Below are 135406 nucleotides of genomic sequence, written 5' to 3'. Positions count from 1 at the left end.
CTTGCGGGATCAGGTCCTTAGAGGACGCACATGCTGCTAGGTTTTACAATGTAACGCATCTTATTTTAACAATAGCAGGTAATTTAGTGTTAACAACTGAGTTGAAAGCGTAAATTGGCCATCGTAAGGGGTAAAAAAAGCTGACGTTTCGAGCGGATTGTGTGTGGGTTTATATGCAGAAAGTGGAGCGACGCTATTGGTGGGAATATGGTGACGAGAGAACAGGAATAAATTAGTTAAGGTTTTGCTTTGCCTTTGTGGGCCGCTTTAATGACTATGTCTTTGCGTTTTTGCGTATTCATCTTCACATCCATCACACGTCAAGAACTCCGCAACTCCGCAAGAACTCTAGCCAATTTACGTTTTCAACTCAGTTGTTAACACTAAATTACCCGCTATACTCTCCCACCGACGCAGCACCACAGTTTCTTTACTGAAACTTACCCCCTTTATTCATTTGTTATTTTAGCAATGTCCTGCGGCGAAGTTTAAAGAAAACCCAGAGGGAGAGCCGTACTGTTAATCCAGAGGTCTCCCTAAACTTTACTTGTGATCACCTTGTTTCTTCTCTTACCTCGGGATAATTCGCAGTGATTTTTTAAAATGCTATTCTGCTCACTGGGAGCAAGCGAATTCGTTGAGAAAGTCTCGAAAGGAAGTTTAGAAAGAGGCGATTAAACGCTTCAATTTTTTTATGCATTATGTCTCTGCCACTCTCTGAACTACCAGAATTTCCTCAAGCCATTTCTTGTTGAATTTTTCTGTGGTGTCGGAAAAGTAGATGCATCTGAAGGCTGCATGCGGGGCACTAGCCTCGACGTTAAGCCCCTTGCATTTTCATCCGCTAAGCTGGCCTGAAGGCGGGTGATGCCTTGTATGAGGCAAATCATTACCTGGCTTTTGGCCGAAGTTTTCAACAGCCTCTCTAGTTATCGCGTAGTCTGATTAAAAGCAAGAGTCAGTCAAAACAGTGAAACTGCAAGTTTTGCACTGATAAAGGTCTGGTTTATCTTTCAACTGGTGATGTCGTTGTCGTTTTATAACAATATGTTTTGCAATGAAATAAAAGATACTCGTACTGTTAGTTTTTGTGATACATCAGCTTCCATATCCCAATTTTTTCAAACGACAGCGATCATATGCTATTACATAAGGCAATGGAAAAATTTGAAAAAAATTGAAGCAATGAAATGCTTTTTCGTAGTGGAAGTAAAATACTATATATCCGGTTCTTTCTTGGGTTCGATGCACACGGTCCATGTGTGCGGAGATATACAAGAGCTCCTTTCACATTGCTAAGGGGAGCGGAGACTTCCGCAAGACACAAACTGAGAGAGCGTCAAGCCATGCTTAACTATCTTCTGACTGAAAACCTTAGCTTTAAGAGCAGATCTGAGAATTCGAGAGCTTTGGGGAAAAGAATCCGAGGCTAATGAACCGAAATCAGTGCATTAAAAAGAAAAGTTTGCAATGAACTCATATAGGAAAATTGCAAGGCTCGTGATTTTTCAACGGAAGGAGTGATCTTCATATGAATTTTAAATCATAATGACCTTGGCTACACTTAAAATATTAAAGTTACATTTCTTTAGTTTACCGAAAGCCATTAATCATTTTGGAAAATCCTGACCCCGTTTCACGCACGAATTGTAGAAAATTCACACGTCACAAATTCAAAAGGAAAACTCGTGTGCTATTTAGATTTTCACGAAATGAAAGAGAAATTCACGGGTCACTTGTATTTCAGGCAGCAAATCACGCCTCACGCTGATTCATAACTTCGCGAACGAATAACGCTCGCCTTAAAGGAAATTTCACCTGTCTCATTAATTTTAGCGTAAACACGCATGACGTTTACCATCATCGTTTAGCTTGAAAGATTTGATGAATTACGACATAAATTTACGTACGAATAACGCTCGTCTTAAAAGAAATTTGACGAGTCGCATTAATTTTGGCCTAAACACGCATCGCGTTTTCCATTATCATTTGGCTTGAAATATTTAATGAATTACATAACTTTACGTACGAATAACGCTCGCCTTAACGGAAATTTCACGTGTCACATTAATTTTGGCCTTAAACACGCATTACGTTTGCCATCATTATTTGGCTTGAAAGATTTGATAAATTTCTTACCTAACTTTACGTAGGAATAACGCTCGCCTTAAAGGAAATTTCACGTGTCGCATTAATTTTGGCCTACATGCATCACGTTTTTCATTATCATTTGGCTTGAAAGATTTGACAAATTACATTGGCTCTCCAGTCGTCAGTATCCATGGCTATTCGAATTTCGTCTACAGCATGAATACCACTATGAATCAGAATTGCTATCGGTCAGTTGATTAAAGTTAAAGTCTGATGAATGTAGAAATTCTCGCAACAAAGCATAAGGCTTGACTATAAACTCGAGTACGGTGAAATTGTAGTAAATGTCAGCGGCGATTTATGTGTATATAATTTGGCGTTTGTTATAACTTCCTCACTTATCGTCGAGTCTGGCTGAAATCAAGTGGTATTCAAGACAGTGTGAGAAGTCGAAAGCGATGAAACTTTGTGCGCTCATCTTTCTGGTTTATCTCGCAATTGGTGCTGTTGTTGGCAAGAAAAACAAACTTTGCAGCCAAATATTAGACAAGTTGTCAGATCTTGAGGACCTGATTAACAAGAAACAGGACTGCTGTGAACCAAGTAAGATGTAGAAGATCGTTTCTGTTGTTTTTAACGTCACTGCTTTGTTGGTCCGTCGATTCTGAATTTTGGTCGGATTAAAAGTTATTGTTAACATAGTTTGGAATATTCACATTTATCCAGTTATGATTGATTGCCTAATAGCTTTCTCATCTCAAACCCGTAGAGCCCGTCCCGTCCAGAAGTTCCTGCAAAGAAATATACGACCACGACAGGTAAGGAACGAACGATCGTTAAATTTGTGCCTGAGCGAGGGTGGGTAGCAAACAAACATATCGTGAAAATCCTACTACAAGAAAATGCGCGAGAGAAAAAAAAGTTATAAAAACCTAGAAAAAAAAAACAACAAAAGACAAAGAAAGAAAGAAAAAAAAAACATGCATGCAAAATTTGAACGCAGAATAATGTATGCAAGTTGTAGCCCCCTCAGGCTCTGTGGTTATCTGATGACCCTCCATTTTATACTCTGATAGCGTAGACTGACCACCCCCCTCCCTCGGTTGCCCTTTAAAAACCCTGTGTTCCGCCCAAACTCTCCGACATTCCCCCCCCCCCCCCGCCCACCTTCTCTTTCCCCTTCCAACCTGGCGCTGACTATTGACTGTTCTCAGAAAAGAAAGATGAATAAATTATGTACTATTATGTCTCAGAGAGTTCCGGATTTTATCTAGTGATTTATATTTTTCCTAATCGATACCAGGAATTGTGTGAGTGATTCAAGAGAATTTAAAGTAGACTGGATTTGTCGGTTTTGTTCTCTGATATCCTGCTAGCGCGGCTCTGAGCTCCTGTGTGGGTGCACATGTAACAAGCCCTCACCCGTTGGAAATTTTAAGACGTCTCCGTCCTATTAACCCTGATTTTGCTTATCTCAGTAGTATTCCCATTGACCGCAATAGCGCCAAGCTAAGAAAAAACTTCTCCGCACGTATTCTTTACGATGTCACGCTGCGCTGTTTCTTTTTTGCGTTGCGTGACATTCCAAAGAACTACCGCGTAGGATTCAAGGAACATAACACACTGATACTCTCTTATTAGTGCCAGCCCAAACAAGGCGTATGACCTCAAGCTAGGCGATAAAGATGTGTCTGTGTACTGTTCCATGAGCGGGGAGCTTGGAGACTGCGGTGGTGGGGGATGGACGCTGGTCATGAAGACTGACGGTGCAAAGGTATTTCAAACATGTTCAAGGTTCCAAAACCCTACCAATTCATTGTTTTTCGAATGTAACGAATGAAAACTTTGATTCGTTTCTCTCACTCCTGTTTGTTTCCCATTTTCTCTCTTAAATCAGTGAATGTTTTATGGAGCACATGAAAGGTCTTCGCTCAACCAGGATGCAATGCGGGCATAGTGAACATTCTTAGTATTTCCTGTATAATAATCTACTTGCGCTTCTAATTGGCTGAAAACAAATGCATTCTCATGTAATACGAGTGCAAAGTTGTAACAGGAATGCAAATTACAAATAGCGCGTGCACGCTTTAAAAGTCGTCTGTCTTGACTTCTTTGATGTTCTTTTTCATGTACATTATTAAAAGCAGTAACATGGTTTCTCTTGCTATTTGTCGTGATAAGCACTTGAAAATTTTTCAAAGACTACAAATTTCACTTGACCTGCGGGCTCGTGCAATTTTCTTGTCTTTGAAAAATTTCCTCGTGCTTACCAATACCAAATTGCACTCCAAATCATTTCATCATCTGTACTTACAGAAAAGGAAAGTCTACCGTGTGTGTGTGATATTATTCGACTAACACTATGCAACCATGATCGAGAACCGGCTTGTAATACCCTCATCTAGTTTCGTCAAGTGTCTATCGTCTATTTTCTACATATTTCTGTCGTTTGATTCCGCGTTTGCGAAAATAAAGCCATCGAAAAGAGGCCGTCCTGCACAATGGAAAGCCACCATATTATATGGTTTGTTAGATCAATTCTAAACGCCTTGGGATAAGGCAAGAAAACAAACAGCGAGTCCTTTGAGGCCCTGCTACACAGCATTTCGCAGGAAAATCAAACAGAAGGTTCCTCTCGGCACTTGAAAGACCGTCAAACGGGGAAACATTTATAATCCATCGCAAGTCTAATTCCGTGGAAGTTTTTGAGTAACCTTTCCCTCCCGGTTGGATCAAATTCAGAGATGCATTTCTCCAAAATTTCCTCTCATTATTCTTTATTATTTAAGCGTATTTTGAAACACTGAATGTTTTTATTAAAAGTGGAGTGTGACGAATTTATTCGTAGGAGGCGAAGCACTTCTTTTACAAATCCTTTTTTTGCGCCTTGTGAATGACACCGGCATTTCACCGACACCAATAAATATATTTTAGAATTCGAAGGTCTCCGTCTCTTTGTAATACAATTCGACGTCAAGGATCGAGTCCCTGTTAAATCTCTTGCTTTTGTACACTTTTGTCAAGTATATAACTTCTGAGTCTGATATTTCAGCCGTGAATAGTGATTGCATCGTGGCAAGATAATATGTATTGTCTTGATCGTGGTTCAACGTAGCTGTTTGGCCGTCTTACAAATTCTTCAATTTTGCCTTTGATTCTGTCATACAGACCGGAAACGTCGTCCATTATGAGCGATTCAGCTTAGTTTTTCAGTGCCGTAAGACCGAAACCAAAGTAATCACAACGGCCAATCAAAAGAAAGAAAAATATCCCGGACAGCCAATGAGAACTCATAGTAAAAACGACCAAACTGCCTAAAGCACGGGAAAACGCAGGCGACCAAGTCGTGTTAAGTGTTAGTTTTACATCTCATCGGTTGAGTGGCACGAGTTTTAATTTCTGGACCAATCACAATTCGAGGTAAAGCAAAACCAATGAAATCTCTGATTACTTTCGACATTCAGTTGAAAATTCGTCTATTGAGGCACCTGACCTGGTGAGAGATTGGCGCGAGTTTAATGAGCACTCATAGAGCAAAGAGAAGGGATACTGGTGCAGTCCCGGAGTACTATAGACATTAGGTTGAAAATTGCCTTTTCTCAAATGCACTGGATACTAAGTTGAAAATGTCCTTTTTTCTCGCAGCAAACCTTTGATTACGATTCAAAAGTGTGGTCTTCAATGTCTTCAGTCTCTCCCGAAAATGGAGATACCGGATTGGATCACCTGGAGACCCTGTTACCAACCTACTGGAGCACGTCCTTTTCCAAGATCTGCCTTGGAATGAAGGTCGATAGAGTAACCAGGTTCTTGCAACTGCATCAGAAAGCAGACTCGTTGTATGCCCTCATTGGTGACGGTCAATACCGTGCTACCTCGCTGGGTCGTGATGCATGGAAGAAGCTGATTGGTCCCAATGCCTCCCTCCAGCGCAACTGTAATCAAGAAGGCTTCAATTCGCGGGTGAGTAGTAGCGTTCATTCTCGGGTTCGAGTTGGAATCATCTCTAATCAAGAAGGAGATTGTCATTCCCCTGATTCCTTTATCGGATTTGGTGGAGGAGGGTCAGGATTCAAAAACGCGTGTGGAAACGGAGCCTTGTATTCACCGGACAACGGAGACAAAAATATCAAGGCATTTGGATACATTTTCGTTCAGTAAAGACACTGAACTGCTCTGCTTAAGGAAAAAGTTGCATGCGACGTGGAGCAATGATCAAGCTCTTATTTCAGTAATGAGGATTTAAGACGTCGGGTTTCGCTTCTGCTATGAAATAAACGAACAATAGAAGTGGGTTAATGAATTAAAATATTGTCTCTTGTATTTTTGAGTTGATTTGTAGAATAATCTGTCTTTTAGGTGTATAACTTTCACTCCCTCCAAGAAGTTACTTTTCCTTAAACCATATCAACATACCGTCTTTATGAGTGCTTTTCCTCTCTTGACAACATAATTCGTTCAGTAAGGGCCAAATTCTAAAAACTAAAATTACACAAAATAAATGGCAGAGAATATGAGACCCTTCTTTATTTATTGCCTATAGGAGGGAAGGGGGTGTCCCCAGACCAAAAAAATACAGAAACAATGCAAATATTTACCATATCTTTGATCCATCCAGTATCTCGTCGAATAAGCACCTAACTCGACCGACTTCCGTAATCGTCGTGCAGTTCCATTTCCTTTTTACGAGCTCAATCAGTAAACAAGCGACAAACACAGTTAGAGCCTGACTTGTTTTTTTCTACGCTTCTTGCTTTGTAAAAATCATCTCTTTTGCACAATTTCCATGTAACGATTTCTCAGTGTGTATTTGCCACCCGCCCTGACCCTACACTCGTTCCTTGCCTGTCCTTGTCGCATATTTCTTTCGAGGAACTTGCAGGTGTAGTTGGCCCTGAAGATATTGTTAGGCAATTAATTAAAGCTAGAACTATAAATTCTCGAACGTAATTGATTATCACCAGCCCGATTTATAATGATAACGGGACTTCGTGTCGTCCAATTTGGGCTACATTCAAAGTCCGATTTGGTTAATCACCCGTATGATTGCAGACGAAATTGGACTCCACTCAGTCCTATTACCGTTATTAATCAATTCACAGTGCCAGTAAAAATGCAGGTGAGTTATTTATTCACCGAAGTGGAGGTGAATGGAAGTGGATATTATTAACTGAGCTGCGAGATAGATATCAAGGACTTTCACCGACTCTGAGGTGCATAACTGTTTGAGTATTTACCACACAACAATAACAAAATTAGTTTATTTCTGTTAATATACAAAAAAGTGGTCAGAAATTAAATTGATGACGCGCAATTTTCTCTCTCCTCGGTCACGCATGTCCAGTACCATGGTGCGTCGAATATATTCACGACTCGTAAGGCTGTGTTGACGATCCGTGAATTTTATTAAAGCTTTGGCCATGTCATTTTAACGATCCGTTCGTTCCGCACGGATCATGAATGTTTAAAACGTGATAATTAATGTTTATGACGGAACTTGAACTTCAACGTGAGCTAGACATCAATTTCGTCAATAAGTTTTCAGTTTCTTGTAATTTGTTTCTAAATATGAATATTCTTGTACGCACTGTTACACTGTATTTCGAGCATTCGATGTTCCGTCACGTGCGACGATTTTTGCATTCGATTGAAACAGAGTTCACGTTATTTTTGGTTTTTATTTGATAAAAATAAAAATGTTTAACATTTTCCTTTCACAAAGCTGCGTGTTCAATAAATGTTAAGTTCAATTTATGTTTTTCACCAGCACAAAATATTCCTGCCAGGCGACCGATGTCAAAAGCGATAGTCAGGCGCGTATGCGAAACTCTAGGGGTGGGCCGTTGAAAATGGTGATCTCAATGAAGGCATTTTTTAGGACAAAAATTTTTGGGCTACTTTTTTTTTCCTTTTTTTTTTTTCCTAAGCTCATGTTGTGTGTATTCGGCGGCTATTTTTTCTGCTCTTTAATCTTGCATTCAACTGTAACAAAGAATATATCATATATTGTCGTTATTTGATGAAAATAAAACTGTCCATTCTTTTCCTTTCACAACGATGTGTTTTCAGGAGACATTTCATCCAATCATTACTCTACAAATTTGCGTATTTGTCGTAATTTCTTCTAAATCATAGGTGACAATTTTTTAAAATGAAATTCTTCATAAATACCACCGAAGAAGATAGAAAATAAATATGTATTTTCTATAGGAGTTTATTACAGAACGTCAGTGTTCACACTTTGTTTTTCTATCTCACCTTCGTGTGCATTACTGTTACGTAATACCTGTCAAGTATGCATGATTTCTGTACCACATGGGAGTAAGGTGTCATAGCATGTACTGCTGTATAGTCCAGTAGCCGTATGCTTATTTCACTTCTCGCGTCACCAATATAGCTTTGCTGTATTCTGCTTTCCCGCCCACCCGCCCCTCCTTTTCTTTTTCACAGTTCTTCCTTTTGGCCTTTCTGTAACTCCTTATATCTTTACAAAGATACTCCACCCTTTGGTTGGATGGTGGAGGGCTAACGGTATTTACATCGCGGTATTTTTAGATGATGGTTGGTCCATAGCTGACGACTATAATTCGGCAAATATTATAGCTAGTAGGGTTCGTTCCGACATACGTTTAGCCGGATTTATAACAAATAGCGAAAAGTCAATTTGGGAACCAACGCAAATTATTACTTGGTTAGGATTGGTCTGGAACTCCACTCTTGGTACTATTAGTATTACACCCAGGAGGGTCCAAGGTATCGTTGATTGTGTGGCTTTTATTGAAGCTCAAAAATGCACAATTGCGGCTAGACAATTGTCATCATTTGTCGGGAAAGTTATGTCTACATGTCCGGTTACTGGAAATTTACCCAGAATTACTACCAGACACTGTCAGATGACAATTGCTATTGCTGAGCATTGGGATACACCTATGATTTTAGACGAGTATTGTAAGGATGAAATCGTTTTCTGGAAGAACAATATCCATCTACGCAATTATAAAAATTGCTTTGTTTTCCGCAAACCTCAGAAAGTAACTTTTTCAGATGCTAGTAATATTGCCTGCGGAGCTGTTTCTTATATCAATGACGGCGAGCATATTTGCCACAAAATGTGGACGCAGGACGAAAGGAGTAGAAGTTCTACGTGGCGAGAATTAAGTGAAATTGAATTCTCACTTCTGTCTTGCCTTCCGATTTTAAGTTCATCACATATTAAGTAGTATACCGATAACCAGGCCACTGCCAAAATCGTTGAGGTCGGTAGCATGAATCTCGAGTTACACACGATTGCCTTAAGAATATTCAAGATATGTTACGAACACAGCATTCATTTGGACATTGAATGGGTTCCTAGAGATGGCAATACCAGGGCAGATTTTATTAGCAAACTGGTGGATTTTGACAATTGGCAGGTCACTGAGGACGTCTTCAAAGACTTGGATAGTCTTTGGGGTCCCCACACGGTGGATTGTTTTGCCACGTATTACAACAGAAAAATCACCAGATATTTTTCTAGATTTTGGAACCCGGAAACGTCGGGCATTGACGCATTTATGCAGTCGTGGGAAGTTGAGAACTGCTGGTTAGTTCCGCCAGTTTATCTTATTCCCAGAACGCTTGCCTATATATATAGTCAAGGAGCCAAGGGCACCCTTATTGTTCCACTGTGGAAGTCAGCCGTGTTTTGGCCCCTGTTAACCAATATTTATTGCAGTTTCATCCAGGATTTAAGAGTTTTGTCTATGCCTCAAGCTTTGACGCACGGGCGAAATCACAATTCTATTCTGGGTTCGCCAAATACTCCGGGATATGTAGTGGCTTTAAGATTGAATTTCGTTCCTTCGGGGTAAGAATCTGAAAGGTTGGCCTTTCGGCCACAATCTAGCGAGTGGAATTTGTGCTGACTACGAATAGCACCTTGGCAGTGTTGCGTTATTTATTTCACTTTGATCATTTTATATCAGGTAGATGTGCTGACAACGAGTAGCACCTTACCAGTGTTGAGGTATTTATTTCTTTTCGGCCAGTGTCAATGTGCAGAAGTTTTGTCGACAACGAATAGCACTCCAATAGTGCTGTGTTATTTATTGCCCTTTTTTGATCTTCATTTAATGAATGTAGTGGTGTTGAGAACTAATAGCACCCGGGTTGTAGTACTTATTCCCTTTTAGCCATGAATCAGTGAGTAAGATTGTTCCACCTCTACACCCCTCTGTTATGTGTTTTTTCCTTTTGTTTTCCTCAACAGGCCATCTCTGCTCAGTCCTGTTGAGCAAGTCTCTATGGATCTTTAGCTCCCTTCAAGCTGCGCCTCATTACTGATCAGTTTAAGGCCAGACAACCTTCGACGATGAATAGATATTTACTTGAGTGTCAAAAATTTATGCGTTGGTGCAATGATGTTAAGGCTCAATTCGTTTTGCCACAAGAGCCTGTTGTTGTAGCGGCCTATTTGTCTCAACTTCACAGGAAGACTGGTTCTCCCAGCACTGTTAGTATGGCTTATGCTGCATTAGTTTGGCTACACGATGTAGTAGACGTAACTTGTAGTAATAATCCTTTGAAAACCGGAGTGTGTAGAAATGTTGTTGAAGCTGCGAAACGTAATGGCACACAACGGAAGAATAGGAAGCTCCCTCTCTCTATTGATATGGTCCAGAGAATAGTTGCTAAACATGGCAAGGTAGACGCTAATCTAAAAGATCTGCGAATTTCAGTCATAGTCCTCTTAGGTTTCGCAGGTTTCTTCAGATTCAATGAGTTAGCAAATATCAAAGCTTCGCATATAACTTTCGCAGATGACCATATGTCCATTGTTATACCAAGTAGTAAAACAGATGTCTACAGGGAAGGTAATAAAGCTATTATTGCTAGAACGGACAATGCCACTTGTCCAGTTCATATGGTCCTTAGGTATATGTCTGCTGCAAGAATGGACCATAATGCAGACGGTCTCCTAATCAGGCAGTTAGTATTTCAGAAAAATTATAATACTTATGTTTTAGGGAACAAAGGAATTTCGTATTCTAGGTGTCGAGAAATCTTTTTGGAAGCTCTCAAGGCTCTAGGTTACGACTCCAAACTTTTTGGGTTACACAGTCTTAGGTCCGGTGGGGCAACCGCTGCCGTAAATTCACCTAGCGGCCCTGTATCAGACAGGTTATTAAAATTACACGGGCGGTGGAAATCCGATTACGCCAAAGACTTGTATATTCAAGAAGATATATCTGCACGGCTTTCAGTTTCATCTAGCCTAGGTATTTAATTGCTATCATTAAGTTTCCACGCGTGATGATAGTTACAGCCTAGTTTGTATGATTATAATCAGTGCTTTCACTATAATTTAACCGTATCATATGAATTGTGCAATGTACTAGCTTAATGAGGATATAGCTTCGCGTATCGTATTTCTGTGGGACAAAAAGCAATGTGACCATTTATACACATAGTGCTCGAATACAGTAATAAAGCTTATATTGGCTCTCCGTGAGTTACCAACCCATTTGACTGTGGTTGTCGTGTTGTGCAAGTTCCTTTAACGGTTTAGAAAATAATTTTCATGTGTGCGAACGCAGTGAGTTAAAATGAAATGATCTATTCCTCTCCGGCCCCCCAGCATGAAGGGCTTTGAAAACACCATTCCTAGTTTAAATTTTTTTGTTCCATTTCCCTCAGTGCTTTTTTACACCTTCTTCTAAGAAAAAACACTCCTTCAAAAGCGACAACCATGATAACTTACGTGAAGTGTCAATCAAAACTTAATTACGTTGGGACCCAGTCTCCGACAAAATAAGAAACTACCGTAGTTATTCGGTTATAAGGCGCACTCGGCTATAAGACGCACCCCCAATTCGGCAACTTCATCATTGCATGTTTTCAAACTGAAAATATCGCTAAAATACTTGGTTATAAGGCACACCGTTGTTTGGGGAGTAAAGATCAGTCAAGTTTATTGTAAATTCCCTCATAAACTTACAAAAAAGCGAAAAAGTCGCGTATTGATTATAGTTTACTGTTAATTAACAAAAGCAGAATTGTCGCACACGCGACCACGCGCACAAACAAAAGCCTTGATTAAACAAGAATCAACATACCGCCGAGAATGCAGGTCTCAGTGCACAAAGAAGGCTGGATGGATGAAGGTATTTATCTCTTCGCTTGTTTATTTTCGTTTTGTTTTGTGACGTGTCAAATTACTGAGCACGTGCTCTCGAGCACGTATCATATCTATGCAAATTTGACTTCGCTCGTCTTTTCAGAACCACCATACTTATAAAAGTCAATGACCAACACTGTGTATCCTTTTATTTGCTTGAAATCGTACCAGTAACTGTGACGAAAAAATTTTTTTCGGGAAAATATTCGCCTATAAGACGCACCCAAACTTTGCTGGTAATTTTTAGTAGAAATTAGGAATTTCTTGAAAAAAACGGTGCGCCTTATAACTCAATAACTACGGTAGTATGAGGCCAAGAAGGTGGCAAATACACACTGAGAAATTATTTTACAAGGAAATTTTGCAAAAGGAATGATTTTTGCTTTGCAAGAAGTGCAGAAAAAACAAATCAGGTCCTAACTTTTTTGTCGCTAGTTTACTGATTGCGCCCTTAAAAAGGATATGGGACTGCAGCACGATTACGGAAGTCGGTCGAGTTAGGCGCCTATTCGACGACATAGTGGATGAATCAAAGATATGGTAAGTGTATTCATTGTTTTTGCATCTTTCGGTCTGAGGACCCCAGCCCCTCTCCATCAGGCGATAAATAACGAGAGGTCTGTCGTTTTCTTCCATTTATTTTGTGCAATTTTAGTTTTTTTTAATTTGGCCCTTGCTGAACGAATTATGATGTCAAGAAAAAAAAAGGCTCCCATAAAGACAGTGTATTGATATGATTTAAGGAAAGCAACTTCTTAGAGGGAGTAAAAGTTATACACCTACAGGAAATATTCTCCTTCGAGTAACTACAACACAGAAATTAAGAGGCATTATTTTGATTCATTGACCCACTTTTATTTTCCCTTCATTTAACAACAAAAGCAAAAACCCACATTTAAAATCCCCATTACTGAAATAAGAGCATGCTTTATGTCGCATGTAGCTTTTTACTTGAGCAGAGCAGTTCAGCGTCTTTACTGAACGAAAATGTATCCAAATGCCTTGATATTTTTGTTTCCGTTGTCTGGACCCCACGAGGCTCCGTTTCCACACGCGTTATTGAATCCTGACCCTCCTCCACCAAATCCGATAAAGGAATCAGGGGAATGACAATTTCCTTCTTGATTAGAGATGATTCCAATTCGAACCCGAGAATGAACGCTACTACTCACCCGCGAACTGAAGCCTTCTTGATTACAGTTGCGCTGGAGGGAGGCTTTGGGGCCAATCAGCTTCTTCCATGCATCACGGCCCAGCGAGGTAGCACGGTACTGACCATCAGCAATGAGGGTATACAGTGAGGCTGCTGCCCTATCCACTCGCAAGAACCTGGTTACTCCATCGACCTTCATACCGAGACAGATCTTGGTAAAGGACGTGCTCCAGTACGTTGGTAACAGGGTCTCCAAGTGATCCAACCCCGTTTCTCCATTTTCGGGAGAGATTGAAGACCTGGAACACCACGCTTTTGAATCGTAGTTAAAGTTGTGCTGCAAGATGAGGTAATTTTCAAGTTAGTGTCTAAACTAATCCGGTATTGCCCCAGTTTTGCTTCACTTCGCTCTATGAGTGCTTCATCAAACTCGCGCCAGAAAATACTGAGAGTGTCCACTACGCCCGTATTGCGTGCTGGTTGAGCGTGGCCCTTTAATATGATCTATAAAACATTCACTGACTTAAAAGAGACAATGGGAAGCAAACAGGAGTGAAAGAAGCGAGTCAAAGTTTTCATTCGACATTCTTGAAAAACTACGGTCCCAAGGGTGTACACCAGTTTAGAGGGGTTCCACTGTACCTTTGCACCATCAATCTTCATGACCAGCGTCCATCCCCCACAACCGCAGTCTCCGAGCTCCCCATCCATGGAACAATACACAGACAGATATTTATTCCCAAGCTTGAGGTTATACGCCTTGTTCGGGCTGGCACTAATGAGAGAGCATCAGAGTGTTATATTCTTTGAATCCTACGAGGTAGTTCTTTGGAATGTCACGAGACGCAAAAAAGAAGCAGCACTGCGTGACATCGCAAAGAATACGCGGGGAAGTCTTGGCTCTGCCCTATTACGGTCAGCGAGAATAATACTGAGATAAACAAAATCAGGGTTAACAGGACGGAGACATGTCACAATTTCCAACGGGTGAAGACTTGTTACAAGGCTATTTAGGTATTTAAACTGTGCTCTTGATGTGTAGCCAAACAGGAGCCCAGATCTGCACCATCACGATATTAAAGAACAAACCCTACAAATCCAGCCGAGTTTACACTCTCTTAAATCACTCACACTGATCCTTACATGTAAAGGGGAAGAGATGTGGAATTCTCAACTGGCATAAATTATTTTTTATTTATTTTTCTTTTTTTGCGCTTTTAGCTTTGTACATTATTTTTCCTCCAGTGCGCAATTTTTTGTAGAAGGATTTTCGCGATATGTTTGTTTGCCACCCACCCTCGTTCAGGCACAAATTTAACGATCGTACGTTCCTTACCTGTCTTTTTCATATATTTCTTTGCAGGAACTTGCGGGTGTTGGCTCTGAAGAGATGAGAAAAACTATCAGGCAATTGATCATAACTGGGTAACTAGCAAAATTCCAAACTATGTTAACAATAACTTTTAATCCAGCCGAAATTCAGAACCGACGGACCAAAAAAGCGGTGATGTAAAAGTAACGTTAAAACGACAAAAAAGATCTTCTACATCTTACTTGGCGGATAGCAGGCCTGTTTCTTCTTAATCAGGTCCTCAAGATGGGACAACTTGTTCAATATTCGGCGGAAAAGTTTCTTTTTCTTGCGAGCATCAGCGCCAATTGCGAGACAAACCAGAAAGATGAGCGCAAAAAATTTCATCGCTTTCGTCTTCTCACACTGTCTTGAATACCACTTGATTTCAGTGAGACTCGATGATAAGTGAGGAAGTTATAACAAACGCCAACTTATAAACACATGAATAGCCTCTGACATCTACCGTAATTTCTCTTTACTTGTGTTTATGTAGTATAGTAGTTTGCGGTACCAAAGCACTTTGAAAAAGTGATCTTGTACAAAATGCCAACCCTCTATACTACTTTCTATATGATGGAATTATTTGATGAGATCATTTGATGAAATCATTTGATAAAATTATCTGATAAAATCATTTAATGGCATCATTTTAAGGAGTCATTTTTTTATCACAAAGCGTTGGAATACCATAGGAGAATAGCAATATGATCTGACGGCATTTTTCCATTGGGTGACACAAAAACAGGAAGTTGATGATGTAATATATGAGGGAGTTTCCCGAGGAAATTAGTCATTAGATTGTCATGTGATAATCACTTCTGGGATGACAATGAGTGACAACATTCCTGGGGTTAGCATAATGATCAAAATTGTATTTCAACATTGTTGGGGGGCGGGGGACTTTTATGTAACTTTTTGGAAATGAATTTTTAAAAAAAATTCTTTCTGCTTTGTTAAGAAGAGTTACGATTACGAAAGGGAGGCGTGCAATTGTTAAACAAAAGATGTGAGAAAAGGTAAACTTAGTTTGTTGGTATTGTTTCAATGATCGACTGTCAAAAACAAAGTGATGATAAAGGGGATTATTACTGTTTATTTAAAGTTTTAAATTGGCCATTATGACAACTTTTTCCATTGTTCATGTCAAATGAGTCATGTTTTAACTTACGCTTGGAAAAGTGATATATCAGGCGTTGAATATTAGGCGAGTGTGCGCACAGCATTTTACTTGATCTAAAGTGTATATAAGATGTATTAAGTATTAAGACTTTCGTATTTTGAGGCAGACCACTTCTAAAACTGAACAAGATAACTTCACTAGGTAGGGGATGTCTTTTTTTTTTGTAATAACGTTACATGAGGCAATATTAATTATAAAATAATTAAAATAGTACGCGCGCTCTGATTGGCCATAAAACCATTTTACATGAGCGTATGTAAACACGGTTTTCGTTCCCCTTTGTTAGTTATTTTAGAAAAGAAATGTAAAATGGTTTCCGTGTTTACATAGCCTGATGTAAACACTTGGGAGGTTGGGAGAACACTCGATAAGCTGGAAACCACTCCGCTTCGCGTCGTGGTTTCCTACGCTTATCTCGTGTTCTCCCAACCTCTCGCGTGTTTACATCAAGCTATGTAAACAAGGAAACCAGTTTACATTTCTTCATTATAACATGGCCAGTAAATCTGTCTAATCAAATTCAATTGAGCGAGCGTGCTTCATATTCCTATTGTGCACGCTCATGACTTCAGCAAACAAATCCCTCGAGAAAACTCTTACGCATCTTTCGTGCTCTCCAAACTTCCCGCGTGCTTCATAACTCGATGAACGCACGCTGACTTATGAACCAATTGTTAAAAGTTCGGTGGCCGAAATGTTACTTTGAGCAAGTCAAAATAAGATGCTAGATTTCCACTTCTTAGAGCTAAGAGCTAGCGTTTGGAAAATTACGGCTTAGCTCTTTAGTATGTAAACTACTGAGATAGAAGTTACAAAGCAGATAGCTAGAAAGGAGAAATGTTGATGGCGCGATAAAAAATTACGTGCAAGTTGAAAGTTGAATGCCCGAGTTATGGAAACTTTCACGGGGTTTTTGCAGAAAAAGTCCTTTTTTGAAAAGTCGCTATCAGAACAATCCCTCGTAAAAAAGGCTGTGGTTATTCATCGTAGTGAATAACAATAAAAGCTTTTTTTTTTTTTCGTTTGTCTCACGATGAAGTCACTTGTGATGTAGATCGCGACGATTCGACTGCGTACTGCTAGTCTTCTTCAGGCGATGAGGTCGACTGGTCATGCGTGATGTTATAAAGCATGATGCTCTACTGTGATTAGCTGTTTTTCGACAGCTCTGATTGGTGCATTTTGATCCTTGCTGTTTCACTCAGTGATTTGCTCCCTCGCCGGTCCGCTGTCACACGGCTTTTCTGTTCTTGTGTTTTTTAATCGTGGGCATCCACGCTTCTGGAATTTATATTCCGCTATCCCTGTTGATGTTGTTAGGGTGAAGTCTTCTATGAATTGCCTTTTTGATTCTGCGCGTGTACTAATAAGGGTCACGATCAATAAACTTTACTTCGCTCCAAAAAATTCCCTGTATGTGACCTGCTCGTCTGATCAACGCAGTGTTCGGCCAAATATAAATCAATGGAAAAGTTTTGAGAAAAAAAAAATTCCCCTTTGTATATTTTTCTGTTCTTTGAAACTTTTTTCTGTTGTTACTTAGAGATTCTCTTCTAAGAGTGGTTGAAAGGGTATTGACTCAAAACGGGAACAAGGAGGGAATTGAACTGTAAGGAGGACAGTTTTATTATAAGTTTTAAGCACGAATATCACTATTAAGTAGAATTTTTATCGGTCAGATGGTTGCAGAAAAGTGCTACAAACATCCTTTTAAGATAGGTATGACGAAGGTAAAAATTCTCTCAACAAAGCATAAGGCTAAAGAATGCGCTTAGGTAAGGAGAAGTTGTAGCGAATGTCAATTTAACGTTTTGTTGGTTGTTAAATTGTGGTATACCGTACCTTCTTCAGATATTATCGAGTCTCACTGAAATCAGGAGGTACTCAAGACAGTAAAAAGACAGCCATGAATCTTTGCGCACTCATCTTTGTGGTTTATCTCGCCATTGGCGCTGCTGCAGGTAAGCCAGAGAAAGAAAATTTTCACAAAAATGATGGAAAAGTAGTCATATCTTGAGGAAGTCATCCTGCTGAACACTGGGTAATGTTTTAAAATAATCGTTTCATTTGTTTCAGCATTCCCTTAGCTGCTTTACATTTGTCTCACGGTTTTGAATTTCGGTTACATTAAAATTTATCATTGGGCCATTTCGAAAGTTCATAATTCAAATTTCCCACGACATTTCACACGCATTCTTAGTATATCACAACTCACAGAAGTCGGAATTCTAGAATTTGAAAATGATGAACGAGTCATCGGAAGGTCATTCGAAATTATTTTCACAGACTTTTACTCTTAATTTATTTTCCATAGCCTCCGTTATTGTAAGCCACAGGACAAAACGGTGGTGAAACTGTGATGCTGCATCGTGAGCCGGAGTATAATGGGGTAATTTAGCATTGTCAACGAAGTTGATAACGTAAATTGCCCACCGTATAGAGTTTAAAAGCTGGTGTTTCGAGCGTTAGCCCTTCGTCAGAGCGATAAGGAAACCACATATAAACAATAACCAGGAAACGTAATGTGAAGGCTGAATCTACCTCTAGCGATTAACGTCACAATAAGTTGTTCTCATGATCTCTTCAGGGCAGCGGTCACGTTCCTGTAAAGAACAATCGCTAAATTTGTGGGCCGAGAGAGGGTGGGAAATACACAGAAATTTTTTTGCAAGACAATAAATCAAAGAAAAAAACGATTTATGCAAGTCAAGAAGCGCAGAAACAAAGGGAAAAAATCATGTATCAACTTTCTCGACGCTGCTACAGGATTGCGCCTGAAAAAAAGGAAAAAAAACACATCCGTGTAAAATTTTCAATAGGTTTTTCCCTCAGACAAATACCTCGGGAGTTCGAATCGGAATCATCGCTGATCAAGAAGGAGATTGCAACTTCCCTGATTCCAGAATCGGATTTGGTGGAGAATTCGAAAATGCGTGCGGAAACGGAGCCTCGTGGAGTGCGGAAATAAATACGATGTAAGGTGCTAAAACACTAATCATTGTTGAGAATTTGGTAAATGTCCGAAACTGTGAGAGGACCTATCACTGATCGAGTGCGCACGCACACGTGTGGATAAATGCCGAGAGGTTTCACCGACAAAGCAAGCATTACAGCCCACACATAAAAACTTTTGAACCACACACGAGGGATCGGGTCTTTCACACCAAACATATTACCTACTTTAAAAGATGAAAAAAAACTTAATATCTATGTTATTACAATAACGCTAAGCAAAGTGGCGAATCCTTTTTTGTGTGACAACAGAAAAAAGTCCAATGTAGTTAAGGTAATTTAAAATAAAAGGTAGGCGTGGTGTCTGAAAAGGAAACCATGCAAGGGACTGCACTCATTACGAGTCAGCGTGAGGTACCGATTAAAAGCTGATTTTTAAAGAAAGATTACCAGAAACGTTTGTCAGTGAAGTTTGTCTTCAGATTGAAGATGCCGAAACCCATCCAAATCTCTTCATTACTGAAGAGTTGGGAAGATTAGAGAAGTGGTGGTTCTATAGACACATCAAATGAACGGTGCTTGCGGAAGTTGTTTAATGTTATACCACAACTTTGGGGTAACATTATTGTTTTTATTATTTCAGTTTTGTATTTTGTAACGTCCAGAAGCGTACTTGATGTTATACTATCTAAATGAATGTATCGTTTATCATCAAAGCAGCTGAGTGACAATTTATTTAGTTCATAACTTGTAAGTTGATGATTGTTGCTCCCAATGGTTTTCAATTTATGATGCATTTGTTTGTTTGTTAATACATTTTTATAGTCTTCTTTATGACAATTTTTTATTCCTTCAGCTGTTTTATCACTTTTCTCATTATCGTTTTTATAAGAGTACATTTTGATCTAAAGCCAACGAATTGAGTAATTGCTATACTAGAAGTCTCGTCTTTTAACTTGCCCATTACATTTTTGTTTGTTTTATCAAAATATGGAATTTTCAGGATAGTCGCTATTGTCAAATTTATTCTCATCATTCCAAAAATCTTGATGAACATCTTCAATTTCAATTTCATATGTCAGCGAGACTGTGTCTGTGAATAATAATTTTGCTTTGTCACCAAACTTCTTTACAATACAATTATAACGAGAATCGTACGTTAACGTCTAGGAAAGATCAAGAATACACATACCTACATATGCCGGCGTTTTTAAAGTGACTGATCCTTGTGCATTTAAATGTCTGATATGGCAACATTGTAAACATTGATCATCTTCATTTTTGAGGTTTATCAATCCTTTTGTGAAATTTCTAAGTTCTGACGGTATTTTAAGATGACGATCCTTTTGGGGGGTTGTATTTAATAATGTTGAGATAATGATTATCGATTGAATTAATAGTCCAACTGGAGCCTTCAGGTATCCTACCAGGATCTTGTTTTTAATCTCTTGGCTTGAATCTAATAAATCCAGATTAATATCATTTTCATTAATAACCGTCTTGGTTTTACTTTTGAAATAAGCTGTTTTAGTGATTGTGACGTCCCCATCGAACTTATTAAATACCATTCTCAAGATTTCAACAAATTTAAAGCCTTTCATTTCATCTAATTGTTTTTTAAGATTAAATTCAGTAGCTTTGCCTGTGTTTTGCAATTGTGTTGAAGGATCTTAATTATGTCTTACATGGTTTTGTTGTGTCTCATATTGCCTCAAATGATTTGGTGTATCCTTTTAGAACTTTATTTGTTTGCTCTATTTTTCTTCTTGGTGTTGAAAGTTGTTTATCTACAATCACCTTCTTTATCCTTGGTTTTGGGATGGTTTGTAATCATCTTTGAACTAAATTGGTGTAGGGATGATATTATCCCCATACCCCTGCACCATTCTTCACGATTCTCAATACAAGTTGTTTGTCGGAGCTTTCTTGGATTATGGCGGCTAAAAAACTAAAACATCCGTATCCGTATCGTGTTAGCATTTCTCTCGGCTGAGAATGAAAATCGACAACTGGAAGATTTGCCACTGGCCGATTTCAGCCGTTTACCTGAAAGACTTCTTCTGTCGTTAAGGACAAAGTCAATAAATGAGAATTTTGTAAATTGGAAATTATGACCTTTGTTGTTTTTGTAATCATGATTCAACACATTTTTCACGTACCTTCTCAGTTTTATGTTTTGTTAGGCAAGGAAGCGCCAACGCACTCTACGATTGTTATTCGAGGATTATGGATTCATTTATTTTTATTCACTAATGAAGTCGACTTTTCTTCTCAGTAAAGGGCTATTGTGTTTATATGATAAATGGTTGCTGGTAGATATGGTAGATAACATGGTTGATTGTAGATATGGAATTTCTATTCTCGTGTTCAACTCGACATCTCACTCGTTCGCTGCGCTCACTCTTGAACTATCGAGTTAAACACTCGAAGAGAAATTCTATATCTACGCGCGCCCATGTATTATTCTGGAGCAATTTCCAAGGTATATGTATATTTTAAACGTGAAGGTTTTTGGGAGATTCGAACTCCCTTCTCTCGGTTCAAAGCCGGGCGAACTAGGCCGCATTTCAAAAGGACCACCTAAATTCCTGATATTTTCACATAGATGTTAATTATTAAAGACAGCTATCTTACCATCTTTGTCGATTACCCGTTCTAATATTGGACAATGGGCCGGCGAAACATTTACGAAATTGCATAGGTCGAACTTTTTTAGGAAATCGTTGACTTTGTCGTGCTTGATATGTGCTCTTAACCTAACAGTAGCTGAAAAATTGCTCAGAAAGGCAAAAATCGCTCGAGGTTACTAGAGCCTTGTTTTCGTTGCCGAGAACAATCGGGCCAGGCCTTAGCAGAGGGCCGGAGGCAGAAATAAGTAAAATTGCTTATGATTCATTATATAGCGGGGTAGTCTTGACGTAAATCCGAGAATTCTGATTGTTTCTTACTTGGTCCGTACTCTGCCATACGGACCGTCTCCGGTCATAAGCCATGTTTTTTAGGTCGCAAAAGCCAACAAATTTAAAATAAACAAGTTTGGTCTGAGTGCAATAAAATAAACCACTATCTAAATGATCAAAAAGGGAAGTTCTTCCCCAAGCATTTTGTTTTAACACCACTGCTGACAGTAAGTAAACATTCAAATTTTCATGAGAAATACCATTTGCTTGGCAAATTTATTTTCAATAAAATTTATGTTGGCTCTAAAAAGGTTTGATATTTGATCGAGCATTTTGAGTAATAATGATGTTTAGACTAGAATCTCAAAACTGACTTACAATCATGATCCAATTTGATTACTCAATTGCATGGGAAGTCGCCAGTGAAACACATTGTACAAAGTATGGAGTAGAGATAGCCAATCAGACATTCATAAAAAGGGAATTATGACATCTTACGAAAAAAAACCATGTTTTTGTGACAAAATGGAAAAAATGAGAAGGCGAGCAGTGTTATAAAGTCTATATTAAAGTTCACAAGGCAACCAGGTGGACAATCAGACATGGTTTGATGCTACCGTCGAACCTCGATTATCCGGATTTCTCGATCATCCAGACTTTTTCTCTAATCCCATTTTTTCCTGAATATTTATTAGCCATGATTGAGATCCGTAGCCATATTTTTTAAAACTATGCGTTGAAAAGTGAATTAAACACATGTTTGTTTCGCTTTCAAAAAGCAAAAGCAGCGCTCGCACGCGTCGTAACTATAATGAAGAACATTCGAATGAGGACTGATTGGCTTAGATTTGCTTTGTTGCTAAGTGAGATTTGAAACGCGTACCAAACTGACGTTTGATCTGTCCTATAAACTCGTGATCACAGGCATCGCACAGAATAGAATTATATAGTGTTGGTTCGTTGTTCTTTAGTGTCAGGATCCTTAGGTTTGGCGAAAATATGCCCATAGGTCTGAAAAGGTTTTTGAACGAGTTTAACGTTGTGGCTATTCATACAGGATTGATATTTGATAAAGTAATATTTAGACTAGAATCTCAATATCCTAAGTATTTGATTTTCATTTGCGTGAGAAGTCCCCAGGGAAAACACTTTATGCAAAATATGGGGTTAAAATCCGCGGAGATTAAGGGTGCCGATCTGGACTAGTGTTTTGCGGCTTTCCGAACTGCCTAGATGTAAGGAAAGGCCACAAACTGCCATGTGCTGTTTTAAATGATTAGGGAGATTATAGTGTCTAACAACTGGTTTGGATGCGTCCTTGTCATTTTTTTCCACGTTGCGAAGGTGTTCTCGGAAACGATAACCTAGTTGTCTTCCTGTATGTTTCGCCAATGTATGACTAATTGCAGTAAGTGCAAGTTATGCAGTAAATAACATGGGCGGAGGTACACGTAAAGTGATCAGTGACCTAAATGGATCTCCTGGGTCCCGATATTTCCTCTACATTATGAATGAAAGGACAAGTTTTGCATCGTGAGCGAGCGCATTCGAAAGTTCTAGATTGGTCATTGGTTTGAAATGAACTTCTGACCAAAAAGTTGCTTTTGTTTTTGTCACGTTTGAATGAAACAAGTGGGGGGTTGCGAAAAGATAGTGCCAGTCTCTGAATCGTTTTGGAGTAGTTTAAAGTTTTTAAGAGTAACAGATTTAACCGCGTGGTTGTGAGGGTGAAATGTGAGAGTGAATAGAATGCGGTCAGTGTTTTCCTTCTCAGCCGTTTGTAGTGCTGACTGTCGATCAATTTGTTGGGCACGGTGGTGGCCCCTTGAACGACGGAAACAGGATAGCCACGTTTATCGAAAAACTAGCACACTGCCTTTGATTTTTCGGAAAAATCAGAGTCGTCACCACATAAACGACGAAGTCTGAGAAACTGTGAAAAAGATATGGAGTTCTTGACGTGGGATGGATGCGAAGATGAATACAACAAGTAACTATGTGGGTCTGTAGGTTTGTAGTAAGTTTTAAGTAAGGTTTTGCATTGCCTTTGTGGGCCGCTTTAATGACTGTCTTTGCGTTTTTGCGTATTCATCTTCACATCCATCACACGTCAAGAACTCCGCAACTCCGCAAGAACTCTAGCCAATTTACGTTTTCAACTCAGTTGTTAACACTAAATTACCCGCTATACTCTCCCACCGTCGCAGCATCACAGTTTCTTTACTGAAACTTACCCCCTTTATTCATTTGTTACTTTAGCAATGTCCTGGGGCGAAGTTTAAAGAAAACCCAGAGGGAGAGCCGTATTGTTAATCCAGAGGTCTCCCTAAACTTTACTTGTGATCACCTTGTTTCTTCTCTTACCTCGGGATAATTCGCAGTGATTTTTTAAAATGCTATTCTGCTCACTGGGAGCAAGCGAATTCGTTGAGAAAGTCTCCAAAGGAAGTTTAGAAAGAGGCGATTAAACGCTTCAATTTTTTTATGCATTATGTCTCTGCCACTCTCTGAACTACCAGAATTTCCTCAAGCCATTTCATGTTGAATTTTTCTGGGATGTCGGAAAAGTAGATGTATCTGAAGGCTGCATGCGGGGCACTAGCCTCGACGTTAAGCCCCTTGCATTTTCATCCTCTAAGCTGGCCTGAAGGCGGGTGATGCCTCGTATGAGGCAAATCATTAGCTGGCTTTTGGCCGAAGTTTTCAACAGCCTCTCTAGTTATCGCGTAGTCTGATTAAAAGCAAGAGTTAGTCAAAAAAGTGAAACTGCAAGTTTTGCACAGATAAAGGTCTGGTTTATCTTTCAACTGGTTATGTCGTTGTCGTTTTATAACAATATGTTTTGCAATGAAATAAAAGATACTCGTACTGTTAGTTTTTGTGATACATCAGCTTCCATATCCCAATGTTTTCAAACGACAGCGATCATATGCTATTACATAAGGCAATGGAAAAATTTGAAAAAAATTGAAGCAATGAAATGCTTTTTCGTAGTGGAAGTAAAATACTATATATCCGGTTCTTTCTTGGGTTCGATGCACACGGTCCATGTGTGCGGAGATATAAAAGAACTCCTTTCACATTGCTAAGGGGAGCGGAGACTTCCGCAAAACATAAACTGAGAGAGCGTCAAGCCGTGCCTAACTATCTTCTGACTGAAAACCTTAGCTTTAAGAGCAGATCTGAGAATTCGAGAGCTTTGGAGAAAAGAATCTGAGGCTAATGAACCGAAATCAGTGCATTAAAAAGAAAATTTTGCAATGAACTCATATAGGAAAATTGCAAGGCTCGTGATTTTTCAACGGAAGGAGTGATCTTCATATGAATTTTAAATCATAATGACCTTGGCTACACTTAAAATATTAAAGTTACATTTCTTTAGTTTACCGAAAGCCATTAATCATTTTGGAAAATCCTGACCCCGTTTCACGCACGAATTGTAGAAAATTCACACGTCACAAATTCAAAAGGAAAACTCGTGTGCTATTTAGATTTTCACGAAATGAAAGAGAAATTCCCGGGTCACATGTATTTCAGGCAGCAAATCACGCCTCACGCTGATTCATAACTTCGCGAACGAATAACGCTCGCCTTAAAGGAAATTTCACCTGTCTCATTAATTTTAGCGTAAACACGCATGACGTTTGCCATCATCATTTAGCTTGAAAGATTTGATGAATTACGACATAAATTTACGTACGAATAACGCTCGTCTTAAAAGAAATTTGTAAACACGCATCGCGTTTTCCATTATCATTTGGCTTGAAATATTTAATGAATTACATAACTTTACGTACGAATAACGCTCGCCTTAACGGAAATTTCACGTGTCACATTAATTTTGGCCTTAAACACGCATTACGTTTGGCATCATTATTTGGCTTGAAAGATTTGATAAATTTCTTACCTAACTTTACGTAGGAATAACGCTCGCCTTAAAGGAAATTTCACGTGTCGCATTAATTTTGGCCTACATGCATCACGTTTTTCATTATCATTTGGCTTGAAAGATTTGACAAATTACATTGGCTCTCCAGTCGTCAGTATCCATGGCTATTCGAATTTCGTCTACAGCATGAATACCACTATGAATCAGAATTGCTATCGGTCAGTTTATTAAAGTTAAAGTCTGATGAATGTAGAAATTCTCGCAACAAAGCATAAGGCTTGACTATAAACTCGAGTACGGTGAAATTGTAGTAAATGTCAGCGGCGATTCATGTGTATATAATTTGGCGTTTGTTATAACTTCCTCACTTATCGTCGAGTCTGGCTGAAATCAAGTGGTATTCAAGACAGTGTGAGAAGACGAAAGCGATGAAACTTTGTGCACTCATCTTTCTGGTTTATCTCGCAATTGGTACTGTTGCTGGCAAGAAAAACAAACTTTGCAGCCAAATATTGGACAAGTTGTCAGATCTTGAGGACCTGATTAACAAGAAACAGGACTGCTGTGAACCAAGTAAGATGTAGAAGATCGTTTCTGTTGTTTTTAACGTCACTGCTTTGTTGGTCCGTCGATTCTGAATTTTGGTCGGATTAAAAGTTATTGTTAACATAGTTTGGAATATTCACATTTATCCAGTTATGATTGATTGCCTAATAGCTTTCTCATCTCAAACCCGTAGAGCCCGTCCCGTCCGGAAGTTCCTGCAAAGAAATATACGACCACGACAGGTAAGGAACGAACGATCGTTAAATTTGTGCCTGAGCGAGGGTGGGTAGCAAACAAACATATCGTGAAAATCATTCTACAAGAAAATGCGCGAGAGAAAAAAAAGTTATAAAAACCTAGAAAAAAAACAACAACAAAAAACAAAGAAAGAAAGAAAAAAAAAACATGCATGCAAAATTTGAACGCAGAATAATTTATGCAAGTTGTAGCCCCCTCAGGCTCTGTGGTTATCTGATGACCCTCCCTTTTATACTCTGATAGCGTAGACTGACCACCCCCCTCCCTCGGTTGCCCTTTAAAAACCCTGTGTTCCGCCCTAACTCTCCGACATTCCCCCCCCCCCCCGCCCACCTTCTCTTTCCCCCTTCCAACCTGGCGCTGACTATTGACTGTTCTCAGAAAAGAAAGATGAATAAATTATGTACTATTATGTCTCAGAGAGTTTCGGATTTTATCTAGTGATTTATGTTTTTCCTAATCGATACCAGGAATTGTGTGAGTGATTCAAGAGAATATAAAGTAGACTGGATTTGTCGGTTTTGTTCTCTGATATCCTGCTAGCGCGGCTCTGAGCTCCTGTGTGGGTGCACATGTAACAAGCCCTCACCCGTTGGAAATTTTAAGACGTCTCCGTCCTATTAACCCTGATCTTGCTTATCTCAGTATTATTCCCATTGACCGCAATAGCGCCAAGCCAAGAAAAAACTTCTCCGCACGTATTCTTTACGATGTCACGCTGCGCTGCTTCTTTTTTGCGTTGCGTGACATTCCAAAGAACTACCGCGTAGGATTCAAAGAACATAATACACTGATACTCTCTTATTAGTGCCAGCCCAAACAAGGCGTATGACCTCAAGCTAGGCGATAAAGATGTGTCTGTGTACTGTTCCATGAGCGGGGAGCTTGGAGACTGCGGTGGTGGGGGATGGACGCTGGTCATGAAGACTGACGGTGCAAAGGTATTTCAAACATGTTCAAGGTTTCAAAACCCTACCAACTCATTGTTTTTCGAATGTAACGAATGAAAACTTTGATTCGTTTCTCTCACTCCTGTTTGTTTCCCATTGTCTCTCTTAAATCAGTGAATGTTTTATGGAGCACATGAAGGTCTTCGCTCAAGTCATGTGCTCGCTCAACCAGGATGCAATGCAGGCTTAGTGAACATTCTCAGTATTTTCTGTATAATAATCTACTTGCGCTTCTAATTGGCTGAAAACAAATGCATTCTCATGTAACACGAGTGCAAAGCTGTAACAGGAGTGCAAATTACAAATAGCGCGTGCACGCTTTGAAAGTTCGTCTGTCTTGACTTCTGTGATGTTTTTTTTCATGTACATTATTAAAAGCAGTAACATGATTTCTCTTACTATTTGTCGTGTTTGTTTCGTATTTTCGAAAATGAAGCCATCGAAAAGAGGCCGTCCTGCACAATGGAAAGCCACCATATTATATGGTTTGTTAGATCAATTCTAAACGCCTTGGGATAAGGCAAGAAAACAAACAGCGAGTCCTTTGAGGCCCTGCTACACAGCATTTCGCAGGAAAATCAAACAGAAGGTTCCTCTCGGCACTTGAAAGACCGTCAAACGGGGAAACATTTATAATCCATCGCAAGTCTAATTCCGTGGAAGTTTTTGAGTAACCTTTCCCTCCCGGTTGGATCAAATTCAGAGATGCATTTCTCCAAAATTTCCTCTCATTATTCTTTATTATTTAAGCGTATTTTGAAACACTGAATGTTTTTATTAAAAGTGGAGTGTGACGAATTTATTCGTAGGAGGCGAAGCACTTCTTTTACAAATCCTTTTTTTGCGCCTTGTGAATGACACCGGCATTTCACCGACACCAATAAATATATTTTAGAATTCGAAGGTCTCCGTCTCTTTGTAATACAATTCGACGTCAAGGATCGAGTCCCTGTTAAATCTCTTGCTTTTGTACACTTTTGTCAAGTATATAACTTCTGAGTCTGATATTTCAGCCGTGAATAGTGATTGCATCGTGGCAAGATAATATGTATTGTCTTGATCGTGGTTCAACGTAGCTGTTTGGCCGTCTTACAAATTCTTCAATTTTGCCTTTGATTCTGTCATACAGACCGGAAACGTCGTCCATTATGAGCGATTCAGCTTAGTTTTTCAGTGCCGTAAGACCGAAACCAAAGTAATCACAACGGCCAATCAAAAGAAAGAAAAATATCCCGGACAGCCAATGAGAACTCATAGTAAAAACGACCAAACTGCCTAAAGCACGGGAAAACGCAGGCGACCAAGTCGTGTTAAGTGTTAGTTTTACATCTCATCGGTTGAGTGGCACGAGTTTTAATTTCTGGACCAATCACAATTCGAGGTAAAGCAAAACCAATGAAATCTCTGATTACTTTCGACATTCAGTTGAAAATTCGTCTATTGAGGCACCTGACCTGGTGAGAGATTGGCGCGAGTTTAATGAGCACTCATAGAGCAAAGAGAAGGGATACTGGTGCAGTCCCGGAGTACTATAGACATTAGGTTGAAAATTGCCTTTTCTCAAATGCACTGGATACTAAGTTGAAAATGTCCTTTTTTCTCGCAGCAAACCTTTGATTACGATTCAAAAGTGTGGTCTTCAATGTCTTCAGTCTCTCCCGAAAATGGAGATACCGGATTGGATCACCTGGAGACCCTGTTACCAACCTACTGGAGCACGTCCTTTTCCAAGATCTGCCTTGGAATGAAGGTCGATAGAGTAACCAGGTTCTTGCAACTGCATCAGAAAGCAGACTCGTTGTATGCCCTCATTGGTGACGGTCAATACCGTGCTACCTCGCTGGGTCGTGATGCATGGAAGAAGCTGATTGGTCCCAATGCCTCCCTCCAGCGCAACTGTAATCAAGAAGGCTTCAATTCGCGGGTGAGTAGTAGCGTTCATTCTCGGGTTCGAGTTGGAATCATCTCTAATCAAGAAGGAGATTGTCATTCCCCTGATTCCTTTATCGGATTTGGTGGAGGAGGGTCAGGATTCAAAAACGCGTGTGGAAACGGAGCCTTGTATTCACCGGACAACGGAGACAAAAATATCAAGGCATTTGGATACATTTTCGTTCAGTAAAGACACTGAACTGCTCTGCTTAAGGAAAAAGTTGCATGCGACGTGGAGCAATGATCAAGCTCTTATTTCAGTAATGAGGATTTAAGACGTCGGGTTTCGCTTCTGCTATGAAATAAACGAACAATAGAAGTGGGTTAATGAATTAAAATATTGTCTCTTGTATTTTTGAGTTGATTTGTAGAATAATCTGTCTTTTAGGTGTATAACTTTCACTCCCTCCAAGAAGTTACTTTTCCTTAAACCATATCAACATACCGTCTTTATGAGTGCTTTTCCTCTCTTGACAACATAATTCGTTCAGTAAGGGCCAAATTCTAAAAACTAAAATTACACAAAATAAATGGCAGAGAATATGAGACCCTTCTTTATTTATTGCCTATAGGAGGGAAGGGGGTGTCCCCAGACCAAAAAAATACAGAAACAATGCATATATTTACCATATCTTTGATCCATCCAGTATCTCGTCGAATAAGCACCTAACTCGACCGACTTCCGTAATCGTCGTGCAGTTCCATTTCCTTTTTACGAGCTCAATCAGTAAACAAGCGACAAACACAGTTAGAGCCTGACTTGTTTTTTTCTACGCTTCTTGCTTTGTAAAAATCATCTCTTTTGCACAATTTCCATGTAACGATTTCTCAGTGTGTATTTGCCACCCGCCCTGACCCTACACTCGTTCCTTGCCTGTCCTTGTCGCATATTTCTTTCGAGGAACTTGCAGGTGTAGTTGGCCCTGAAGATATTGTTAGGCAATTAATTAAAGCTAGAACTATAAATTCTCGAACGTAATTGATTATCACCAGCCCGATTTATAATGATAACGGGACTTCGTGTCGTCCAATTTGGGCTACATTCAAAGTCCGATTTGGTTAATCACCCGTATGATTGCAGACGAAATTGGACTCCACTCAGTCCTATTACCGTTATTAATCAATTCACAGTGCCAGTAAAAATGCAGGTGAGTTATTTATTCACCGAAGTGGAGGTGAATGGAAGTGGATATTATTAACTGAGCTGCGAGATAGATATCAAGGACTTTCACCGACTCTGAGGTGCATAACTGTTTGAGTATTTACCACACAACAATAACAAAATTAGTTTATTTCTGTTAATATACAAAAAAGTGGTCAGAAATTAAATTGATGACGCGCAATTTTCTCTCTCCTCGGTCACGCATGTCCAGTACCATGGTGCGTCAAATATATTCACGACTCGTAAGGCTGTGTTGACGATCCGTGAATTTTATTAAAGCTTTGGCCATGTCATTTTAACGATCCGTTCGTTCCGCACGGATCATGAATGTTTAAAACGTGATAATTAATGTTTATGACGGAACTTGAACTTCAACGTGAGCTAGACATCAATTTCGTCAATAAGTTTTCAGTTTCTTGTAATTTGTTTCTAAATATGAATATTCTTGTACGCACTGTTACACTGTATTTCGAGCATTCGATGTTCCGTCACGTGCGACGATTTTTGCATTCGATTGAAACAGAGTTCACGTTATTTTTGGTTTTTATTTGATAAAAATAAAAATGTTTAACATTTTCCTTTCACAAAGCTGCGTGTTCAATAAATGTTAAGTTCAATTTATGTTTTTCACCAGCACAAAATATTCCTGCCAGGCGACCGATGTCAAAAGCGATAGTCAGGCGCGTATGCGAAACTCTAGGGGTGGGCCGTTGAAAATGGTGATCTCAATGAAGGCATTTTTTAGGACAAAAATTTTTGGGCTACTTTTTTTTTCCTTTTTTTTTTTTCCTAAGCTCATGTTGTGTGTATTCGGCGGCTATTTTTTCTGCTCTTTAATCTTGCATTCAACTGTAACAAAGAATATATCATATATTGTCGTTATTTGATGAAAATAAAACTGTCCATTCTTTTCCTTTCACAACGATGTGTTTTCAGGAGACATTTCATCCAATCATTACTCTACAAATTTGCGTATTTGTCGTAATTTCTTCTAAATCATAGGTGACAATTTTTTAAAATGAAATTCTTCATAAATACCACCGAAGAAGATAGAAAATAAATATGTATTTTCTATAGGAGTTTATTACAGAACGTCAGTGTTCACACTTTGTTTTTCTATCTCACCTTCGTGTGCATTACTGTTACGTAATACCTGTCAAGTATGCATGATTTCTGTACCACATGGGAGTAAGGTGTCATAGCATGTACTGCTGTATAGTCCAGTAGCCGTATGCTTATTTCACTTCTCGCGTCACCAATATAGCTTTGCTGTATTCTGCTTTCCCGCCCACCCGCCCCTCCTTTTCTTTTGTGTTAATGACCAAGTTTTGTTCTTTGGTTGTTATTTGTCGTTACTTAACTATTCATATTTTCGTCCCATCTTGACACCCGCAGGCCGTCCAAGCTCTTATGCACATGGGGACTGCTTCAGGTGCGGAAGGCCAGGTCACTGGGCCAAAGATTGCAGGGCCTCCAGCTTCTATCCCCGCCCTTTCGGCCAGTTCAAGCCAACCGCCTTTGCCCCAGCCTCCACCACCACAAACGCTTCAGGAACCGGACTTAAGGGAATCGGACATTCATGAGGAATTCGACAAGTTTACGGATGTACTTCAGGTACTGAATCGTTTTGAAATTGACGAAGATCTAGGACGGAATTACAATGTAAAGGGCAATTTAAAGAAAAATTTAGAATTTTGGGTATTTTTAGGTGCTTCATCCTTCATATTAAACGTAATTAAATTTGGTTATCGTTTGCCTTTCTGGGATGTGCCGCCTGCATATTATTCAAAGAACAACGCTTCTGCCCTGAAAAATATTGATTTCGTAGAGAATTCTATCACTGAGCTACTGGAGTCCGAACGCATAAAGCAATTATCTTACAAACCCCATGTCGTCAATCCATTGTCGGTTTCCGTTCAGCCTAATGGAAAGAAAAGGTTAATTCTTGATTTAAGATATGTTAATCATTTCATTAAGAAACTGAGGATTAAGTACGATGATTGGAAAATTGCTTCTCTTATGTTTCGCAAGAATGGTTATATGTTTTCTTTTGATCTTAAGAGTGGCTATCATCACGTCGAGATCTTCCAACCACATCAAACATTCTTAGGTTTTTCATGGGATTTTCAAGGGGAGACGCGGTTTTACGTTTTCACAGTTCTTCCTTTTGGCCTTTCTGTAACTCCTTATATCTTTACAAAGATACTCCACCCTTTGGTTGGATGGTGGAGGGCTAACGGTATTTACATCGCGGTATTTTTAGATGATGGTTGGTCCATAGCTGACGACTATAATTCGGCAAATATTATAGCTACACTGTAAAATGAAAAGAGCCAAATTGACCCCAAAAGCCAAATTGGCCCCAATTTCTTGAGGGCCAATTTGGCCCATCGAGGTTCGTTTTGGACTATTTGAGCCAAAACGGGCGGAACAGGTACCATTTCAACCCCTCCAAAATCTGAATTGGCCCCTCCAAAATCTGAATTGGCCCCTATGAATTCTACTTTGGAACTTTTTCTCAATTTGGCCCCTCCAAGAGCCAAGTAGGATTGACCAATTTGGCCCCAAAAAAGTACAATAATAGTAAACACAGTGAGTAAGGTCGTTAGTTTTTGTTCTACTTTTGCTTTTGACATAGGAAGATGCTTATTATTTTTGTCATTTTTTCAGCCATTTCGGTTTAAGAAAATCCCACAGGTGTGGATCATTTCAGCTCTTTGATGCCATCTGGCCTTGATCTCATGAGGGCATCTAGAATCACTTTGGTTTGGATGTTATTCAAAATTTCTAAAGATAACCATATGATTGAACAAACTAAGTCACTGAAAATCAGAACAGTGAGCCAAGCTACTATTCTGTGTTCATAGGTTTGATTATACAATGGATTTTGAAAACACAGAGACTAAAATACCCATTCCTAAGCTATATCAAATGCTCTTTATTAATCCATGATTATCACTAGGTTACAACTTATTTTACAAAAGCTTCAATGCTATTTACAAGTCATTTCACAAGCAGTTTTATATACAATACCTTTAAAAGCAAACAGTTTTTTTTGCCCATCTATATTCAATGCACTTTTCAAAAAATGACAGCCTGTTGCAGACATAATCCAAAAAATCATATTTGATTGCTGACATATACTCAGTACACCTTTCCAAGATCATTTGCAGACACCTTTTCTATATCTGCTCATTGTAAACATCCACATCACTTTTAGGGCAGATAAAACTGGATTGATTGTCCCCAATACTTCTACAAATATGCAAAGGCCTAAATGTTGTGAGTTCTTCTTGGCTCCTGACACTGACTGCTCCATCATTTAAAACCTTCACATGATATGCATGCAAGTGGACTTCATAATGATGGGTAACAATTTCTTTCAAAACAAAAAAGACCTGTGAAGCATCTTTCCCAGGAACTGTCACAATTTTGTCTATCAGTGAGAACTGTGGTAAGAGCCCATCTCCTCCTGTGTGGACAGCTGCACCTTTTTTATATTTGGTACCAAAGACCATGCACCATTTTGCCCTGAAAAATACAACCGTCAAAAAAGATGAAAAAGATGGGTTGTCCAAGAACAAAAAACTACAACAAAAGTGCCATTGTCAAAAAATTACCATTGAATACCCTGAGCACATGTAAATATTTGTATTCTTAATACAGAATTTTTTTTTTTACATGACTTGTTCTATGTAAAGTTGTTAATTCTGCTTCACCTAGTTTAAAATCTGCACTTGAATGGTGTTTGCATTAAATGAAATTACTTACTCATGAATTAGGTCTTCACCTTCCAGGGTGTCAAGCTTCTCAAGAAGCATGTTGAAGTATGCTGCCCTGTTAGCTTCTTTCTGAGTCCCTGGAAATGGCAATAATAACCTCATAATATTACAATAAGTGTCTTTGTTTTTTTTAAAAGGCATAACATATCTAATTAGACAGCAGGCTTAAAGGTTATTGGCTACAAGTTGACAAAAAATAATTGTGGCAGTTTTTTTCCAATGAATGGTCTCTACACTAAATAAATAAAAGCAGAATTGTTGGTCCTAAGGACCCCCATTAGATAAATACACATGTCTATATTGTCACAGGCAAATTCACATGCACATATGAATGTCAGCATACTTTCAGACCAGTGGAAAATAAAATGGTTGTAATTAAATACCTGGGCCTACTTCCAAAGACTTTTCAATTGATGGATGACCATGCTTAGTGCCTGATATTTCATAGCACTGCCTCAACTGATGACGAAGAGCCAGCGTCCAAGGAATATTGGTGAAATTGCCAAGGGATGTGGCCAGCCGTTTGAGTCTTTCATGCTTTGCCTCAAATCTCATTGTCCAGGACCGTACCATGGGACCAAGCCTTAAATATCAAAATGCTACATATTTACATTTTTTCCTTTTTCAATGATCAACCTTACATGTACTATAGATAACTACTGGAAAACACAAACAATAACACAAAGATTTATGTCACAAAATTATCACCCATCAAAAGAAAAGTTAAAATATTTTTAATTTCCAACTTACCTTACCATTGTCCTGGGGTAATGAAGAATATAGTGCATCTTTGGAATCACAGAGGAATTTTGGTACAACTGGGTAAAGCTAGTATGGTGATCTGTGATTAAATCCCTTAAGTAAGCTGCTTTATCAAGTGTGACTGCATCAGCAAAAACAATGTCCACTATTTCCAAAAGATTTAAGAAGAGACCCCACTTCTCATCATCACGAGGGATATGGCTGCCCATCATCAATGGAAGGAAACGGCCAAGGCACCACATCTGTGAAGCTAAAATCACATTATGATCAACAGAGCTACCAAAACACAGTTTTATCAATTTCATGAGTGAAATAAATAAAATATATATATGTATCGGTGCCATTGATCATTTACCAAAATATTCCACTACTTTAAAAAAATATACCAGAATGGTAGGATCATGATGTTAAACACATGGCAAATGTTTGGAAAATTTTGAATTACTGTAACTTGCAGTTCAAATATTACCATAACAATAAAAATGGACAAAAAGACAGCCTTTTGTGTACAAAATTAATACTAACAGTGTACACTAGGGTGACAATGCAATGATGACGAATGTATCTTGTGTCAGAGTTACAAGCAATGATTTCAAAGCTAAGACTGTATCTCTGGATAAAGCATGTTGTACGAATGAAGCTACTAATAATGCAATTTTACCTTTTTGTTTGAGAGAATTAGTGTTGGAATTTAGGGTGGCACTTGATATAACACATGGTTTGTTGGAAACATCTGGATAACCATAATCAAAATTTTTAATCCAACAATTTAAATTTTCCAAAGTGAAAAACTGCTGCTCATATATAGCATATTTGAGGAGTTCTTTGACTTCATATTGAAGAAGCCCCTCAAGGACATCATGCATTGCATCACCCGGAAGACCTTCTATGACATGGAAGTATCGTGACTGGTTCAGGGCTGATCTCAGATTTATTCCAAACTGTGAAGAAATGTCAATGGCTGAATTTTCAATGGCTGTGCACTGCTGATCATACATTGCTTTGGTGCGTAATTGGAAATCGTCTTCCACAAACTGTGGGGAATAATGAGAAAGTTATTGGATTTCAACACCACTCTTCAATTACAAACTCTATAAGACACGATTTACAACACAGTTTTTTCATGGTAAGTCACAGGATCAGGTGGTTTAATCATTAATAGAGGGGAGTATCTTTGGTTCCACATAGAATGGTTCTCACATGGCTGCTGGGAAAGTTAAGCCAAAAGTTATCACAATGAGCAAAAGCCTAGAAAAAAACTTATGAGTAGGCAGCAGAGTGCAAAGTGAATGGGAAGAGATTTAGACAGCTGCATGTAGATTGACAAAACTTATTATATTGTCAGTGGAAAAATAGTTCATCTTTTATTTTATTATATTACCTTTGAAGCCACATCATTTGCATCTCCCATGCAAACTCTGCACTTCAGTGCAGAACAGCTTCCAATTTTAAAGCCTCCAATCTCCTGGGATGCCAAATTATCACCAGAAACAAAGCTGATGGTTCCTCTCAAAGACTTTCTTTCCCCATTTATGATAAACTGGTATCCTCCATCCTTAGGAAATAAATATAGATCAAATAAAAAAACGAGAATGTTGATAGTCAAGCCCTGATCTGTCCAATATATACAATACAAATAAGACTGGTACAACATTTTTAAAGTCTGTTGCATTTCTATACTTTCAGTTTACTCTACAACAGATATTGAATGTACTGCACACTGTGGTCATTATTTAACTCTCACCTGCTCTAACTGATTGAGCTCTGTCATGAATGTTTGAAGAATTTCATTGCATCCATACTTCTTGATCACAGTTCTCTTTGCAATTGCCAGAAGCTGCATTGCCTTTAGCTGGGATCGGTGCTTAGGGTCAATATTCCCAAGAGTATAGTAAAAAACGCCTAAAATAGTATGCAACATTTAGTATGCTTACAAAGGTTAATTGATTATGACATCAAATAAGTATCTGAACTGGTTGAATCTTAATTGTGAAACAACTACACCTAAATGCCTTTCCTTACTCTCTGAGGTACATGCATGAATGTCTCATGACTTGTGACAGTATAGTGAAATAAAAATATCTCATTACCAACTTTATGTTTTGAAGTTTTGCTGCCCAGTGGATTCACAACTTCAACATCATCATAATACAATATAATCTGTAAAGCATGTGGGTCCCTAGAGAAAAGAGGGTGCTGGCGGTAAACCTGACCATCACAATAATCAGCAATCATCTCATCATGTCGTTGATGTGAGTTTTCCACCTGTTCAGAAACAATTCGTAAGAATTTACAAATAAATCACCACATTTAACATTCCACCTTTATCAAAATTTAAGAATACCACTGGGCAAAGTAATGGAAAATTACCAGCTAGGCAAATTCCCACAAGTTAAAGAACTGGTCCACATAAAACTAAGTTCCCCTATGATAAAACAAGTATGGCAAAGTGTAGATTGACTTCACCATAATTTCTGTTTACCTGTTTCAAAATTGAGGGGTTGTTCAACCACTGCTCTAAACTTTCAAGAAGAGGGATCTCAATGACTTCATCATTTAGTTGAACCCTTCTTCTTTTTGGACCTTTCTGTCGATGACCATGGAAGTTTCCAAGCACACGTTTCACAGGTTCCTGTTCAGGGGACATTACATAATGCATGTTGATTTATTACATTCCAACAAAATATCATACTGGTACAGAGACATCTAAGTTAGCCTAGCTAGCTGGTTCAAGCATAGCCCTAGCTGGTATAAAACAAGAGAAAAGACTGCACATTTCTGTCTCTGGTATTACAACTATAAATTGTTTAGGCATGTTTGAACATTGTAAGCAGAATTTGGTGTCTTTAACAGCTGTATGTTAAGGTGCTTTTCTTTTCATTAAAATAGTGATTTACTCCCTTACTATTAACAAGGAAATCCTAAATTGTACAATATACTTAATTTCTTATACTTACAACAAGACCAAAGATTTCTTTAAATGCTCGTTTTTGTCTATTTTCTGTTTCAAGGTTTTGAAATGGGCTTGCCTTCTCAGAATTTTCCTCAAATAAAGTTTGCCATGTTATGTTTTGTATCACATGATTTTCCTCTTCCTCCATATTCAAAAGCTTATTGGCAATATTTATACATACTGACTTAACAGCAGTAGAGACAAGAGAACTGGTACTCTGTACAATGTCATCCAAAGCTTTTTGTGAGAGATTGTGTGTTTCCTTGATTCGCAAAAGATATGCTGCACTCGTGTTTCTTAACTGTTCATTTTGGATATCGTCTTTGTCTTCTTCAAAAAGTGCTTCATCAATAAGCAAATCACCAGCTTGCTCTTCAGGCTCAATATCTTGCACTAAATCCTGAGGTTGTTTAACGTCACGTGCAACTCGTAGAAATCCTCTGTGCACTCTGTGTACGTGACTTCTGTACCCATAAAATTTCTTGTAAGTTCTTCCACATCCATTAATGCCACATGTAACAAAGAAATTAGGATCTTCTCTATGTACCCGCCTGAAATGGCTGATAACTAGTCCAAAATTGTCAAGGACAGCATTGCACATGTTACACGGAATACCCATCACAACTTAAACGCCACAAGGACGTAGGGATTCGGGAATGTTGAGGGGTAAACTGGTAGATCTTTAACTCGAACGAAACCGCAGCTAACGATTGGTTTACTCAACTTAAAACTGTGAACTTTTTAATGATTAAAATTTTGTTATAAAAGCGATTTCCCTCCAAAATTCGTCCTTCTTTTGCTGGTGCTTCTCTGCAGCTCCTTCTTCGTATCTCATTAGTCGAACGAACCTAGCTAGACCTCGTGCGTCGGACTCAATAATGAACTACAGTGGTGAGGAGGTTGTTTCTTGGCTCCAGTCGCATGGATTTTCTCCAGAGACTTTAGAGAGGATAGGTAAGCGAAAGAAATTTGCTTAACAACACATTTTATTGCAATTTTATGTACACAAACTTGACTCCTTCACTGATCTTTGTTCGTATCTTATCTTGCAGAAAAGGACGGTTTGGACGGTGAAGATCTCCTCGGCATTGTCCAATATGTAGAAGAACTGAGGCACTACTTTCCCTTAGTAAAAGAGCGACTAAAATTCAAGAAATTGATCTTGATGAACGCTGAACCTAGAGATGGTGCGAGTTCTTCGTCGGTAAGATAATTAGTTTTCCCGCCAAAGAATTTGACGCATGCGTGATTCCCCTGACTCTCAGCGGTTTCACAACTAAAGTCATGTGTTCTCATTTTGGCGCCGAGAGATAGAGACGGTTACAATTCAAAACGGATACTGCATTTGCACAAGATGAACTTGACTTCTTTCAAGACTCTCTGATTTTAGGATTCCTCACTCCGAATTCTTAAACTTGTCCTTAAAAAAATTAATTGTTATTTTTATGTCCATATCTTAGTTTGTCTCCAATTAAGCTGAATTTTTTGCTCTTTCTCCTTCAGTGTGCAGAATCAAGTTCTACGAGCAATTCGTTTTACACGTCGACTGACGATTCACAAAACACCAGCGATGATGAAAATTTAGAACTAACATCGACACCCAATGAAAAGGGAAAATCTCCCAAGGATTTTTGTATCATGGACGAGGCGATAGAACTGGGCATTGCTAAAGTAAGTTCTTATGGGGTAAGATGGTGAAGATGGCTGGATAGTGAAGAGTACATTATCAATTCCTTTCTTCCTATTTTACCCCAAAGGAAAAAACACAAGGTGCCAGTTGGTCCGTTAAAGAAGAGAAATGTCGGGGAAAACAGCCGTCAAAAACGGTGAGATCTGCTAATTTTTATTGAAATATACTAGATATGTATTTACGTCCACTATGCATAAAACAAAGTAAACCTAATGTGTGAATTCGGTAAATTAAAAATTACTTAATTGATAACATGTTATCAGACAGTCTAATTTATTCAAAAAATATTTCTACCTATAGCTTCCTCTTGGATGGCTATCAAAGTTCCAGCTTCCATCGAGAGTAAGAAACTTTTCCGTTTTTTTTTTATTTAGTTTTTTTAAGCAATCCTTGTTAATTCATGAAAACTGAAGTGCCTAGGAGTATGATTTCCTTTCTCGATAAGTACATAGTTTGGTGAAAGTAAATTATTGATATCATCGAGGTATGATTATGTTTTTTCTCTTTTATGCACAGTTTGTTTACATTTATGGAAACTTTTTAGTCACAAAAATTACTGTTCTCCAACGACAAATAAATTTGTTCATTTGTTTACTTTTTTTACAGTTCTCTGCCTCAGTAGAGTTAGGTATCCAGGAGGGATACCTCAGTGCAAACCAGAAAAGTGAATTGGTCCGGGATGTTTGTACAAGCATCAACCACTTCACCAGCCACCCAAAGCGCTCTGAGAGGCAATGGATAGCTAAAAAAATTGTTGAAGAGTATCCATGTATGGCTGGCAAGAAACTAGTTGACTCAGACACTGAATGGGTTAGTAAATTTTAAAAATCTATCAGTTTGCTTCTTCTACTTATGGTAAAAATAGAAATTTTTGTGCTGAATTTCTTGGCTTAAACTTAGAAGGTGCAGAGTAATCACTCTGATCTTTTAAGTTCTTAAGTGTGATTGGCTGTTACCAATAATTATAACACATATCTACCATAGAATTAGATGTGTAGTGTTCAGCCAGGAGGCACAGAGTGGGAAAGGGGCAGAATAAAGTGCCAACTGAAAAACTTTAGATGATGTGAACTCCACACATTGAAAGTAATATCATTAGTTGAGTAAAGTTTACTAACAAATGTGCAAAAAAATTAGGCATTAATTTATGCAATGTCCTGACCCTTTTCCAGGGCTATTTGGAGGTCAAGATTTTCAACAGGATGAAAAAAATCCAAAAACCTAAACATCCAGCCAATCCTGCTGAAGCTGGTCCCTCTAAGGCCAAAAGGCAAAAAAAAGATTTCAGTATTTGGGCACAGCAGCCAGACTTACCTGCAGGTGAGACTCTGGCAACTTTAAAAGCCTTTGCTGAGGAAAATCGCAATGAAGTCAGGAGAAACCACCGAAAGCACAAAGCTCATAAGGATTTCATGGATAAAACATTCCCCCTCCGCCGCCATGAAATCATAACTGCCCCTAAATTGGTGAAGGCTGTGTTGATGGAGTACCCATCTCTGAAATACTTCATCCATGTAAGTATTAGCTGTAAATTGCTTGTATCTGTCAAAAATCTAAACCAGTTACAGGTTTGTTTGTTTGTTTTTTGGCCAACTTTTGGCTGATACTAGGGTACCTGTCAGAGATTGCAGTCCAATACTTTTAAATGATATGCTTCCCAATTGTACTAATTTTTTTCTTAATGGGGGAAGAGGGATTTTGTGTGTATGAAAGGCAAGTTCCTTACCAATATATTTGTGTTCCTATTAAGGGCATGAACAGTCCTTAAGAACAGCATTTCTCTCTCTGGATTCTCAGTACACATGTGGTTATGAATACCTCTAGAGTAGATTCATCGGACAAGTAAGACGACTTACATGTTATGTTTTCTGCCTTACCTTTCAATGCAGTTAAAAGCTGAGCTGTGTAGAATATTCAATGATGATAACATCCCAACCAAATTGCGGGAAAAATACCTTATGTGGCAGCAGCATATCCTAAAATATGCTGCTGCTAGCAAAGATAAGGTGGTCAATGAGGTAATGGATGGAATGGAAGCTGCCCTTAGTGAAGAGGGATGCAACAGAGAAGGTAAAAATGAGGTTTTCAATCATTTACAAAGAAGTATTATACCTTAACTTGTGTAAAACATTCTGCTGCTGTCACAGACACCTGATTAGAAGTCACCTTTGATTTTACAACTTGTATAAGCCCTGGCTTTAAGGAGAGTTTATCAAGACTGCTAGATTGGAAAGTATGCTGTTATATAGGGGTTAATGTCTCCCACTTTCACAAAAAACAAATTGTTCTGTATTTAAATTACAGAAATTAAAAGTAGGACATCCCTGCTGGTCATCAACAAAGTTCTGCGCCAGCGGAGTGGAAAGAAAAGGGGACTTCAAGAAGAAGTTGTGACCATTTTGGAGGTAGGAGTTTATAAAAACTGCTACTTAGGTACAAAAATACTACAGAACAGCTAAAATTACTGAGCCCATTTGCTATGAAGTCCAGATACTAAGCTTCAAGTACTTTGGGGTTGTATTTATTTTCCTTCTTTTTTTCCATTATTGTGATTTAGCAATTTTTTTTTAAAAAAATTTTGCTGTAGTCAAACCATAAGATAAATACTGCACATGGAATAGTTGATGTCTTTTTCCTGGGGGTTGAACACCCCACATGTACATTTGTGATATGCGCAGATACTTTGGGAGTCGTGTAGTATTTTTCAAGGCTTGAAGGGAAGACAAATTAAAAGCATTGAGCTAAATTTCCACTTCCTTTTTTAATGTTGTGGCTTATAGTTTTAGAAAAACATCCCACATATATATCATTTGAGTAAAATTAAATGAGGGTAAAGTGACCAACTGAACCCAGCAGACTAGCCAGTAATTTTGATGCTCCTTTGCACTTTGGCTTGTTTTTAATATGGTTGTAAAATTTGTTTTTATTGCAGAGAGAAGCTGATGTTGATTCAGCAGTTATAGATTACATCCAGCCACAAATTGTTATTGTTGGAGATATTTATGACATTGATCTCCTGTATATAGTCACAGAGGGGAGTATTATTTGTCAGCTCCCACAAGAAAAAATTATTGATGCTGTCATTGGGTTACTTGGCTCATTTTATGTTTTTAATGTCTCCTACAATCAGTCAAAGGCAATTTTGACTTTTTTAGAGCAAGCATTGCTTGAAATTGGGCGTGGGCAGACTCTTGTTACTGTTTCCTCCTTTTTCAATGACTTGGCAAATGCCTGAGGTAGAATCAAACAAGATTTATACTCTTGTGCAGGAGCAGGACAATTTGTTGCGGTTGTGTTATTTTGATAATTTTCTGTACTTCAAAAAATTCAGTCAGTCTTGATTATAAGCTGCCTCACATTATCACATTTGCTGAGTCATTGAAAAGGGAAGCTTTAGTTACAAGTGTCTCATGTGAAATTTCTAGCAATGTTTGCAATTTTGAGAAGTATATTGATTTAGTGAAGAGATATATTTTAGAAACTGGTTGCATTAATGTTAAAAATGTATTGTCCTATTCTTTCAAATGTTTGTCTAAGATTCTTCATAACTTTAAAATCATGGTCTGTAAAAGGTTTTAACAGTAACAATACCTAGAACTGAATAAATTAGTGTTTGAAAGATAAAATATGAGGTGTATTTTCATTATTTGATTGTGAGGGGGGATATCAGTGTGCAGAGGAAAGAGCCCTCTACTTCTGAATTGGACTCACATTGGAGCTGAATCGGCTCTTTTTAAAGGGGCCATTTGTGAGAGGGCTGAAATTTTGGGGGCTGTTTTGGCCCCTATAAATTTCAAAGTGGCCCCTGTAGTTTTCAAATTCACCCTTCACGTGGTCCAATTTGGCCCCTACAATGGGGTCGATTCAGCCCCAAAATTGGTGCCAAAAACAGCCCCATTTCAATGGGGCCGAATTGACCCTAGGCTAGTGCCAAACTGGACTCACTCGTTTTGGCCCCATTTTTGGGGCCAAATCAGCTCTTTTAATTTTACAGTGTAGTAGGGTTCGTTCCGACATACGTTTAGCCGGATTTATAACAAATAGCGAAAAGTCAATTTGGGAACCAACGCAAATTATTACTTGGTTAGGATTGGTCTGGAACTCCACTCTTGGTACTATTAGTATTACACCCAGGAGGGTCCAAGGTATCGTTGATTGTGTGGCTTTTATTGAAGCTCAAAAATGCACAATTGCGGCTAGACAATTGTCATCATTTGTCGGGAAAGTTATGTCTACATGTCCGGTTACTGGAAATTTACCCAGAATTACTACCAGACACTGTCAGATGACAATTGCTATTGCTGAGCATTGGGATACACCTATGATTTTAGACGAGTATTGTAAGGATGAAATCGTTTTCTGGAAGAACAATATCCATCTACGCAATTATAAAAATTGCTTTGTTTTCCGCAAACCTCAGAAAGTAACTTTTTCAGATGCTAGTAATATTGCCTGCGGAGCTGTTTCTTATATCAATGACGGCGAGCATATTTGCCACAAAATGTGGACGCAGGACGAAAGGAGTAGAAGTTCTACGTGGCGAGAATTAAGTGCAATTGAATTCTCACTTCTGTCTTGCCTTCCGATTTTAAGTTCATCACATATTAAGTAGTATACCGATAACCAGGCCACTGCCAAAATCGTTGAGGTCGGTAGCATGAATCTCGAGTTACACACGATTGCCTTAAGAATATTCAAGATATGTTACGAACACAGCATTCATTTGGATATTGAATGGGTTCCTAGAGATGGCAATACCAGGGCAGATTTTATTTGCAAACTGGTGGATTTTGACAATTGGCAGGTCACTGAGGACGTCTTCAAAGACTTGGATAGTCTTTGGGGTCCCCACACGGTGGATTGTTTTGCCACGTATTACAACAGAAAAATCACCAGATATTTTTCTAGATTTTGGAACCCGGAAACGTCGGGCATTGACGCATTTATGCAGTCGTGGGAAGTTGAGAACTGCTGGTTAGTTCCGCCAGTTTATCTTATTCCCAGAACGCTTGCCTATATATATAGTCAAGGAGCCAAGGGCACCCTTATTGTTCCACTGTGGAAGTCAGCCGTGTTTTGGCCCCTGTTAACCAATATTTATTGCAGTTTCATCCAGGATTTAAGAGTTTTGTCTATGCCTCAAGCTTTGACGCACGGGCGAAATCACAATTCTATTCTGGGTTCGCCAAATACTCCGGGATATGTAGTGGCTTTAAGATTGAATTTCGTTCCTTCGGGGTAAGAATCTGAAAGGTTGGCCTTTCGGCCACAATCTAGCGAGTGGAATTTGTGCTGACTACGAATAGCACCTTGGCAGTGTTGCGTTATTTATTTCACTTTGATCATTTTATATCAGGTAGATGTGCTGACAACGAGTAGCACCTTACCAGTGTTGAGGTATTTATTTCTTTTCGGCCAGTGTCAATGTGCAGAAGTTTTGTCGACAACGAATAGCACTCCAATAGTGCTGTGTTATTTATTGCCCTTTTTTGATCTTCATTTAATGAATGTAGTGGTGTTGAGAACTAATAGCACCCGGGTTGTAGTACTTATTCCCTTTTAGCCATGAATCAGTGAGTAAGATTGTTCCACCTCTACACCCCTCTGTTATGTGTTTTTTCCTTTTGTTTTCCTCAACAGGCCATCTCTGCTCAGTCCTGTTGAGCAAGTCTCTATGGATCTTTAGCTCCCTTCAAGCTGCGCCTCATTACTGATCAGTTTAAGGCCAGACAACCTTCGACGATGAATAGATATTTACTTGAGTGTCAAAAATTTATGCGTTGGTGCAATGATGTTAAGGCTCAATTCGTTTTGCCACAAGAGCCTGTTGTTGTAGCGGCCTATTTGTCTCAACTTCACAGGAAGACTGGTTCTCCCAGCACTGTTAGTATGGCTTATGCTGCATTAGTTTGGCTACACGATGTAGTAGACGTAACTTGTAGTAATAATCCTTTGAAAACCGGAGTGTGTAGAAATGTTGTTGAAGCTGCGAAACGTAATGGCACACAACGGAAGAATAGGAAGCTCCCTCTCTCTATTGATATGGTCCAGAGAATAGTTGCTAAACATGGCAAGGTAGACGCTAATCTAAAAGATCTGCGAATTTCAGTCATAGTCCTCTTAGGTTTCGCAGGTTTCTTCAGATTCAATGAGTTAGCAAATATCAAAGCTTCGCATATAACTTTCGCAGATGACCATATGTCCATTGTTATACCAAGTAGTAAAACAGATGTCTACAGGGAAGGTAATAAAGCTATTATTGCTAGAACGGACAATGCCACTTGTCCAGTTCATATGGTCCTTAGGTATATGTCTGCTGCAAGAATGGACCATAATGCAGACGGTCTCCTAATCAGGCAGTTAGTATTTCAGAAAAATTATAATACTTATGTTTTAGGGAACAAAGGAATTTCGTATTCTAGGTGTCGAGAAATCTTTTTGGAAGCTCTCAAGGCTCTAGGTTACGACTCCAAACTTTTTGGGTTACACAGTCTTAGGTCCGGTGGGGCAACCGCTGCCGTAAATTCACCTAGCGGCCCTGTATCAGACAGGTTATTAAAATTACACGGGCGGTGGAAATCCGATTACGCCAAAGACTTGTATATTCAAGAAGATATATCTGCACGGCTTTCAGTTTCATCTAGCCTAGGTATTTAATTGCTATCATTAAGTTTCCACGCGTGATGATAGTTACAGCCTAGTTTGTATGATTATAATCAGTGCTTTCACTATAATTTAACCGTATCATATGAATTGTGCAATGTACTAGCTTAATGAGGATATAGCTTCGCGTATCGTATTTCTGTGGGACAAAAAGCAATGTGACCATTTATACACATAGTGCTCGAATACAGTAATAAAGCTTATATTGGCTCTCCGTGAGTTACCAACCCATTTGACTGTGGTTGTCGTGTTGTGCAAGTTCCTTTAACGGTTTAGAAAATAATTTTCATGTGTGCGAACGCAGTGAGTTAAAATGAAATGATCTATTCCTCTCCGGCCCCCCAGCATGAAGGGCTTTGAAAACACCATTCCTAGTTTAAATTTTTTTGTTCCATTTCACTCAGTGCTTTTTTACACCTTCTTCTAAGAAAAAACACTCCTTCAAAAGCGACAACCATGATAACTTACGTGAAGTGTCAATCAAAACTTAATTACGTTGGGACCCAGTCTCCGACAAAATAAGAAACTACCGTAGTTATTCGGTTATAAGGCGCACTCGGCTATAAGACGCACCCCCAATTCGGCAACTTCATCATTGCATGTTTTCAAACTGAAAATATCGCTAAAATACTTGGTTATAAGGCACACCGTTGTTTGGGGAGTAAAGATCAGTCAAGTTTATTGTAAATTCCCTCATAAACTTACAAAAAAGCGAAAAAGTCGCGTATTGATTATAGTTTACTGTTAATTAACAAAAGCAGAATTGTCGCACACGCGACCACGCGCACAAACAAAAGCCTTGATTAAACAAGAATCAACATACCGCCGAGAATGCAGGTCTCAGTGCACAAAGAAGGCTGGATGGATGAAGGTATTTATCTCTTCGCTTGTTTATTTTCGTTTTGTTTTGTGACGTGTCAAATTACTGAGCACGTGCTCTCGAGCACGTATCATATCTATGCAAATTTGACTTCGCTCGTCTTTTCAGAACCACCATACTTATAAAAGTCAATGACCAACACTGTGTATCCTTTTATTTGCTTGAAATCGTACCAGTAACTGTGATGAAAAAATTTTTTTCGGGAAAATATTCGCCTATAAGACGCACCCAAACTTTGCTGGTAATTTTTAGTAGAAATTAGGAATTTCTTGAAAAAAACGGTGCGCCTTATAACTCAATAACTACGGTAGTATGAGGCCAAGAAGGTGGCAAATACACACTGAGAAATTATTTTACAAGGAAATTTTGCAAAAGGAATGATTTTTGCTTTGCAAGAAGTGCAGAAAAAACAAATCAGGTCCTAACTTTTTTGTCGCTAGTTTACTGATTGCGCCCTTAAAAAGGATATGGGACTGCAGCACGATTACGGAAGTCGGTCGAGTTAGGCGCCTATTCGACGACATAGTGGATGAATCAAAGATATGGTAAGTGTATTCATTGTTTTTGCATCTTTCGGTCTGAGGACCCCAGCCCCTCTCCATCAGGCGATAAATAACGAGAGGTCTGTCGTTTTCTTCCATTTATTTTGTGCAATTTTAGTTTTTTTTAATTTGGCCCTTGCTGAACGAATTATGATGTCAAGAAAAAAAAAGGCTCCCATAAAGACAGTGTATTGATATGATTTAAGGAAAGCAACTTCTTAGAGGGAGTAAAAGTTATACACCTACAGGAAATATTCTCCTTCGAGTAACTACAACACAGAAATTAAGAGGCATTATTTTGATTCATTGACCCACTTTTATTTTCCCTTCATTTAACAACAAAAGCAAAAACCCACATTTAAAATCCCCATTACTGAAATAAGAGCATGCTTTATGTCGCATGTAGCTTTTTACTTGAGCAGAGCAGTTCAGCGTCTTTACTGAACGAAAATGTATCCAAATGCCTTGATATTTTTGTTTCCGTTGTCTGGACCCCACGAGGCTCCGTTTCCACACGCGTTATTGAATCCTGACCCTCCTCCACCAAATCCGATAAAGGAATCAGGGGAATGACAATTTCCTTCTTGATTAGAGATGATTCCAATTCGAACCCGAGAATGAACGCTACTACTCACCCGCGAACTGAAGCCTTCTTGATTACAGTTGCGCTGGAGGGAGGCTTTGGGGCCAATCAGCTTCTTCCATGCATCACGGCCCAGCGAGGTAGCACGGTACTGACCATCAGCAATGAGGGTATACAGTGAGGCTGCTGCCCTATCCACTCGCAAGAACCTGGTTACTCCATCGACCTTCATACCGAGACAGATCTTGGTAAAGGACGTGCTCCAGTACGTTGGTAACAGGGTCTCCAAGTGATCCAACCCCGTTTCTCCATTTTCGGGAGAGATTGAAGACCTGGAACACCACGCTTTTGAATCGTAGTTAAAGTTGTGCTGCAAGATGAGGTAATTTTCAAGTTAGTGTCTAAACTAATCCGGTATTGCCCCAGTTTTGCTTCACTTCGCTCTATGAGTGCTTCATCAAACTCGCGCCAGAAAATACTGAGAGTGTCCACTACGCCCGTATTGCGTGCTGGTTGAGCGTGGCCCTTTAATATGATCTATAAAACATTCACTGACTTAAAAGAGACAATGGGAAGCAAACAGGAGTGAAAGAAGCGAGTCAAAGTTTTCATTCGACATTCTTGAAAAACTACGGTCCCAAGGGTGTACACCAGTTTAGAGGGGTTCCACTGTACCTTTGCACCATCAATCTTCATGACCAGCGTCCAGCCCCCACAACCGCAGTCTCCGAGCTCCCCATCCATGGAACAATACACAGACAGATATTTATTCCCAAGCTTGAGGTTATACGCCTTGTTCGGGCTGGCACTAATGAGAGAGCATCAGAGTGTTATATTCTTTGAATCCTACGAGGTAGTTCTTTGGAATGTCACGAGACGCAAAAAAGAAGCAGCACTGCGTGACATCGCAAAGAATACGCGGGGAAGTCTTGGCTCTGCCCTATTACGGTCAGCGAGAATAATACTGAGATAAACAAAATCAGGGTTAACAGGACGGAGACATGTCACAATTTCCAACGGGTGAAGACTTGTTACAAGGCTATTTAGGTATTTAAACTGTGCTCTTGATGTGTAGCCAAACAGGAGCCCAGATCTGCACCATCACGATATTAAAGAACAAACCCTACAAATCCAGCCGAGTTTACACTCTCTTAAATCACTCACACTGATCCTTACATGTAAAGGGGAAGAGATGTGGAATTCTCAACTGGCATAAATTATTTTTTATTTATTTTTCTTTTTTGCGCTTTTAGCTTTGTACATTATTTTTCCTCCAGTGCGCAATTTTTTGTAGAAGGATTTTCGCGATATGTTTGTTTGCCACCCACCCTCGTTCAGGCACAAATTTAACGATCGTACGTTCCTTACCTGTCTTTTTCATATATTTCTTTGCAGGAACTTGCGGGTGTTGGCTCTGAAGAGATGAGAAAAACTATCAGGCAATCGATCATAACTGGGTAACTAGCAAAATTCCAAACTATGTTAACAATAACTTTTAATCCAGCCGAAATTCAGAACCGACGGACCAAAAAAGCGGTGATGTAAAAGTAACGTTAAAACGACAAAAAAGATCTTCTACATCTTACTTGGCGGATAGCAGGCCTGTTTCTTCTTAATCAGGTCCTCAAGATGGGACAACTTGTTCAATATTCGGCGGAAAAGTTTCTTTTTCTTGCGAGCATCAGCGCCAATTGCGAGACAAACCAGAAAGATGAGCGCAAAAAATTTCATCGCTTTCGTCTTCTCACACTGTCTTGAATACCACTTGATTTCAGTGAGACTCGATGATAAGTGAGGAAGTTATAACAAACGCCAACTTATAAACACATGAATAGCCTCTGACATCTACCGTAATTTCTCTTTACTTGTGTTTATGTAGTATAGTAGTTTGCGGTACCAAAGCACTTTGAAAAAGTGATCTTGTACAAAATGCCAACCCTCTATACTACTTTCTATATGATGGAATTATTTGATGAGATCATTTGATGAAATCATTTGATAAAATTATCTGATAAAATCATTTAATGGCATCATTTTAAGGAGTCATTTTTTTATCACAAAGCGTTGGAATACCATAGGAGAATAGCAATATGATCTGACGGCATTTTTCCATTGGGTGACACAAAAACAGGAAGTTGATGATGTAATATATGAGGGAGTTTCCCGAGGAAATTAGTCATTAGATTGTCATGTGATAATCACTTCTGGGATGACAATGAGTGACAACATTCCTGGGGTTAGCATAATGATCAAAATTGTATTTCAACATTGTTGGGGGGCGGGGGACTTTTATGTAACTTTTTGGAAATGAATTTTAAAAAAAAATTCTTTCTGCTTTGTTAAGAAGAGTTACGATTACGAAAGGGAGGCGTGCAATTGTTAAACAAAAGATGTGAGAAAAGGTAAACTTAGTTTGTTGGTATTGTTTCAATGATCGACTGTCAAAAACAAAGTGATGATAAAGGGGATTATTACTGTTTATTTAAAGTTTTAAATTGGCCATTATGACAACTTTTTCCATTGTTCATGTCAAATGAGTCATGTTTTAACTTACGCTTGGAAAAGTGATATATCAGGCGTTGAATATTAGGCGAGTGTGCGCACAGCATTTTACTTGATCTAAAGTGTATATAAGATGTATTAAGTATTAAGACTTTCGTATTTTGAGGCAGACCACTTCTAAAACTGAACAAGATAACTTCACTAGGTAGGGGATGTCTTTTTTTTTTGTAATAACGTTACATGAGGCAATATTAATTATAAAATAATTAAAATAGTACGCGCGCTCTGATTGGCCATAAAACCATTTTACATGAGCGTATGTAAACACGGTTTTCGTTCCCCTTTGTTAGTTATTTTAGAAAAGAAATGTAAAATGGTTTCCGTGTTTACATAGCCTGATGTAAACACTTGGGAGGTTGGGAGAACACTCGATAAGCTGGAAACCACTCCGCTTCGCGTCGTGGTTTCCTACGCTTATCTCGTGTTCTCCCAACCTCTCGCGTGTTTACATCAAGCTATGTAAACAAGGAAACCAGTTTACATTTCTTCATTATAACATGGCCAGTAAATCTGTCTAATCAAATTCAATTGAGCGAGCGTGCTTCATATTCCTATTGTGCACGCTCATGACTTCAGCAAACAAATCCCTCGAGAAAACTCTTACGCATCTTTCGTGCTCTCCAAACTTCCCGCGTGCTTCATAACTCGATGAACGCACGCTGACTTATGAACCAATTGTTAAAAGTTCGGTGGCCGAAATGTTACTTTGAGCAAGTCAAAATAAGATGCTAGATTTCCACTTCTTAGAGCTAAGAGCTAGCGTTTGGAAAATTACGGCTTAGCTCTTTAGTATGTAAACTACTGAGATAGAAGTTACAAAGCAGATAGCTAGAAAGGAGAAATGTTGATGGCGCGATAAAAAATTACGTGCAAGTTGAAAGTTGAATGCCCGAGTTATGGAAACTTTCACGGGGTTTTTGCAGAAAAAGTCCTTTTTTGAAAAGTCGCTATCAGAACAATCCCTCGTAAAAAAGGCTGTGGTTATTCATCGTAGTGAATAACAATAAAAGCTTTTTTTTTTTTTCGTTTGTCTCACGATGAAGTCACTTGTGATGTAGATCGCGACGATTCGACTGCGTACTGCTAGTCTTCTTCAGGCGATGAGGTCGACTGGTCATGCGTGATGTTATAAAGCATGATGCTCTACTGTGATTAGCTGTTTTTCGACAGCTCTGATTGGTGCATTTTGATCCTTGCTGTTTCACTCAGTGATTTGCTCCCTCGCCGGTCCGCTGTCACACGGCTTTTCTGTTCTTGTGTTTTTTAATCGTGGGCATCCACGCTTCTGGAATTTATATTCCGCTATCCCTGTTGATGTTGTTAGGGTGAAGTCTTCTATGAATTGCCTTTTTGACTCTGTGCGTGTACTAATAAGGGTCACGATCAATAAACTTTACTTCGCTCCAAAAAATTCCCTGTATGTGACCTGCTCGTCTGATCAACGCAGTGTTCGGCCAAATATAAATCAATGGAAAAGTTTTGAGAAAAAAAAAATTCCCCTTTGTATATTTTTCTGTTCTTTGAAACTTTTTTCTGTTGTTACTTAGAGATTCTCTTCTAAGAGTGGTTGAAAGGGTATTGACTCAAAACGGGAACAAGGAGGGAATTGAATTGTAAGGAGGACAGTTTTATTATAAGTTTTAAGCACGAATATCACTATTAAGTAGAATTTTTATCGGTCAGATGGTTGCAGAAAAGTGCTACAAACATCCTTTTAAGATAGGTATGACGAAGGTAAAAATTCTCTCAACAAAGCATAAGGCTAAAGAATGCGCTTAGGTAAGGAGAAGTTGTAGCGAATGTCAATTTAACGTTTTGTTGGTTGTTAAATTGTGGTATACCGTACCTTCTTCAGATATTATCGAGTCTCACTGAAATCAGGAGGTACTCAAGACAGTAAAAAGACAGCCATGAATCTTTGCGCACTCATCTTTGTGGTTTATCTCGCCATTGGCGCTGCTGCAGGTAAGCCAGAGAAAGAAAATTTTCATAAAAATGATGGAAAAGTAGTCATATCTTGAGGAAGTCATCCTGCTGAACACTGGGTAAGGTTTTAAAATAATCGTTTCATTTGTTTCAGCATTCCCTTAGCTGCTTTACATTTGTCTCACGGTTTTGAATTTCGGTTACATTAAAATTTATCATTGGGCCATTTCGAAAGTTCATAATTCAAATTTCCCACGACATTTCACACGCATTCTTAGTATATCACAACTCACAGAAGTCGGAATTCTAGAATTTGAAAATGATGAACGAGTCATCGGAAGGTCATTCGAAATTATTTTCACAGACTTTTACTCTTAATTTATTTTCCATAGCCTCCGTTATTGTAAGCCACAGGACAAAACAGTGGTGAAACTGTGATGCTGCATCGTGAGCCGGAGTATAATGGGGTAATTTAGTATTGTCAACTAAGTTGATAACGTAAATTGCCCACCGTATAGAGTTTAAAAGCTGGTGTTTCGAGCGTTAGCCCTTCGTCAGAGCGATAAGGAAACCACATATAAACAATAACCAGGAAACGTAATGTGAAGGCTGAATCTACCTCTAGCGATTAACGTCACAATAAGTTGTTCTCATGATCTCTTCAGGGCAGCGGTCACGTTCCTGTAAAGAACAATCGCTAAATTTGTGGGCCGAGAGAGGGTGGCAAATACACAGAAATTTTTTTGCAAGACAATAAATCAAAGAAAAAAACGATTTATGCAAGTCAAGAAGCGCAGAAACAAAGGAAAAAAATCATGTATCAACTTTCTCGACGCTGCTACAGGATTGCGCCTGAAAAAAAGGAAAAAAGACACATCCGTGTAAAATTTTCAATAGGTTTTTCCCTCAGACAAATACCTCGGGAGTTCGAATCGGAATCATCGCTGATCAAGAAGGAGATTGCAACTTCCCTGATTCCAGAATCGGATTTGGTGGAGAATTCGAAAATGCGTGCGGAAACGGAGCCTCGTGGAGTGCGGAAATAAATACGATCTAAGGTGCTAAAACACTAATCATTGTTGAGAATTTGGTAAATGTCCGAAACTGTGAGAGGACCTATCACTGATCGAGTGCGCACGCACACGTGTGGATAAATGCCGAGAGGTTTCACCGACAAAGCAAGCATTACAGCCCACACATAAAAACTTTTGAACCACACACGAGGGATCGGGTCTTTCACACCAAACATATTACCTACTTTAAAAGATGAAAAAAAACTTAATATCTATGTTATTACAATAACGCTAAGCAAAGTGGCGAATCCTTTTTTGTGTGACAACAGAAAAAAGTCCAATGTAGTTAAGGTAATTTAAAATAAAAGGTAGGCGTGGTGTCTGAAAAGGAAACCATGCAAGGGACTGCACTCATTACGAGTCAGCGTGAGGTACCGATTATAAGCTGATTTTTAAAGAAAGATTACCAGAAACGTTTGTCAGTGAAGTTTGTCTTCAGATTAAATAAGCCGAAACCCATCCAAATCTCTTCATTACTGAAGAGTTGGGAAGATTAGAGAAGTGGTGGTTCTATAGACACATCAAATGAACGGTGCTTGCGGAAGTTGTTTAATGTTATACCACAACTTTGGGGTAACATTATTGTTTTCATTATTTCAGTTTTGTATTTTGTAACGTCCAGAAGCGTACTTGATGTTATATTATCTAAATGAATGTATCGTTTATCATCAAAGCAGCTGAGTGACAATTTATTTAGTTCATAACTTGTAAGTTGATGATTGTTGCTCCCAATGGTTTTCATTTTATGATGCATTTGTTTGTTTGTTAATACATTTTTATAGTCTTCTTTATGACAACTTTTTATTCCTTCAGCTGTTCTATCACTTTTCTCATTATCGTTTTTATAAGAGTACATTTTGATCTAAAGCCAACGAATTGAGTAATTGCTATACTAGAAGTCTCGTCTTTTAACTTGCCCATTACATTTTTGTTTGTTTTATCAAAATATGGAATTTTCAGGATAGTCGCTATTGTCAAATTTATTCTCATCATTCCAAAAATCTTGATGAACATCTTCAATTTCAATTTCATATGTCAGCGAGACTGTGTCTGTGAATAATAATTTTGCTTTGTCACCAAACTTCTTTACAATACAATTATAACGAGAATCGTACATTAACGTCTAGGAAAGATCAAGAATACACATACCTACATATGCCGGCGTTTTTAAAGTGACTGATCCTTGTGCATTTAAATGTCTGATATGGCAACATTGTAAACATTGATCATCTTCATTTTTGAGGTTTATCAATCCTTTTGTGAAATTTCTAAGTTCTGACGGTATTTTAAGATGACGATCCTTTTGGGGGGTTGTATTTAATAATGTTGAGATAATGATTATCGATTGAATTAATAGTCCAACTGGAGCCTTCAGGTATCCTACCAGGATCTTGTTTTTAATCTCTTGGCTTGAATCTAATAAATCCAGATTAATATCATTTTCATTAATAACCGTCTTGGTTTTACTTTTGAAATAAGCTGTTTTAGTGATTGTGACGTCCCCATCGAACTTATTAAATACCATTCTCAAGATTTCAACAAATTTAAAGCCTTTCATTTCATCTAATTGTTTTTTAAGATTAAATTCAGTAGCTTTGCCTGTGTTTTGCAATTGTGTTGAAGGATCTTAATTATGTCTTACATGGTTTTGTTGTGTCTTATATTGCCTCCAATGATTTGGTGTATCCTTTTAGAACTTTATTTGTTTGCTCTATTTTTCTTCTTGGTGTTGAAAGTTGTTTATCTACAATCACCTTCTTTATCCTTGGTTTTGGGATGGTTTGTAATCATCTTTGAACTAAATTGGTGTAGGGATGATATTATCCTCATACCCCTGCACCATTCTTCACGATTCTCAATACAAGTTGTTTGTCGGAGCTTTCTTGGATTATGGCGGCTAAAAAACTAAAACATCCGTACCGTATCGTGTTAGTATTTCTCTCGGCTGAGAATGAAAATCGACAACTGGAAGATTTGCCACTGGCCGATTTCAGCCGTTTACCTGAAAGACTTCTTCTGTCGTTAAGGACAAAGTCAATAAATGAGAATTTTGTAAATTGGAAATTATGACCTTTGTTGTTTTTGTAATCATGATTCAACACATTTTTCACGTACCTTCTCAGTTTTATGTTTTGTTAGGCAAGAAAGCGCCAACGCACTCTACGATTGTTATTCGAGGATTATGGATTCATTTATTTTTATTCACTAATGAAGTCGACTTTTCTTCTCAGTAAAGGGCTATTGTGTTTATATGATAAATGGTTGCTTGTAGATATGGTAGATAACATGGTTGATTGTAGATATGGAATTTCTATTCTCGTGTTCAACTCGACATCTCACTCGTTCGCTGCGCTCACTCTTGAACTATCGAGTTAAACACTCGAAGAGAAATTCTATATCTACGCGCGCCCATGTATTATTCTGGAGCAATTTCTAAGGTATATGTATATTTTAAACGTGAAGGTTTTTGGGAGATTCGAACTCCCTTCTCTCGGTTCAAAGCCGGGCGAACTAGGCCGCATTTCAAAAGGACCACCTAAATTCCTGATATTTTCACATAGACGTTAATTATTAAAGACAGCTATCTTACCATCTTTGTCGATTACCCGTTCTAATATTGGACAATGGGCCGGCGAAACATTTACGAAATTGCATAGGTCGAACTTTTTTAGGAAATCGTTGACTTTGTCGTGCTTGATATGTGCTCTTAACCTAACAGTAGCTGAAAAATTGCTCAGAAAGGCAAAAATCGCTCGAGGTTACTAGAGCCTTGTTTTCGTTGCCGAGAACAATCGGGCCAGGCCTTAGCAGAGGGCCGGAGGCAGAAATAAGTAAAATTGCTTATGATTCATTATATAGCGGGGTAGTCTTGACGTAAATCCGAGAATTCTGATTGTTTCTTACTTGGTCCGTACTCTACCATACGGACCGTCTCCGGTCATAAGCCATGTTTTTTTAGGTCGCAAAAGCCAACAAATTTAAAATAAACAAGTTTGGTCTGAGTGCAATAAAATAAACCACTATCTAAAATCGCCACCCACGCTTGCTCGAGTCGTACTTGGGAATATTGGCCCTCTTTCCTGACAGTAAAGACCTCTCTGTGCTGGGTCTATACTATCAAGAAATCTAACCAAAATTCCTCGGCAAGGCCCTTACGCTCGGTTAGTAAGAAGTTAATTTTAATGAAATGATACCTCAGATCTTGCAAAATCTTTATCGTACATCTGGAGTATGAGGGTCTCATTAAAGTGAAGGCTCTTACGGCTAACGGTTAAAACTTTGGCTAATTCAAGGCTAACAGTTAGTTTCCTTCTGTTCTTTTTGATAGAAAAAATTCTTACGGTCAACTTTTTATACGACAAATGGTTAAAATCTATCAACTTTTACGCTTACGGCTACTTTATAACATGCTTTTTCTAAAACTTACTTAAGTGATCAAAAAGGGAAGTTCTTCCCCAAGCATTTTCTTTTAACAACACAGCTGACAGTAAGTAAACATTCAAATTTTCATGAGAAATACCATTTGCTTGGCAAATTTATTTTCAATAAAATTTATGTTGGCTCTAAAAAGGTTTGATATATGATCGAGCATTTTGAGTAATAATGATGTTTAGACTAGAATCTCAAAACTGACTTACAATCGTGATCCAATTTGATTACTCAATTGCATGGGAAGTCGCCAGTGAAACACATTGTACAAAGTATGGAGTAGAGATAGCCAATCAGACATTCATAAAAAGGAAATTATGACATCTTACGAAAAAAAACCATGTTTTTGTGACAAAATGGAAAAAATGAGAAGGCGAGCAGTGTTATAAAGTCTATATTAAAGTTCACAAGGCAACCAGGTGGACAATCAGACATGGTTTGATGCTACCGTCGAACCTCGATTATCCGGATTTCTCGATCATCCAGACTTTTTCTCTAATCCCATTTTTTCCTGAATATTTATTAGCCATGATTGAGATCCGTAGCCATATTTTTTAAAACTATGCGTTGAAAAGTGAATTAAACACATGTTTGTTTCGCTTTCAAAAAGCAAAAGCAGCGCTCGCACGCGTCGTAACTATAATGAAGAACATTCGAATGAGGTCTGATTGGCTTAGAGTTGCTTTGTTGCTAAGTGAGATTTGAAACGCGTACCAAACTGACGTTTGATCTGTCCTATAAACTCGTGATCACAGGCATTGCACAGAATAGAATTATATAGTGTTGGTTCGTTGTTCTTTAGTGTCAGTATCCTTAGGTTTGGCGAAAATATGCCCTTAGGTCTGAAAAGGTTTTTGAGCGAGTTTAACGTTGTGGCTATTCATACAGGATTGATATTTGATAAAGTAACAAGAATATTTAGACTAGAATCTCAATATCCTAAGTATTTGATTTTCATTTGCGTGAGAAGTCCCCAGGGAAAACACTTTATGCAAAATATGGGGTTAAAATAACCAATCAGACAGTCAGAAAAGAAAAATGAAATATGATGAGTGCTATGGGAAAAAAAAGAAAAGGCAGAAAATATTATAATGTCTGTAATAAGAAGAGAGACAACCAGAATAAGAAACTGAGACGTTTACTCAGTCAAATCCACATGGTGACCGACAACGAATATTTAAGTAGTTGAACTTGCGGAATCAGGTCCTTAGAGGACGCACATGCTGCTAGGTTTTACAATGTAACGCATCTTATTTTAACAATAGCAGGTAATTTAGTGTTAACAACTGAGTTGAAAGCGTAAATTGGCCATCGTAAGGGGTAAAAAAAGCTGACGTTTCGAGCGGATTGTGTGTGGGTTTATATGCAGAAAGTGGAGCGACGCTATTGGTGGGAATATGGAGACGAGAGAACAGGAATAAATTAGTTAAGGTTTTGCGTTGCCTTTGTGGACCGCTTTAATGACTATGTCTTTGCGTTTTTGCGTATTCATCTTCACATCCATCACACGTCAAGAACTCCGCAACTCCGCAAGAACTCTAGCCAATCTACGTTTTCAACTCAGTTGTTAACACTAAATTACCCGCTATACTCTCCCACCGACGCAGCACCACAGTTTCTTTACTGAAACTTACCCCCTTTATTCATTTGTTATTTTAGCAATGTCCTGCGGCGAAGTTTAAAGAAAACCCAGAGGGAGAGCCGTATTGTTAATCCAGAGGTCTCCCTAAACTTTACTTGTGATCACCTTGTTTCTTCTCTTACCTCGGGATAATTCGCAGTGATTTTTTAAAATGCTATTCTGCTCACTGGGAGCAAGCGAATTCGTTGAGAAAGTCTCGAAAGGAAGTTTAGAAAGAGGCGATTAAACGCTTCAATTTTTTTATGCATTATGTCTCTGCCACTCTCTGAACTACCAGAATTTCCTCAAGCCATTTCTTGTTGAATTTTTCTGTGGTGTCGGAAAAGTAGATGCATCTGAAGGCTGCATGCGGGGCACTAGCCTCGACGTTAAGCCCCTTGCATTTTCATCCGCTAAGCTGGCCTGAAGGCGGGTGATGCCTTGTATGAGGCAAATCATTACCTGGCTTTTGGCCGAAGTTTTCAACAGCCTCTCTAGTTATCGCGTAGTCTGATTAAAAGCAAGAGTCAGTCAAAACAGTGAAACTGCAAGTTTTGCACTGATAAAGGTCTGGTTTATCTTTCAACTGGTGATGTCGTTGTCGTTTTATAACAATATGTTTTGCAATGAAATAAAAGATACTCGTACTGTTAGTTTTTGTGATACATCAGCTTCCATATCCCAATTTTTCAAACGACAGCGATCATATGCTATTACATAAGGCAATGGAAAAATTTGAAAAAAATTGAAGCAATGAAATGCTTTTTCGTAGTGGAAGTAAAATACTATATATCCGGTTCTTTCTTGGGTTCGATGCACACGGTCCATGTGTGCGGAGATATACAAGAGCTCCTTTCACATTGCTAAGGGGAGCGGAGACTTCCGCAAGACACAAACTGAGAGAGCGTCAAGCCGTGCTTAACTATCTTCTGACTGAAAACCTTAGCTTTAAGAGCAGATCTGAGAATTCGAGAGCTTTGGGGAAAAGAATCCGAGGCTAATGAACCGAAATCAGTGCATTAAAAAGAAAAGTTTGCAATGAACTCATATAGGAAAATTGCAAGGCTCGTGATTTTTCAACGGAAGGAGTGATCTTCATATGAATTTTAAATCATAATGACCTTGGCTACACTTAAAATATTAAAGTTACATTTCTTTAGTTTACCGAAAGCCATTAATCATTTTGGAAAATCCTGACCCCGTTTCACGCACGAATTGTAGAAAATTCACACGTCACAAATTCAAAAGGAAAACTCGTGTGCTATTTAGATTTTCACGAAATGAAAGAGAAATTCACAGGTCACTTGTATTTCAGGCAGCAAATCACGCCTCACGCTGATTCATAACTTCGCGAACGAATAACGCTCGCCTTAAAGGAAATTTCACCTGTCTCATTAATTTTAGCGTAAACACGCATGACGTTTACCATCATCGTTTAGCTTGAAAGATTTGATGAATTACGACATAAATTTACGTACGAATAACGCTCGTCTTAAAAGAAATTTGACGAGTCGCATTAATTTTGGCCTAAACACGCATCGCGTTTTCCATTATCATTTGGCTTGAAATATTTAATGAATTACATAACTTTACGTACGAATAACGCTCGCCTTAACGGAAATTTCACGTGTCACATTAATTTTGGCCTTAAACACGCATTACGTTTGCCATCATTATTTGGCTTGAAAGATTTGATAAATTTCTTACCTAACTTTACGTAGGAATAACACTCGCCTTAAAGGAAATTTCACGTGTCGCATTAATTTTGGCCTACATGCATCACGTTTTTCATTATCATTTGGCTTGAAAGATTTGACAAATTACATTGGCTCTCCAGTCGTCAGTATCCATGGCTATTCGAATTTCGTCTACAGCATGAATACCACTATGAATCAGAATTGCTATCGGTCAGTTGGTTAAAGTTAAAGTCTGATGAATGTAGAAATTCTCGCAACAAAGCATAAGGCTTGACTATAAACTCGAGTACGGTGAAATTGTAGTAAATGTCAGCGGCGATTCATGTGTATATAATTTGGCGTTTGTTATAACTTCCTCACTTATCGTCGAGTCTGGCTGAAATCAAGTGGTATTCAAGACAGTGTAAGAAGACGAAAGCGATGAAACTTTGTGCACTCATCTTTCTGGTTTATCTCGCAATTGGTGCTGTTGCTGGCAAGAAAAAAAACTTTGCAGCCAAATATTGGACAAGTTGTCAGATCTTGAGGACCTGATTAACAAGAAACAGGACTGCTGTGAACCAAGTAAGATGTAGAAGATCGTTTCTGTTGTTTTTAACGTCACTGCTTTGTTGGTCCGTCGATTCTGAATTTTGGTCGGATTAAAAGTTATTGTTAACATAGTTTGGAATATTCACATTTATCCAGTTATGATTGATTGCACTCATCAGCCTAATAGCTTTCTCATCTCAAACCCGTAGAGCCCGTCCCGTCTGGAAATTCCTGCAAAGAAATATACGACCACGACAGGTAAGGAACGAACGATCGTTAAATTTGTGCCTGAGCGAGGGTGGGTAGCAAACAAACATATCGTGAAAATCCTTCTACAAGAAAATGCGCGAGAGAAAAAAAAGTTATAAAAACCTAGAAAAAAAAAAAAACAAAAAACAAAGAAAGAAAGAAAAAAAAACATGCATGCAAAATTTGAACGCAGAATAATTTATGCAAGTTGTAGCCCCCTCAGGCTCTGTGGTTATCTGATGACCCTCCCTTTTATACTCTGATAGCGTAGACTGACCACCCCCCTCCCTCTGTTGCCCTTTAAAAACCCTGTGTTCCGCCCTAACTCTCCGACATTCCCCCCCCCCCGCCCACCTTCTCTTTCCCCCTTCCAACCTGGCGCTGACTATTGACTGTTCTCAGAAAAGAAAGATGAATAAATTATGTACTATTATGTCTCAGAGAGTTCCGGATTTTATCTAGTGAATTATATTTTTCCTAATCGATACCAGGAATTGTGTGAGTGATTCAAGAGAATATAAAGTAGACTGGATTTGTCGGTTTTGTTCTCTGATATCCTGCTAGCGCGGCTCTGAGCTCCTGTGTGGGTGCACATGTAACAAGCCCTCACCCGTTGGAAATTTTAAGACGTCTCCGTCCTATTAACCCTGATTTTGCTTATCTCAGTAGTATTCCCATTGACCGCAATAGCCAAGAAAAAACTTCTCCGCACGTATTCTTTACGATGTCACGCTGCGCTGCTTCTTTTTTGCGTTGCGTGACATTCCAAAGAACTACCGCGTAGGATTCAAAGAACATAACACACTGATACTCTCTTATTAGTGACAGCCCAAACAAGGCGTATGACCTCAAGCTAGGCGATAAAGATGTGTCTGTGTACTGTTCCATGAGCGGGGAGCTTGGAGACTGCGGTGGTGGGGGATGGACGCTGGTCATGAAGACTGACGGTGCAAAGGTATTTCAAACATGTTCAAGGTTCCAAAACCCTACCAACTCATTGTTTTTCGAATGTAACGAATGAAAACTTTGATTCGTTTCTCTCACTCCTGCTTGTTTCCCATTGTCTCTCTTAAATCAGTGAATGTTTTATGGAGCACATGAAGGTCTTCGCTCAACCAGGATGCAATGCAGGCTTAGTGAACATTCTCAGTATTTTCTGTATAATAATCTACTTGCGCTTCTAATTGGCTGAAAACAAATGCATTCTCATTTAACACGAGTGCAAAGCTGTAACAGGAGTGCAAATTACAAATAGCGCGTGCACGCTTTGAAAGTTCGTCTGCCTTGACCTCTGTGATGTTTTTTTTTCATGTACATTATTAAAAGCAGTAACATGATTTCTCTTGCTATTTGTCGTGTTTGTTTCGTATTTGCGAAAATGAAGCCATCGAAAAGAGGCCGTCCTGCACAATGGAAAGCCACCATATTATATGGTTTGTTAGATCAATTCTAAAAGCCTTGGAATAAGGCAAGAAAACAAACAGCGAGTCCTTTGAGGCCCTGCTAGACAGCATTTCGCAGGATAATCAAACAGAAGGCTCCTCTCGGCACTTGAAAGACCGTCAAACGGGGAAACATTTATAATCCATCGCAAGTTTAATTCCATGGAAGTTTTTGAGTAACCTTTCTCTCCCGGTTGGATAAAATTCAGAGATGCATTTCTCCAAAATTTCCTTTCATTATTCTTTTTATATTTAAGCGTATTTTGAAACGCTTCTTGTTTTTATTAAAAGTGGAGTGTGACGAATTTATTCGTAGGAGGCGAAGCACTTCTTTTATGAATCCTTTCTTTGCGCCTGATGAATGACACCGGCGTTTCACTGGTACGAATAAATATTTAAGTATTCGAAGGTCTCTATCTCTTTGTAATACGTTTCGACGTCAAGGATCGAGTCCCTGTTAAATCTTTTGCTTTTGTACACTTTTGTCGAGTACATAATTTCTGAGTCTGATATTTCTTCCGTGAATAGTGATTGTATCGTGGCAAGAGAATATATATTGTCTTGATCGTGGCTTAACGTAGCTGTTTGGCCGTCTTACAAATTCTTCAATTTTGTCTTTGGTTCTGTTCTGCAGACCGGAAACGTCGTCCATTATGAGCGATTTAGTTTAGTTTTCAGTGTCGTAAAACCAAAACCAAATTAATCACAACGGCCAATCAAAAGAAAAAAAATATCCCGGACAGCCAATGAAAACTCAAAGTAAAAACAACCAAACTGCCTAAAGCGCGGGAAAACGCAGGCGACCAAGATGTGTATAGTGTTAGTTTTACATCTGATCGGTTGAGTGGCGCGATTTTTAATTTCTGGACCAATCACAATGCGAGGTAAAGCAAACCAATGAAATCTCGGATTACTTTCGACATTCAGTTGAAAATTCCTCTATTAAGGCACCTGACCTGGTGAGAGATTGGCGCGAGTTTGATGGAGCAATCCTAGAGCAAAGAGAAGCGATACTGGTGCAATCCCGGATTGCTATAGACACTAGCTTAAAAATTGCCTTTTCTCCAATGCACTGGATACTAAGTTGAAAATTTTCTTTTTCTCGCAGCACACCTTTAGTTACGATTCAAAAGCGTGGTCTTCAATGTCTTCAGTCTCTCCCGAAAATGGAGACACGGGGTTGGATAACTTGGAGACCTTGTTACCAACGTACTGGCGCACGTCCTTTACCAAGATCTGTCTCGGCATGAAGGTCGATGGAGTAAACAGGTTCTTGCGAGTGGATAAGGCAGCAACCTCACTGTATGCCCTCATTGCTGATGGTCAGTACCGTGCAACCTCCCTGGGTCGAGATGCATGGAAGGGACTGGTTGGTCCCAAAGCCTCCCTCCAGCGCAACTGTAATCGAGAAGGGTTCAATACGCGGGGAACTTTAAGTACTCATGCTAAGATGCGAATTGGTATCATCGCTAACGAGCAAAATGAATGTAATTCCCCTGATTCCAGAATCGGGTTTGGTGGATGGGGATCGGTAGCCGAAGTCCCGTGTGGAAACGTAGCCAGGCACGGCGGGGACAACGGAGACCAAACCATCAGAGCCTTCGGATACATCTTCGTTCAGTAAAGACACTGAACTGCTCTGCTCAAGGAAAAAGCTGCATATGACATAAAGCATGCTCTTATCTCAGTAATGGGGATTTTAAATGTGGGTTTTTGCTTTTGCTATTAAATGAAGGGAAAATAAAAGTGGGTCAATGAATCAAAATGATGCTTCTTAATTTGTGTGTGGTAGTTACTCGAAGGAGGTGGTGGTGTATAATTTTTACTCCCTCCACGAAGTTGCTTTACTTAAATCATATCAATACACTGTCTTTATGGGAGCCTTTTTTTCTCTTAACAACATAATTCGTTCAGCAAGGGCTAAATTCTAAAAACTAAAATTACACAAAATAAATGGCAGAAAATGACAGACCTCTCGTTATTTATCGCCTGAAGGAGAGGGGCTGGGGTCCTCAAATCAAAAGATGCAAAAACAATGAATATAGTTACCATATCTTTGATTCATCCACCATGTCGTCGAATAGGCGCCTACCTCGACCGACTTCCGTAATCGACCTGCAGTCCCGTATCCTTTCGATGGGTACGATCAGTAAACAAGCGACAAAACAGTTAGGACCTGATTTGTTTTTCTGCGCTTCTTTCGAAGCAAAAATCGTTTCTTTTGCAAAATGTCCTTGTAACATAATTTCTCAGTATGTATTTGCCACCCTCCTTGACCCCACACTAGTTCCTTATTTTGTCGGAGACTGGGCCCCAACATAATTAAGTTTTGATTGACACTTCACGCAAGTTATCATGCATGTCGCTTTTGAGGGGATGTTTTTTCTCAGAAGAAGGTGTAAAAAAGCACTGAGTGAATTTGAACAAAAAAATTTAAACTAGGAATGGTGTTTTCAAAGCCCTTCATGCTGGAGGGCCGGGGATGAATAGATTAATTTATTTTCTATCTTCTTTGGCGGCATTTATGAAGAATTTCATTTAAAAAAAAATTGTCACCTATAATTTATTAGAAATTACGACAAATACGCAAATTTGTAACGCAACGTCGTGAAAGGAAAAGATCCGTTCGTTCCACACGGATCATGAATGTTTAAAACGTGATAATTAATGTTTATGACGGAGCTTGAACTTGGACGTGAGCTAGATATCAATTTCGTCAATAAGTTTTCAGTTTCTTGTAATTTGTTTCTAAATATGAATATTCTTGTACGCACTGTTACCCTGTATTTCGAGCATTCGATGTTCCGTTACTTTTGGTTGTTATTTGATAAAAGTAAAAATGTTTAACATTTTCCTTTCACAAAGCTGCGTGTTCAATGAATGTCAAGTTCAATTTATCTTTTTCACCAGCACAAAATATTCCTGCTAGGCGACCGATGTCAAAAACGATAGTCAGGCGCGTATGCGAAACTCTAGAGGTAAGCCGTTGAAAATGGGTGATCTCGATGAAGGCAATTTTTTGGACAAAAATTTTTTGGACTCTATTTTTTTTCCTTTTTTCTATTAAGCTCATGTCGCTTGTATTCGGCGGCTATTTTTTCTGCTCTTTAATCTTGCATTCAACTGTAACAAAGTATACATTACTTTTGGTTGTTATTTGATGAAAATAAAACTGTCCATCCTTTTCCTTTCACAACGTTGTCTTTTCAGTAGACATCTCATCCAATAAATCCATCATTACTCTACAAATTTGCGTATTTGTCGTAATTTCTAATATATTACAGGTGATAATTTTTTTAAATGAAATTCTTCATAAATGCCACCAAAGAAGATAGAAAATAAATTAATCTATTCCTCCCCGGCCCTCCAGCATGAAGGGCTTTGAAAACACTATTCCTAGTTTAAAGAAGCGCAGGAAAAACAAATCAGATCCTAACTGTTTTGTCGCTTGTTTACTGATTGTGCCCATAAAAAGGATACGGGACTGCAGGACGATTACGGAAGTCGGTCGAGTTAGGCGTCTATTCGACGACATAGTGGATGAATCAAAGATATGGTAAGTATATTCATTGTTTTTGTATTTTTCGGTCTGAGGACCCCAGCCCCTCTCCTTCAGGCGATAAATAACGAGAGGTCTGTCATTTTCTGCCATTTATTTTGTGTAATTTTAGCTTTTTGAATTTGGCCCTTGCTGAACGAATTATGTTGTCAAGAGAAAAAAAGGCTCCCATAAAGACAGTGTATTGATAGGATTTAAGGAAAGCAACTTCTTAGAGGGAGTAAAAGTTATACACCTACAAGATAGATTCTCCTTCGAGTAACTACAACACACAAATTTAGAGGCATCATTTTGATTCATTGACCCACTTTTATTTTCCCTTCATTTAATAGCAAAAGCAAAAACCCACATTTAAAATCCCCATTACTGAGATAAGAGCATGCTTTATATCGTGCAACTTTTTCCTTGAGAAGAGCAGTTCAGTGTCTTTACTGAACGAAGATGTATCCAAAGGCTCTGATGGTTTGGTCTCCGTTGTCCCCGCCGTCTCTGGCTACGTTTCCACACGGGACTTCGGCTACCGGTCCCCATCCACCAAACCCGATTCTGGAATCAGGGGAACTACAATCATTTTGCTCGTTAGCAATGATACCAATTCGCATCTTAGCACGATTACTTAAAGTTCCCTGCGTATTGAACCCTTCTCGATTACAGTTGCCCTGGAGGGAGGCTTTGGGACCAACCAGTCCCTTCCATGCATCACGACCCAGGGAGGTTGCACGGTACTGACCATCAGCAATGAGGGCATACAGTGAGGCTGCTGCCCTATTCACTCGCAAGAACCTGGTTGCTCCATCGACCTTCATGCCGAGACAGATCTTGGTAAAGGACGTGCTCCAGTACGTTGGTAACAGGGTCTCAAAGTGAGCCAACCCCGTGTCTCCATTTTCGGGAGACACTGAAGACCTGGAAGACCACGCTTTTGAATCGTAGTTGAAGTTGTGCTGCAAGATGAGGCAATTTTTAAGTTAGTGTCTAAAGTAATCCGGGATTACACCAGTTTTGCTTCACTTCGCTCTATGAGTGCTTCATCAAACTCGCGCCAGAAAATACTGAGAGTGTCCACTACGTCCGTATTGCATGCTGGTTTAGCGTGGCCCCTTAATATGATCTATAGAACATTCACTGACTTAAAAGAGACAAAGGGAAGCAAACAGGAGTGAAAGAAAGGAGTCAAAGTTTTCATTCGACATTCTTGAAAAACTACGGTCCCAAGGGTTTCCAGTTAGAGGGGTTCCACTGTACCTTTGCACCGTCAATCTTCATGACCAGCGTCCATCCCCCACCACCGCAGTCTCCGAGTTCCCCATCCATGGAACAATACACAGACAGATATTTGTTCCCAAGCTTGAGGTTATACGCCTTGTTCGGGCTGGCACTAATGAGAGAGCATCAGAGTGTTATATTCTTTGAATCCTACGTGGTAGTTCTTTGGAATGTCACGCAACGCAAAAAAGAAGCAGCACTGCGTGACATCGCAAAGAATACGCGGGGAAGTCTTGGCTCAGCGCTATTACGGTCAGCGAGAATAATACTGAGATAAACAAAATCAGGGTTAACAGGACGGAGACATGTCACAATTTCCAACGGGTGAAGGCTTGTTACAAGGCTATTTAGGTGTTTAAACTGTACTCTTGATGTGTAGCCAAACAGGAGCCCAGATCCGCACCATCACGATATTAGAGAAGAAACCTTACAAATCCAGCCGAGTTTACACTCTCTTAAATCACTCACACTGATCCTTACATGTAAAGGGGAAGAGATGTGGAATTCTCAACTGGCATAAATTATTTTTATATTTTTTTCTTTTTTTGCGCTTTTAGCTTTTTTTCCTACAGTGCGCAATTTTTTGCAGAAGGATTTTCACGATATGTTTGTTTGCCACCCACCCTCGTTCAGTCACAAATTTAACGATCGTACGTTCCTTACCTGTCTTTTTCATATATTTCTTTGCAGGAACTTGCGGGTGTTGGCTCTGAGGAGATGAGAAAAACTTTCAGGCAATCGATCATAACTGGGTAATTACCAAAATTCCAAACTATGTTAACAATAACTTTTAATCCAGCCGAAATTCAGAACCGACGGACCAAAAAAGCGGTGATGTAAAAGTAACGTTAAAACGACAAAAAAGATCTTCTACATCTTACCTGGCGGACAGCAGGCCTGTTTCTTCTTAATCAGGTCCTCAAGATCTGACAACTTGTCCAATATCCGGCGGCAAAGTTTGTTTTCCTTGCCAGCAACAGCACCAATTGCGAGATAAACCAGAAAGATGAGCGCACAAAATTTCATCGCTTTCGTCTTCTCACACCGTTTTGAATACCACTTGACTTCAGCCAGACTCGACGATAAGTGAAGAAGTTATAACAAACGCCAACTTATAAACACATGAATAGCCTTGACATCTACTTCAATTTCTCTTTACTTGTGTTTATATAGTAAAGTAGTTTGAGGTACCAAAGCACTTTGAAAAAGTGATCTTGTACAAAATGCCAACCCTCTACACTACATTCTATATGATGGAATTATTTGATGAGATCATTTGATGAAATCATTTGATAAAATTATCTGATAAAATCATTTAATGGCATCATTTTAAGGAGTCCTTTTTTAATCACAAAGCGTTGGAATACCATAGGAGAATAGCAATATGATCTGACGGCATTTTTCCATTGGGTGACACAAAAACAGGAAGTTGATGATGTAATATATGAGGGAGTTTCCCGAGGAAATTAGTCATTAGATTGTCATGTGACAATCATTTCTGGGATGACAATGAGTGACAACATTCCTGGGGTTAGCATAATGATCAAAATTGTATTTCAACATTGTTGGGGGGCGGGGAACTTTTATGTAACTTCTTGGAAATGAATTTTAAACATTCTGTTTGCTTTGTTAAGAAGAGTTACGATTACGAAAGGGAGGCGTGCAATTGTTAAACAAAAGATGTGAGAAAAGGTAAACTTAGTTTGTTGGTATTGTTTCAATGATCGACTGTCAAAAACAAAGTGATGATAAAGGGGATTATTACTGTTTATTTGAAGTTTTAAATTGGCCATTATGACAACTTTTTCCATTGTTCATGTCAAATGAGTCATGTTTTAACTTACGCTTGGAAAAGTGATGTATCAGGCGTTGAATATTAGGCGAGTGTGCGCACAGCATTTTAATTGATCTAAAGTGAATATAAAATGCATTAAGTATTAAGACTTTCGTATTTTGAGGCAGACCACTTCCAAAACTGAACAAGGTAACTTCACTAGGTAGGGGATGTCTTTTTTTTTGTAATAACGTTACATGAGGCAATATTAATTATAAAATAATTAAAATAGTACGCGCGCTCTGATTGGCCATAAAACCATTTTACATGAGCGTATGTAAACACGGTTTTCGTTCCTCTTTCATTAGTTATTTTATAAAAGAAATGTAAAATGGTTTCCGTGTTTACATAGCCTGATGTAAACACTTGGGAGGTTGGGAGAACACTCTTTCCTACGCTTATCTCGTGTTCTCCCAACCTCTCGCGTGTTTACATCAAGCTATGCACCGAAACGTCATTCGAAATTATTTTCACAGATTTTTCCTCTTAATTTATTTTCCATAGCCTCCGTTGTTGTAAGCCACAGGACAAAACGGTGGTGAAACTGTGATGCTGCGTCGTGAGCCGGAGTATAACAGGGTAATTTAGTATTGTCAACTAAGTTGATAACGTAAATTGCCCATCGTATAGAGTTTAAAAGCCGATGTTTAGAGCGTTAGCCCTTCGTCAGAGCGATAAGGAAACAACATGTAAACAATAATCAGGAAACGTAATGTTAAGGCTGGATCTACCTCTAACGATTAACGTCACAACAAGTTGTTCTCATGGTCTCTTCAGGGCAGCGGTCACGTTCCTGTAAAGAACAATCGCTAAATTTGTGTGTGTTGCGAGAGAGGGTGGCAAATACACAGAAATTTTTTTGCAAGAAAAAATTATTTATGCAAAACAAGAAGCTCAGAAAAAAGGGAAAACATCATGTATCAACTTTCTCGACGCTGTTATAGGATCGCGCCTGAAAAAAAGGAAAAAAAAAACACATCCGTGAAAAATTTTCAATAGGTTTTTCCCTAAGTCAAATAACCTCGGGAGTTCGAATCGAAATCATTGCTGATCAAGAAGGAGATTGCAACTTTCCTGATTCCAGAATCGGATTTGGTGGAGGAGGGTCAGAATTCGAAAATGCGTGCGAAAACGGAGCCTCGTGGAGTGCGGAAAACGGAGACAAAAATATCAAGGCTTTCGGATACATCTTCGTTCAATAAAGAAGCTAAACTGCTCTGTTCAAGGAAAAAGCTGCATGCGACGTAAAGCGATGATCATGCTCTAACTTCAGTAATGGGGATTTTAAATGTGGGTTTTTGCTTTTGCACTTACGTGATAAAAATAATAATAAAAGTGGGTCAATGAATCTAAATCACGTCTCTTCAGATGCGTTGTAGTTGCACGCTCGTAAATGTGTTTCTCTTTCACTCCCAGACGCGGCCAAAAATTTAGAGATTTGTGATAATCGTCGTTAGCATAAATTATTATAGCATAGCGCACGCGCAAGGCCTACCTATTTCCTAAGGAGCTACCGTGTTAAAAATCCTTAGGCATTGCACGGCCGTGCATCTATCACATGACTTGTGCAATTTCACTTCGGCTAAAAGTTCCCGTTGAATTTAGGAGTGAGTTTTAAAAACTTTCAAGACTTCTTTCCCGCTCTATCCCGATTGAGATCGACCTTTTGAAGCTCAAAATGAAAATAAAACATGCCAGGTAATAGTCGTTTCGAAAAACAATGAGCATGTAGTTCTTTCAAGCGACGAAATTAGTTTTGGAGTTGACGATAATTCATTCCCAAACGCGATGTGAGTTATGGCTGAAAACAAACCTAAGCTTTCTGACTTCAACCGAGGCTTTGCTAGCCCCAAAGAGTGACTGGTATCTAATTCTTCTTATCGTATCACCCCTGAATCAAACATGAAAGTCATGAGAATTGAGTAGATGATCACCAACTAAAGCAGCTCTTGATTGTTCATCAAATTCTCCTTGTTAGTCTCAAAGCCGGGCGGGTAAGTCACTTGTGTGTGCTGTTTTTTTCCTTTTCTTTACAGGCGAACGAACCTATGGTTTCCAATTTATTTATATGTTATGTTTGGTTTCTCTGCGAATGAGCTGACTCTCTAAAGTAAAAGAGACTAATGCCCTCTCATTTCGTTTCCTTTAATACTGCTGATAGTGCATGTGGACATACAGCTGCTGCTCTGTTCGATTTGGGAGCAACTATCGGAAGAAAGGAGCTGGAGACTTGCACCGTATAGTCTTGCCTTTGGGTGGAACTGAAACGAATTACAGAAAATGCTGTTCAAATGGAAGATGTTAAAGTGCAAAAATCAGATTATGAAAAAAAATCTAAGGATTATCAGAAACCTCATGACTCAAAGCCTCCGTGCTCTCTTTCCCAATCATTCCAAGAGAAGTTTTATAACACTTTGTTGGAAGCTGCCTCTTCATGTGTAACTCTATAGTTCATGACAATACCCCTAGTACAAGCTGTGAGTGAGGAAGAACTCTTGGACCAGGTCATACCTGGTGACTGGTGCTGCTGACTGGTGCTGCTGACTGGTGCTGCTGACTGGTGCTGCTGACTGGTGCTGCTGACTGGTGCTGCTGACTGGTGCTGCTGACTGGTGCTGCTGACTGGTGCTGCTGACTGGTGCTGCTGACTGGTGGGTGGGTTGAGGATCATAATGCTACAGAGCCGTAAGGGAGATCGGTCTAATTTCATTGACACAACCAAAATACTCCGACCACTCCCCCCTCCCTTCCCCGGTGATAAACAATAACCGGTCCTTCAAAAAAGCGTAAACCAAAGTCAAACGGATGTGTTATTTCTAAAGCTGTATTTCTTTTTAAAAGTGGTAGCCTCTCTTCAAAATATTTTCAATAAGTTTAAAACATCTGTTTGTAGAAGGAACAAGTCTCTCTACAGAGTCCTCTGTTCGCGGGCTTTTAGTTATAATTTGAAACAATGCGGCATAATATACACAAATTATTTGGAATAAGCTTAAGGGTTTAATTTCATTTCAAGGACACCTCAGTAAGTAATCGTAAAGCCACAACCAAAATGTTCTTAAAGATCAATAAGAGCAAAGACAGATATTTCAAGGAACCACTCAGAACTCAAAGTTAAGGCTTGCGCGGGAAAATGTGGGAAGTAAAAACGAAATTGACCTCACTCTTGCATCTGATTGGTCGAGAGGGTGACGTGAGTTGAGTGGACCAATCATAGAGCGAAGATTAAACAAAATGCGAGCGATACCGTATTACTCCCGACCCTCAACTGAAAATTAAAAATATTTTGACGAGTCTTTGAGTATTTCTTGTGCGATGAGTCTGTCTTGTTCGCTTTCTTTTTCATCTTCCTCACTGATTCTCTTCAGACAAGTGAGGAGTTCCCTAGCCTGATGTTTGTATTCACTGTAGTTAGAATTCAATAGGATTTGATGTAGTAATGATATGTATTCCGTTCTCATCTGTACGAAAAAAAATAAAATCGTCTCAGTTACTCAACTCAACTCTACTTTCTAAGACAAATGAATAAAAAGGGTGGGGTTTTAAAGAAACTGTGCTTCGGTAAAGGTGTGACTAGACAACTTGGCTTTATTAACTGTGTTGAGAAGGTAAATTGGGAAACGTACAGAGTTTCTAAAACTGACGTCTCGAGCGTCAGCCCTTCGTCTTTCGCTCTGACGAAGGGCTAACATTTGATAAGTCAGCTTAAGAAACTCACTACTATGGCCACCTCACGTTATTAACTCAGTTGATAAAACCAAATTCTCTACTATTTAAGGTCTTTCAACATGGTGGGATTGCCAAAAATACAATAAAAAAGGTGAAATTTTTATGATTATGCCTATGCAAACCAAAAACAAAAGAAATCAAAGGGCCAACCAGAGGACAAATATCTCAAGGAGCCAATGAGAGCACAAAGCAAAAATATACAAACTGCTGAAGCGCGGGAAAACGCGGGTGACCAATTCGCCATTGGTTGTGGCTTTTCATCTGATTGGCTGAAACGATGGCACGAGCTATCTAGACCAATCACGGAGCAAAGCAAAGCGCGCGTGTAATTCCTTTCATTGTGTTTTAACTGATGAATTTGAAGTTCAAGCCAGTCTCGGAGACAAGTTTATTACTTGTCTCGAGTAAGGGAAAATACGAGACAACGTTTCGCACGAAAATTGGCATAAATATGTGACCACTTTTCAGTTTGCAAAGCTCGCGAAAAACTGTGAGGTAGGAGAAACAGATAATGTCCATGGACAAACATCCGAGCATATTTTCGTGCCAAATAGAGGCTTCTGGGTTTAGTATCCTTCAAAAATTTTGCAACAAGCAGGAAGAAATGTCTACGAGCAGCTTACCCTTTGCTGTGTGGGATGTTTACTATTTAGTATTCTCTAACAAGAAGTTTTGAACGAGCAAACATTTCCCTTTTCTATAAAAACAGCTGAACACTCTCTCATCTTAAATTAAATTCTAAACAAAGACTTTAACCGTTTTGGAAGTAAATCACTGGGGTTTATCACCGAATATTCCCCAGTTTTAACTAAGGAATATTCAGCCACGTGATACGTTTGGACCAATCTCGCGCGAGCAAAATTATTTGATGGATTATTAGAAGGATAGATATAAAGATATAAAAGGATAGATATAAAAGGATAGATATAAAGCTGATAGATATAAACCGACCCCTGCCCCAGGAGAAAGATCCGCCATCTGTCGTAGAACAATCTCTATCAGGACTTTCATGTCTAAAGCGTAAAAAAACTCTGAAGTGTCGCGAGATGAAAAGATGTCCGTAACAAACTTGAGCACTGCGTCAGGAGAACTACGAGGATACTGAAACAAGGCAGTGGGATCCTCTGTAAAACAAGAATAACAAGAATCATTGTCGTTTTTACGTAGGAGATGAAATAAGTAGCAATTAAGGCGTTGGTCTCGGTAGATTGAAGTAGTCCATAGTGTAGCCTTGGTTGGGTCATCGAGTGGTGGTCTTGGCAGTTTAAGACACTCAGCTTTCACCGTGTGATTTGGGCCGTTTATAGGAGGAAAATAATCCGCACCTTAGGCAAGCCGAAGACTACCTAACGCAAATTGGGCCATTTATACGAACACAGCTCAGATAAGCTGTGAAATGCTTCTGTAAATAGTTCGCGTCTTTTATTTAACACAGCATCGGGAAAACGCGCTGGCGCGACACAGCAGCAAAATGAGTACGCATGCTTGTAACACACGAGAAAGTTACGCGTGCAAGGGAATGGGAACAATAATATTTCCATAGTAACACTGTCGAAACAAAATGGGACATTTTTAAAATTCCTATCGCTTCGCAGCTAAGAACACTACTGAAACGAGTAGTTGTAAATAGGACCTGAAAAAAATTCAGGCCCGTACGGGATTTGAATCCCATGACCTCTGCGATACCGGTGCAGCGCTCTACCAATTGAGCTAACAAGCCAACTGGGAGCTGGTCAATGAATTGGGTCCAAAAAAACATCCTAACTAACTAACAGGTCCTATTTACAACTACTCGTTTCAGTAGTGTTCTTAGCTGCGAGAATCTCTTAATTTCATCTCTCCACCGCAGTGCAAATATATGAATTTTCATATATCTAAAATCATCATTCCTACCGCTTGTTTTCATTTTACGGGGATAAGCCCAAACCAATACGGATAAGATTGCTGTTTTCAGGAAAGTGTCGGTCGAACTCCATCGTCACATGTATCACTTAACGAAAAAAGTATTGTGGTAACAGGTGTGCATTTAGTGACTGAAATTGAGCAGCCATAGAATGGATTTAGCGCTTCTTTTCATCGCTTTCTCAGTAGACAAACCCCCTGGAGATAAACAATGTAATTTGGTCTTATCAGCTGAGTTGATAAGGTAAATTGGTTACCGTTAAGATTTTCAAAGCTGACGTTTCGAGCGTTGGCCCTTCGTCAGAGCGAAGTGAAGTATGAACAGGTACTAAAAGACTATCTAGCGTAGGTATATTCGATGCAGAAGGTATGACTAACGCCGCAAAAAGTTTGCTCGGGGTAACATAATTCTCGAAATGTTTTCACTTATCCTTTCGCCATGATCGCACTAGGAGAAAGAACATTTTGAACGACTTTTTTTCCGAACTTCTACCTCACGTATGCATGGTTACATATCGATTGCGGACACTGGACACAATTCAGATTGTAAAGACGTTTCCTTGTGCCAACGAACTACGCAAAAAACATTTTGGAAAATATGAGTAGGGTATATGCAACATAGCGGCCAAACGTCGGACATGCACAAGGGAATCAATTTTACTCGGCCGTGCCTGTATGACATATTTTTCTCGCAAAATTTCAAAGGAAAACATAGGAAATAATTGCTATTACGGAAAATATGCGGGAAGAAATTAAAACATTTATGAAAACCTGTTCAAGGAAACAAAAGTAGGGGAAAGGGAACTCGAAACTTTTCGAACACAGAGCTTGGTGTACAATATGCCCCCAACCCCCTCCCCCCACGTTCCAAACCGCTCGACAACCTGTGAAAAATGCATCCGAAGATCAGGAAGACTAATAATACATTCTGTTGCTACTTCTGACCAACCTTCTCTGTTGAGAAGTAACACGATCTTCTCGCTCAGTGTCTTGGCAGCGCTGCGGGATGCTAGTACCCTCATTACAATGTTACTCTGAACATCTACAGGTGAGAAAAAAGCAAATAGCTCGCACTAAAAGAAAATACTTTGACTGAAAGAGTAGGAGTTATTCTTAGTCGGCTATTGTTCGTTTTCAGTCGGTAGAAAATCATTTGAATGTTCATAGCAGTTTTAAAGTTTGTTTTGTTTCGTTTTGATTTTTTGTTTGTTTGTTTGTTTTACACGCGTGTTTTCACCGTGGGGTCTTCTGGGCCTCGTTGTTCAAAGCAGTGCTAAGATAACTCAGGGTTAGTATGAAATGTAGTTTAAGATCTGAAGGCTTTAAAAGAAAATTCAGTATAATTATTTTTGTCTACAATTTGATGACTGGTTGCTCTTCAAAGAAGAGAGAAAATTATCCAAGAAAGACTTTAAAACAAAAGGATTAAGAAACCTGGATTAAATTTTAACCCTGCGTTAGCGCTACTCAGCCTCCGAACAACTAGGCCCTGGTCATTACTCATCGAAGAAATTTAGTTGTGTTTATAATAAAATATACCTTATTTTCTCCCCTTCCCACCCCCCTAGACTATGTAGTATTCTAACGATGCCCCTCATTACCACTCAATTTTTCATATCCCTCCTCTTTATACTCTGCCAGCGACGAATGATTCCCCCTCTGTTCCCCTTAAAAAACCGTGTGACCCACCATAAATCCCCCCTGCCCCCCTCCCCCCCCCCCTCAAGGCTATGTAGTATTCTAACGATTGCCCCTCAACCCTCAATGGCAGTTAATTTTTCATATCCCCCCCTTTTTACGCGGTCAGCGACGAATGATTCCGCCTCTATTCCCCTTAAAAACCATGTGACCCACCAAACATCCTCCCACTCATCCCTCCCCACCAGGCGATATATATGACTAGTCCCTAACGAAGCTTGTGCAATTACCATTTCCACGTGAAGATTTGACACCATTCTCTCACTGCTACATTTCTTGATGAAAACCGTGTAAACGAGCTTGTGATCTTACAATAAGTTCTTGTTTCCTCATTTTAAATTCTCAGGTTCAACACTGCATCCACACGTCCTTTGCACACTAACAAGTGCCTGTAGTAAAATGGACTTTCCGGACCAATGTCAGTATCTGAGCAACAACACACCTACCCCTCCCGTAACCCAACAACAGTCAACTGATGACAAGTTAGAGTTAATGTTGGGTAAGGGGAGAAGTAGGTGCGCAGTTGCATATACACTGACATTGGTCAGCCTTTCCTTACCTACAAAGTGGTGGTTAAATGCCAGGATAAGAGGTGTAAAAGCCTCCATAAATTCTTCCTCATGTTCAGATGTTTCAATGGCATCAATCAAAAACTCCACAAACGAATCATTTACTTGGTCTGATGATCACAGGAAAAAAAATGTTTTAAACATAACTCAAATAGAGAGAAAGTCTGACAAACGAGTAAAATGTAAAAAGGATGAATGAAAATAAACGGCCCCGGATGAAGTATAATAAAAAAAAACTACCACATGGCTGAACATCGACTCACAAGCCACCCTAATAACTGGGCTGTGGGACTAATAAAGCTGAGAAAAGAATGGTAAATTAACAGGACACCTGTAATTGAATTTGATTTATTTCCGAAAATGCTCGAGTTTTCCATTTAACTGATTTTCTGTCCTTTTCAAATATCTATGAAGTTTCCTAATTGTTTTGCATATTTTCGTAACAGCGGTTATACCTTATGTTCCCTTTAAAAATTTGCGTGGAAAATTGGCGTGCCGAATCGGCCGACCAAAGCTGACCCCCTCGCGCATGCCCGACGTTTGACCGCAGTGTTACATTCAGCAGTATGATATGACTACACGACCAATGAAATAAGGGAAGCGAGGACAGGACTCACCATAAACGGTATATGGAACAGATTCTCCAGTTGAAAAAATCATTGTCATTAATATTGCACAGTGACGCTGCATTGAAGCACCTGCAAGATCCACATCAAAAATGAGTTGGTTACCGACTTCTTTTAAGCAAACCGGTGAGGCGGGCTTGTTGATGGCATGTCTAACTCTAGATTCTATATTCTTTGATTTATCTCCTCTCACCACTCAAATATCATGAAGCAAAGTATTAGAACCGCGTGTTTGATCCTTTGTTTGACTACTTCCCTGCCTTATGGTAAGTCGGTAAGTTGGTCCGTCTATTGGTCTTTCCCTTGCGCATGCCTAATGGGGGGTCTATTAGTCTTTTGCTCGGACGAAGGGCTAACGCTCGAAACGTCAACTTTAAAACACTACAATGATAATTTACATTATCAACTCAGTTAATAAAACAAAATTATCTTGTTATACTCCCCCACTATCACAGAATCACAGTTTCTTTAGAAACTTGGGCAAATACATAGATATGCACATATATAGTAAGCAGATAGCCAAACAGACGATCAGAAAGTCAGTCTGACGGACAGCAGGCAGGCAAGCAGACAGACAAACAGGCAGACCGACAAATGAATAAAGGGGTAAGTTTCTAAAGAAACTGTGGTGCTGCGTCGGTGGGAGAGTATAGCAGGTAAATATCGGGACCCAAAAGATCCATTAAGATCATTGATCACTTTACGTGTACCTCCGCCAATGTTATTTACTGCATAACTTGCACTTATTGCAATAAGTTATACATCGGCGAGACAGGAAGACGACTGGGTGACCGATTCCGAGAACACCTTCGCGATGTGGAAAGAAATGACAAGGACGCATCCAAGCCAGTCGCTAGACACTTTAATCTTCCTTATCATTCTAAACAGCATATGGCAGTTTGCGGCCTTTCCTTACATCTAGGCAGTTCGGAAAGCCGTAAAACACAAGAACAAAAATTTATATTCCAAATCGGCACCCTTAATCCCCACGGAATCAACGAGCGCTTTTCATTCAACTAATTTATTCCTGTTTTCTCGTCACCATATTCCCACCAATGGCGTAGCTCCACTTTCTACATATAAATCCACACACAACCCACAATTCCTCTAATCGCTCTGACGAAGGGCTAACGCTCGAAACGTCAGTTTTTTTACCCTTTACGGTGGCTAATTTACGTTTTCAACCCAGTTGTTAACACTAAATTACAGGCAGGCAGACATACAGACAGACAAACAGGCAGAGAGACAGGCATACAGACAGACAGACAGGTAATTTAGTGTTAACAACTGAGTTGAAAACGTAAATTAGCCACCGTAAAGGGTAAAAAAGCTGACGTTTCGAGCGTTAGCCCTTCGTCAGAGCGATCGTCGTGATCGCACCCTAACATCAGTATGCACATTCTCCATACTGTTCTTTCTGCATTTCAGGTGCTGACAAGGAGAATTTCTTAAAACAATAGAGAGCTTCTCTAGTATGTGATCATTTCCTTTATTCTCATGACCTTATTGTTTGATTAGGAGGTGATATTGTACTGAGAAATTAGATGCTTGCCACTCTCAGGGTCAAAAAGTTTAAAAGTGCAGAACTTTCTTGAGATATCAATCAAAGTTGTGATGCCCTGAATTTTTTTTACCTTCTTTCCTCTTCATAATCTCCATTGCCAGTTCTGAAGGCAAGACAGAACACAGGAGCTGGGAGAGAATTTCCTTCTTCAAGCCACACAAACAACCAAAAATTTCAACTAAAAGTTGGCGCAGTGATTGTCTCTCTTCCTTGAAGTAAAAGAGAACAAATGAGCTTTGAACTTTTAAGTACATGTTACATTCAACCTCTTTAAACTCAAAATCTAATAATCAATTCTCCTAAATATCAGATGTACATTTCCTATAATGCTAGTGCCAAGAATTTGGTGAGCAGGTACTGGTCATTATTTTACACTTGAGAGGAAAAGGGATTGTCCGAGGATTTAAAGGGAATTACATGATTTTCAGAGGTAAGGGAGGGGGAACCAATTGTTGCTAATAGAGTTGATAAGGGGTGGGTGGGGGGGGGGACTGCTATAGAAATTGACTGCCAATGATAAGGGAGCATTAGAATACTAAAGAGCCTGGGGGGGGGGTGGGGAATAAGGTAGATTTTATTTTGACACGACCAAAATCCCCCAACCCCACCCCAGGGCAATAGTTAATTACTAATCTCTAGGTCAACAATAATCAATTAAGAAAGATATTTTTTTTGTCTTGTCATAACATGAAACATTACTTGATTGCTTAATATTGTATCATTATCAGAAGGAGACATTCTGTCTTTGTCATAGGCATGAAAAAAATCTCCACGAGGTATCCAACCTCAGATCTTTAGATTCCAACCTCTGTTCTATGACTAAGGTGAAGAGGACTCTATAGTGTGCTAAAGCACCTCCCAGCCTTTTTTCAGGCTACCATAACAGTTCACTGGTACCCATTCCTACTCCTGGGAGAAGAGATACCTTGTGAGAGTAAAGTGTCTTACCGAAGAACACAACCTAATGAGCCAAACAGGTCTCAAACCCAAAAACGAAAAATGAAAAACCTGGCTTTGACAGTAGACTATTTGCAATCCCTCCTTTTGGGAAAAGTCCAGTGCATAAGTAAAAACAAATTGAGTGAGGTGATTGCTTCTATTCTAGCTCCCCCAAATCTTCATGCAGTGCACTGAAATCAACTTTTTTCACTGACTTTTTTTTCCTCACACAATGGACGATAAACGACTGTGAATACATGAAAGTCATATATTTGAACTGTGGATAAAGATGTGAATATGAAAGTAATCCTCCCAGTAATGAACACTACTTGAGCAGTAGTGAAAATAAGGCCTGAAAAAAATTCAGGCCTGTACGGGATTTGAACCTATGTCCTCTGCGATACCAGTGCAGTGCTCTACCACCCAAGCTAACAAGCCAATTGGGAACTGGTCAAACTGGTTCCAAATAAACCCATGAAGTAGCGAATAAATGACTGTGAGTATATGAAAGTAATATATTTGAATTGTCAAAGTGGTGTTCATTACTGCGAAGATCTCTAAATCATATGGACTATACTGAAAAAGAGGTACTGCTTGTAGTCTACTTGGGCAGTTGAGGGCTTTCTAACTATTGAAGACTGTATAATGTGCTTCACATTGCAGCAATATATACTCACCATTTGAAAGTAAACAACAAGCATGTTGACATAGTCATAATCATCAAGCTTGAAAACAGTTCGACACACTGCTGGATCAGCATCGAGCTACAAAAACAACACAGATTCACAAGACTTTTTCATTTTTTCCAGGTCCTGTTTAGGAAAAGTGAAGTTAAGAGATGATTCCATGTTCTCATGTTTGTTTTTGGTTTGTTTTTCAAAATTCTCCTTGGCATTTTACTCATGATTTCATGAGCTGACGTTTAGTCAAGTGAGTTTAAACTAACCTAACTGAGCACCAGCTGATGAAAAACATGGTGTCAAATCTCTGTCGATTGTACCTACTGTAGGAAGTGAATACACCTGTAATGTTACTTCATAATTATCAAACTATTATATCCATGTAAATGGGGCATGAAAATGTCAACCAGTTAAGAGAGCTCTGAATGGCATGTACATATTTTTAGACAAATAAATTTTGTATGCTGTTAATAATTATAATAATTTAAAAAATTAACCCTCTACACCTTAACATCAGTATGTATATTCTCCATACTGTTCTCTAAACATTTCCTAATGTGCTGACTGGGAGAATTTGTCTAACAATCAAGAGCTTCTTTAGATGGTGATCATTTCCTTTATTCTCATGAATTTAATATTTAATTCAGGGATGATGCTGTAAGGAGAAATTTGGTGGCAGCCACTCTTGGGATTTAATGGGTTAAACAAAGGGGCTACCAAACCCATTTTTTAGTTAAATCGCACATAGCTGTAGTGTTGTTGTGGTAACCTTACATGTTGATAAGAGATCACATCATCTGAGAAATTTTTTTAGTCCTGGATAGCAACAAAAAAGTGTGGGAGACACCATTCATCAAAGAATTTGAACCATTTTGAGCAGTCTTTTAGATTGTTTCAGATATTCTTTGGGTTTTTAATTTAACAAAAAATGCTTCAAACACTAGCTGTGTTATTAAGTAATGATTCAGGGGTGATATTGTGAGGAAAAATAAGATGCTAGTCACTGTTAACCTTATAACTCCCAAGATCTGATTGGTAATTCTCCCCTCCAGCTGCTATATATTTCCATGTAAATTAGTTATGAGAACTTAGTGCTAGATCAAGATAGCAGCTTCTATCTGTTAAGATTGAATATTCTCAATACCTGTTTGCTGAATAATGTATAGATATCACAGGGAGAAGTTTCATGTTAATCACTTCTGGGAATTAAAGGTTTAAGGGTTCAAGAGTTGAAGGATTGATAACACTTTATGTCACACAATGAAACTTGACCAACCAGAATACTGTGAAGATTTTTCAGCAGTTTATGAAGTATCCCTTCATCATCATGAACAGCCCAGCTTCTTTGCTGCGAGTCTTCCTTGTGTTCTGTCAGCTCATCAAGAATTGTGATAAGTTGCTGGCCATCATTGGACTGAAGAAGAGCCTCCTCATCTTCAGTGCGAGACTCCTGGTCAAGCCAATAAGGCAAAAGGATTTATAATTTAGTTCAAGCAGATGCTGTTATTTTATAAGTCTTCCTTTAGTTGAATATAAGAAATTTCATGAACACAAAGAAGAGGGTCTCATTGGGGTTAACTGTTAAACATAAAAGGGTAAATAAATAAGCCATTAGGTGGTCAAGCCAATAAGATGAAAGGAAATAATTTAATTTTTCCATTTCACCCCTTAACTCATGGGAGTTAAAGGGTAAAATGGACAAATAACAAGAGATAGTTTTAGAAGGTCACTTAATTGTGAAAGTCAAAATCATTAAGTCTTTACAAGAGAACATATATCCCAAAATGCGGGAGCAATTCAGACAAGGTTTTTGTTTATTGTATTCTGAGGAAAATCCAGCACAGCCTGCAAATAAGGAGTAAACTCTGCTTTCCTAAAGAAACAAGGGATGGGCTCACTATATGTTTCTAAACTAATCTTGCTGCATAGGCTCAAATATCTATTAGGATAATTAAGTATTATCAACTGAGTTGATAACGTAAATTGTCCACTGTAAAGAGTTTCAAAGCTGACATTTCGAGCATTGGGCCTAAGCTCAAACCGTCAGCTTTGATACTCTTTACAGCGGCTAATAATATTGACATTATCAACTCAGTTGATCATACTAAATTACCCTGTTATACTCTACTATCGATGAAACACCACAGTTTCTTTTGCAGTCATGCACACATTTCTAGGATCATCCTTGGAATTCACGTTCACATCGCAGTGAATAATGCCATTATGGTGCTTCTTCACATAAGTACCATTTCGTGTCTCAACTAAGCATAACTTTGTAGCCAGCCAGGCCCACAAAGTTTCACTTTACTCACCTTCTGATGTTCAAGATCTTGAATCAGTTGTGCCATAACATTGGAAGTTGATGGTACAGAGTAATGAATGTGTGATAAGACTGTATGGACAGCCACAGAAGACTTGTCATAACTCAACCCAGTGCTGCAAACAGTGATTAGATAAATTCAATCCCATTAAACATTTTATCGACTAATCACACCATGGGAAAGCAGCAATCTTACCAACCACACCCAATAGTATCAACCACTGCTTAGGACTCAAGCAAGCAGAGATAACAAAGACTTCAGAAACTATTTACTTCTTGTTTTCTCTAATTGGATTGATCAGTTTTGTGTTATTGACCCTTGAAACAGAAGTTAAACCTTCATTTATTTTCTTACTTCATTCTAAGAAGTTCTAACAGCTCTGCAGCAATTCCAGGTCGTATTGTGACAGACTCAAGATCAGGTCTTTCAGGGATAGCTGGAGGTGGAGTAGATTCCCTTGCTTTAGAAGGCACTTGGTCTAAAAAAACATGACACACAAAAAAATTTGAACACAAAATCTAAGTAAATTTTTAATCATAAGCATGTGCATAACATATTCGTTATCTCCAACGTGCAATAGGAATACTCCCATTAACCTTTTGACCCCTAAAGGTCACTAGCATTGAAATTCTCCTTACAACAAACATTGAAGCCACAAGAATAACAGAAATGATTACTAACTAAAGAAACTCTTGATTGTTAAACAACATGTAGCAAATGTATAGAGGGCACTAAAGAGAACATGAATAGTGATCTCAGGGTGTAAGTGATAAGTGTTTTTACCAAGTTGATGAGCTGGTAAAGTCTCCAAGGTTATTGTGCAAAAATGTATAACAAACAGACAGAAGTCATAGTTTGATCATAGACCTCCAAACCTTTCACTGCAGTATCCCATGTTGAAGCAGAAGTGGTTGGAGCTGCAGGAGCTGGCCTTCTCTTTGTTGTTTCCTTCTTCTTTTTATTCTTATCCTTGCCAGATGGAGGTGCTGGAGCAGGGCGTCGTGGCTGTGCTGGTAGATCAGCCTTGTCTCTTGAATTAATTCGATTTCGGTGCTCAAGTAATTTTCTTAAAAAGGAGTACATTGTTTCAATTAGTTTATACTTTTTTCCCACAAAATCTTGTGCAGCCAATGTACCTATAAGATTCATTTTATATAGTAAATAAACCCCTTCAGGTGGTTAGTATGTCAGTTGATAGTGTCTGCCACTGAGGGATTGTTGGAAAAATGAATATTTAACCTTCAAAAGCAAATGTAAAATTCTGGGAACAGTTTCTCAGCCATGGTCATTATCAGGAGATGTAATTCAGCAATCCAGAAAGGGGTTTATTCATTTCATAGCCCACCATTTCTTATGCATGTTGCACAAATTATTTTGCTGAATTTTTGTACTTTCTAAAACACCCATCTGATCAATATCCCAATTGCTGGACTCTACAGATTTAAATAAGCTTGTTTTTCTTTCACCTAAAATATCAAAGACAAAAAGTGAAAGTCTTGAGCTTATTTTTCTTACTGGCTTTGTTTCTTTTTGATGGAAATAAACAGGGAGCAAGTATTGAAGCATCCTGTGATTTTGTACTATGTGACATAAATTGGCTGATAAAATTGCAGTATATTTGATGGATGGGTTATAATTCCTTAACCCTTTGACTCCCATGAGTGACCAAGACAGAATTTCTCCTTACAATAACAATTCGATATCAACCAAATAAGTAATGAGAATAAAGAAAAATATCAATTTGGGGATAATTAGATGATCTAATATTAAATTCTTGGAACTAACATTATAAGAATTGTATGGTTGACAGTACGGAGAATTACAAATTTGATCTGGGAGTTACAGGGTTAACAACTTGGTGGACAGAGGTACTGTAAGAATAACCTTCTTAGTCATATTACTCAGGTATTTAATAAAACCAAAACAGTGACAGCAATGAGAATGTGGTGAAGAAAAAAAAAATGTAATCAGCAGCAGAATAAACATGTGCATTTTAAAATTCTGCATAATTCCTAGCCATCCTAGGAAAGACAATATTTAAAAATCAACACAACTTTTTCATGGTCTGAAAACTACATGACAAATGCTTTTATTAGATTGGAAAGCTTTAAACTGAAAAATTCGGTTTGATTCTTTTTGTCCATGATATGATTACTGGATACTCTACAAAAAATAGGGAAAATCAATTCAAATAAGCTCTTGAACAGAGAAATAGAGAAACCTGGATTAAAATTCAACCCTGGGTTAACACTAATTAGCCTTCCAACAACTGGGCCATGGGTGGTGAGAGGAAAGCAACAGTAAAGTATCTCTTGGCTGAGAACATAATGCAACAACCCAACAGGTCTTGAACGTGGACCTCTCCACAAAGAGTCCAGTACATTAACTGTTGTATTACTGAGTCACCAATGACATCTCAAAATCCCTAATAGTATTATCAATTCTCACCTTAAATTAGCTCTTTGCTCATGAGTATAAAAACCACCAGAAGCTGCCACTTGTGCATGGATGGCTTCTATAGCTCTGTCTACTGACTCTAGCACTGCTTGTATTTCACCTGGGTCAGCCTTAAGACAGCAGACAAAGTAAGTGTGCTAATTGTGTAGTCTTCAAGGCCATATCAAGATGATTTTGATTACAGAGGTAATGACACAACCAACAGAGTTTCTTCTCTGGAGCCCCTTACTCTCTACAGCTTTCCCCCAGCATATTTAGAGGGTACCAAATAGGGATCCTGATCTTGTTTCATGCATGAATTTAAGAGAGATTCATGTATCATGTGTACTTTAAACAGTATTTCAAGCATCGAAAATTTAAAACTCCAAATCTCACATTACTATGCCTTTCTATAAAAGCATAAAGTTTCACTCCACTTAGAAAAAATATTAAGCCCCTTTCTTTGCTATGACCTTGGTCTGATTGTCCAGTTGTGAGAAGTCCTGAAAAGAACTGTATCCCATTGAGATAACTGGCCTTTCATAAACCTGTGTGCAAGCCACTATTGTCATCAACGCTTTGGTTGTCTAAAAATAACATCAATCACTGATAACAGTGTTTTTCAGGACTTCTCTCATGACCAATGCAAATTTGCGAGCCAATGCTCTCTTTGGATGCCGAGTCAAACATAGACACTGTGGGTTAGCGTACTTTACTGATTGCAGGGCTTTCATTAACAACTTATGTGGTAGGAGAGTATTGTAAAGTACGAGAAAAATATTTACTTCGCCTAGACAAAAATTAGCTCTGCAGCCCATCAACATTTCGCCGGTAAATCAATTCTGCAAAGAGGCCGGAAAATTCAACAAGCTACGATACCTAATAAGCACCCTTTAAATTCATGCGACTTCTTAAATAAACTCTGACTATTTCCCTCACCGTTTCATTATCGACAGGTTCCAGGTAACAGGCAGGAACGAGTCCGACTGAACTATCTCGTGCGCGCATCCGCCACCAGTTCTCATCATGTTGTTTAATAAATTCAAATATATCCCCAGCATGGACGGGGAGAACCCCCTTATCTTTGCTTGCCAAATGATATATAGACCTGTACATGACATAATCTTATAAATAGCGTAATTTAAAAACGAAAATTCATTTTCTTATGAAATGTAACGCAGAAATTATAGCGCAGAGGGCAGCCATTTTGAAATATTCCGAAAAGTCACGTTACCCATATAATTGCGTGAGCGAATGGGACAAAAAGTTCTCATGGGTGGGGTAGGTGAGTTATTATTGCGACTTAGCAGACACCACACAAATGAATAATGCTTCTCGCACGCTCTGATTGGGTAGCTCAAAAGTGATTGACAATAATTTTTCATTAAAAGTTAAAATTACCGATCGTAATGAAAGAAGTAAACCAGCCATTAGCAAACAAACTGTAGTTTTAAGATTTGTTATAATGTCCTAAAAACAATTGAAATTGTTTCGAGGTTTTCCAAGTTTCACAGTAAGAAAACTTCCACAGGATGAAGGAATGACAATAATGTTAGTGAAGCATTTATATAAGGTATTCTCAATATTAATATCCTCAAATGTACTTTACATCACTTTGTAGGGAACTTTGGTCAGTTAACAATTTTTTTTAAATGAAATTTTGCAAGTGCCCCCAAGTTTTGGAATCTTGAGAACAAGGCCAGATTACAACACCAAGAACTACACTCCCTGCTCTATGCAGGATGCGCATGGATTCTTTGACATTCCCTACTGACCAGTACATAGAAAATGCAGGAGTCAGGGCTTACAGGTTATGGTCCTTATCCAAGAAGACTAGAATGTCTAACTATTTGCCATGATCATAACAGATGCAGCACACTGTCCTCAGTTATTTTAAGACTCCGAGTGTTGATCTGGTCAAGGACACAAACCCTCGATCTCTAGCACAGCAATCTGGCACCCTACAACCTGAATTAACCAGATGGCAGTAAGGAACCAGTGAATAGCTTTTTTCCTCTGTCTTGACTACAATAGTTGAGGGATAACAGCATAGCTAAAGCAAGGACACAGCCATAATTATACAGAGAGAGATCATGACATATCCAAAATATTAAGAATTTATTTTCCACATTCCTATAGTCATCAATGATATAATTTACAAGATAGACAGTTTTTAGACTGATTTTTCTTTCTAACTGGACTGAGGCACAGTTACCAAATGAATATGAGCACAGTAGCTCTTTGGCCCCACAGAGAGACTAGCATCTAATTTCTCCTCACAATATCACACCTGAATCAAGCATTACAGTCATGAGAATAACAGAAATGATCACCAACAAAAGAAGCTGTTGATTGTTGCACAAATTCTCCTTTTCAGTAACATAGGAAATGTGTAGGAGGTAGTATGGAGTAAATACATATTGATGCAAGAATATAAAGGGTCAACAAGGGAAAGTTATTTAACATGTTTCATATAGTTAAAGTTTCCAGAAGTTAAAATCCTAATAAATTTCTAGCTAAATGTAGGAATTTTTTATTTCTTTCCGCTGATATCTTCAGTCAAACTTGAATCCTTTTTTTGACAAGTCCTGTCTTGCATCATTTATCTCCTGTAAAAAGTTAAAGCAATGGGATTGTAACCAAGTTTGAAGTCAGTAAGAAAAAACCCACAACCAAACTCGAGATTACATTTGACAAATTTTTGGAATAAATCCTTTTCTCCAACATATAAAGATATATCCTTTGTTAAAAAAAAGGCTTCTAATGTCTAAATGGCGAATGTCCAGCCATATCGACTTTGTAGAAGGTCAACAATGCACTTCCCACCATACAATATTGAAGGAACAGGTCTCCTTGGTTACAAAAGCAACTTGGTAAAAATTCAAAACCAGAACCTTGCAAATAGGGCAGAAACTTGGAAAATAGTACAATTCGAGCTCCTTACCTGTTTTAAAGATTCAGAGGCTTCTACACAATCATTGAAAGTTGCTACTCGATATCCAATAGTTGCCAAAGAATAACACTGAAGGGAAAAACAAGAACTCAAATCAATAAAACTGGGTAAAATTTCCGCACAGCCCCATACTACATTATGCATTCAGTTCTTGGATTGAGAAAACAATGACAAAAACAATAGATTGCCCTTGGGAAAACAGATTTGTTTTACAATAGTATGGGGCTGTGCGGAAATGATACCATAAAACTGTAACAGGAAAAAATATATATAATTCTAACATAAACTACGTACAAATATAAACTCGATAAGAAGCACATAACATATTAACTCACCCCAAATACAATTAGAGCATAAATTGGCATCTGCAAAGGATAAACAAAAGCAAATATGAGAAAAATATGTTCGCTGTTTGCCACAATTCAAAGGTCTTGCTTCATCGAGTGAAAACCCGATACTCTTTCGTAAAATATTCTCGTGATTACCGGCCATATTACTTCCTTGGCTTTGTAGGATACTTTAAGCGGTAGGATATCTGTTAATGGGGTAATCCAGAGCGAAAGGGCTACTCCAGCAATGATGATCCATTCTGTCAATTTAGTCATGTTTTCGGATGCCACAAGTTACTCTTCAAGCAGACAGTAAGTAGTGGTCAGTGGTCTTAGCCATGGACTACATAAATGTTGTGTAAGCTTCCAGTTTTCTCCTTCTTTCTCAATAAGTCTGTCACTTTTCGTCAAAAAAGAAAATTGATTGACTGACTGGTAATTGTTTTGGTTTTAGAGATGCATGTGTTATTCTGCAAAATCCTTTCATTTCTTTCCAAAAGAGAAGTGTTTAATTCCTTACTTTGCGGAGCAACACTGAAGAATGATTACAAACCTTAAAATGTGATTTGTGTAAAAATTATATCAAAGATCTACCTACAATCACCCTGCTTCAATCAAAAACGATAAATGCGTTTTTACTTTAGGATATCTGTAAAGCACATCATTGCATGGGATGCCTGTGACCCTTGTAGTTGGTTTTTCAGAGAGGGTCACAAATTGCAAAATCCACCAACTGGATCTCAAAAAGTATGGTCAAACAATTGAGTATAACATGCTCAGCTGTGATTAATTCGCGTGTGTGTGTTTGGTGGTTATCGTTTGCCCATCCGTTGATAGTGCCTGGTGTTATCTGTAGACAGATGTACGCATTGCGTACCTATTTTTATTTTATATTTATATATGTATATATATATTTTTTTTCCCCATGGTCGTTTCAAATTGCAAAATCCACTAAATGTATCTCAAAGATCAGGGTCAAACAGTGGAATACAACATGCTCAGCTGTGATTGGCTTGTGTCCATCAGATATCTGCTCAATACTTCAAGCACATTCCAGTGATTTTGGTGGTTATACTTTGCTTATCCCTTTGCTCATGCCAAGTGTTATCTCCATTTTTTTTTAGGAAGATGAAGATCAACAAACAAGAGTCTGGAGATAATGATTTTTCTTTTTCATAATTCAATGACTTGAACATTCAAAGATCTCCCTACAATCACCCTGCTTCAATCAAAAACGATAAATGCGTTTTTACTTTGGGATATCTGTAAAGCAGATCATTGCATGGGATGCCATGGGATACTTCAATAAAACCCATCAAAACAACATTCAAATTGTACACAGACTGGACAATTGGCAGTCCCTCCTATTGAGAAAATTTAATCCCATGAGTTAACCCTTTCCCTCCCAGGTCAAATTTATAATTCTTCTTACTGTCAACCATACAATTCTTATAATATTAGTTCAGAGAATTTAGTATTGGATTAACTACTTATCCCCAAATTTATATTTGTCTTTATTCTCATCACTTATCTAGTTGATATTGTATTGATATTGTAAGGAGAAATTCTGTGTTGGTCACTCATGGGAGTTAAAGAGTTAAAAATGAAAAAAAAAAAAAATCAGTGAAAAAAAAAATTGATGTTGGCATGCAGCAAGGAACTACACCTTATGTGGGCCTTACCCCACGAATCCCGCGTGGGGTGCTAACATCAACCTGTTTTTTTGGGCTGATTTTTTCTTACTTATGTCAGACTTTGCTGAAAGGGAGGACTGCTTGTAGTCTAAACACAAACTTTTATGCTTGTCTCACACTCAGAGATAGTAGACTTAAAAAATAATTCGTCGAGCAGAGGTCTCCCCAAAATTGTTATATATTGGCACAAAAAATATACCTGTGAAGTAACTGATTGTCACTGATAGGTAAAGTATATTCAATCATGCAACAAAAAGTCTTTGATCTGTTCTTTCATCTGGGCCCTGTGATGAGATTTCTTAGCAGCATCCATAACAAATGAGGGAAAATCACTCGGATTAAACTTGACATTTTTAAATGTTAATCGGCAACCATAACATAAAGCTTCATGAATATTGTCTCTGGTTAGTGGCTGTTCAGCTAAAGAATTTGAACATCCACTTTCACAGCTTCCACAAGATTCAGTCACAGACTTTGGAGTAGTTTTGTTGTCTTCATTGAGCTCCACTGCACTCAGACCATCAGTTAGGGTGGAAAGCAGAGTTGGATCCACATTGAGTGGAATGCCACAAAGAGCACAAGAAGTGACATCATCAGGGGATTCCTTCACAGATAGCTTATCACCAGTTCTAAAAATTGTGCTGACAGTAAAAGGAAGATCAGCTTGAAGACCACTAACAAACTCTTCTGTTAAACGATCAATGCTGATGTGTGAATGGCTCATGGTGGACAGTGTTGGTATAACTACAGCTTGGACATTGTTAAAGAAATTATACAGAGCTATCTCCTTAGTCACAAATTCTCGCATTGGTCTGACAAATATGACATCGTCATGACGATCATCACTAAAGCCAGTGTCAAATGGCAAATCTCCACCCCTCCCTTGAGATACATTGGATAGTAGTCTCACTGACAGTCTGGAGGCACAGTCTGCAACCATTACTTTTGAATATCCTTCTTTCCTGGCCACTGTAAGCAACAGTTGGTTACGGAGTATCTTCAGCAAGTCTTCTTTTTCTGTCACTGATGGCATTGCGTCAAACAGGCTTTTTAATTTTTCACCTTTTTCTGACGTTTCAGACTTCTTGCAACAACTGGCATCATCTTGTGCAGATCGGGAGAAAATGTCCTCCAACTTCACCAGATGAAATGGAAACTCTGCTCTTGAAGCTATGCCTCGAATCTGTTCGATATAACTAGAACGCTCCTCTTCACTTTGCTTCAGCACTTCTCCTTCATCGATGAAAGTGATCCCTGGTTCGAATCGAAGTTTTTTGTGAGCCGCACCACTCAAACCTTCACAAACTAAATGCAACATTGCAGACGAAGACAGACCTCCAGAAAATGCCAATAAAATCCTTTCTCCTGCCCGTATTACACGCGCTTTTCCGATTGTTGCACGGAATTTGTGCGTAAAATACGCCAGAAAACAGGACTTGCACAAAGGATCGTTGAGGCGAACAACCACGACTGCAAGGCTTGAAGCGCACTTCATGCACGTTCTTCTACTGCCAAATTCTTCTTTAGATTGCTTTCCCTGTAGGTGAGATGGGACATTCTCTAAATCTTCTTCTTGAACACTGCACATTTTGTTTAGAAAGATCTTTGCGAGACAAGAATATACAAATTTTTACGAAAATCAGCCTCGTGGAACCTAGTTCGGTCTTAGTCAGCCATGTTGATTATTCAAAGATGCGCGCATGTTCAGTACGGTATTCCGCTGTGCGAGTTTACTCCCCGGAATAGATACTCCACGCCGAAAGAAGTCGTGTCTTTATTTATGAAATCTACTCACCACTTGCGGCGAAATTCAAAACCTCTGAAAATGTCTGACTCAGTTTTTGTGAAATCTGTGCGGATTGCTACTGTTGTAACATTATATTGGTAAGATTAACGTCAAAATCAAGACATACTTTAGGAATTATTTCTTTCAAGTTATTCTGATAAGTTACAATTAATTCTGTCTGATTTGAATATCATAAGCATAACTAAAACTGCCACGTTACAACCCGCGAAAATTTTCAGTTTCGCTTTACCTGTTATTTTTGCATTCATTGTACTGTTGTTTATATATATTTTTTGGCGTTTTTATCATTTTTTTTTCAAGGGTGATCTCAATATCCATGGTGTTTTTGAACAAGTATCTTCTCAGCAGTCCTGACCTGAAGGTAAGATCTGACTGTAAATTCTCCCTTCCATCTGCCTCGCATTTCCTTGTAAATTAGTTCTGAGAATTTGGTTTTAGATCAAGGTAACAACTTCCACCAGATAAGTTTGAGTATTCTCATTACCTGTTTGCTGGATAATTGATTGGTATTACAAGGAGAAGTTACATGTTAATCACCTCTGGGGACTAACACTGCTTCTCTTTTTTTTTCAGCTTGATGCTCCACTGTTTGTCACTTGGTTTCAATGTGTTGTGTGCTTAATTTGCTTGTTCCTTCTGAGTTTTTTGGGAGATAAATATCCATGGATTGACAAGTTCCCAGCTTTCACTATTGATCTAAAGGTGTCAAGAGAGGTGTGTATAGTTTTTTCATAATTCAGTTGTCTTGTCTATTGTGTCATTTGCATATAGCTTTACTTTTTGAAGGGTGCCATGTTGGTGCACCTGCTATTATTAGGAATTCAGCTGCACGTGACTATTGGAAATTAAAGTATCATCTGTGATATTTCATGCCATGTGTCAGGTATCTTTATTGGAGCAAACTGTTAAATGCAATGTGTTCAACAAAGATAGGGGTTTCTTGGATGTACATGTTAAGCAAAGTTCGCGAAGGCTCTTAGAGGATTTCTAAGTTTAATTTGTATGATTGTAATGTACTTGGAAATCTGAGCGTTAAATAGGAAGTCTTTACATCAGTGCTAAGGGGTTTTTCATGTCAGACCTCTTGCATATTTGATCTTTGTATATAATTTGAAGCCAGATATATGACACAGTACCTGTCACTTCCAAGATCACAATAGCAATTCTCCTTTCTGTCTGTGATTTATTTCTCTTGATGTTAGTGTTGAGAATTTGGTGTTTATTGAAATCCAATAATAGCCTCCAGTTGAGGTGTCTCTTTATGTATTCTCATAACTTGTTTACTCAATATTGTATTGATGCTGTAAGGGGAATTTACTCCATGGTCATGCATGGTAGTGAAAGGGTTGATTGGTTCATACCTTAGTTATCATTGTTTTTGTGTCTCCAGTTAAGAGGTGGAGCCACAATGTCTGTGCTTTGTCCATTTGCCTCATTTTGATTTTTAGCCCTTTACACCCTAACATCAGTATCGATATTCTCTATACTCTTCCCTATACATGTTCTTTGGTACTGACAGGGAGAATTTGTCTAACAGTCAAAACTTCTCAGGTCGGCGATCATTTCCTTTATTCTCATATCTTAATGAATAATATAGCAGTATTACTGTAAGAAGAAAATAGATGCTGGTCAATCTCAGGGTTTAACACGTCAAGTAATTTAAGGAGAAATTAGGTGCTGATCACTCTTAGGGTTCAAAGGGTTAGTGATCATGTTGTTCTTCTTCTCTGACATTTCCACAGGTTCTTCCATTGTCCATTGTTTTTGTGGGAATGATTACTTTCAATAACTTGTGTCTCAAGTACCTTGGAGTGTCATTTTACAATGTTGGAAGGTCACTTACAACTGTTTTCAATGTGGTAAGTGCTATGATAACACTATGATAAGATGCAACTAAATTTTGAACTGCAATTTGAGGAAGGGTTTTTCATTTCACCACAGTTTTCTGCTTACTGTTTATTTGGGTTATTGTAATACAAAGCTGTAGGGGATTTGATATGTGATAGTCTTGGTAGCAGTTTGTCATGAGACCTTGAAAAATGATGAAACAGAAACCTGCTTGTGTTTGTTTAGCTTGTTTTACTGGAATGGTGAAAATAATGATACCAACTGAAAAAGTTGTGAATGCAATAAAACAATAGAGTTTATGTTTCGCAGGCACAAATATGTTTTGAGCCATTTTTGGAGTCATTTTCCCTCTTTACCTAGTGGCTTGGGCAAGAACATAAGCTGGTGACTAAACAGAACAGTCAGAACAATAATGTGAGGATGCAAGGGAGCTGAAAAACATTTTAGCCTGTCAAAATCTTGTCTTCAGCACACAAACTGCATCACAGTGCCCGAAAAATGATAATAATGGATGACATTTTAGTTTAGTTAACTTTGCTCTGTTTGTTTTGTTGGTTAGATCTGTTCCTTTATTATCCTTGGCCAGAAGACGTCCTGCAAAGCCATGTTCTGCTGTTCCATTATTATTTGTGGTTTTCTTTTGGGTGTCGACCAAGAAGGAAACTCAGGAGAACTGTCTTATCTTGGAATTCTGTTTGGAGTGTTAGCCAGCCTTTGTGTATCCCTAAATGCAATTTTCACCAAAAAGGTTCTCCCAGTTGTTGATAGTAACATCTGGCGTCTACAACTTTATAACAATTTTAATGCTGTATTTCTTTTCCTGCCTCTCATGGTGATATGTGGTGAAGTGAAAGTGATCTATGGCTTCCACATGCTCAAGTCAGTATACTTTTGGGGTATGATGGTATTGGGTGGGTTGTTTGGAATCGCAATCGGATATGTAACAGGCCTTCAAATCAAAGTGACAAGTCCATTGACGCACAATGTAAGTGGAACTGCCAAGGCTTGTGCTCAGACAATTCTCTCTGTGACAGTGAATCATGAGATTAAAACAGCTTTGTGGTGGTTTAGTAATGCGTTAGTTTTAGGGGGTTCAACTGCTTACACATTTGTGAAACATAGTGAAATGAAAGCACAGCATAACAAGGTTGAGCAGACTCACAAAGGCAATGGAAACCATGGAGAGCAGAAAAATGGAGGGAATGTTGTTTAGTTTTTTTAAGTCTTGTTTAGTTGCACCAGAGAAATATTTCTTTCAAATTATTAACTTAGTTTGAAAGTTTTATGCTGAGAATTTTGCTATTCTCAATATTAAAGTTAAATAACCCTCTTTGCCTCAGTTGTAATTTCAAAGATAAAATGATATTTATAAGTTAGAGAAAACCAGGGTCAGTTAACCCTTTAACTCCCAAGATCTGATTGTCAATTCTCCACTCTAGCAACAACAATTCAATTACAATTCTTGTAAATGAACTACAAGAATTAGGTAATAGATCAAGATGACATCTTTAACCTGATAAGTTTGAATATTCTCATTACCTGTTTGCTGAATAATGTATGAATATTACAGGGAGAAGTTACATGTTAATCACTTAGAACTGGGAGTTGAAGGGTTATTTTATATATTAACTTTTTGTTCAACATTCAAAGGTGAAAATTTTGTTGTTTTAAATATTTATGTAGGATAAACCTCTTCAATGCCTCTATTGTATATTCAGAGATAATCAATGGTTTTAAGTTGGAGATGACTAAGGCCAGTTAATCTTGCCACAGAAGAATACTGCATATTATTATTCTGCCATATTGTAACAGACATGAAAAAAATCTGTTTAACACGATATCTTGAATTCTTGGTTTTTTTACCCATTAACTCCCAAGATCTGATTTTTAATTTTCCCCTCAGCTACTACAAATTTCCTTGTAAATGAGTTATGAGAATGTGGTGTTAAATCAGGATAACAACTTCTATCGGATGAGTTTGATTATTCTTATTACCTACATCTGCTGGAATGTGTGTGGATACAATTTATTATAGGGAGAAGTTACAAGTTAATCAGTTTTGGGACTTAAAGGAATAACTTGGTGACAGAAGAATACTGTATCATATTTCTGCCATTTTTTTGAATAATCATGAAAACACTCAAAATAATCCTGATTTCTTGAATTCTTGGTTTCTTAAATTTTCCTGGTAATAGAAAGTAAAGATGGCGTTATTTATCAGTAAAATGTTGTCCCTGATGTCTCCTAACCTTGTATGATTCACACCAGGAACTTCACAAAGTCTTGATTCCAGTGCTCAAAGCACATTACAATACTATAACAATAAAAAATTATTAAAAAAGGCACTTAGATACCATTATAAATCATGATACAACCATCTTGAAACTTTATACAGTCTTCCTGATATGTATTTACAGTCACCTTGCATAGGATAATGAGAAGAATTTTTTATGTAATTGTCAACCAGTTGGAAGGCATAAATCTTATTTAATCACATTAGAAAATATGCTAAAAAGTAGTCAACACCTGCCAGATTTGAGCCAATTTTTTTTTCAGCTTCCTGACATGATCCACACAAGTTTATAATCTTATAAACTCTATGATGGGTCATCAATAATTGCTTCAAAATTGTAAAAGTGTAGTTTTTCTCAAACACCGTGAAATAATAAAATATCTTTTATTAAATTTCAGTACATAGATCAATTATTGGATAGATATTGTGCTTGGGGTAAATAATGTTGTAACTTATTCGTTATAACGGGTGAGGTTATCAATAAATTATTTTATTGTTTCAGTGATCTGTTTACTTTAAATTGAAGAAACATGTGGACACTTTGATTTGATTTGATTCTTGTGTATGGACCAATCACATACTACAATTTTCAGTTGAGTGAGGTATGATGAAACTGTAGTAATTTGATGTTAAAATCATGCTGTTGTCATGTGTAACTGACTCTATTACCTATGACATGTTAACTTCTTTTCACAGGCCTTCATGTTTGACAGTTGGTGACACATGGCTTGTGAGATTTGGTTACCATTGGAAATGATGAAGATTGGGTATAACAACATTCTAACTTTATGATCAAAACCCTGTCAACAAAATTTTTTCTTAGCCTCACTCAACTGATAATCGTGGTCAAAGTCCAAAACATACAAGAGAACATAAAAACCACAAAGGTATTACCACTACTGTTTGCAGTTTAGTTTTCTAACCCAATTAGCTTCCTCTTTGAAACACACAAAAAAATTCCGAATACACCTCTGATGTCCATGGTTCTCTGAGCTCTGTAGTAAACTGTTTAAAACTGAGTTTTCACTTTTTATAGCTTTCTTGTTTCTTAATCACAAAAACTTTCTAAAGATCCTCCGATTTCCATGGTTTTCTGAGCTTTATGGGTAACTGTTGCAGTTCTTTCCATGAACAAGGCTGAAACATTTGTTAAAAAAAAAACAAACAAACAAAACAAAAAACAAAAAAGAACAAAAAACTTAAAGAGAAGTTCACAGACAATGTTGACACAAAGAGAAACAAGGATGACTGAGGATGGTGAAGATTGGTAGGGATTGAAAACGACAAGCTTGCCAAAACCGGCTTCATAGGTAATTTCATTCACGTTACGGTATGGAAAACACTCCTGAACTTTGATGCGTTATGTAATTGCTTAAAGCAAGTCTCCTCATTCTCCACTCAATTCACTAATCAGATGCAAAACTTTGCTAATTCGGGTCTAGTCTTTTTACCTCCCTAAGGTCAGGTCACGTGCGTGTATTTAAGCCAATCGTAACCACCACACTTTTCCCCGCCCTTAGCTAACATCACAGATGCGTCTCCACATGTGGGGTTTACGGAAAATTCACAGTAATTGCTCACCCGTGCTTTGAAGCTATATCTGAACGTAAACCATGGGAAAGTTGCAAAAAAAGGCAACGAAAAAGTCGTAAAAATGAACATGTAACAAGCTGAACAAACCAGCTCTGTGAATTAGCGTAAAACGTGCGTTTTCAAGGGGATTTTCAGTTGTTTACAAAGTACTCAGGAATTCAGCAATTTTCAATGAGTGCCGTAAGTAATCCAAGATTGCATTGGTTTTACCTTATTACGTGGTTGATCCTGAAAACTCGCGTCACTCTCTCAACCAACCAGATGCAAAACGAACACCAATCATGACTTGGTTGCCAGCGTTTTGCTGCGCTTTTCTCAGGCAATCCGTGGTCGTTTTTACTTTGAATACCCATTGACCCTTTAGGTGTTTTCCTTTCTCCTGACAGGCTGTAGTGGTTACTTTAGTTTTGGTATTACGACACTTAATCGCAAAGCGCTCTGACATGTTTCTCCGTAACAAGTAAAAGGGGCTCATTGGTAATCGACCAATGCAAAAATGGAAACTAGTGTTGTGCAGTTGAACGTGATATTTTTTTCTTCGCCCAGTTCCTCAAACCTTCACTTCCTACAAAAGAATGTGGCATTCAGACGAAAGGCTAGGGAAAGAATGAAAATGGAGAGCGAGACTGGAGCTAGCTATTTTTTCGCTCGCGAACCTCGTCTCGATGGGAGTCGCGAATCCCGCGTGAGAATGTGGGTGCCTTACAAGGATAAATCACCTGATAGTTTTTCAATATAGCAGTTTTCAGATGCGACGACTGATTGCACATGAAATTAAAATCTTCTCTGCACTGGCATTACATCCAGTGACGATATTAATATTTTTATTCACCCCCAACACATGTTCTACTTTCTTAAACTAACGATCAATATTTCCCCCACAAAGAAAATAAGAATGTTGTAACAGATTGTAAAAAGAATACAAAGTAGCCGCAACGGCGCGGCGGGTATTTGAGTCATTAGGGGATGCGTTAGTGTAACCAAACGCTTAATCTTGCATGTAAAATTTTGTGCGGTAAACAAAAAATTTCTTATAAACATTTCTTATATATTTTCTAAAAGTTCCCGTAATCTTCGTTTCAGGCCTCTCACGGCTCACAGATGTTCACAAATACGATCAATCTCGAGCCCAGGGTAATTTTGACTCCTCGCCTGCGGTGTTTGGCGACCATACAAACTGACAAGGAGCCAAAATAACCTTGGGCTCGAGATTGAAATACGATCAAAAAACAACGATCTGGGAACGAAACTAGTGTTTTCACTAATTGCCGCACTCTCTCCGTGACTGTTCCGCACGTCTACTTTGCTATACACAGGGTCCTTCAGGCTGTTTCTGCCGTTATAGTTCCCATAAATTGCGCCCGTTTCATCGACTGTTCCATCCTGTGGGCCTTCACCATTATAAGAAAGCTAAGAAGGGACGTGGCCACCATCAAGTAAAAGGGTCCTGTCCAGCCGTACCTGTCAGCGATCCAACCCACAACGGGCCCTTCAATTATAGGGCCAACACCACCAAACCCTGAAAAGGAAAGGGGATATTAAACGTTAGAGCGCTTATCACCTGTGTGTTGGACAAAAAAGGTAAAGTAATGCAAAGGCATTACAAGAGGGCAAACTATTGTTTGTAAATTCCCGCCTCAAAGGCATTCTCTACACCCAGTATCTTCGCGGGTTTTGCTGTTCCCGTTGTCGTCTGTGTCCTTATTTCTTAGAGCCGCTTCTGTCGGAGTCGGGAAACCGCTTGTGGTCAAGTTGCGGTTGGTTGATTTTTCCGTCAGATTGGTGCAGATGGCGGCGCGAGTTTCCTTAATCGAGCACAGCGCGTATTGATAGAAACTCAGCCCCAACTGGAAATTTCTCAGACGAGCAATTATACACTACAATCTCCTTTCTCTAGATTTCGCCTAGCGTCCAAAACAGGCCTTTTTTTTCCTCTGCGTTTTTCACGCAAGCAGAGTGAAATGCGGCGCGAACACGAGGGACGAGCGCAATGAGAGGGGCGCCCCTCGTGTAACCCTTGCGTTCACCTCCACGCGCCTGAAAGACTCCTATCCAGTAAATAAATTTTTTTCCGGGCTTGAGTACACCCAACCCTCTAAATAAACAGGTTTGGGAGAGGGAATGGGTTTATCCAAGCAACTAGATCTTGACAGCGACCCGATTCCTACCTACCATTGACAAGGCCAGTTGCAGCTGCTTGTGCATTATCACGCTCACCAATCTCTGCAGGAATTGAACCACTCAAATACGGATCAACGCCACAATTGCAGGCTCCGGCCAGGAACATGAATAACGCGTTCACCATGAGGCCCCAGTCTCCCGTGTATTGGAAAAGAGCCATGAAAACTGTGCTTCCCAACAGAGCCAGAGTCACACCATATACAGCTCTACCCTGAAGTAACCTGAAACAGAGTCAATGATATTAATCTCTTTGAAACAAAAAAAGGGAGCCGACGGAAAAAAGATTCATTTTTTCTTTTTTTTCAGACGGGGGCCGGGGAGGCAAGGGGAGAAGGGGGGGGAAAGACAGGGAGAGGCGAGGGCCGGAGGTAGGAGGAGGTAAGAGGATGAGACCAGTGGGGAGGGCAAGGGAGATGAATGCAAGTAGTGCGTCAACGAAAAAGATTAGCTCTTGTTCTAGACTACGAGTATAGTCCTTGTCGTCGAAGCCTGTCGCGCGACTTCAAAAGAAAAGTCAGCAAAAAAACAAAATTGATGTTAACGCGCCGCGCGGAATTTCAGAGAGCGCACGAAAAGTGCCTCACTTTTTATTCGCTACTTTTTTTTTTCTTTTTGCTCGTCCGACGGACCTCGCAGAAAAAATAAAGATTACCCGTGGTCCACGTTTGTCCTATAAGCTACATTGCGGTATGCACACAGGGCTAGTGATCCTAAGGTTAGAAATGTACTAATCAATTTGACTTGGCGTTGCAAATTCCGACTACCGTAACCGGTTTAAAATTTTATTCGTTCAAAGTCTCAGTCCTTCACACTGAAACAGTGATACAAGAATGAAAAAATGGGAAATAGAGAAGGAATGATAAATGTATTGTTGTTTCACGACTTTTATAACTTTTAATGGCGAAAAGAAAAATGCTTGTTTAGATACGGATGGTACGTTCGTTCGTTGGTCAGACTTTCATAACATTTGGTGGCTCCTAAAGGAGCCGTTTGTTTTGGCGGGAAACCCACAGAGTGAGTTTACTTGCTGCTAGTGTACTTGGTCACAGCCTTTGTTCCTTCACTGACGGCGTGTTTCGCTAGTTCGCCTGGCAGAAGCAACCTGATGGCTGTCTGGATCTCACGAGAGCTGATGGTCGATTTCTTGTTGTAGTGGGCAAGGCGGGAAGCTTCGGTAGCGATGCGCTCGAAGATGTCGTTGACGAACGAGTTCATGATGCCCATGGCTTTGCTGGAGATACCAGTGTCAGGGTGAACTTGCTTCAACACTTTGTAGATGTAGATAGCATAGCTTTCCCTTCTCTTTCCTCTCCTCTTCTTCTTTCCATCAGCAGCAATTGCCTTCGCCTTTCCGGCTTTCTTCTCGCCTTTCTTTCCTGCAACTTTGGGAGCCATAGTATCTGAAGAACAGTTGTAACTTCAATACCGGGCAACTTGATGCTTCTTCAATTTATAGTGAATAGACGGAAGGATCAATTATCATACGGATCGAAATCCTCGATTGCTGATTGGGTATCAACCCAAAATGACCGCAGAGGTCAAACTTCTTTGTATTTCATTTCTTTTGTAAACAAACCAGAGACAACGGTTATTGAAATTCAATCGGTCAACAAAGATGTGATTGGCGCTTTTCGATCCTTCGTGCATAAATAACTAACCATAAATATTGAAGTTCATTCATTCTCTTACATTCTCGCATCGAGTGAACCTTTCGAAATATTCAAACATGTCTGGTCGCGGAAAAGGTAAAGCTAAGGGCACCAAGTCTAAAAGCCGCTCATCCCGAGCAGGGCTTCAATTCCCAGTTGGTCGAATCCACCGTCTTCTCCGCAAAGGAAATTACGCTGAGCGTGTTGGCGCTGGTGCACCAGTGTACTTGGCTGCTGTGCTCGAGTACCTGAGCGCTGAGATCCTCGAGTTGGCGGGCAACGCTGCTCGTGACAACAAGAAAACAAGAATCATCCCCCGTCACCTTCAGCTAGCTGTCCGTAATGACGAGGAGTTGAACAAACTGCTGGCTGGCGTCACCATTGCACAGGGAGGTGTTCTTCCCAACATCCAGGCTGTTCTTCTACCCAAGAAGACCGAGAAGAAACCGAAAGCCTAAACAAGCTTTCACTGCTTAAAAAAAACGGCTCCTTTAGGAGCCACCACATACGATAAAAGTCTCGATCAACCGCTTGTTATTCCTTAAAAATTCGTCAAACTTGCTTTAATTAAAAAAAATACAAATAAAATTGCCATAAGAGATACCACTTCCCCAGTTAAATAAATGTATCTTATTCAGTCACTACAGGAAGTTTGGTCGCTACTTGTGGCAGTCGGAAAATTATGGTCAATTTTATGATTTCAAATTCGATCTGAACATTAGGTGCTCCTGTTCCACAAGGAATTGGCGGTCATACGCTCATTTAGACGGACAATGGTTCGCCGCCAAAATCCATGTGCTTTCAAATGAAATTGATTCATTGTCAACGAAGTGTTTCGGTGATTTTCAATTCTTTCGCCAAGATATTTTTCCCATAAAAAAAACACCAACAATGCGCTATTCGGTTTTTCACCTGATCGATAAGAACGTTACAGAAATACCGCCAAAATTGACTCACACATCACTGATGTAAGAACTGATGTAAGATTCAAGCGTGGAAGATTATCTACACTGCGCCAAAAAGTAACTAATACATATTGCCCAAACTTTCCTCGTTTAATTTCCAATTCCAAGACTATAATGGGAGTTTATCTGAACCGAAAGCCAGCAAAAGATCGTAGTCCATTAGCGCGCGCAAATTTTTGCGCTCCGAAGAACACGTTACCTACATTGTGCCAAACAGTAACGAATACTAATGTGTGACTAATCAATACTCGATCATCCAAAGCTTAAAAAACAATATCTAAAAATATCTTGAGCTTGGTTATAGGATCTTAAGAGGGAACTAGGCATTAAGAACCATTATAACTCACAAATAGCGTGCACTATTCGCTTCCAATGGCTTTCTATAATTTGCAAAACGAAACGAAATGAAAATCTTTAATCTGCGAAATGAAAATCTGTAATTTTCGAAAGAGAAATATGTAAATTACAAACAAAAATCTGTAATTTGCAAAATAGAAATCTTATTTCGCAAATTACAGATTTTCATATCATTTCGTTCCGTTTACAGTTAGCCTTGAAATGGAACGTTAGAAAAATTGCGACATAATGCCCAAATGCGTGTTTGTGACCGCAAGGTCCAGTACTAAAGGTCAATTAGTCTTACGCAGCAAGATCAAAACGGCCGCGAGCTTTCCCATAACCACTTATCCCAAACATAAAACCACTGGAGACAAGTAGGAAAGCTGTGTCTTCGCTCTTTGATTAGACACTTTGATTCTCTCTTGAAATTAAAATCCTATAAAACAATATTTCGCAACGAATTTTTGCAGAAGGATGCTGATACGCTGTGTTTAATGCGGCTCCCGTCCTAGTGGGGTAGGTCAGTACATTTTATCAATGACGAAAACCATTTTATTGATTACGACTTTTCCAAGACTTGGTGGCTCCTAAAGGAGCCGTTTGTTTGTGTATCGAAGTGTCCGTCTAACCGCCAAAGCCGTACAGAGTGCGACCTTGTCTCTTCAGAGCGTACACCACATCCATGGCTGTCACAGTCTTTCTCTTGGCGTGCTCGGTGTATGTCACAGCATCACGGATCACATTCTCGAGGAAAACTTTGAGAACACCGCGAGTCTCTTCGTAGATCAGACCAGAGATACGCTTGACACCGCCACGACGAGCAAGTCGACGGATGGCTGGCTTAGTGATACCTTGGATGTTATCCCGGAGGATCTTTCGGTGACGCTTGGCGCCTCCTTTTCCGAGACCTTTACCTCCTTTGCCGCGACCAGACATACTGATTGTTCCTCGAGTGACTGAGTTATGACTGAATGAATGACGTTTCTGTTACTTATAAGGGCAACTATGACCTCTCAGAAAACAAGACAGACGTAGCTTGGTATTGGTTGAATGCAGAACAAAGGAGCTAAAGGCCCAATTAGTAAACAATCTTACAAACCAGCATGTGAGCACTCCTACTCCTGCACGCTAACAACCTTTGCAATCAAACAAGTGTTGACATCTGTTCTATAAAAGTTCGTTTAAACTACCACTCAACCACTTCAGTTAAGCTCTCAATCGTTTAAAACAAGTTTTTATACAGCACAAAGATGTTCCAAAGCCTTCTAAACCATTCCAGGTCGATTCGGATCGAAATACAGCTACATAACTGTGATATTATTTACAGTTCTCACACTCGACCAATCAGATCTCTTATTTTAAAGCCAATCAGATACTAGCCCGCCAAGGTATAAATTGGTTTGTAAGCAATTAGCTTTATACTCAGTAAGCTTTCCTGATAATCAAATCTTGTCAAAAAATGGCTCGTACAAAACAAACTGCGCGTAAATCAACTGGTGGGAAAGCTCCACGAAAACAGCTCGCCACAAAAGCAGCCCGTAAGAGCGCCCCTGCGACCGGTGGAGTCAAGAAACCTCATCGATACAGGCCTGGTACAGTCGCTCTTCGTGAGATCCGTCGTTACCAGAAATCCACCGAGCTGTTGATCCGCAAGCTTCCCTTCCAGCGTCTTGTGCGAGAAATCGCCCAAGATTTCAAGACCGATCTACGTTTCCAGAGCTCGGCTGTGATGGCTCTTCAAGAAGCTAGCGAGGCTTACCTTGTCGGTCTGTTTGAAGACACCAACTTGTGTGCCATCCACGCCAAACGTGTCACCATAATGCCCAAGGACATTCAGCTGGCCCGCCGAATCCGCGGAGAACGAGCATAAGTGGACTGCATCAACATTCAAACAAACGGCTCCTTTAGGAGCCACCACATGAATTAAAGCAATGATCAATGATTCCCTATAATACAATTGGGGTTTCAACTCCTAAGAATTGTCTCGCATCGACCTTCATGTCTTCCCTTGATAGGTTTTTTCTATCCTAGAATTACAGAGAAGGCTTCGGTCAAAGACTTAACGTGTTGATATAAAAAAATCGGTTCGAGAACGACACACTCTGTCAATGGTTACACATTCTCGTGTATATCATTTCAAAAGGAAGATTTTTATGATCGCTGTCACCATTAAATTTTTTGTGGGTGTGCAGTTTCAGCGAAATGATCATATACGTATCTTCGCATAAAAGATTTTTAACAGTCTGACCCTTAATGAATATTCTTTGGCGTATTATCCGAGATTGAAAAACAAACTCATACACACGAAAAACGAAAGTTCACTGTAGTTGCAGAGATAGCCAACCGTCGAAAGAGATAACATGGAAGCAAATTTTAAATGATTTATCCTAGATAGATGGTCCTAGTCTCCTTCGCAACCATTGTTTGGTCTCGTCACGCAGGAGACTTAAATGCTTCAATTTCTGCCAAAGTGCTCTAATAATTGAAACAGTAAAGAGGTCTTTACTGCTTACTAACGTTACAATTAGAAGTAACATGTAATTAGCAGCGGCATAGGATAATCAAATTAGTTCAGCCAGCAGTGATGTGTGAAATTAGGTATTGGCTAGGCGTTTAAGCGCGTAGGAACTTAGCAGCATGATTGTCAAGTAAAGCCATATTTAATAGGAAATTATTAGTGCCTACGGATCGTTGTAGAACGTGAGTGAATCTTGAATCCCACATGGAACTACGCATCTGGGTGTGGATTTACTCAGCTAATAAATGTAACATTTTTGTAACCCTAAGATTAGATTGTAATAGAGTAGATAGATCCCAGAACGGAACGTGTGATATTGAATTGTCGTCTATAAAGCCTGAATCAAGAGAAAGTATACAGTCCAAGATTACTGAACCAGCGTGTGCGGAATTCTTAGCAACGCAAGTGAGAAATTCTGCGAAACTAAACAAGTTTGTCAAGAAAGGGGCAGTAATTTGAGGCAAGCTGTTTAAGTGGAGCCTTCCCACCAGGTATCACTAAGCCAGCCATCCGTCGACTCGCTCGTCGTGGCGGTGTCAAGCGTATCTCTGGTCTAATCTACGAAGAGACTCGCGGTGTTCTCAAAGTTTTCCTCGAGAATGTGATCCGTGATGCTGTGACATACACCGAGCACGCCAAGAGAAAGACTGTGACAGCCATGGATGTGGTGTACGCTCTGAAGAGACAGGGTCGCACTCTGTACGGCTTTGGCGGTTAGAAGGACACTTCGATACACAAACAAACGGCTCCTTTGGGAGCCACCAAATCTTATAAAAGTCGTGACCAATAAAATGATTGAAATAATCGATTAGAAAGATTGGAATCATATTTTTTCTTGCTACGTGAGGCGCGCACCCGAATGGCCACATTGAATTTCATTTTAGAGTACATTTTCTTGTCTGTTGAATTTGTTGAGTGTTAGAATTGATATAAACGGTCTGAGTTTTGTAATATTGTGGCTAATACAGCGAGCGAGAAAATTGCTTTCCTCAGTGTCTGGTTAGATTATTCAGTTTTGAAGTTCGAAAATTTGTAAAACATGAAGTGGCCGTCTTTCGTTTTCTTGCGTAGTCATGAATCATAAATTTTCTCCATATGTTGCAGCATGCTCTCTTTTATAGTTAATCACAATGCACATAGGCGCAAAAAAAGAGAACACTTCTATGGAGCATTGCCGGGTTTTTGGAAGCTTTGAACCATGCATTTTGTGGCCGCTATACTTACTGAGACGACCACGGGTGCAGCAGCGAATAACAAGAAAAATTTTTATATACCCTCCAGGCGTGACAAATTTTGTGCAATGTCTCTGATGTTCTTCCATCGAGTGGTCCAACGAAAAGAGAGAAACCTTTTCACTTTGTATCGCATTTGCAAGCGCAAAATATTCTAGACAGCTTTGCGTCATCGAGATCAGTCAAATATAAATATTCGTTGCTTTCTATACTTTGCGCAGTGTAGGTGATGAAAGAAAATGCGAGAAAATTTTGGCGCAATTCCTGTAACGGTCTAGGGACAATGCAGAAGAACCGGCTTACGTCGCGGATTTCTGCACATAAATCACATGTCAGAGCTGGTGTAATTTTAACTGAAAATTTGGGGTATTGTCACGGCGAAAGAATTGTGAACCACTAATAAAAAAAAAAATTCATAGACCACGAATCGACGTGAGTTGAAACGCAAGGATCTTGGCGGTTAACCAATTGGAGTCCAAAATCACTACAAAGAAAGACCGCCAAGTTATTTAAAATCGGGAGCACATGATTCCATAATAACCTTAACGAATTTTAGTGCGTGAAAAAGGTCTTGACCAAACTTTAACTTCTGCACCAAGCAACCACTCTTTCATGTAATTAATAAAGAAGATATTTTTGAACTGGAAAAGTGAGACAACTTCTGTTCAGGTTATCCTTTGTATGTTTGACGGATATGGAAGGAATAAAAGAACCGTTGATAAAGACTTTCATTGTATTTGGTGGCTCCTAAAGGAGCCGTTTTGTGTAAGTGAAAACATTGTCTAGGCTTTTGGCTTCTTCTCAGTCTTCTTGGGTAGAAGAACAGCCTGGATGTTGGGAAGAACACCTCCCTGCGCAATGGTGACGCCAGCCAGCAGTTTGTTCAACTCCTCGTCATTACGGACAGCTAGCTGAAGGTGACGGGGGATGATTCTTGTTTTCTTGTTGTCACGAGCAGCGTTGCCCGCCAACTCGAGGATCTCTGCGCTCAAGTACTCGAGCACAGCAGCCAAGTACACTGGTGCACCAGCGCCGACACGCTCAGCGTAATTTCCTTTGCGGAGAAGACGGTGGATTCGACCAACTGGGAATTGAAGCCCTGCTCGGGATGAGCGACTTTTGGACTTGGTGCCCTTTGCTTTACCTTTTCCGCGACCAGACATGTTTGAATATTTCGAAAGATTCACTCGATGCGAGAATGTAGGAAAAAGAATGGATGAACGTCAGTATTTATGGTCAGTTATTTATGCACGAAGGATCGAAAAGCGCCAATCATATCTTTGTTGACCGATTGAATTTCAATAACCGTTGTCTCTGGTTTGTTTACAAAAGAAATGAAATACAAAGAAGTTTGACCTTTGCGGTCATTTTGGGTTGATACCCAATCAGCAATCGAGAATTTCGATCCGTATGATAATTGATCCTTCCGTCTATTCACTATAAATTGAAGAAGCATCAAGTTGCCCGGTATTGAAGTCACAACTGTTCTTCAGATATTATGGCTCCCAAAGTTGCAGGAAAGAAAGGCGAGAAGAAAGCCGGAAAGGCAAAGGCAATTGCTGCTGACGGAAAGAAGAAGAGGAGAGGAAAGAGAAGGGAAAGCTATGCTATCTACATCTACAAAGTGTTGAAGCAAGTTCACCCTGACACTGGTATCTCCAGCAAAGCCATGGGCATCATGAACTCGTTCGTCAACGACATCTTCGAGCGCATTGCTACCGAAGCTTCTCGTCTGGCCCACTACAACAAGAAATCGACTATCAGCTCCCGTGAGATCCAGACAGCCATCAGGTTGCTTCTGCCCGGCGAACTGGCGAAACACGCCGTCAGTGAAGGAACAAAGGCTGTGACCAAGTACACTAGCAGCAAGTAAACTCACTTTGTGGGTTTCCCGCCAAAACAAACGGCTCCTTTAGGAGCCACCAAATGTTATGAAAGTCTGACCAACGTACGAACGTTAAAAGTTTTAAAAGTCGTAAAACAACAATGCATTTTATCATTCCTTCTATATTTCCTATTTTTCATTCTTGTATCACTGTTTCGGTGTGAACGAATGAAATATAAAACAGATTTGAGAAGTCGGAACCTGCAACATCAATGATTAGTAAATTACTAATGTTAGGATCACTAGCCCTGTGTGCAGACCATAATTTAGCTTACAGGACAAACATTGACAACGAGCATTCTTTCTTTTTAGGTGAAGCCCGTGGTGCGATTAAAAAAAACAGCGAATAAAAAGTGAGGCGCCTTTTGTCGTGCGCCACACTTCCGAAATTCCGCGCGGCGCGCCAACGTCAATTTTGTTTTTTACTGTTATCTTCTTGCATAACTTAATCGCGGGGAGATAAAGGTTTTTTTTCCTACAATTTCAATATGATTAATTTCAGACTTTTTTAATCCTAAGATTGATACGGTCATCTATGAGGAGTTCAGCGAGAATCGCTCGTGCCTGAGCTGAAAAGAACGAGTGGCTCACGCTTTTTGGCGCGTAGAAAGGTAACATCGGGTTAGGTTCTGAATCGTCCCTTGTCGCTGATAGCGGGAAGGATGCTGATACACAATATAAATTAATTAATTTCACTGATGCTAACCTTAAAACTGCTAAGCTATCAGTTCATGGAAGGGAGGCGAAAAAGCGGGCGTGCAGAAAGCGGCGGGAATGAGGCGAAGGAAAACCGCAGCCCTGATAACCGCCTTTTTTGCTGGCACAGTCTTGGTCCTTTAACAACTGACATGACATAACATTTTGCAAACTGATAATATTTCATACTCTTTTTGAAAGCAGTCTGCTGTACGTTTAGTAAGATTCCAAACCTTGCAGTTATCCACCGATCTATTTTCTAAACAATTTTGTCAAGAAAGGGGCAGTAGTTTGAGGCAAGCTGCTTACGTGGAGCTTTCCTACCAGTAGATTTACACGCAGTTTGCTTTGGGCGGGCCATTCTTTGAAAACGTTTCGTGATAACAAATATGTAAAACGAAATCTATTTATACTTTGACGGGCTTGTGTCTGATTAACTATAAAATGAGTGATCTGATTGGCCAAGTGTGGAAACTCTATATAACATCAAGTTATGTAGTTGTATTTCGATCCGAATCGACCTGAAATGGTTTATCAGGCTTTGGAACATCTCTGAGCAGTGTAAAAACTTGCTTTAAAGGAGAGAATGCTTAACGAAATTGGTTTGTGATAGTTCAAACGAACTGTCATCAACTAAATGTAAACACTTGTTTGATTTGGTAGCGCGCAGGCTAACAAATAGCTGTGTTTACATGATAATTTGAATAATATGTTTTGAAATAATTTGGCCTTTAGCCCTTTGTTCTGCATTCAACCAATCCCAAGCCACGCCTGTCTTGTTTTCTGAGAGGTCATTGTTGACCCTATAAAGTACAGAAACGCAAGTAATTCGGGCACAACTCAGTCACTCGAGTATTAATCAACATGTCAGGTCGCGGTAAAGGAGGTAAAGGACTCGGAAAAGGGGGCGCCAAGCGTCACCGAAAGATCCTTCGGGATAACATCCAAGGTATCACTAAGCCAGCCATCCGTCGACTCGCTCGTCGTGGAGGTGTCAAGCGTATCTCTGGTTTGATCTACGAAGAGACTCGCGGTGTTCTCAAAGTTTTCCTCGAGAATGTGATCCGTGATGCTGTGACGTACACCGAGCACGCCAAGAGAAAGACTGTGACAGCCATGGATGTGGTGTACGCTCTGAAGAGACAAGGTCGCACCCTGTACGGTTTTGGCGGTTAGACGGACACTTCACACAACAAACGGCTCCTTTAGGAGCCACCAAGTCTTAAAAAAGTCGTGACCAATAAAGTTGTTGAAACAATCGATTAGAAATAGGCTGGTTTTATATTATTTCTTGCTACGTGAAGCGCGCGCCCGAATAGCCACTTCAGAGTACATTTTCTCGGGGTTTTGTAGAATATGAAGTGGCCGCCTTTCATCTTCCTGCGTGACCATGGAACATAATTGTCTTTATATGTTGAAGCATGTGAACTAGTAAAGTGAATCACAATGCACAGAAACGCAATAAAGAGAACACTACTACGGAGCGTTGCCGGGTTTTTGAAAGCATTGAACTGTGACATTTTGTGGCCGCTATACTTACTGAGACGACCACAGATGCAGTATCGAATAACAAGAAAATTTCAATATACCCTCCACGCGTGACAAATTTGGTGCAATGTCTGTGACGTTCTTCCATCGAGTGGTCCGAGGAAAAGAAAGTAAACTTTTCACTTTGTGTCGGATTTGCAGGTGCAAAATATTATAGACAGCTTTGCGTCATCGAGTACTGATCAGTCAAATATAAATATTTGTTGCTTTCTTTACTTGGCGCATTGTAGGTGATGAAAGAAAATCCGAGAAAATTTTGGTGCAATTCCTGTAACGGTCTAGTGACAAGGCAGAATGATCGGTTAGCGTCGCGGATTTCTGCACGTAAATCACAAGTCAGAATTGGTGCATTTTAAACAGAAAAATCGGGTAATTGTCACGGCGAAAGAATTGTCAAAAAAATTAATAGATCACGAATCGACGCAAGTTGAAAGCTCAGGGATTTTCCTGGCTAACCACTTGCAGTCCAAAATCGCGTCAACGAAAGACAGCCAAGTTATTTTAAAACGGGGGCACATGATTCCATGATATTCATAACGAATTTGAAATTGTGAAAAGGTCTTGACCACAATTTTAACTGCTACAGCGAGCAACCATTCTTTCATGTTGTAAGTAAAGAGGATGTTTTTTAACTGGGAGAGTGGAACCGCTTTTGTTCAAGTCATTTTTTTGTAGTTCTGAGATTGTAGTTCTGTTGTTTGACGGATATGAAAGGAATTAAAAACCGTTGATAAAGACTTTAGTTGTATTTGGTGGCTCCTAAAGGAGCCGTTTTGTGTAGGAAGTGGAAAACTTGTTTAGGCTTTTGGTTTCTTCTCGGTCTTCTTGGGCAGAAGAACAGCCTGAATGTTGGGAAGAACACCTCCCTGTGCAATGGTAACACCGGCAAGCAGTTTGTTCAACTCCTCGTCATTACGGACAGCCAGCTGAAGGTGACGGGGGATTATTCTTGTCTTTTTGTTGTCACGAGCAGCGTTGCCTGCCAACTCGAGGATCTCGGCGCTCAAGTACTCAAGCACAGCAGCCAAGTACACTGGTGCACCAGCGCCAACACGCTCAGCGTAATTTCCTTTGCGGAGAAGACGGTGGATTCGACCAACTGGGAATTGAAGCCCTGCTCGGGATGAGCGGCTTTTGGACTTGGTGCCCTTAGCTTTACCTTTTCCGCGACCAGACATGTTTGAAGATTTCGTAAAGTTCACTCGATGCGAGAATGCAGGACAATGAATGAACTTCAATATTTACGGTTACTTAGTTATGCACGAAGGATCGAAAAGCGCCAATCATATCTTTGTTGACCGATTGAATTTCAATAACCGTTGTCTCTGGTTTGTTTACAAAAGAAATGAAATACAAAGAAGTTTGACCTCTGCGGTCATTTTGGGTTGATACCCAATCGGCAATCGAGAATTTCGATCCGTATGATAATTGATCCATCCGTCTATTCACTATAAATTGAAGAAGCATCAGGTTGCCCGGTATTGAAGTCACAACTGTTCTTCAGATATTATGGCTCCCAAAGTTGCAGGAAAGAAAGGCGAGAAGAAAGCCGGAAAGGCAAAGGCAATTGCTGCTGATGGAAAGAAGAAGAGGAGAGGAAAGAGAAGGGAAAGCTATGCTATCTACATCTACAAAGTGTTGAAGCAAGTTCACCCTGACACTGGTATCTCCAGCAAAGCCATGGGCATCATGAACTCGTTCGTCAACGACATCTTCGAGCGCATCGCTACCGAAGCTTCCCGCCTTGCCCACTACAACAAGAAATCGACTATCAGCTCCCGTGAGATCCAGACTGCGATCAGGCTGCTTCTGCCCGGCGAACTGGCGAAACACGCCGTCAGTGAAGGAACAAAGGCTGTGACAAAGTACACTAGCAGCAAGTAAACTCGCTTCGTGGGTTTCCCGCCAAAACAAACGGCTCCTTTAGGAGCCACCAAATGTCATGAAAGTCTGACCAACGTACGAACGTATCATCCGTATCTAAATAACCATTTTTCTTTCCGCCATTAAAAGTTTTAAAAGTCGTAAAACAACAATGCATTTTATCATTCCTTCTCTATTTCCAATTTTTGCATTCTTTTATCACTGTTTCACTAGCAGCAAGTAAACTCGCTTCGTGGGTTTCCCGCCAAAACAAACGGCTCCTTTAGGAGCCACCAAATGTCATGAAAGTCTGACCAACGTACGAACGTATCATCCGTATCTAAATAACCATTTTTCTTTTCGCCATTAAAAGTTTTAAAAGTCGTAAAACAACAATGCATTTTATCATTCCTTCACTATTTCCAATTTTTGCATTCTTGTATCACTGTTTCAGTGTGAAGATTAATCTTTTAAATACGGCCGAGACTTTGAACGAATGAAACTAACAACTGATTACAGTAGTAGGAACTTGCAACATCGAGTCAAAATGATTAGTAAATTACTTACTTTAGGATCATCTGCCCTGTGTGCAGACCGCAAATTAGCTTACAGGACAAACATAGACAACGAGCATTTCTATTTCGGCGAAGTCCGTCGCGCGAGAAAAAAAACAGCGAATAAAGTGTGAGGCGCTTTTGCTGTTTTCTACTTGCATAACTTTATCTCATGGAGATAAAGTCTTTTTTCCCCCTACAACTTTAATATGTCTAATTTCAGACTTTTAATCCTGAAATTAATACGGTCTTCTAAGAGGTGTTTAGCGAGAAACGCGCGTGTCTGAGCTGAAAAGAACAAGTGGCTAACGCTTTTTTTGCGTAGAAAGGTTACATCGAGTTAGATTCTGAATCGTCCCTTGTCGCTGATCGCGGGAAGGATGCTGATACACTATACATTTTGAAAATTAATTTCGCTGATGCTAACCTTAAAACTGCTAAGCTATCATATCGTGGAAGGGAGGCGAAAAAGCGGACGTGCAGAAAAAGGCGGGAATGAGGCAAAGGAAAACCGCAGCCCTGATAACCGCCGTTTTTGCTGGCGCAGTCTTTCGCTCGTCTCTCGGTCAGCAATTGAACGCTGATGGCATAGAACTGAAATGATTCACACTCCTGCTAAAACAATTTCCAACCATTTTACCTGGTTACGACAAAGCCCAACGCGGTAGTACCCACGACTCCTCCTATTTCAAACACTGTGGACAAGTAGCCCGCCTGGACTTTGGTGTAGTTGAGCTACGAGTAAAAAGCATTTTTAAACCATTAAACTATTCACTGCTTCTAAATTATTTAACAGAGACTGTTTTTCTATCTGTTCTTAATTGTATACTCTTATAACAGAGGCATAACAGCGAGTTGGTGTTCGATTAGGAGGCTTATTAGAGAGGGGGCTTCATTGAGAGGGGGCTTCATTGAGAGGGAGCTTCATAGAGAGGGGGCTTTTTTGGGAGGGGGATTATTAGAGAGGAGCTTATTAGAAAGAGAGCTTCAAAGAGTGGGGGCTCCATAGAGAGGAAGCTCCATAGAGAGGGGCTAAATTGAGAGGGGCTTAACAGAGACAGGGACCAAACAAGAGCACGTGGGGTATATCAAGGTCACACTAGCCAAATTCTTTTGTACTCCCAGTATCGGTTTATTTCCTATTGTGTTAAAGTTGCTGGGTGAAATTAAAAGCACATCGTTGTGATCATGTCCTATTCTTTTTATTAGCCTGGGCCGTGTGGTTCAATGTTAAGACAACCCAGTATTAATGTGAAATCAGATTTTAGATCTGTTATTTAGTATAATTCTTTTGGTCCACAATTTGATGATTGGATTCTCTGAAAAGAATAGCCCAAACGGTTCTTGAACAAAGGCATAAAGAAACCAGTGAATATATTGCTCACCTAGTTTTCTCAGTACATACCGTAAGTTACGGAACTTTTTTATTTTCCGGCTCTGATTTAATATGTTCTCGCTTGGGCCATGAATTCAAGCAGAAAAAAAACTGGTCTGTAACCTACAGTACAGACCTCAAACTCGGGTGGAAGGAGGTGTAGGAACATGCCTGGAGTTATAGGAGTCATATAGGGCAAAATACTTGAAAAGTCTTGGAAATACAATGAATTAATGTTAACCCTTTAACTCCCATGAGTGATCAAAATAGAATTTCTCCTTACAATACCAATACAATATCAACCAGATAAGTAATGAGAATAAAGAAAAATAACAATTTGGGGATAATTAGTCGATCCGATATTAAATTCTCTGAACTAACATTATAAGAATATTGTAAGGTTGACAGTAAGGAGCATTACAAACTTGATCTGGTAATTAAAGGGTGAACTGCACTTACCGCTTGGTAAAGATACATCGGCAGCCACATGTACATACAATATCTGACCAACTTTACACAACAAGTAGCCCAGCTGAGTTCTGGGATCATTCTAAACACAAATCGAATTGTTAAGATGAATTGCATACAGACACAGAAGTTTTAAGGGTTTGGAGCCTAAGACCTAATAAAAGCAAACTCATGCACACTGATGATATGGGCCCATTTGCTGAAAGGGCAGCCAACACTATCCTATGGAAAAATTGCTGTCCAGGGGATAAATGATAACCAATATAAAAAATTATACACTTCTAATTGGCTGAAAACTAGTGCATTCTCTGGTAACATGAATTTAAAGTTGTAAAATGAGTGCAAAGTTGTAACTCAAGTGGTGCATGCACCCTTTCAAAATTTCATTTGTCTTGACTTTCTGTAAAGTTTTTTTTTACATAGTTTTACATTATTACCAAGTAATAACATAATTTCAAGTGCAATTTGATGTAATAAGCACTTGTAAATCAGTTTTCCAAAGACTACAAATTGCACTTGCCCTACAGGCTCATGCAATGTTGTTGTCTCTGAAAAATGTACTCGTGGGTATTAACACCAAATTGCACTAGAAATCATGTTATTACCTGTACTTACTGCACTATCCACCAGATAGAGATTTATCCAGTGGATAGCATTAGCCACCCTATAAACAACTAAGGCTGGTTAAGAAAAGCATAGCAAAAAAGAAGGCCTTACCTTAAACTCCACAGTTGACTATAACTCAATTGAGCTGGTGGGTTACCAGTTTCTGGAGTATTTGAAGGGGTCTCGCCTGATTCTTCAAACAAACAGAGATAGGATATTTTTATAAATTCAAATTGCTATCACTTCTCTAATGGGTCAAAGGCATACAGTGAATTTTCTAAATCAGCACCTGGGATGTCATCTAGCTGCAGATTATACAATAATCATATGTAAAGGGGAATTCATGGTCACAGGTAATCATGTCATGTGTGAACGCAGTGCATAATAATATTTCTAAGGGTAATCATGTGTTTCTTGCCGATTTGTATATTTTTACTCAAAGACATTTAGAAATAAATAATCAGTTTCACTTACTGTCGTAACCATTTTTTCAAAATTCAATGAGTAATAAGACAATTATTTAATTCAGTTTTGGTGATGTTCAAAATATTTAAGTTCTCAGTAAGGATTATCAGCCAAAGTCAAAGGCTGAGGCTAATAATCCCTACTCAACCCTGATTATTCTGGATATCACAAAAATCTAATCCAAAAATTGTTTATAAACAGGGTACTGTGGTGCTGCCTTGAAGGAGAGTACCGCAAGAAAACTTGGTTTAATCAACTGAGTTGATTAAATTTAAATGGGCCACTGTTAAGAGCTTAATGAAGGTGATGTTAAGAGCATTGGCTCTTCATCAGAGAAGAGAGCTAACAAAGAACTAATGCTCAAAGCAACAGCTGTAGAAACTCTCTATAGTGATTAACTCACATTATCAACTCAAATAATAAACATAATTATCCAGAGACAAGATATTAAGGTGATAAACAGGTTCTTTCTTCCCCCACTTCCATACATTTTCCCATGCATAGGTTTTGAAAATGAAGTTGGAGCATATCAGCTAAATTATGTTATCCTGATTAAATACCAAATCCTTTTAACTTAGCTAAATCAAATTATATAGTCACTGTGACTAGAGAGGAGAATAATTCATTTGATCTGAGCAGTTTTAGGGTATAATTCACCTGCATTAGCATCAGGAATCCCAAGTTCTGAAGGAGAATTGAGGAACAAGTAATCCAAAATACCAATGATACCCTACAAAAGTAAATTACAAGCAAAAGGTCTGTCTAGGTCATAAGATCTTATACCACTTCAACACTGATCAGCAAATGGCAGAAGATCAATGTACAAGCTATAAAAGAAGGGAAGGTTTATGACAATTTGCCAATTGTCTGAGTTCAGTTTTTCATATTTCAATGAAGGATTTTTTCAGAGAGGATCAAATCTCCAAAGAATTTTTTTTCTCTTTTAAAGAAAGTTAAGAAAAAATGCATGGTTGTTAACCATTTAACTCCTAAGAGCAACTAGAATCTAATTTCTCCTTACAATGTCACCCCTGAATCAAACATAAAGGTCATGAGAATTTACAAAATTATCACCAAATAAAAGAGGCTCTTGATTGTTAAACAAATTCTCCTTGTCAGTACCTTAAGAAACGTATGTAGAACAGTATGGAGAATATGCTTACTGATATTAGGGTGTGAAGGGGTTAAATGAATTCCTAGAAAACCTACCACAATAATAGATGGTATGAAAAAGATCATCTTCATATCTGGAGCGAACATAGACAGTAGTTGAACCTATAATAAAAATTAAAAAAAAAAAAAAACACTTTTCATTTATTGAAAAAAATAAAATGAATTGATGAAATTTACCATGAACAGAAAACTCTTCTGAACCCTTTAACTCCAAAGTGTGACCAAGAAAGAATTTCTCTTTACAATATCAATACAAAGTTAAGCAGATAAGTAGTGAGAATAAAGAAAAATGTCAATTGGAGAATTATTAGTTGATCCAATACCAAATTCTCTGAACTAATATCATAAGAATTGTATGGCAGACAGTAAGGAGAATTACTCATGAGATCTTGGGAGTGAAAGGATTCACAGCAGTACTCACCGCCATTGCTGTTCCCAGAATTCCTCCTGCAAAACTACTGGTTCCAAACAAACCAAAGATGGTCATCCTTTGCTTGTTGCTAAACCATCCAGTCAGTGATTTAACGGCGTTTGGCCAGGCTGTGGACTATGATGAACATTTATTTAAAATTGAGTTATTACAAATAACATCTTAATTGTAAGTGGAATAAGAACAATGGTAAATTGTGAGCTTAGTATTAAGAAATAGTGCAAGATGTTTTTTTGTCTTGTCTGAGCGTGGGATAAACTAGGAAAAATTCTGAGTCCTGGGAGGAATTGAACCTCGAACCTCAAACCTTAGGATTCTGTGCTCCAATTGCTCTTATTCCCCCATGAGTGAGCCAAGTGAGACAAGAGCCTGCTTATGTCAGGGATGAGCCACATAACTTGTGGATTTAGTAAAAATATTGGGATGAATTTGTATAGCACATTCTCCATATGAATATTATGCCCTAATACACTTTATGGTACTTTTTAAGGGACTTTAGCTAGACTGCATTGAGCAGTTTACAACTTTTTGATAAGGAATTTTGCAGGTGCCCCCAATTATAACTTATAAATATTAACCTGAGCTGTTCCATTCAAGAAAAGGAGAACTGAAAACATGAATACGCTGTTCCAGTAACCAAAGGAAATCTAAAAACAAATGAAAGTTAGACAACAATTATTGTCAGTAACTCATCAAAAATATCAGCATATGTGTACATGCGTGCCTTGGGTTTTGAGGATTTTGTTCATAAGAAGCCCTTTTTCTTTAGATCTGTTATCAGTAACCAAAATAAAAGGAAACAAAGTTCATGACTTTCAATAAAAATTATAATTTCAAGTCAGAATTCATTTCATTGAACATTATAGTCTGGGCAATGGTCAACCTTTTAAAATTGTAAAAGTCCTTTAGTTCACCCAGGAGTGATTAAAATGAAATTTCATATTACAACAGCTATATTCTTTTAATCAGAAAGGTGATAATAATAAATAGATACAAAATATCAACAAGTAGTAACTGTCGGTATTCTTATAGGCAACAGCAAATAAGCCAATCAGATTGCAACATAACTTCTAATTGTGATAAAAAAATACTAACTGAAAGTCAGAATAAACACATGTTATTCTGCCTCACCATTGATAGTGAAGAACATATCAAACAAACAGCCAATGCTCTCCGAGGCCCATATTTGTCACCAAATGATGATAATGTCATCTACAAATAATGAGAATACTCGTTAAAATAACTAACAATCAAAAATACATTCTGTAAACATCTTAACCCTTTAAATCATAAGAGTGATCGGCCTCTAATTTCTCCTTACAGTTATATTGCTGTGTCATTCATTAAGACCATAAGAATAAAGTAAATGATCAGCAACCTTAGAAGCTTTGATTTTTAAACAAACTCTCTTTTTCAGTACTAAAAGAAAATGGATAGAGTATGAAGAATATTGATACTGATTTAAGGGTGTAAATGCATAGGTTAACCCTTTAACTCCTAAGAGTGACTAACATCTTATTTCTCCTTACAATATCACCCCTGAATCAAACATTAAGGTCATGAGAATAAAGGAAATGATCACCAACTAAAGAATCTCTTGATTATTAAACAAATTCTCCTTGTCAGAACCCTTGGAAATGTCTTGGGATCAGTATGGAGAATATGCATACTGATGTTAGTGAGTAAAGGGTAAATAAATCTTAAGAGCAACCAGTATCTTATTTCTTCTTACAGGTCTGCTGAATCATACAAATAAGTTCATGAGAATAAAGGAAATGATTGTGAATCCTAAGAAGCTTTGATTGTTGAACAAATTCTCTTTGTGAGTACCAAAGGAAACTAATGTATAAAGCTAAGAGGAGTTAATGGAGAATATGTATACTGATGTTGAGGTGTTAAGGGTTAAGTTTGCTTGAAAGCTCTTTGTTGTTGGCTTAAAACTTGTAAATCTGTGACCAAAACAAAAAAACCAGAATTAACACCATTTCAGTGCAAGAAATTTAGTTTGAATCTGACAGTTGGTGAGTAACTAAAGACAAAACTGATACTGGTGAGATGGCAAGGCAGTCTTGCCTGAAAGACAAAGAGCCAAACTAACAATTCCAGCCACACAACTCTGTATTCTTGCCTTCGTATGACTCAGATTATTGCAGCGTGATATTAATCCCAGGAAGATGTTTTCTTGCATTGACCACTTTTTGGAAGACCCTACTAAGCTCATTGTGATTACCCTTCTCAACCCTTTGACCCATGAGAGTGACCGGAATCTAATTTCTTCTTACAATATAACCCCTCAATCAAACATTAAGGTAGCGAGAATAAAGAACATGATCAGCAACTAAAGAAGCCCTTGATTCTTAGACAAGTTCTCCACATCAGCACCTTAGGACATGTATATAGAACAGTGTGGAGAATATACCAACTTAATCTAAGGTTAATTAACAGCAGTTGAATTGAATACCTGCATAACAGCATATGGCAATAAGAAAGCTGTGTCCAAAAAACCAAGCTGTGTTCTTGATAAATTGTATACTTTAGCCATATCTGCTTTGACCTAGACATGATTGATGCACAGGAAACACAAAACAAACTTTTAGTTATTGAGTAATTACATTCAGTAAAATTCACTGAAAAAAATAGCAGTTAATGGGGCAAGCAACGCAGGAGAGGTAACAGTTTGAACTTTGAAAAGATCTCCATATTTAAAAATTATTCACCCAAGTGGAGGTGATTAGTGGTGGGTATTAATCACACGGCAAAGCAGTGAGATATTTAACCAACACTTTTCACCATTTCTGAGGTGAATAATTGTCTTAATATGTACCAAACAGATACCAAAAAATAAGTATATTTCTTTCAAAATACCAAAAAAAGGTCAGAGATTCAACTCTTGACACATGATTTTGTCTCATCATCTGCTTAGAGGACTGAATACTGCTTGATGTTTGCTTCAGAACTAGCCAATCAACAAGTACAAAAAGCATTAGTCACTTGTGTGATGTATCCTAAAACACCATACTATCCCTAAAAAAAGCCATAGTTCCCAAGGCAATCTAATGTTTCTGCCCCTGTTTTCTTTATTGAAGAACTGTATACATATTGAAGTGTGGTGTTGTCAAGAAATCTTGTCCAAACTTTTAATTATAGAATTAAGTTGTAAGATCTGCCAAATCAACATGGCTCAGGGCTCAACTTTGAAAGTTCCTCATAAATCATGAAGTGCTAGTTATTTAGAGGAGGTCCAACCCAAACTGCAGTTTTTATGCAAGCAGCAAGTTTTAAGTATTATCTAATTAAATTTCTTTAACTTTTTAACTCCCATGATCTGATTGTTAATTCTCCCCATTACCAGCTTCCCATTTCCTTGTAAATTTAGTTCTGAGAATTTTGTGTTAGATCAAGTTAACAACTTCTACCTGATAAGTTTAAATATTCTCATTACCTGTTTGCTGGATAATGTAAGGATATTATGGGGAGAAGTTTCATGTTGATCACTTCTGGGAGTTTAACAAAGAGTTAACCAAATTTCCTTTCACTCTTAGCTTTCAGCCCTCTTAACACTAATCACAAAAAAAAACTGTTCAGATAAAAGGTTTGTCTAAATTAAATATAGTTTAGAATGCATTTTAGTTAAGCTGCAGCTAAAATTTATTTAAATAACGAGCCCCAAGAATCTTTTTTTTTCTATTTTTCTTTTTGTTTTTTATTTTACTTTTGAAGTAACAAGGTCTAAGATATTTTGGAAAAAAACTAGTTGTCATGGCTACCTTTCTAAGTTGGAAATTAACGATTTGATTAAATTCATGATGTTTCCATTTCATCTCCTCCAAACTCCTCTGATAAATTAAGGCGTTACTTACTTACAACCTCGTCAAATAAATGCAAAACAGATTCAAAAGCGAAATGCTCTGCTGAATTTTAAGCCCACGACCAATATTTAATTTGCTATTTTTAACTTTCTATGACCTCGAATATCTGGATATTAGACGTCTTCTGAGGAAAACAATTTAACATGTTTTATATTAATTTATAGTTTGTAAGACTGGAAGTTCATAGAGGTTGATGCGATTCTTACCACTCCTAATGGTTTGCGAAGCAAGTAGGTTGACGCGTAACTCAGCCAGTTCAATAAAAGAGTAAAAAACTGTCGGCTTTTATACCCATCCATTGTCGCCATCGCTCATTAAACAGAATTAAGGTGATAACGAATAAGTGAAGTTACGGAAGAGAGAAAGGCCTTGATTATCGTGAAACAAATAAGATTGGGCAACTCCACCACACAATCGGTCAGGACGCCATGTTGAATTTTAACCAAGTGAGGATTGGGGCGAATGAAAACCCATGCTGCGGAAATGCGGTCAATTAATTTTATTCAAGTCAAAACAAACTGAAAACAGTCAGCAAAGGTAATTTAAAATTTCGGGGCTGTTTCAGAGCAATTTTTTTGTCTTTTTCGTCTTTTGGGCCTAGTAAAATTGTATAATTCAAATTGAATCGCAAAATTTTATTCTGGAAAAATTTAACTTAGTGCTGATGGCAGTGAAACAACAGCTGTGTGAGCTATCTTTTTTTCCTTGCATGTCATGATGGAGAATTGTCTTTGGACGTGACATTTGCACAGATCAGACAGACCAATTCACAGATTTCATAAGTTAAAAGAATATCATTCCCGTTCGTAACTTGAGAGAATTTTGTTAATTTAGTTTCAGAGTCTTGTGATTTAAAAATTTAAAGGCCAATTAAGGCGTGAACGTCACCTGGCAACAGCCAATCAGAGCAAAGTACTAGCCAACAACTGGAAGTATTAAGGCTGTTTTTTAAAGAACGGCCATTTTGACGCGACATCGCTCAACGAACGCTTTCGCTCAAAACGAAACGGAAAAGAGACGCTTTAGTTGTAAAATGTCGAGAAGGATTCATCCCGCATTTCAGAGTAAAACAGTGGTAAAATTGGAGTGTAAATATTGCGAGAGAAGCATTTGTGCCCGCGGAATGAGAGCACTTCTGCTGGCCGACACGAAAGTAGAGTTGTACTCGACGGACTTACCTCCTGAAAAGTGAGCAAAGTGTATTTTGACGCGGAAAATTACGTCTCTCCTATCCTTTGTAGCTTTGTTGCATTACTTAACGCTTTTTCACTTTTTTCCAGCTCCATTCAGTTAATAGGAACAGATTACTCCACACAAAACTGTGAATGTCGGATCAAAGATGTTGCCTGTCTCGGGTGGTAAGTGTTGACTGGTTTTCACGCTGAATTGGCTTTACATTTATTGAGCACATCCCTTTTAGTTATGTTCTCTAAATAGAGTATTTTTGTTTGTACCAGTGGAAATGTCGTTGGATATCATGTAACACTTCCATGCCAGTCTTGCATTCGATCCTGCAATAACGGCCATTTTTGGATGTTTCACTCCAATGCGGTTCATCCCCTGGAAAGACTCGATCAAACAGGTATGGAAACGAAAGCATCGATACGGAAAGCTTCCGTTAACTTTTCTCGGCATAAGGATGTTATTTAAAAGTTATGTTACTCAAACATGTGGAACACCCATCTCAAACAGCTGATGTCTAGCAAAAGGTGTTCCAACTGGTTTTGTTATGGATTAAAATCTGTTTGCTTTAATTTGAAATGTAAGCAAAATCCATTAAATGATGTGGCTTGATTGAAGCTCTTTCCTTTGACGTCAATTCTTTTTTCGAATATGGCCTTTCGTTTGTTCGAATAATTTGTATTGAGGCTTTCCAAACAATTTTCACTTTCGAGGAACAAAAATAAATATTAGCAAAAACAATGTTAATCCGTGACTGTAACCTCCCGTGGTCATCCATTGTCATCTGCAGACAATTGAAACTCAAAGTTTCTAACTAAACTAGATAAAGTTTCTCTGAAATATAAAATATATGAATATTTTCGGAAAAGTAACTTTTTCACAACACTTTGAAGGCTGCGTCATGTTGTTTGTTCATGCAATGCGTCACTTAAGGTCTCGGTAATGTTGTGGACAGTTAAGGAATTTTGTAAGTGTGAAAGGTCGTGATCTAATGGGCAGAAATTGATAGAATTTCTCTGATGAATAAAACTAAGATTTTGTAGCATGTTATCATTTTGGTTTACATGCCTCGAAACTATTCTTCACAATTGAAGGTCTACAAGACAATTCAATTAAGTCGTGGGATAACAGTTTCAACTCGATAAGTTTGAGTATTCTCAAATAAGGAGAAGTTACATGTTAATCACTTTTGGCAGTGAAAGGGTTAGATGCATATGAACCCCATGGAGTGTTTTGCCTAAGAACAGAACACAATAACCCATCTAGGACTGAAACCCTGATCCTAAATTCAGCATGCTGACTGCAAGGTCACTGTATCTTTCATCATACAATTAGACATTGTTGGTTGAAGTCATGATTGAAGTTTATTTCTTTCTTGTAGGAGTTCAGATCATGCTCTGGGGATCTCTCCCTAACTGCAAAGAAGACCAGGAAATGAGTGATGACGACCTCATGATGGAGGAGTGCTTGAGATGAATTTATAGAAATTGAGTATTTTATAAAATGTAACTAACAGAAAAGTAATATTTATATCTCATAGGAGACAAAATCAGTGTAAATATGGTTATGTTGTATAGTGACAGTGATATGCTTCAGTTGCACGAATTCTTGCAGGGTGATATCAGTAAAGAGCATTTTCAATTGTTATCTTGTAAGATCCCTGTGCACATTGCAAGAGCTGATCTAGCAATGATTCAAACATTTATTTCTAAGAATAGTGCTGTTACAATTTGGCCACTAGACGTGATCTGCTATTCATGAAAGTTCATGTGATTGTCCATGTGACATGAAAATATCACGACCGTAGGTCCAGGTCTATCAGTTGTGTAATTTGCCACAATTTTAAAAGTTACCTACTACTTATGGCAGGGTGACAGATTTTGGAAAGGTAGCTTTTGTAATATGGTAAAAATGATGATAAATGCAAGGAGTTCAAAATGCTATCATTAACAAACCTAAATAAGCTGTTGGCAGTTTTATTTTACCTGTCTTTCAGGCAATGTAATTTCATAATTGAAGTGAGTTGGTGAATCCCAAAATGTCAGATTTATTTGACTGAATTCACATGTGTTTATTTTGCTGCTGTTTAATTGTTGGTTTAATTTAATGTTAAAGATAGTGATTAAACATAAAAACTCATTTCTTTGTCTTAAGAATTTTAGTCCATCTTTGTAGCTGTTGTGATTTCCAAGGAATTTAAGCATTTCTTTAGATGCAAAAAAGGTTTATTTTAAGATTTAATGACTTTGACATTCACCACTTGTTTCTGGAAGTTTATTTAAGTTTGAGATCAGGCTGAGATGTCATAACATATACATTTAAGGTTTGGTCTGTGCATTTGATAAATAAGGTCACTGGTTGATTTGAAACATGCACAGTTTCATTATTATGCATGCTAAAGAGTGAATATTTTCTTAGAACATTAACAGATTTTTTCACAAATGATTAGTTATTTGAAAATCCCAACTCATTTGTGGTTGGTCTAAGTACGGGTTATTAAATTTACTCTTTTGTTATGAGAAAAGCAAAGTTTGTAGTTAGTTGTACTTAGGAAGTAACTGACTATTGACCAGTACCAAATAAATAATTTTAATTGTTAATATTCAGTAATAGTTGCAGTTTTTTGTATGTCTGGTCTGCAGGTGTAAGTCACCCCCAACCCCTTAAAAATTGGCTGAATTATCTTTGTTGGGGATTCAACATAGTTTTTAAGGGTGGTGGAAAACCTGGAAAGTCCTTATTTTGACTTTTTCCAGGACTGGAAAGTTGTGGATAAAAACTACAGATCCTGGAAAGTTCCCAAAATCTGCTCCACTCAAGCAATAAAGTTTTCAGAATTTTAAATGATAGGAAATGTACTGTAGACCATAAGGAGAAATGATTTTGAAATCTTGGGGATGAAAAGGTTTAAGGTGAAATTTTTAGTCCAAGAAAAATCCATATGAGTCCTGGAAAAGTCCTCAAAATTTTATTCTGAAAAAGGATGTGAACCCTAATTCAAAATAACTCAAAGAACAGACTTCATTTTTTTTCCTAGCAAGGGAGACATAATATTTCTTTATGTGGATTTTGTGCCTTCCTCCCCTCATGAGAGTCTAACCCTTTCTGCTCAACCTACACTTGTATACACTCACCATTACCCCTTAATTCCCAAGATCTTAATTTTTAATTATCCCCTCTAGCTTCTCCTCATTCCCTTGTAAATTAGTTTTGAGAATTTGGTGATAGATCAAGAAAACAAATTCTACTTGTCTAAGTTTGAGTATTTTCATTACAAGTTTGGTAGATAACATAGGGATCTTATGGGGAGAAGTCACATTTTAATCACCTGGGAGTTAAAGGATGAAAGCCATTGAAAACATGCCACTGCTTCTACAAGCCATTGACAAAAGGACTTGCATATTATTTTTTATCTTCATCATGAACACAGAGATGGTTTAAATGTACCCTATTTTGCTGATCACCGAAAAACCTTCAGAATGATTCTATATTCATGGTCTGATTATTTTTCAAATCAAATGAAAATAAACCAGTCTGACCTCAGTTGTTCTCAAAAAATAAAGGACAAGTCTTGCAGATTACATCAAGTTAAGGCATTCACATGCTGACACTCATTAGCTCCTAAGATCTAATTCACAATTCTGTCTGATTACTATACATTTCCATGTAATTTATACAGGATAATTTGGTCTTTCATCAAAGTGACACCTTAAGTGATAAAATTGTCCCCTCTCCAAATCTGTTAGTAAGACAATACAGAATATGATTGCTAAGAGAAGTGACATGTTAAAAACTTCTTTAAAAATGACACAAGTGACATGTTTAAAAAAGCAACGCTGTTCTCTCTCTGTTCATCCTTCAAATTACTCTTTTTGTGTGAATCTCGGTGGCCCTGTGATCCTGTACAATAAAGTGACAACTAGAGATAAATCTGTCTTTTGAACAAAGAAGAATATGATTTTATCAGCCAATCTTCCTACTAGAGCCCTTTAAGATCTATCTAAGATACAAAAACATCAGCCTTCATTTGACAATTAAATATGCTTACATATTTTAATGCAGACATTTACTGTAAAACAAATATGTCCAGTCTGTAAAAACAGCAAACCACTTTCATCTTGAATTGATTTTTAACCATACATAGAAGGTTAACCATATTGAAGGTAAGATTAGAAAGATTGGGGAATAACCACTTCATATTTCCTTGGGGCATAGTTGATCATTTGACACATTTAGATTGAATTGCATGCAAGCATAAATATCTTATGGGTTATGATTATCAGAATAATTATAAAGTTTGGTTTAGATTGAATTGCATGCAAGCATAAATATCTTATGGATTATGATTATCAGAATAATTATACAGTTCAGTTTACTTCATTCTGTGTTTTCATAGATGCACATCTTTTGTGCTTACATCACAGCAAGGCTAGAAATAATTATATTAATGGGCGATACTCTCATTTAACCCTTTAAGTCCCAGAAGTGATCAACATGAAACTTCTCCCTATAACATCCTTAAATTACTCAGCAAACAGGGAATGAGAATATTCAAACTTATCAGGTAGCAGTTGTTGTCTTGATCATACATCAAATTCTCATAACTGATTTACAAGGATATTTGTAGCAGCTAGAGGGGAGAATTAACAAACAGATCTTGGGAGTTAAAGGGTTAACTACCACTAAGCCAATAAATTTGATTTTGAGTGGACTGGAACTTTTTTTTAATACAAATCAATAGTTTGAAATGATGCTTTTTTCTAGAATTTTTAGCTGCACATATCACAAAACATTTCCTCCAAGTCATAAGCAGGTAGCTCTTGCATCCCGAGGCATGACCATACCCTGTATTCTTCATTCTATCTTCCATACATTCTACAACCTGTTGACAAAGAGAATTCCTTTAATAATCAAGAGCTTTTTTAAGATGGTGATCATTGCCTTTAATCTCCTGACCAAATGCACACCTTGGGGGTGATATTGAAAGTGGCAACAAAATTCTTCTCACCTGTAGATGTCAAAGGTTTAAATTTTCACTGCTGTTCGTTTTATGAAATAAAAAACTCAATGAATGTAAGAAATCTGCATCTGCTAGATGGGTCAAACATTCAAAGTAAATAAACCCATGCAAATACAAAATTAATTCATTATTCCGCATGAATCCTTCATCAATGGTCAGAATAAAAACTATCATCCATAATAAATAATTTTCTTAATATTGGAATTGATGTCAAGGGTTATGTAAGTAATGGTTAAAATAACCTTAGTGGTAACTGATCTCTGAAACACAAGTGTTCTTCATGTCAAAAAAGAGGAGAGCAAATTGCGCAACTTTGACAGATCAGACAAACACAAATTCAAAACTTGTGAGTAAAATGCAAACATAGGTTTACTAAATTGTATCTTCACTCAATATTATCAATGGTCTTGGAAAATACAGTGACAGCAGTCCATAGAATTTTGTAACAACTGCATGATCCCATATCAAATGGAGAGGATGTAGTGTATATTTGACCTGCTTAGTCTCAAAACATACAACTTCTATAAAATAATTTGAGGCATAATTTAAATACTAAAAGGTCCATAACTATAATATTTGGGGATAAAGGTAATTTTCATGTTATCAATCAGCAAAGTATATTTCACTTTTTTTATGATTGCATAAATTAGGGTTAGGCAGTTTTATAATAATTTTCACAACATACGCGTGACAAAAGTCAACATAGATGTTTTCAATGTAAAAAAAGATATTACTGAACGAAATCCTACAAAATCAGGCCTAATGCTACCATATATGACGAAAGAGGGAACGAGTAAAATTCGGATCAGCATATACGGACCTGTCAATAAGCTATTTCTTGATCAAACAGATGAGTACTTAACAGATTTACAATTTACTGCTACAATAAACCTCAAAGATGGAAGTTCCTGGATCCGCGATTGAGATACACAAAATACTGTCCTAACTTTTTCTAGCTATGCATGTAAGACGCACCACAAGTTAGGAATTCCCCTAAAACACACAAGGTATGTCTTTGTAACATTCTAAGTTTACAAACAGGTTGTTGAACCGTTCATGGGGATTCTGTGGTTCCGAGTATGAATTTTTAAGACTAATAACTTCTATAAACACTAGTTCTGGATTTCTTCAGCAAAATGCTATGACTCCTTCTTGATCCCATGCGTGTTTATTCCATTTTCCAGAATTTCTCCTCCGGAAAATTGATTATCTTGCATAGATCCGCTCGACAAAGATGTGACAGCTGTTAAAAGTAGCGCTTGGTTACCATCGCTGTTTGAGTTCGTAAACTGTACATTTATTTCTGAAGGTACTGAAATTCCTCCGTTTGCGAAGAGCGACCTTAAAACGTTCAATTCTTTCTGTAGTAAAGAAACCTTACTACGTAAATCTTCGTTTTCTTTCGTTAAATCTGTAACCCTCCGTCTGGTTTCCTCGATTCGTTCTTTAGCTTTCATGCGACTTTTCCTCACAGCAATATTATTTCTTTCTCGCTTTTTCACGTAATCGTCGTCCACAGATTTCTCCCCAGGACGTTTCTCTGCTTTTGAAGTTTTCGTGTCTATATTCTCCGTTGATGGCTCCATTTTTCCTCGACAACCTCTACACGATCTGTTCCTCCAAACGGCTGGAGTTATTTAACTTTGATTACCTAATCCCCTCAAAAAAAGTTCGAAGCTTGCGCAATAAGTTTATCGATTGCGCAAGCGAGCCATGCGTGGTGAGTATTACGCATATTTTTCTTTTATGACGCTGAAGTCCTTGCTCGAAGGCTCAAAAACCGCGTAAAGGTGTGGCTGGGGGTCTGGTGAGGGTGGAGAACCTAATCAAATGGCCCACAATGCAACACCGAATGGAATAGTACAAAACGAAACCGCAGTTTTTTTGGGTAAAGAAAGAAAATCAAAGGGTTTTTGGTGGTAAAACATAACAGAAAAGCGAAAGCCTTGAAAACATATAGGTTTAGTCTAGAAAACGACGACGTTTCGACGTCGTTTGCTAACGTCATTGTCGAGTTAAGATAAAACACAAGATGTGCATTCAGGAAGAATTTCTTCGAGGCATGAATGCAAAAGTACAATAAAGCAAAGATAAAATATTCATTTCAAGAAGAAGAACAAAATATCCCAGTAGAGTGAGGTATTTGCACGTGGCGTCACGCGAAAGACGGCGTCGACAAAATCTGCACCGGGCCGGATCGGATCACGGACAGGTTCACGGAATAGATCATAGACCGGATCACAGACAGGGTCACGGACTGGATCGTGGACCAGATCATGAACCGGATCACGGATAGGATCATGGATCGAAAAGCGGATATTTTGCACGTGATCCGATCCGTGATCCGGTCTGTGATCTGATCTGGTTCGATCCTGGTTTTTTCGACGCCGCGTAAAAAGTTTAGCAAGAACAGGAGTGCTTTTGAGAATTCAACTTCGGTTTCAATTTCCTAAGGAAGAGCATTTCAAAATATCAGACATACAAACTTCGACATTTCAACAATAACAGGGTTATTGAATGATTTCTGTAAATAAATTACAAGAACTTTTTTCAAACGTGCTTCGAATTGTATTGATGTGTATTTTTAGAGACAGACTTGTCTCAGGAGCACAAGTTGATTGTATAGTATCAAAAAACATGGCGAGAAAGGAATTGATTGCTTTGGCTCAGACACCAAATTAAATACAAACATTTTATGTCCACGGTCAGCTCTCCCTGCGATTTTTTTTCTTTTAAAGTGCCTTTGAGTATTCACCATTTTGGTTAAATTTATTTTTTATTTTTACTAGCTTTTGAAATTTATGAATTCTTATAGTTAGTAGCCTGGCGAGAGGAATTCGTTCGAACAATACTTTGACAAAATAACTGCCATAACTAAGCAGGCAACACCTCTTGATTAATTAAAGGCACCCGATGGAATTTTTAGCACTTGAAAATAAAAAAAATAAAAATACAATAATTACGTTGAAGTTCGTGGAGGCAGACATCATTTTGAAAAGAGAAGCACGAAAAAATATCGCATTAGTGACAGAACCAATGCAGGGAGTGCGTTGATTGGTTATAAGACTTGTTCTACAGAATTGAACCAATCAGTTAGAGTCCAATTTGAAAGACAATGCAACAGGGGTATAAAACACAGGAAAATTATTCTAAGTTCCGCTAAATCTTGAACATACGTTCTTCTGGAAATTCAGAGCACGTCCTTCACGAAAAATCGAGTTATTTGAATAAGATGTCCGGTCGCGGTAAAGGAGGAAAAGGTTTGGGTAAGGGAGGTGCGAAACGTCACAGAAAAATCCTACGAGACAACATTCAGGGCATAACTAAGCCGGCCATAAGACGTTTGGCCAGGAGAGGTGGTGTGAAGCGCATTTCAGGTCTCATTTATGAAGAAACTCGCGGAGTTCTCAAAGTTTTCCTCGAAAACGTTATACGCGACGCGGTGACATACACTGAACACGCCAAGCGCAAGACGGTGACCGCCATGGACGTTGTATACGCGCTGAAACGACAAGGACGCACGCTGTACGGCTTTGGGGGCTGAAGAAAGAAGAACTGACATGACAGAGAAACTGTAGAGTTAGCAAGCGTGTAAAAGAAAAGACTGAAATTTTTATTTTAGCTTCCAGCAGGACTGCAAGCTCTTAATTATGTTTTACTTTTGTGTACATTATTCATTTTCTAGTTTGAAATTATTTCTCGTTTGAAATAATGTACTGTGTAACGTCCCATTACTTCCACAAGTGATAGCTGTTTAATTTTGTTTCTTTTGTATCTGTTTACCTATTGTTGCCTATTTTTTTGTACTTGTAGCAATACTTAATGTTGTACAAATAATGCAGAGAGAATTAAATCGCTTCTTTTGTTTGTACATTTGTTTGTAGTCCATGTTTAGTTTACCGCGCCTCATTTGCATCTGTGAGGGGACTAGGGCGAGGTGATTGTGGTGTGTAGCATGAAAACCTAAGGGAACCATGTTTAGAATATTCAAACGCATTTTAGAATAAAGCAGGTTCCACATGCGTGTCGAAAGAACAGAACCAATTTAATCCACACGGGCGATTGGAACATTAGTTAACATCACAATTAGCGAATGAGAACCCGAAACTGTAAAAGGCTCGGAATAACCCGAATGATGCTTTTTGCGCCATTCACTCTGGCGAAAAGCTAACGCTCGAAACGACAGTTTTAAAATACATTATTAACTCAGACTCTAAATTCAGTAGCCTGCGAGCTAATATTATCTCGTACTCAGATCCTACGGTTTAATTGTGACGGAAATGTAAGTTACAACCGCTTGGCCGTGAAAGGGGTGGGCACGAGACTATCTACGAGCAAACCTTCTCTACCCATGAGAAGGCCTGAAACGAATCGGGGAGAGGTCTGCCGGGTTATCTGGCACCACTTGCCGATCTCTAGCTGACTGCCCTTTGCAGGACTATAGAGAACTGGCTGCCATTGCAATTGCCATTGCCACGAGGCAGCTAAGGATCATATGAATATTACAAAGACTTATGGGATAATCAGGTAAATAAATTTTATCGTGGCAACCAAAATCCTCCGACCCCCAAACCACCCTGTTCTGCGATACACACTGATCGGTCCGTGACCAAGCTACTTATTTTTTCAAAGTTTGTTTTAAAATTATAGAACATGAACGAGAAATTAAACGAGCTCCACAAACTTACAGTTACGCGTGTTAAGCGAATGGATGTAATCAAGTAAGACTCATAATTATTGTCTTTTAATTTCCCATCTCAGCACCTGCCGCAACCATCTGCCGCGATCCAAGGACTGTTTACTTCAACGTTGAATGACGGAGGGTACTATCGTTGTTATCCTCAGTAAGGTTTGTGAGAAGTTGGCCTGTTGAAATATCGCAAACCATTCACTATTTGTCCGAAATAGTGGCTCCTAGCGAAAATCATGAACAAGTTGTATTGTAACCAGTCTTCGAAATTTTTTCCCATATTCACTGAACTTGAAGATCTTCGTTCGACTTGTATCGCCAACTGTGTCTTTAACATTTTTCTTACTTACACCGCCTTCATGTTGAATATTGTGACACTCTACGCCATATACAAAACTTCAACAATGCCAAACACTTTGAAAACTCTGCTGCTAAGTCTCGCCTTCTCGGATGCTGCTGTTGGTTTGTTTAGTCAACCAATATACACTTTCTTTCTGATCAACTGGCTTCGACTAGACAATCCTAGCTGTAACGCTAAACAAGTGCGGACGATTTCAAATACTTTATTTTCAGGTGCTTCGTTCCTTGGTGTTGTGGCTGTAAGTGTAGACAGGTTCTTAGCTATTCATCTTCATCTCAGATACCAGGAGCTTGTGACTCACAGGCGTGTTGTTATTGTTGTAATTGGCATATGGGTGTATAGTGCATTTCTTTCTTTAATAATATTGTGGGAGCTTCATAGTACTCGGGATCTTATACGTACGATAAGTGCTGCTTTCGGTTTTATTATTACACTCGTGGTGTACATCAGGATATATCAAACAGTACGACGGCACAAGAATCAGATTCAGTCCATGCAAATACGAAACGAAGCTCAGTCTGAGGAGATAAAAAACTTTAATATCCTCATTAGATCCACAGCTGGCATATTCTACGTATATCTCGTGTTTTTAATTTGTTATTTGCCCTATTTCATTTGCAAGGCTGTTATTCAAATCTATGGTTCGAGTATCGTTTTAAAGAAACTTTATCTTTACTCACTGACTCTCGTGTTCCTAAATTCATCTTTGAACCCTGTAATTTACTGCTGGAAGATGAAACACATTCGACACACTATCATAGACATACTGGGAAAGATGTCTTGGATCAGCAATCGGCCATTTCGGATCAACTACAATCGGTCATCGAATGTCGTTCATATTGATAACTGATCCACTCTGTGTGGCTTAAAAAGACTATGCACGGTAATTGTTTATGACAAAGTGAAATGGGGACAAGCAAGATTGTACATAAACTAAGTTATAAGACCCGGTAGCCAAATAATTGCGTAGTTCCAATTTTAAGTACACAATAAATCGAATAATCTCTGGTGTGGAAGGGCAGGAACTAATTTTGGCAAGAAAGCTGGTTTTGTCATCGATAGATACATACATTGTAATTATGGTTGCAAAGGAGCTAGTATTTACGAGAGAAGAAAAAAATCGATGTTAATCATTAGTTAATGAGGGGATTTAAGACGAAAATGGATTGATCGATATACTTGAAAGTTAAACAAACAACGAAAAGCATCGAGTTTGCCTTAACACTTTTGAGGTAAAATCTTAGTCGAAGCAGAATGCTGCATATGAAAACGAAAACGGAGGTGGCTATAGAGTTATTGATTAGCCCGCAGATGTTTGCAGGTGGTTCTTGATAATACCGTGAGTTTTGCCGGAAAACTTAAAATTAAGTATGTTTTTTCTTGTTATCTCCTTTCGCTTAAATGCAAATAACAGATAGGTTTTGCAACCAACTTGACAATTCTTTACAATTTCAAAACAAATTAATGGGTCAATAAAAGTGAAATGTAGTGAAAACGATACTCTCGTAATAAAAGCGTTCAAAAGTTTATTTGTTCAGATAATCGACGGCTTCAATTTTGGGCAAATCTATGATGATTGCATGGCAATTTGAAAATGTCTTTCAACATCTCGGAGAATATTTGTAACAGCCTCGTTTTCGCCTGGCTTTAAGGAAAAACGGAAGGGTCACATTAAGAGTTTTGATAATTGCATCATACTATCAATACCGTGTCCCTAAATTGATCATCTTAGTCATTCTCATTACCTGCTTGCTTTAAACTTTCTTTAAATTACACATTAATGGGGGAGTTA

General features: G+C 38.7%; 27 protein-coding genes across 30 annotated transcripts; 15 read left to right on the top strand and 12 right to left on the bottom strand.

The window, feature by feature from the left end:
* The first annotated feature begins 2479 nt into the window (after positions 1-2479).
* Positions 2480-6267, top strand: LOC131769417 (uncharacterized skeletal organic matrix protein 5-like). Its single transcript, XM_066158564.1, has 4 exons — positions 2480-2694; positions 2861-2909; positions 3733-3865; positions 5737-6267. The coding sequence occupies exons 1-4, from the start codon at positions 2550-2552 to the stop codon at positions 6250-6252; spliced, it is 843 nt and encodes a 280-aa protein (XP_066014661.1). The 5' UTR covers positions 2480-2549; the 3' UTR covers positions 6253-6267.
* Positions 6268-10441: 4174 nt separating this feature from the next.
* Positions 10442-11356, top strand: LOC131768328 (integrase/recombinase xerD homolog). Its single transcript, XM_059084059.1, has one exon. The coding sequence runs from the start codon at positions 10442-10444 to the stop codon at positions 11354-11356; it is 915 nt and encodes a 304-aa protein (XP_058940042.1).
* Positions 11357-13086: 1730 nt separating this feature from the next.
* Positions 13087-15153, bottom strand: LOC136276979 (uncharacterized skeletal organic matrix protein 5-like). Its single transcript, XM_066158524.1, has 4 exons — positions 14955-15153; positions 14737-14782; positions 14043-14175; positions 13087-13737 (listed from the first exon to the last, which is right to left on the bottom strand). The coding sequence occupies exons 1-4, from the start codon at positions 15097-15099 to the stop codon at positions 13222-13224; spliced, it is 840 nt and encodes a 279-aa protein (XP_066014621.1). The 5' UTR covers positions 15100-15153; the 3' UTR covers positions 13087-13221.
* A 10859-nt stretch (positions 15154-26012) lies between these two features.
* LOC136276980 (uncharacterized skeletal organic matrix protein 5-like) lies at positions 26013-29566 on the top strand. The gene is made up of 4 exons (XM_066158525.1): positions 26013-26248; positions 26415-26463; positions 27288-27420; positions 29036-29566. Exons 1-4 carry the CDS (start codon positions 26104-26106, stop codon positions 29549-29551), a joined length of 843 nt encoding a protein of 280 aa, XP_066014622.1. The 5' UTR covers positions 26013-26103; the 3' UTR covers positions 29552-29566.
* A 2417-nt stretch (positions 29567-31983) lies between these two features.
* Positions 31984-46367, top strand: LOC136276999 (integrase/recombinase xerD homolog). The gene is made up of 2 exons (XM_066158572.1): positions 31984-32137; positions 45351-46367. The coding sequence occupies exon 2, from the start codon at positions 45453-45455 to the stop codon at positions 46365-46367; it is 915 nt and encodes a 304-aa protein (XP_066014669.1). The 5' UTR covers positions 31984-32137; positions 45351-45452.
* LOC136284469 (uncharacterized) lies at positions 33604-38639 on the bottom strand. Its single transcript, XM_066174810.1, has 10 exons — positions 38025-38639; positions 37550-37699; positions 37158-37332; positions 36812-36969; positions 36449-36622; positions 35729-36101; positions 35056-35317; positions 34689-34888; positions 34295-34382; positions 33604-34054 (listed from the first exon to the last, which is right to left on the bottom strand). Exons 1-10 carry the CDS (start codon positions 38637-38639, stop codon positions 33706-33708), a joined length of 2544 nt encoding a protein of 847 aa, XP_066030907.1. The 3' UTR covers positions 33604-33705.
* Positions 39348-43696, top strand: LOC131798772 (uncharacterized). The gene is made up of 8 exons (XM_059116431.2): positions 39348-39691; positions 39778-39846; positions 40011-40052; positions 40317-40520; positions 40883-41224; positions 41600-41780; positions 42015-42115; positions 42643-43696. Exons 1-8 carry the CDS (start codon positions 39659-39661, stop codon positions 42943-42945), a joined length of 1275 nt encoding a protein of 424 aa, XP_058972414.2. The 5' UTR covers positions 39348-39658; the 3' UTR covers positions 42946-43696.
* A 1730-nt stretch (positions 46368-48097) lies between the features above and the next one.
* Positions 48098-50163, bottom strand: LOC131769419 (uncharacterized skeletal organic matrix protein 5-like). The gene is made up of 4 exons (XM_066158515.1): positions 49965-50163; positions 49747-49792; positions 49054-49186; positions 48098-48748 (listed from the first exon to the last, which is right to left on the bottom strand). The coding sequence occupies exons 1-4, from the start codon at positions 50107-50109 to the stop codon at positions 48233-48235; spliced, it is 840 nt and encodes a 279-aa protein (XP_066014612.1). The 5' UTR covers positions 50110-50163; the 3' UTR covers positions 48098-48232.
* A 2687-nt stretch (positions 50164-52850) lies between these two features.
* On the top strand, positions 52851-64673 carry LOC131769421 (uncharacterized skeletal organic matrix protein 5-like). The gene is made up of 5 exons (XM_066174809.1): positions 52851-52905; positions 61095-61250; positions 61427-61475; positions 62289-62421; positions 64017-64673. Exons 1-5 carry the CDS (start codon positions 52851-52853, stop codon positions 64530-64532), a joined length of 909 nt encoding a protein of 302 aa, XP_066030906.1. The 3' UTR covers positions 64533-64673.
* Positions 64674-66756: 2083 nt separating this feature from the next.
* On the bottom strand, positions 66757-68803 carry LOC131768331 (uncharacterized skeletal organic matrix protein 5-like). Its single transcript, XM_059084062.2, has 4 exons — positions 68615-68803; positions 68397-68442; positions 67713-67845; positions 66757-67411 (listed from the first exon to the last, which is right to left on the bottom strand). The coding sequence occupies exons 1-4, from the start codon at positions 68757-68759 to the stop codon at positions 66896-66898; spliced, it is 840 nt and encodes a 279-aa protein (XP_058940045.2). The 5' UTR covers positions 68760-68803; the 3' UTR covers positions 66757-66895.
* Positions 68804-71698: 2895 nt separating this feature from the next.
* LOC131795237 (NCK-interacting protein with SH3 domain-like) lies at positions 71699-87235 on the bottom strand. 3 transcript variants are annotated; one of them, XR_010715747.1, is made up of 14 exons: positions 86968-87235; positions 86041-86159; positions 84468-84658; positions 83947-84070; positions 83584-83707; positions 82548-82721; positions 81269-81355; positions 79723-79861; positions 78080-78160; positions 77453-77572; positions 76145-76237; positions 74245-74417; positions 71920-73025; positions 71699-71828 (listed from the first exon to the last, which is right to left on the bottom strand). XR_010715747.1 is itself a non-coding variant. In XM_059112800.2 (13 exons), exons 1-13 carry the CDS (start codon positions 87142-87144, stop codon positions 72840-72842), a joined length of 1788 nt encoding a protein of 595 aa, XP_058968783.2. In that variant the 5' UTR covers positions 87145-87235; the 3' UTR covers positions 71699-72839. The 3 variants fall into 3 exon arrangements, 1 of the variants encoding a protein (XP_058968783.2); XR_010715748.1 differs by having other exon boundaries at positions 72079-73025; XM_059112800.2 differs by having other exon boundaries at positions 71699-73025.
* An 892-nt stretch (positions 87236-88127) lies between these two features.
* LOC131795239 (dolichol-phosphate mannosyltransferase subunit 3-like) lies at positions 88128-89629 on the bottom strand. The gene is made up of 4 exons (XM_059112802.2): positions 89467-89629; positions 89317-89346; positions 88973-89050; positions 88128-88637 (listed from the first exon to the last, which is right to left on the bottom strand). Exons 1-4 carry the CDS (start codon positions 89584-89586, stop codon positions 88584-88586), a joined length of 282 nt encoding a protein of 93 aa, XP_058968785.1. The 5' UTR covers positions 89587-89629; the 3' UTR covers positions 88128-88583.
* An 899-nt stretch (positions 89630-90528) lies between these two features.
* Positions 90529-92680, bottom strand: LOC131795240 (cytoplasmic tRNA 2-thiolation protein 2-A). Its single transcript, XM_059112803.2, has one exon. The coding sequence runs from the start codon at positions 92590-92592 to the stop codon at positions 91243-91245; it is 1350 nt and encodes a 449-aa protein (XP_058968786.2). The 5' UTR covers positions 92593-92680; the 3' UTR covers positions 90529-91242.
* A 69-nt stretch (positions 92681-92749) lies between these two features.
* Positions 92750-96814, top strand: LOC131795242 (GDP-fucose transporter 1-like). The gene is made up of 5 exons (XM_059112804.2): positions 92750-92888; positions 93112-93172; positions 93385-93525; positions 94554-94670; positions 95219-96814. Exons 1-5 carry the CDS (start codon positions 92785-92787, stop codon positions 95870-95872), a joined length of 1077 nt encoding a protein of 358 aa, XP_058968787.2. The 5' UTR covers positions 92750-92784; the 3' UTR covers positions 95873-96814.
* A 2511-nt stretch (positions 96815-99325) lies between these two features.
* LOC131795222 (glucose-6-phosphate exchanger SLC37A2-like) lies at positions 99326-122792 on the bottom strand. Of its 2 annotated transcripts, none has more exons than XM_059112786.2 (12): positions 122568-122792; positions 120954-121046; positions 119624-119704; positions 119071-119139; positions 118484-118609; positions 118099-118164; positions 117547-117619; positions 116536-116617; positions 115810-115900; positions 114616-114710; positions 100718-100947; positions 99326-100064 (listed from the first exon to the last, which is right to left on the bottom strand). In XM_059112786.2, exons 1-12 carry the CDS (start codon positions 122667-122669, stop codon positions 99868-99870), a joined length of 1305 nt encoding a protein of 434 aa, XP_058968769.2. In that variant the 5' UTR covers positions 122670-122792; the 3' UTR covers positions 99326-99867. The 2 variants fall into 2 exon arrangements, with proteins under 2 accessions (XP_058968769.2, XP_066030416.1); XM_066174319.1 differs by having other exon boundaries at positions 116536-116611.
* Positions 101537-102347, bottom strand: LOC131795228 (histone H2B). The gene has a single exon (XM_059112793.2). It carries the CDS (start codon positions 102119-102121, stop codon positions 101747-101749), a length of 375 nt encoding a protein of 124 aa, XP_058968776.1. The 5' UTR covers positions 102122-102347; the 3' UTR covers positions 101537-101746.
* Positions 102325-103251, top strand: LOC131795224 (histone H2A-like). Its single transcript, XM_059112789.2, has one exon. It carries the CDS (start codon positions 102453-102455, stop codon positions 102831-102833), a length of 381 nt encoding a protein of 126 aa, XP_058968772.1. The 5' UTR covers positions 102325-102452; the 3' UTR covers positions 102834-103251.
* Positions 104016-104959, bottom strand: LOC131795231 (histone H4). Its single transcript, XM_059112795.2, has one exon. The coding sequence runs from the start codon at positions 104613-104615 to the stop codon at positions 104304-104306; it is 312 nt and encodes a 103-aa protein (XP_058968778.1). The 5' UTR covers positions 104616-104959; the 3' UTR covers positions 104016-104303.
* On the top strand, positions 105116-105752 carry LOC136284369 (histone H3). The gene has a single exon (XM_066174622.1). The coding sequence runs from the start codon at positions 105139-105141 to the stop codon at positions 105547-105549; it is 411 nt and encodes a 136-aa protein (XP_066030719.1). The 5' UTR covers positions 105116-105138; the 3' UTR covers positions 105550-105752.
* LOC131795225 (histone H2A-like) lies at positions 108141-108601 on the bottom strand. The gene has a single exon (XM_059112790.2). The coding sequence runs from the start codon at positions 108590-108592 to the stop codon at positions 108212-108214; it is 381 nt and encodes a 126-aa protein (XP_058968773.1). The 5' UTR covers positions 108593-108601; the 3' UTR covers positions 108141-108211.
* LOC131795227 (histone H2B) lies at positions 108739-109437 on the top strand. The gene has a single exon (XM_059112792.2). The coding sequence runs from the start codon at positions 108928-108930 to the stop codon at positions 109300-109302; it is 375 nt and encodes a 124-aa protein (XP_058968775.1). The 5' UTR covers positions 108739-108927; the 3' UTR covers positions 109303-109437.
* On the top strand, positions 110837-111269 carry LOC131795229 (histone H4). Its single transcript, XM_059112794.2, has one exon. It carries the CDS (start codon positions 110875-110877, stop codon positions 111184-111186), a length of 312 nt encoding a protein of 103 aa, XP_058968777.1. The 5' UTR covers positions 110837-110874; the 3' UTR covers positions 111187-111269.
* Positions 111517-112793, bottom strand: LOC131795223 (histone H2A-like). The gene has a single exon (XM_059112788.2). It carries the CDS (start codon positions 112734-112736, stop codon positions 112356-112358), a length of 381 nt encoding a protein of 126 aa, XP_058968771.1. The 5' UTR covers positions 112737-112793; the 3' UTR covers positions 111517-112355.
* LOC131795226 (histone H2B) lies at positions 113000-113577 on the top strand. Its single transcript, XM_059112791.2, has one exon. The coding sequence runs from the start codon at positions 113068-113070 to the stop codon at positions 113440-113442; it is 375 nt and encodes a 124-aa protein (XP_058968774.1). The 5' UTR covers positions 113000-113067; the 3' UTR covers positions 113443-113577.
* A 524-nt stretch (positions 122793-123316) lies between the features above and the next one.
* Positions 123317-126149, top strand: LOC131795236 (protein FAM72A). The gene is made up of 4 exons (XM_059112799.2): positions 123317-123549; positions 123642-123719; positions 123819-123943; positions 124925-126149. Exons 1-4 carry the CDS (start codon positions 123395-123397, stop codon positions 125017-125019), a joined length of 453 nt encoding a protein of 150 aa, XP_058968782.1. The 5' UTR covers positions 123317-123394; the 3' UTR covers positions 125020-126149.
* A 5646-nt stretch (positions 126150-131795) lies between these two features.
* On the top strand, positions 131796-132107 carry LOC131795245 (histone H4). The gene has a single exon (XM_059112808.1). It carries the CDS (start codon positions 131796-131798, stop codon positions 132105-132107), a length of 312 nt encoding a protein of 103 aa, XP_058968791.1.
* A 1278-nt stretch (positions 132108-133385) lies between these two features.
* LOC131795214 (melanocortin receptor 5-like) lies at positions 133386-134954 on the top strand. Its single transcript, XM_059112781.2, has one exon. The coding sequence runs from the start codon at positions 133490-133492 to the stop codon at positions 134462-134464; it is 975 nt and encodes a 324-aa protein (XP_058968764.2). The 5' UTR covers positions 133386-133489; the 3' UTR covers positions 134465-134954.
* Positions 134955-135406: the final 452 nt, after the last annotated feature.

This window comes from Pocillopora verrucosa, chromosome 11 (assembly GCF_036669915.1).
Source record: "Pocillopora verrucosa isolate sample1 chromosome 11, ASM3666991v2, whole genome shotgun sequence".
NCBI lineage: Eukaryota > Metazoa > Cnidaria > Anthozoa > Scleractinia > Pocilloporidae > Pocillopora > Pocillopora verrucosa.
The sequence above is the reverse complement of the archived record's forward strand: the minus strand, read 5'-3'. Positions and strand labels throughout refer to the sequence as shown.

What these genes read in the sequence shown, in the direction of transcription:
- LOC131769421 (XM_066174809.1), top strand. Translation starts at nt 52,851, where the DNA reads ATGAATCTTTGCGCACTCATCTTTGTGGTTTATCTCGCCATTGGCGCT. An exon ending in CGCCATTGGCGCTGCTGCAG is followed by an intron (nt 52,906 to 61,094) that starts GTAAGCCAGAGA and finishes AGACAGTGTAAG; the next exon opens with AAGACGAAAGCGATGAAACT. An exon ending in TGAAGACTGACGGTGCAAAG is followed by an intron (nt 62,422 to 64,016) that starts GTATTTCAAACA and finishes TTTTTCTCGCAG; the next exon opens with CACACCTTTAGTTACGATTC.
- LOC136284369 (XM_066174622.1), top strand. Translation starts at nt 105,139, where the DNA reads ATGGCTCGTACAAAACAAACTGCGCGTAAATCAACTGGTGGGAAAGCT.
- LOC131795229 (XM_059112794.2), top strand. Translation starts at nt 110,875, where the DNA reads ATGTCAGGTCGCGGTAAAGGAGGTAAAGGACTCGGAAAAGGGGGCGCC.
- LOC131768328 (XM_059084059.1), top strand. Translation starts at nt 10,442, where the DNA reads ATGAATAGATATTTACTTGAGTGTCAAAAATTTATGCGTTGGTGCAAT.
- LOC131795214 (XM_059112781.2), top strand. Translation starts at nt 133,490, where the DNA reads ATGAACAAGTTGTATTGTAACCAGTCTTCGAAATTTTTTCCCATATTC.
- LOC131795240 (XM_059112803.2), bottom strand. Translation starts at nt 92,592, where the DNA reads ATGTGCAGTGTTCAAGAAGAAGATTTAGAGAATGTCCCATCTCACCTA.
- LOC131795226 (XM_059112791.2), top strand. Translation starts at nt 113,068, where the DNA reads ATGGCTCCCAAAGTTGCAGGAAAGAAAGGCGAGAAGAAAGCCGGAAAG.
- LOC131795237 (XM_059112800.2), bottom strand. Translation starts at nt 87,144, where the DNA reads ATGTACAGGTCTATATATCATTTGGCAAGCAAAGATAAGGGGGTTCTC. An exon ending in AACCTGTCGATAATGAAACG is followed by an intron (nt 86,160 to 86,967) that starts GTGAGGGAAATA and finishes TGCTGTCTTAAG; the next exon opens with GCTGACCCAGGTGAAATACA. An exon ending in ATCTTTCTCCTGGGGCAGGG is followed by an intron (nt 73,026 to 74,244) that starts GTCGGTTTATAT and finishes TTTTTCGTACAG; the next exon opens with ATGAGAACGGAATACATATC.
- LOC131795222 (XM_059112786.2), bottom strand. Translation starts at nt 122,669, where the DNA reads ATGGCGACAATGGATGGGTATAAAAGCCGACAGTTTTTTACTCTTTTA. An exon ending in TTCTGGGAACAGCAATGGCG is followed by an intron (nt 118,165 to 118,483) that starts GTGAGTACTGCT and finishes TTTTTATTATAG; the next exon opens with GTTCAACTACTGTCTATGTT. An exon ending in AGTCAACTGTGGAGTTTAAG is followed by an intron (nt 115,901 to 116,535) that starts GTAAGGCCTTCT and finishes ATTTGTGTTTAG; the next exon opens with AATGATCCCAGAACTCAGCT.
- LOC131795224 (XM_059112789.2), top strand. Translation starts at nt 102,453, where the DNA reads ATGTCTGGTCGCGGAAAAGGTAAAGCTAAGGGCACCAAGTCTAAAAGC.
- LOC136276999 (XM_066158572.1), top strand. Translation starts at nt 45,453, where the DNA reads ATGAATAGATATTTACTTGAGTGTCAAAAATTTATGCGTTGGTGCAAT.
- LOC131795239 (XM_059112802.2), bottom strand. Translation starts at nt 89,586, where the DNA reads ATGACTAAATTGACAGAATGGATCATCATTGCTGGAGTAGCCCTTTCG. An exon ending in ATGCTCTAATTGTATTTGGG is followed by an intron (nt 89,051 to 89,316) that starts GTGAGTTAATAT and finishes TTTTCCCTTCAG; the next exon opens with TGTTATTCTTTGGCAACTAT. An exon ending in CCTCTGAATCTTTAAAACAG is followed by an intron (nt 88,638 to 88,972) that starts GTAAGGAGCTCG and finishes AACTTTTTACAG; the next exon opens with GAGATAAATGATGCAAGACA.
- LOC131795245 (XM_059112808.1), top strand. Translation starts at nt 131,796, where the DNA reads ATGTCCGGTCGCGGTAAAGGAGGAAAAGGTTTGGGTAAGGGAGGTGCG.
- LOC131795225 (XM_059112790.2), bottom strand. Translation starts at nt 108,592, where the DNA reads ATGTCTGGTCGCGGAAAAGGTAAAGCAAAGGGCACCAAGTCCAAAAGT.
- LOC136276980 (XM_066158525.1), top strand. Translation starts at nt 26,104, where the DNA reads ATGAAACTTTGTGCACTCATCTTTCTGGTTTATCTCGCAATTGGTACT. An exon ending in ACAGGACTGCTGTGAACCAA is followed by an intron (nt 26,249 to 26,414) that starts GTAAGATGTAGA and finishes TCAAACCCGTAG; the next exon opens with AGCCCGTCCCGTCCGGAAGT. An exon ending in GAAATATACGACCACGACAG is followed by an intron (nt 26,464 to 27,287) that starts GTAAGGAACGAA and finishes CTCTCTTATTAG; the next exon opens with TGCCAGCCCAAACAAGGCGT.
- LOC131795223 (XM_059112788.2), bottom strand. Translation starts at nt 112,736, where the DNA reads ATGTCTGGTCGCGGAAAAGGTAAAGCTAAGGGCACCAAGTCCAAAAGC.
- LOC131768331 (XM_059084062.2), bottom strand. Translation starts at nt 68,759, where the DNA reads ATGAAATTTTGTGCGCTCATCTTTCTGGTTTATCTCGCAATTGGTGCT. An exon ending in GAAATATATGAAAAAGACAG is followed by an intron (nt 67,846 to 68,396) that starts GTAAGGAACGTA and finishes CTCTCTCATTAG; the next exon opens with TGCCAGCCCGAACAAGGCGT. An exon ending in TGAAGATTGACGGTGCAAAG is followed by an intron (nt 67,412 to 67,712) that starts GTACAGTGGAAC and finishes CTCATCTTGCAG; the next exon opens with CACAACTTCAACTACGATTC.
- LOC131795228 (XM_059112793.2), bottom strand. Translation starts at nt 102,121, where the DNA reads ATGGCTCCCAAAGTTGCAGGAAAGAAAGGCGAGAAGAAAGCCGGAAAG.
- LOC136284469 (XM_066174810.1), bottom strand. Translation starts at nt 38,639, where the DNA reads ATGGGTATTCCGTGTAACATGTGCAATGCTGTCCTTGACAATTTTGGA. An exon ending in AGCTCAATCAGTTAGAGCAG is followed by an intron (nt 36,623 to 36,811) that starts GTGAGAGTTAAA and finishes TTATTTCCTAAG; the next exon opens with GATGGAGGATACCAGTTTAT. An exon ending in GGTGAAGACCTAATTCATGA is followed by an intron (nt 34,055 to 34,294) that starts GTAAGTAATTTC and finishes TGTATTTTTCAG; the next exon opens with GGCAAAATGGTGCATGGTCT.
- LOC131769417 (XM_066158564.1), top strand. Translation starts at nt 2,550, where the DNA reads ATGAAACTTTGTGCGCTCATCTTTCTGGTTTATCTCGCAATTGGTGCT. An exon ending in GAAATATACGACCACGACAG is followed by an intron (nt 2,910 to 3,732) that starts GTAAGGAACGAA and finishes CTCTCTTATTAG; the next exon opens with TGCCAGCCCAAACAAGGCGT. An exon ending in TGAAGACTGACGGTGCAAAG is followed by an intron (nt 3,866 to 5,736) that starts GTATTTCAAACA and finishes TTTTTCTCGCAG; the next exon opens with CAAACCTTTGATTACGATTC.
- LOC131795227 (XM_059112792.2), top strand. Translation starts at nt 108,928, where the DNA reads ATGGCTCCCAAAGTTGCAGGAAAGAAAGGCGAGAAGAAAGCCGGAAAG.
- LOC131798772 (XM_059116431.2), top strand. Translation starts at nt 39,659, where the DNA reads ATGGACGAGGCGATAGAACTGGGCATTGCTAAA. An exon ending in AGTTCCAGCTTCCATCGAGA is followed by an intron (nt 40,053 to 40,316) that starts GTAAGAAACTTT and finishes CTTTTTTTACAG; the next exon opens with TTCTCTGCCTCAGTAGAGTT. An exon ending in CTCTGAAATACTTCATCCAT is followed by an intron (nt 41,225 to 41,599) that starts GTAAGTATTAGC and finishes CTTTCAATGCAG; the next exon opens with TTAAAAGCTGAGCTGTGTAG.
- LOC131795231 (XM_059112795.2), bottom strand. Translation starts at nt 104,615, where the DNA reads ATGTCTGGTCGCGGCAAAGGAGGTAAAGGTCTCGGAAAAGGAGGCGCC.
- LOC136276979 (XM_066158524.1), bottom strand. Translation starts at nt 15,099, where the DNA reads ATGAAATTTTTTGCGCTCATCTTTCTGGTTTGTCTCGCAATTGGCGCT. An exon ending in ACAGGCCTGCTATCCGCCAA is followed by an intron (nt 14,783 to 14,954) that starts GTAAGATGTAGA and finishes TCATCTCTTCAG; the next exon opens with AGCCAACACCCGCAAGTTCC. An exon ending in GAAATATATGAAAAAGACAG is followed by an intron (nt 14,176 to 14,736) that starts GTAAGGAACGTA and finishes CTCTCTCATTAG; the next exon opens with TGCCAGCCCGAACAAGGCGT.
- LOC131795242 (XM_059112804.2), top strand. Translation starts at nt 92,785, where the DNA reads ATGAAATCTACTCACCACTTGCGGCGAAATTCAAAACCTCTGAAAATG. An exon ending in TCAGCAGTCCTGACCTGAAG is followed by an intron (nt 93,173 to 93,384) that starts GTAAGATCTGAC and finishes TTTTTTTTTCAG; the next exon opens with CTTGATGCTCCACTGTTTGT. An exon ending in TTACAACTGTTTTCAATGTG is followed by an intron (nt 94,671 to 95,218) that starts GTAAGTGCTATG and finishes TTTGTTGGTTAG; the next exon opens with ATCTGTTCCTTTATTATCCT.
- LOC131795236 (XM_059112799.2), top strand. Translation starts at nt 123,395, where the DNA reads ATGTCGAGAAGGATTCATCCCGCATTTCAGAGTAAAACAGTGGTAAAA. An exon ending in ACGGACTTACCTCCTGAAAA is followed by an intron (nt 123,550 to 123,641) that starts GTGAGCAAAGTG and finishes ACTTTTTTCCAG; the next exon opens with CTCCATTCAGTTAATAGGAA. An exon ending in GATGTTGCCTGTCTCGGGTG is followed by an intron (nt 123,720 to 123,818) that starts GTAAGTGTTGAC and finishes TGTTTGTACCAG; the next exon opens with TGGAAATGTCGTTGGATATC.
- LOC131769419 (XM_066158515.1), bottom strand. Translation starts at nt 50,109, where the DNA reads ATGAAATTTTTTGCGCTCATCTTTCTGGTTTGTCTCGCAATTGGCGCT. An exon ending in GAAATATATGAAAAAGACAG is followed by an intron (nt 49,187 to 49,746) that starts GTAAGGAACGTA and finishes CTCTCTCATTAG; the next exon opens with TGCCAGCCCGAACAAGGCGT. An exon ending in TGAAGATTGATGGTGCAAAG is followed by an intron (nt 48,749 to 49,053) that starts GTACAGTGGAAC and finishes CTCATCTTGCAG; the next exon opens with CACAACTTTAACTACGATTC.